The following is a 144,179-nucleotide window of genomic DNA, read 5'->3' on the forward strand; positions in this document are numbered from 1 at the left end:
ACAGACACACACACTTCTTTGAGTATGCTGTTGCTGCAGTTGTCTGCCTGCAGTTTATTGGCGGGAAAACCAGAGTTTATATAGGGAAGCTTACATTGCTGAAGACAAAAGAAATTCCAAGATTACAAAAACTTTGTTAAGGCTAATGGGGTTACATGATTAACTTTACAAGGGACACAGGGAGACATTGTGGTGATGATTCGCAGTCCTACTTTTAAGAAAAGGTATAGGTCAGGTTACTAGTTAACCTCTCATTAGGAGAACCTGGGACAGGGGAGTTATCAGATGGTGGTGCTTGTTAGCCCAAGTCCCATATATCACCTATGTAAGATTGAATGTAGATTTCTCATCCCCATGCTGCCTAAACTTTCTGATAACCCAGAACCTAAATCACACCTCAGCTCTCTAAAGCTCACACCTCAGCTCCTTTGTTTTATCTTGTCTAGGGTGTGCTGTTTCTTGTCAGTGTTTAATGCCTCCTCGTAAATTGCCCTAATGACTGGTGGGCCAAAGTCTAAAGTGTTTTTTGTTGATTTTTGTGAAATGCTTATTGGCACTACTTGACTCCCTTGTTTCTAATCATGGTGCACTTGTCCTAACGCACTACATGGCATAACTACTAAATACAAAATCACTATTAATGTTGAGACACATTGCTTTATTAACCAGCAGTAATTAGGCCTTCCACTTCTTGTTACGTGCGTGAGCCAAAAGTCTTCACGACTGTTGGCTGCACAGGAACCGCATGAGGCCACACTTCACGGAGAGTTCTCACCTCGGCCCTGCAGCCTTGGACCCCCAATGTAACATTTTGCTACATGGGTGTCACAGCAGCTGTGGGCGCAGCAAGGGACAGATCCCACATGGGGTGTAAGTACACAGTGACTCCTGTTGCTGATTTAACAATTTGACACTCCTGTTCATGGCGTCAGTAATCTCCCTAGGCTCTAGTCATGAGTTGCCAGGGCTATGGAAGCCTTTAGAGTTCACTGACTTTGATCTTATTCCGATAGGGTTATAGTCAAAGTGGAAGTTCTCTCCTCCCTTCAGAGAAGGGTACCTCCTTCTTTGATGGCCCCATTCTTTCCACTGGGATCTTACTCACAGAGATCTTTCATTTAGGTCTTTTTTTTTTCCATGATATCTTGGCTTTCCATGCCTGCTATACTCTCATGGGCTCTTCCGCCAGATCCGAATGCCTTGAGGGCTGATTCTGAGGCCAGAGTGTTGTTTAGGACATCTGCCATTCTATGAGTCTGCTCTGTATCCCACTTCCCATGCTGGATCTTTCTCTCCCTTTTTGATTCTATCAGTTAGTATTAGCAGACACTTGTCTTGTTTGTGTGATCTCTTTGACTCTTAGAACTATCAGAGCTATCAATTGTGAGCTGAAATTGATCACTTGGACTAGTGAGATGGCATTGGTACATGCCATCTTGATGGGATTGTGTTGGAATCCCCTGGCACATTTCTAACTCCACCATTTGCGGCCAGTCCAATTGAGCATGTTCCAAATTGTTCATCTCCTCCCTCTCTTTTTCCACTCTAAGAGTTAACAGGGATCACTTTTCAGTTAAAATTTAAACTCCTAAGAATAATTGTGTGTTAATTATTGAGTTCAACCTCTAGTACTAGAACAACAACAACAACAACAAATACTAAAAAGGATAAAGTATTACATTGTACATCTAAAGTCAGGACAGGAGCTGATCAGTTCATTGTTGGTTATAAATTTTTTTATCAGGGAACATTTAAATATGTTTTTGAAAACACTAATTGATTCACCATGTGGACACCAGCTCTACAGATTCGTATTTTCTAGGGAGAAAGCTAGAGGAACTGCGGCAAAAAAACATGATATTTCTCTTTGTATAGATGACATTTTATGCATTTGCCTAACGAAAAGACTTTGCTTTTCTCCAAAACCATTTTTACTGTGATTTTCTCGGTGCATTGCATACGAATTCCACACCACTTTTCCGGATATGACTGGATGAAACAGGAAATATCTGGTTTTGTTTTGGCTAACTCAATCCCAGATATTGCTACAGGCTCTGTGTTTGTGTATTCCAATATTATCCACGGATTTTATTGTTTTGAAGGTTTTTTATCAGGGAACATTTAATTTTGTGCTGCGAAACACTAGTTGGTTCCACATTGAGACACCAGCTCTACATATTTGTATTTTCTAGAGAGAAAGCTAAGGAACTGCGACAAACAAACATGATATTTCTATTTGTATAGATGACATTTTATCTACTTGCCTAAGGAAAAGTCTTTGCTTTTATCCAAAACCATTTTCACTGTGATTTTCTCGGTCCATTGCATACGAAATCTACACCACGTTGTCCGGATATGACAGGCTGAAACCAGAAATATCCGGTTTGTGTTTGGGCTAACTCAATCCGAATTATTGTGAAAGCCTCTGTGTTTGTGTTTTCTGGACATTATCGATGGACTTTATTGTTTTGATTGTTTTCATCAGGGAACATTTAATTTTGTACCATTGAAACACTAATGGGTTCCACATGGAGACACCAGCTCTACATATTTGTATTTTCTAGGGAGAAAGCTAGAGGAACTGCGGCAACAAACATGATATTTCTATTTGCATAGATGACATTTAATGCATTTGCCTAACGAAAAGACTTTGCATTTCTCCAAAACCATTTTTACTGTGATTTTCTTGGTATATGTATACGAATTCCAAACCACTCTGTCCGGTTATCACTGGATGAAACCAGAAATATCCGGTTGTGTTTTGGCTAACTCAATCGAAAATATTGTGAAAGCCTCTGTGTTTGTGTTTTCTGGATATTATCGATGGACTTTATTGTTTTGAATGTTTTTATCAGGGGACATTTAATTTTGTACCGTTGAAACACTAATTAGTTCATCATGGGAACACCAGCTGTACACATTCGTATTTTCTAGGGAGAAACCTGGATGAACTGTGACACACAAACACGATATTTCTGTTTGTATAGATGACATTTTATGCACTTGCCTAATGAAAAGACTTTGCTTTTCTCCAAAACCATTTGTACTGTGATTTTCTCGGTCCATTGCAAACGAATTCCACACCAGTTTGTCCGGATATGACTGGATGAAAAGAGAAATATCCGGTTGTGTTTTGGCTAACTCAATCTGAAATATTGTGAAAGCCTCTGTGTTTGTGTTTTCTGGATATTATCGATGGACTTTATTGTTTTGAATGTTTTTATCAGGGGACATTTAATTTTGTACCGTTGAAACACTAATTGGTTCATCATGGGGACACCAGCTGTACACATTCTTATTTTCTAGGGAGAAATCTGGATGAACTGTGACACACAAACACGGTATTTCTGTTTGTATAGATGACATTTTATGCACTTGCCTAATGAAAAGACTTTGCTTTTCTCCAAAACCATTTGTACTGTGATTTTCTCGGTCCATTCCATACGAATTCCACACCACTTTCCGGGTATGACTGGATGAAAAGAGAAATATCCGGTTGTGTTTTGGCAAACTCAATCCCAGATATTGCTACAGCCTCTGTGTTTGTTTACTCCTGATATTATCCACAGACTTGTTTTGAATGATTTTTATCAGGGAACATTTATTTTATTTTATTTATTTATTTATTTATTTATTTTATGTTTGACAGGCAGAGTGGAAAGTGAGAGAGAGAGAGACAGAGAGAAAGGTCTTCCTTTTGCCATTGGTTCACCCTCCAATGGCCGTCGCGGTAGCGTGCTGCGGCCTTCACACTGCGCTAGGGAACATTTAATTTTGAGCTTGCATACAGTAATTTTTCCCCATGGAGACTCCAGCTCTACACATTCGTATTTTCTAGGGAGAAAGCTAGAGGAACAGCGGCAACCAAACATGATATTTCTGGTTGTATCGATGACATTTTATGCACTTGCCTAACGAAAAGACTTTGCTTTTCTCCAAAACCATTTTTACTGTGATATTCTCGGTCCATTGCATATGAATTCCACACCAGTTTGACCGGATATGACTGGATGGAACCAGAAATATCCGGTTGTGTTTTGGCTAACTAAATCTGAAATATTGCTACAGCCTCTGTGTTTGTGTTTTCTGGATATTATCAAGGGACTTTAATGTTTTGAATGTTTTTTATCAGGGAACATTTAATTTTGTTCTTGGAAACTCTAATCGGTTCTACAAGGAGACACCAGCTCTACACATTCGTATTTTTTAGAGAGAAAGCTGGAGGAACTGGGGCAAACAAATATGATATTTCTGTTTGTACAGATGACATTTTATGCACTTGCCTAACGAAAAGACTTTGCTTTTCTCCAAAACCATTTTTATTGTGATTTTCTCAGTCCATTTCATACTAATTGCACACCACGTTATCTGGATATGACTGGATGAAACCACAAATATAGGGTTGTGTTTTGGCTAACTCAATCACAGATATTGTGACAGCCTCTGTGTTTGTGTTTTCTGGATATTATCAACGAACATTATTGTTTTGAATGTTTTATCAGGGAACATTTAATTTTGTACCATAGAAACACTAATTGGTTCCACATAGAGACCACAGCTCCACACATTTGTAATTTCTAGGGAGAAAGCTAGAGGAACTGCGACAAACAAACATGATATTTCTGTTTGTACAGATGACATTTTATGCACTTGCCGAAGGAAAAGACTTTGCTTTTCTCCAAAACCATTTTTACTGTGACTATCTCGGTCCATTGCATACGAATTCCACAATACTTTGTCCGGATATGACTGGATGAACCAGAAATAACAGGTTGTGTTTTAGCTAACTCAATCCGAAATATTGTGAAACAGTCTGTGTTTGTGTTTTCTGGATATTATTAATGGATTTTATTGTTTTGAGTGTTTTTATCTGAGAACATTTAATTTTGTACCCCAGAAACACGAGTTGACTCCACATGAAGACACCAGCTCAACACATACGTATTTTCTAGGGAGAAAGCTAGAGGAACTGCGACAAACCAACAGGATATTTCTGTTTGTATAGGTGACATTTTATGCACTTCCCTAACGAAAAGACTTTGGTTTTCTCCAAAACCATTTTCACTGTTATTTTCTCGATCCATTGCATACGAATTCCACACCAGTTTGTCCGTATATGACTGGATGAAACCAGAAAATCCGGTTGTGTTTTGGCTAACACAATCCCAGATATTGCTACAGCCTCTGAGTTTCTGTTTTCTGGATATTATCCAGAGACTTTATTGTTTTGAATGTTTTTTATCAGGGAACATATAATTTTGTGCTGCGAAACACTAGTTGGTTCCACATTGAGACACCAGCTCTACACATTCGTATTTTCCAGGGAGAAAGCTAGAGGAACTGCGGCAAGCAAACATGATATTCTGTTTGTATAGATGACATTTTATGCTCTTGCCTAACGAAAAGACTTTTTCTTCAAAACCATTTGTACTGTGATTTTCTCGGTATATGCATACTAATTCCAAACCACTTTATCCGGATATGACTGGATGAAACCAGAAATATCCGGTTGTGTTTTGGCTAACTCAATCCCAGATATTGCTACAGCCTCTGTGTTTGTGTTTTCCAGATACTATCGATGGACTTTTTAGTTTTGAATATTTTTATCAGGGACCATTTCAGTTTGTACCGTAGAAATGCTAATTGGTTCATCATGGGGACACCAGCTCTACACATTCGTATTTTCTAGGGGATAGCTAGAGGAACTGCGAAAAACAAGCATGATATTTCTGTTTGCATAGATGATATTTTATGCACTTGCCTAACGAAAAACTTTGCTTTTCTCCAAAACCATTCTTACTGTGATTTTCTCTGTACATTGCATACGAATTCCACACCAGTTTTTCCGCATATGACTGCATGAAACCGGAAATATCCGGTTTCGTTTTGGCTAACTCAATCCCAGATATTTCTACAGACTCTGTGTTTGTGTATTCCTGATATCATCCACAGACTTTATTGTTTTGAATGCTTTTTATCAGGGAATATTTAATTTTGTACCGTTGAAACACTAATTGCTTACACATAAAGACACCAGCTCTACACATTCGTATTTTCTATGGAGAAAGCCAGAGGAACTGCGACAAACCAACCTGATGTTCTGTTTGTAGAGATGACATTTTATGCACTTGCGTAACGAAAAGACTTTGCTTTCCTCCAAAAGCATTTTTACTGTGATTCTCTCGGTCCATTGCATACAAATTCCACACCACTTTATCCGGATATGACTGGATGAAACCAGAAATATCCGTTTGTGTTTTGGCTAACTCAATCAGAAATATTGCTACAGCCTCTGTGTTTGTGTTTCCTGGATATTAACGATGGACTTTATTGTTCTGAATGTTTCTTATCAGGGAACATTTTATTTTAAATTGGAAACTCTAATTGGTTCCACATGGAGACACCAGCTCTACACAATCCTATTTTCTAGGGAGAAAGCTACAGGAACTTCGACAAACAAGCATGATATTTCTGTTTGTATAGAGACATTTTATCTACTTGCCTAATGAAAAGACTTTGCTTTTCTCCAAAACCATTTTTACTGTGATTTTCTCGGTCCATTGCACACGAATTCCACATCAGTTTGTCCGGATATGACTGGATGAAACCGGAAATATCCGGTTTTGTTTTGGCTAACTCAATCCCAGATATTGCTACAGCCTCTGTGTTTGTTTTTTCTGGATATTATCAATGGACTTCATTGTTTTCAATGATTTTTATCGGGGAATATTTTATTTTGAGCTTGGATACAGTAATTGGTTCCACATGGAGACACCAGCGCTACATATTCGTATTTTCATGGGAGAAAGCTAGAGGACCTGCGGCAAACAAACATGATATTTCTGTTTGTATCGATGACATTTTATGCACTTGCCTAACGAAAAGACTTTTCTTTTCTCCAAAACCATTTTTACTGTAATTTTCTCGGTCGATTGCATACCAATTACACAGCACTTTGTCCGGATATGACTGCATGAAACCAGAAATATCCAGTTGTGTTTTGGGTAACTCAATCCGAAATATTGTGAAAGCCTCTGGGTTTGTTTTTTCTCGATATTATTGATGGACTTTATTGTTTTGAATGTTTTTATCAGGTAACATTTCATTTTGTACTGTAGAAACACTAATTGGTTCATCATGGGGACACCAGCTCCATGCATTCACATTTTCTAAGGAGAAAGCTAGAGGAACTGCAGCAAACAAACATGATATTTCTGTTTGTATAGATAACATTTTATGCACTTGCCTAACGAAAAGACTTTCCTTTACTCCAAAACCATTTGTACTGTGATTTTCTCGGTACATTGCATACGAATTCCACACAAGTTTGTCCGGATATGACTGGATGAGACCGGAAATATCCGGTTTTCTTCTGGGTAACTCAATCCCAGATATTGATACAGCCTCTGTGTTTGTGTTTTCTGGATATTATCAATGGATTTTATTGTTTCTAATGTTTTTTAACAAGCAACATTTTATTTTGAACTTTGATACAGTAATAGTTTCCACATGGAGACACCAGCTCTACATATTCGTATCTACTAGGTAGAAAGCTAGAGGAACTGAGGCAAACAAACCTGATATTTCTGTTTGTATAGATGACAGTTTATGCACTTGCCTAACGAAAAGACTTTGCTTTTCTCCAATACCATTTTTACTGTGATTTTCTCAGTCCATTGCATAAGAATTCCACACGACTTTGTCCAGATATGACTGGATGAAAAAAGAAATATCTGGTTGTGTTTTGGCTAACTCAATCAGAAATATTGCTACAGCCTCTGTGTTTGTGTTTTCTGGATATTATCGATGGACTTTATTATTTTGAATGTTTTTATCAGGGCATATGTAATTTTGTACATTAGAAACACTAATTGGTTCATCATGGGGACACCAGCTCTACACATTCGTATTTTCTAGGGAGAAAGCTAGAGGAACTGCGGGAAACAAACCTGATATTTCTGTTTGTATAGATGACAGTTTATGCACTTGCCTAACGAAAAGACTTTGCTTTTCTCCAATACCATTTTCACTGTGATTTTCTCAGTACATTGCATAAGAATTCCACACGACTTTGTCCAGATATGACTGGATGAAAAAAGAAATATCTGGTTGTGTTTTGGTTAACTCAATCAGAAATATTGCTACAGCCTCTGTGTTTGTGTTTTCTGGATATTATCGATGGACTTTATTCTTTTGAATGTTTTTATCAGGGCATATGTAATTTTGTACATTAGAAACACTAATTGGTTCATCATGGGGACACCAGCTCTACACATTCGTATTTTCTAGGGAGAACGCTAGAGGAACTGCGGCAAACAAACATGATATTTCTGTTTGTATAGATGACATTTTATGCAGTTGCCTAACGAAAACACTTAGCTTTTCGCCAAAACCATTTTTACTGTGATTTTCTCAGTCCATTGCATACAAATCCCACACCAGTTTGTCCGGATATGACTGGATGAAACCGGAAATATCCGGTTGTGTTTTGGCTAACTCAATCAGAAATATTGTGAAAGCCTCTGTGTTTGTGTTTTATAGATATTAACGATGGACTTTATTGTTTTGAATAATTCTTTATCAGGGAACACTTTATTTTGATCTTGTTAACACTAATTGGTTCCACATGGAGACACCAGCTCTACACATTCCTATTTTCTAGGAATAATGCTAGAGGAACTGCGGCAAACAAACATGGTATTTATGTTTGTGTAGATGACATTTTATGCACTTGCCTAACGAAAAGACTTTGCTTTTCTCCAAAACCATTTTTACTGTGATTCTCTTGGTCCTTTGCATTCCACACCACGTTTTCCAGATATGACTGGATGAAACCAGAAATATCCGGTTGTGTTTTGGCTAACTCAATCCCAGATATTGCTACAGCCTCTGTGTTAGTGTATACCTGATATTATCCAGAGAGTTTATTGTTTTGAATATTTTTTTATCAGGAAACATGTAATTTTGTGCTGCGAAACACTAATTATTTCCCATAGAGACACCAGCTCTACACATTCGTATTTTCTAGGGAGAAAGCTACAGGAACTTCGACAAACAAGCATGATATTTCTGTTTGTATAGAGACATTTTATCTACTTGCCTAATGAAAAGACTTTGCTTTTCTCCAAAACCATTTTTACTGTGATTTTCTCGGTCCATTGCACACGAATTCCACATCAGTTTGTCCGGATATGACTGGATGAAACCGGAAATATCCGGTTTTGTTTTGGCTAACTCAATCCCAGATATTGCTACAGCCTCTGTGTTTGTTTTTTCTGGATATTATCAATGGACTTCATTGTTTTCAATGATTTTTATCGGGGAATATTTTATTTTGAGCTTGGATACAGTAATTGGTTCCACATGGAGACACCAGCGCTACATATTCGTATTTTCATGGGAGAAAGCTAGAGGACCTGCGGCAAACAAACATGATATTTCTGTTTGTATCGATGACATTTTATGCACTTGCCTAACGAAAAGACTTTTCTTTTCTCCAAAACCATTTTTACTGTAATTTTCTCGGTCGATTGCATACCAATTACACAGCACTTTGTCCGGATATGACTGCATGAAACCAGAAATATCCAGTTGTGTTTGGGTAACTCAATCTGAAATATTGTGAAAGCCTCTGTGTTTGTGTTTTCTGGATATTATCGATGGACTTTATTGTTTTGAATTTTTTTTTCAGTGAACATTTAATTTTGTACCATTGAAACAGTAATTGGTTCATAATGGGGACACCAGCTCTACACATTCGTATTTTCTAGGGAGAAAGCTAGAAGAACTGCGGCAAACAAGCATGATACTTCTGTTTGTATAGATGACATTTTATGCTCTTGCCTAACTAAAAGGCTTTGCTTTTTTCCAAAAACATTTTTACTGTGGTTTTCTCGGTCCATTGCACAAGAATTCCAAACCACTTTGTCCGGATATGACTGGATGAAACCAGAAATATCTGGTTGTGTTTTGGCTAACTGAATATGAAATATTGTTAGAGCCTCTGTGTTTGTGTATTCCGGATATTATCCACGGACTTTATTTTTTTGATTGTTTTTTTTCAGGGAACATTCAATTTTGTGCTTGGAAACACTAATTGTTTCTACATGGAGACACCAGCTCTGCACATTCATAATTTCTAGGGAGAAAGTTGGAGGAACTGTGGCAAACAAACATGATATTTGTGTTTGTCTAGGTGATATTTTATGCACTTGTCTAACGAAAAGACTTTGCTGCTCTCCAAAACCATTTTTTACTGTGATTTTCTCGGTCCATTGCATACGAATTCCACACCTGTTTGTCCGGATATGACTGGATGAAACCGGAAATATCTGGTTGTGTTTTGGCTAACTGAATATGAAATATTGTTAGAGCCTCTGTGTTTGTGTATTCCGGATATTATCCACGGACTTTATTTTTTTGATTGTTTTTTTTCAGGGAACATTCAATTTTGTGCTTGGAAACACTAATTGTTTCCACATGGAGACACCAGCTCTGCACATTCATAATTTCTAGGGAGAAAGTTGGAGGAACTGTGGCAAACAAACATGATATTTGTGTTTGTCTAGGTGATATTTTATGCACTTGTCTAACGAAAAGACTTTGCTGCTCTCCAAAACCATTTTTTACTGTGATTTTCTCGGTCCATTGCATACGAATTCCACACCTGTTTGTCCGGATATGACTGGATGAAACCGGAAATATCTGGTTTTGTTTTGGCTAACTCAATCCCAGATATTGCTACAGCCTCTGTGTTTGTGTATTCCTGATATTATCTACAGGGTTTATTGTTTTGAAGGTTTTTTATCAGGGAACATTTAATTTTGTGCTGCGAAACACTAGATGGTTCCACATTGAGACACCTGCTCTACATATTTGTATTTTACAGAGAGAAAGCTAGAGGAACTGCGACAAACATGATATTTCTGTTTGTATTGATGACATTTTATCTTCTTGCCTAAGGAAAAGACTTTGCTTTTCTCCAAAACCATATGTACTGTGATTTTTTCGGTCAATTGCATACGAGTTCCACACCACTTTGTCCGAATATGACTGGATGAAACTAGGAATATCTGGTTGTGTTTTGGCTAACTGAATCCGAAATATTGTGAAAGCCTCTGTGTTTGTGTTTTCTGGATATTATGGATGGACTTTATTGTTTTGAATGTTTTTAACAGGGAACATTTAATTTTGTGTCATTGAAACACTAACAGGTTCCACATGGGGACACCAGCTCTACACATTCGTATTTTCTAGGGAGAATGCTAGAGGAACTGCGCCAAACAAACATAATATTTATGTTTGTGTAGATGACATTTTGTCTACTTGCCTAATGAAAAGTCTTTGCTTTTCTCCAAAACAATTTTTACTGTGATTTTCTCTGTACATTGCATCCGAATTCCACACCACTTTGTCCGGATATGACTGGATGAAACCGGAAATATCCGGTTGTGTTTTGGCTAACTCAATCCCAGATATGGCTACAGCATCTGTGTTTGTGTATTCTGGATATTATCTATGGACTTTATTGTTTTGAATGTTTTTTATCAGGGAACATTTAATTTTAGGCTTGGTAACACTAATTGTTTCCACGTGGAGACACCAGCTCTACACATTCTTATTTCCTAGGGAGAAAGCTAGAGGAACTGCGGCAAACAAAGATGATATTTCTGTTTGTATAGATGACATTTTATGCACTTGCCTAACGAAATGACTTTGCTTTTCTCCAAAACCATTTTAATGTGATTTTCTCGGTCCAATGCATATGAACTCCACACCAGTTTGTCCGGATATGACTGGATGAAACCGGAAATATCCGGTTTTGTTTTGGCTAACTCAATCCCAGATATAGCTACAGCCTCTGTGTTTGTTTATACCTGATATTACCCACTGACTTTATTTTTTTGAATATTTTTATCAGAGAAGATTTAATTTTGTACGGTTGAAATGCTAATTGGTTCCACATGGAGACACCAGCTCTACACATTCGTATTTTCTAGTGAGAAAGCTAGAGAAACTGTGACAAACAAATATGATATTTCTGTTTGTATCGAAGATATTTTATGCACTTGCCTAACAAAGAGACTTTGCTTTTCTCTAAAACCATTTTTATTGTGATTTTCTCGGTCCGTTGCATACGAATTCCACACCAGTTTGTCCGGATATGACTGGATGAAACCAGAAATATCCGGTTCTCTTTTGGCTAACTCAACCCGAAATATTTTGAAACCCTCTGTGTTTGTGTTTTCTGGATATTAACGAGGGACTTTATTGGTTTTTTTTTCTGTTTGAATAAAAAGTTTAATTTCACAGTTTGATTAGTGCTAGCATGTGCAGGTGGATATTCATGTTGTACAGCTAAAGCAGTCTGCCTTTGCAAATTGCTTGCCATCAGAACTATTATTTCTTTTTTAATTAATCTTTTATTTAATGAATATAAATTTCCAAAGTACAGCTTATAGGTTACAATGGCTTCCCCCTCCCAAAACTTCCCTCCCACCCACAACCCTCCCCTTTTTGCTCCCTCTCCCCTTCCAATCACATCATGATTCATTTTCAATTCTCTTTATATACAAAAGATCAGTTTATTATATATTAGGTAACGATTTCAACAGTTTGCCCCCATATAGCAACACAAAGTGAAAAAAAATACTGTTGGAATATTAGTTATAGCATTAAATAAGAGTGTACAGCACATTAAAGGCAGAGATCCTACATAATATTTTTAAAAAATTAATTAATTTTCTATGCCGTTTCCAATTTAACACCAGGTTTTTTTTATTTCCAATTATCTTTATATACAGAAGATCGATTCAGTATATAATTAGTAAAGATCTCATCAGTTTGTACCCACGCAGAAACACAAAGTGTAAAAATACTGTTTCAGTACTAGTTATAGCCTCGCTGCACATTAGACAACACATTAAGGACAGATCCCACATGGGATGTAAGTACACAGTGACTCCTGTTGCTGACTTAACAATTTGACACTCCTGTTCATGGCGTCAGTAATCTCCCTAGGCTCTAGTCATGAGTTGCCAGGGCTATGGAAGCCTTTAGGGTTCTCCGACTTTGATCTTATTCTGATAGGGTCACAGTCAAAGTGGAAGTTCTCTCCTCCCTTCAGAGAAAGGTACCTCCTTCTTTGATGGCCCCGTTCTTTCCACTGGGATCTCACTAACAGAGATCCCCCATCCAGGTCTTCTTCTTTTTTTCTTTTCCATGGTATCTTGGCTTTCCATGCCTACAATACTCTCATGGGCTCTTCAGCCAGGTCTGAATGCCTTAAGGGCTGATTCTGAGGCCAGAGTGTTGTTTAGGACATCTGCCATTCTATGAGTCTGCTCTGTATCCCACTTCCCATGCTGGATCTTTCTCTCCCTTTTTGATTCTATCACTTAGTATTAGCAGACACTTGTCTTGTTTGTGTGATCCCTTTGTTTCTTAGACCTATCCAGGCCATTGAATGTGAACTGAAATTGATCACTTGGACTAGTGAGATGGCATTGGTACATGCCACCTTGATGGGATTGTATTGGAATCCCCTGGCACATTTCTAACTCCATCATTTGGGGCAAGACTGATTGTGCATGTCCCAAATTGTGCATCTCCTCCCTCTCTGTTTCCACTCTGAAATTTAACAGGGATCACTTTTCAGTTAAAATTTAAACACCTAAGAATAATTGTGTGTTAATTACAGAGTTCAACTGCTAGTACTAGAACAATAACAACAACAACAAATACTAAAAAGGATAAAGTATTACATTGTACATCTAGAGTCAGGACAAAAGCTGATCAGGTCATTGTTTCTTATAGTGTCTATTTCACTTCAACAGGTTTCCCCTTTGGTGTTCAGTTGTCGCCGATCAGGGAAAACAAATGATATTTGTCTCTTTGGGACTGGCTTAATTCACTCAGCATGATGTTTTCCAGATCCTTCCAACTTGTTGCAAATGACTGGGTTTCATTGTTCCTTATTGCTGTATAGTATTCTATGGAGTACATGTCCCATAATTTCTTTATCCAGTCTACTGTTGATGGGCATTTGGGTTGGTTCCAGGTCTTAGCTATTGTGAATTGAGCTGCAATAAACATTAATGTGCAGATGGCTTTTTTATTAGCCAAATTATTTTCCTTTGGGTAAATTCCAAGGAGTGGGATGGCTGGGTTGTATGGTAGGGTTATGTTCAGGTTTCTGAAGAATCTCCAGACTGACTTCCATAGTGGCTTAACCAGTTTGCATTCCCACCAACAGTGGGTTAGTGTCCCTTTTTCCCCACATCCTCTCCAGCATCTATTGTTGGTAGATTTCTGGATGTGAGCCATTCTCACAGGGGTTGAGGTGAAACCTCACTGTGGTTTTGATTTGCATTTCTCTGATTGCTAGTGATCTTGAACATTTTTTCATGTGTCTGTTGGCCATTTGGATTTCCTCTTTTGAAAAATGTCTATTGAGGTCCTTGGCCCATCTCTTCAGTGGGTTGTTTGTTCTGTTGTTGTGGATTTTCTTGATTTCTTTGTAGATTCTGGTTATCAACCCTTTATCTGTAGTATAGTTTGCAAATATTTTTTCCCATTCTGTCGGTTGCCTCTTCACTTTCCTGACTGTTTCTTTTGAAGTACAGAAACTTCTCAATTTGATGCAATCCCAAATGTTAATTTTGGTTTTGACTGCCTGTGCTCCTGGGGTCTTTTCCAAGACGTCTTTGCCTGTACCTATATCTTGCAGGGTTTCTCCAATGCTCTCTAATAATTTGATGGTTTTGGGTCGTAGATTTAAGTCTTTAATCCACGTTGAGTGAATTTTTGTGTAAGGTGAAAGGTATGGGTCTTGCTTCAAGCTTCTGCACATGGAAATCCAAATTTCCCAGCACCATTTATTGAAAAGGCTGTCCTTATTCCAGGGATTAGTTTTGGATCTTTGATCAAATATAAGTTGGCTGTAGATGTTTGGATTGATTTCTGGTGTTTCTATTCTGTTCCATTGATCTATCCATCTGTTTCTGTACCAGTACCATGCTGTTTTGATAACAACTGCCCTGTAGTATGCCCTGAAATCTGGTATTGTGATGCCTCCGGCTTTGTTTTTGTTGTACAAGATTGCTTTGGCTATTCGAGGTCTTCTGTGTCTCCATATGAATTTCAGCATTATTTTTTTCCAGATCTGAGAAGAATGTCTTCGGTATCTTGATTGGTATTGCATTGAATGTATAAATTGCTTTTGGGAGAGTAGACATTTTGATGATATTGATTCTTCCAATCCATGAGCATGGAAGATTTCTCCATTTTTTGGTATCCTCTTCTATTTCTTTCTGTAAGGTTTTGTAGTTTTCATCGTAGAGATCTTTAACGTCCTTGGTTAAGTTTATTCCAAGGTATTTGATTGTTTTTGTAGCTATTGTGAATGGGATTGATCTTAGAAGTTCTTCCTCAGGCGTGGCATTGCCTGTGTATACAAAGGCTGTTGATTTTTGTGGATTGATTTTATATCCTGCTACTTTGCCAAACTCTTTGATGAGTTCCAGTAGTCTCTTAGTAGAGTTCTTTGGGTCCCCTAAATAAAGAATCATATCATCTGCAAAGAGGGATAGTTTCAGTTCTTCCTTCCCGATTTGTATCCCTTTAATTTCTTTTTCTTGCCTAATAGCTCTGGCTAAAACTTCCAGAACTATATTGAATAGCAGTGGTGAGAGTGGGCATCCCTGTTTGGTACCAGATCTCAGCGGAAATGCTTCCAACTTTTCCCCATTCAATAGGATGTTGGCCGTGGGTTTTTCATATATTGCTTTGATTGTATTAAGGAATGTTCCTTCCATACCCAGTTTGCTTAGAATTTTCATCATGAAAGGGTGTTGTATTTTATCAAGTGCTTTCTCTGCATCTATTGAGAGAATCATATGGTTTTTCTTCTGCAGCCTGTTAATGTAGTGTATTACGTTGATTGTTTTGTGGACGTTGAACCATCCTTGCATACCGGGGATAAATCCCACTTGGTCTGGGTGGATGATCTTTCTGATGTGTTGTTGCATTCTATTGGCCAGAATTTTATTGAGTATTTTTGCATCTATGTTCATCAGGGATATTGGTCTGTAATTCTCTTTCAATGCTGCATCTTTTTCCGGCTTAGGAATTAAGGTGATGCTGGCTTCATAGAAAGAATTTGGGAGGATTCCTTTTCGATTGCTCTGAATAGTTTGAGAAGAATTGGAGTTAGTTCTTCTCTAAATGTCTGGTAGAACTCAGCAGTGAATCCATCTGGTCCTGGGCTTTTCTTTGTTGGGAGGGCCTTTATTACTGTTTCAATTTCTGTGTCAGTTATGGGTCTGTTTAGGTTTTCTATGTCTTCCTGGCTCAGTTTAGGTAGGTTGTATGTGTCCAAGAATCTGTCCATTTCTGATAGATTTCCCTGTTTGCTGGCATACAAGTCCTTGTAGTGATTTCTGATGATTCTTTTTATTTCTGTGGTGTCTGTTGTTATGTTTCCTTTTTCATCTCTGATCCTATTGATTTGGGTCTTTTCTCTTCTTTTTTTAGTTAGTTGGGCCAATGGGGTGTCAATTTTGTTTATTTTTTTCAAAAAACCAGCTCCTCGTTTGGCTGATTTTTTGTAATGTTTTTTTTTTGGATTCAATCCTGTTGATTTCTTCTTTGATTTTAATTATTTCCCTTCTTCTACTGGGTTTGGGTTTGGTTTTCTGCAGATTTTCTAGATCCTTGAGATGACTTGAAAGCTCATCTATTTGGTGCCTCTCCAATTTCTTGATGTAGGCACCTATTGATATAAATTTTCCTCTTAACACTGCTTTTGTTGTATCCCGTAGGTTTTGGTATGTTGTGCTGTTATCCTCATTTACTTCCAGAAAATTTTTGATTTCTCTTTTAATTCCTTCTATGACCCATTGTTCATTCAGGAGCATGTTGTTCAATGTCCATGTGTTTGCACGTTCTCTGGGGATTCCCGAGTTGCTAATTTCCAATTTCATTCCTTTGTGGTCTGAGAAGCTGCATGGTATGATTCTAATTCTTTTGAATTTGCTGAGACTTGCTTTATGGCCTAGTATGTGGTCAATCCTAGAGAAGGTTCCATATACTGCTGAGAAGAATGTAAAGTCCTTAGATGTAGGATGAAATGTTCTATAGATATCTGTTAGATCCATTTGGGCTATAGTGTCATTTAAATCTGCTGTCTCCTTGTTGATCTTCTGTCCTGTTGATCTGTCTATCTCTGAGAGTGGAGTATTGAAGTCCCCCAGTACTATTGTATTGGGGTCTAAGTCTCCCTTTAAGTCCCTTAACAAGTCTTTTAAATAAGCTGGTGCCCTGTGATTAGGTGCATATACATTGATAATTGTTATATCTTCCTGTTGAATGGATCCCTTAATCATTAAATAGTGCCATCTCTTTGTCTCTCCTGACAGTTTTTGTTGTAAAGTTTATGTTGTCTGATATTAAGATGGCTACGCCCGCTCTTTTTCATTTCTGTTGGCATGGTATATCTTTTTCCAGCCTTTCACTTTCAGTCTGTATGGATCATTGTTGGAAAGATGAGTTTCTTGTAAGCAGCAAAAAGATGGGTTTTGTTCCTTAACCCAATCAGCCAATCGGTGTCTTTTAACTGGACAGTTCAAGCCATTAACATTCAATGTGATTATTGTGAAGGAGTAACTTTCCCTGCCATTTGCCAAAGATATTTTCTAATATCTGGTTTGAGATTCTTGTGGTCTTTTGGTGTGAGGTTTCCTTCCTTTACCTTCTTTCATATTGGTTACCGTGTTTCTGTGTTTCTGTATGTAAGACATCTTTAAGCATCTTTTGCAGGGCTGGACGAGTGGTGACAAATTCTTTCAATTTCTGTTTGCTGTGAAAGGTCTTTATTTCACCTTCATTCACAAATGAGAGCTTTGCAGGATATAATATTCTGGGCTGGCAGTTTTTCTCTCTTAGTACCTGGGCTATGTCTCGCCATTCTCTCCTGGCTTGTAGGGTTTCTGATGAGAAGTCAGCTGTAAGTCTAATTGGAGATCCTCTGAGAGTAATCTGGCGTTTCTCTCTTGCACATTTTAGGATCTTTTCTTTGTGTTTCACTGTGGTGAGTTTTATTACGACGTGTCGTGGTGAGGATCTGTTTTGGTCATGTTTATTAGGGGTTCTATGAGCTTAATGTACTAGGATGTCTCTGTCCTTCTCCAAACCTGGGAAATTTTCTGCTAGTATCTCACTAAAAAGGCCTTCTAATCCTTTCTCCCTTTCCATGCCTTCAGGAACTCCTAGAACCCGAATGTTGGTTTTTTAAGAGTATCCTGTAGATTCCTGACAGTATTTTTTAGATTTCTAATTTCTTCTTCTTTTCTTTGATTTGACTGTTTCCTTTCCTGTTCTCTGTCTTCTAATTCCAATATTCTCTCTTCTGCTTCACCCATTCTGTTTCTAAGGCTCTCTAATGTGTTTGCCATTTGATCTATTGCGTTCTTCATTTCATTGTGGTTTTTGGTCACTATCTCAGTTTCCTGTTCTACTAGTTGTTTCATTTCATATTGATTCCTCCTTAATATTTCATTTTCACGGGAGAGATTTTCTATCTTGTCCATTAAGGATTTCTGTAGTTCAAGAATTTGTTTTTGAGAACTTCTTAATGTTCTTATCAATTTTTTGAGATCTGCTTCTTGCATTTCTTCGATCTCATCATCTTCATAATCTTGCATTGGGGTGTCTTGTTCGCTTGGGGGCGTCATAGTGTCTTCCTTGCTCTTGTTACCTCGGCTTCTATGTTTGTTGCTTGGCATGTTGGAGATAATTTATGGTGTTTTTTTTTTTTTTGCTGTGGTGTTTTTTTTTCTCGTTATAGTATGCCTCTAAGTGAGCTGTCTGCTTTGTTGAATCCTTAGGGGCTGTGATGGGTGTGGCCAGAGAGCTATGCTTGATTTTTAGGTTTAAGGCTGTGTAAAGAGTGACTCTCCCAGATTGCTCACTCACTTGCTCCTTGCTGGCTCGCTCTCTCTCTCTCTCTCTCTTTTTTTTTTTTTTTGAGTTAGTTGGGAGTGGAGTTGAGGGTAGTTGAAATCTGGCCTCTGTGAGTATTTGTTTGATCTACATATTATCGATGGACTATATTGTTTTGAATGTTTTATCAGGGAACATTTATTTTTGTGCTTGGAAACACTAATTGGTTCCACATGGAGACACCAGCTCTACACATTCTTATTTTCTAGGGAGAAAGCTAGAGGAACTGCAGCAAACAAACGTGATATTTCTGTTTGTATCGAAAATATTTTATAGACTTGACTAACGAACAGACTTTGCTTTTCTCCCAAACTAATTTTACTCTTATTTTCTCAGCCCATTGCATACGAATTCCAAACCACTTTGTGCGGATATGACTGGATGAAACCAGAAATATCCGGTTGTGTTTTGGCTAACTCAATCCGCAATACTGTGAAAGCCTCTGTGTTTGTGTTTTCTGGATATTATCGATGGAATTTATTGTTTTGAATGTTTTTATCAGGGAACATTTAATTTTTTACCGTTGAAACACTAATTGGTTCCACATGGAGACACCAGTTCTACACATTCGCATTTTCTAGGGAGAAAGATAGAGGAACTACGCAAACAAACATGGTATTTCTGTTTGTATAGATGACATTTTATGCACATGCCTAACGAAAAGACTTTGCTTTTCTCCAAAACAATTTTTACTCTTATTTTTCAGCCCATTGCAGACGAATTCCACACAAGTTTGTCTGGATATGACTGCATGAAACCGGTAATATCCGGTTTTGTTTTGGCTAACTCAATCCCAGATATTGCTACAGCCTCTGTGTTTGTGTTTTCTGGATATTATCAATGGACTTTATTGTTTTGAATATTTTTTATCGGGGAACATTTCATTTTGAGCTCTGATACAGTAATTGGTTCCACATGGAGACACCAGCTCTACATATTCACATTTTCTAGGTAGAAAGCTAGAGGAACTGCTGCAAACAAACATGATATTTCTGTTTGTATAGATGACATTTTATGCACTTTCCTAACGAAAAGACCTTGCTTTTCTCCAAAACCATTTGTACTCTGATTTTCTCGATTCATTGCATACGAATTCCACACGACTTTGTCTGGATATGACTGGATGAAACCAGAAATATCCGGTTTTGTTTTGGCTAACTCAATCCGAAATATTGCTACAGCCTCTGTGTTTGTGTTTTTTGGATATTACCAATGGACTTTATTGTTTTGAATGTTTTTTTATCGGGGAACATTTTATTTTGAGCTTGGATACAGTAATTGGTTCCACATGGAGTCACCCTCCATACATATTCGTATTTTCTAAGGAGGAAGCTAGAGGAACAGCGGCAAACAAACATGATATTTCTGTTCGTATAGATGACATTTTATGCACTTGCCTAACGAAAAGACTTTGCTTTTCTCCAAAACCATTTTTACTGTGATTTCCTCGGTCCATTGCATACGAATTCCACACCAGTTTGTCCGGATATGACTGGATGAAACCGGAAATATCCGGTATTGTTTTGGCTAACTCAATCCCAGGTATTGCTACAGCCTCTGTGTTTGTGTTTTCTGGATATTAACAATGGACTTCATTGTTTTGAAAGTTTTTTATCGGGGAACATTTTATTTTGAGCTTGGATACAGTAATTGTTTCCACATGAAGACACCAGCCCTATGTATTCGTATTTTCTAGGTAGAAAGCTAGAGGAACTGCGGCAAACAAATAAGATATTTCTGTTTGTATAGTTGACATTTTATCCACTTGCCTAATGAAAGACTTTGCTTTTCTACAAAACCATTTGTACTGTGATTTTCTCGATCCATTGCATATGAATTTCACACGATTTTGTCCGGATATGACTGTATGAAACCAGAAATATCCGGTTGTGTTTTGGCTAACTCAATCCGAAATATTGTGAAAGCCTCTGTGTTTTTGTATTCTGGATATTATCGATGGACTTTATGGTTTTAATTTTTTATTAGGGAACATTTCATTTTGTACCGTTAAACACTAATTGGTTCATCATGAGGACATCAGCTCTACACATTTGTATTTCTAGTAAGAAAGCTAGTGGAACTGCGGCAAACAAAATGATATTTCTGTTTGTATAGATGGCATTTTATGCACTTTCCTAACGCAAAGACTTTGCTTTTCCCCAAAATCATTTGTACTGTGATTTTCTGGTTCGATTGCATAGGAATTCCAACCAGTTTGTCCGGATATGACTGGATGAAACCGGAAATATCTGTTGTATTTTGGCTAACTCAATTCCACATATGGCTACAGCCTCTGTGTTTGTGTTTTCTGGATATTATCAATGGACTTTATTGTTTTGAATGTTTTTTACTGGGGAACATTTTATTTGGAGCTTGCATAGAGTAATTGGTTCCACATGGAGACACCAGCTCTACACATTCGTATTTTCTAGGGAGAAAGCTAGAGGAACTGCGGCAAACAAATCTGATATTTTTGTTTCTTTACATGACATTTTATGCTCTTGCCTAACAAAAAGACTTTGCTTTCTCCAAAACCATTTTTACAGTGATTTTCTCGGTCCATTGCATACGAATTCCACACCACTTTGTCCGGATATGACTGGATGAAACCAGAAATATCTGGTTGTGTTTTGGCTAACTAAATCCGAAATATTGTGAAAGCCTCTGTGTTTGTGTATTCCTGATGTTATCCACGGACTTTATATTTTTCAAAGTTTTTTTTTTCAGGGTACATTTAATTTTTTGCTTGGAAACACTAATTTGTTCCACATGGAGACACCAGCTCTGCACATTCGTATTTTCTAGGGAGAAAGCTAGAGGAACTGCGGCAAACAAACATGATATTTCTGTTTGTCTAGATGACATTTTATGCACTTGCCTAACGAAAAGAATTTGCTTTTCTACAAAACCTCTTTTACTGTGATTTTCTCGGTCCATTGCATACGAATTCCACACCACTTTGTCCAGATATGACTGGATGAAACCAGAAATATCCGGTTGTGTTTTGGCTAACTCGATCCGAAATATTGCTACAGCCTCTGTGTTTGTGTTTTCTGGATATTATCGATGGACTTATGGTTTTGAATGTTTTAGCGGGGAACATTTTATTTTGAGCTTGGATACAGTAATTGGTTCCACATGGAGACACCAGCTCTACACATTCGTATTTTCTAGGGAGAAAGCTAGAGGAACTGTGGCAAACAAACATGATATTTCTGTTTGTTTAGATGACATTTTATGCACTTGCCTAACGAAAGACTTTGCTTTTCTCCAAAACCATATTTACTGTGATTTTCTCAGTGCATTGCATTCGAATTCCACACCTGTTTTCCGGATATGACTGGATGAAACCAGAAAAAATTGGATGTGTTTTGGCTAACTCAATCCGAAATATTGCTACAGCCTCTGTGTTGGTGTATTCCTGATATTATCCACGGACTTTATTTTTTTTGAATGTTCTGACCAGGGAACATTTCATTTTATACCGTTGAAACACTAATTGGTTCATCATGGGGATACCAGCTCTACACATTTGTATTTTTTAGAGAGAAAGCTAGAGGAACTGCGTCAAATAAACATGACATTTCTGTTTGTCTAGATGACATTTTATGCACTTGCCTAACGAAAAGACTTTGCTTTTCTCCAAAACCATTTGTACTGTGATTTTCTCGGTCCATTGCATAGAAATTCCACAGGAGTTTGTCCATTTATGACTGGGTAAAACAGGAAATATCCGGTTTTTTTTTTTTTTTTGGCTAACTCAATCCCAGATATTGCTGCAGGCTCTGTATTTGTTTTTTCTGGATATTATAAATGCATTTTATTGTTTTGAAGGTGTTTTATCAGGGAACATTTTATTTTGAGCTTGACTACAGTAATTGGTTCCACATGCAGACACCAGCTGTACATATTTGTATATTCTAGGGTGAAAGGTAGAGGAACTGCTGCATATAAACATGATATTTCTGTTTGTCTAGATGACATTTTATCCACTTGCCTAATGAAAAGACTTTGCTTTTCTCCAAAAAGCATTTGTACTGTGATTTTCTCAGTCCATTGCATAGGAATTCCACAGGAGTTTGTCCGGATATGACTGGATGAAACCGGAAATATCCGGTTTTGTTTTGGCTAACTCAATCCAAGATATTGCTAAAGCATATGTGTTTGTTTTTTCTGGGTATTATCAATGGACTTTATTGTTTTGAATGTTTTTCACGGGGAACATTTTATTTTGAGCTTCGATACAGTAATTGGTTCCACCTGGATACACCAGCTCTACATATTCGTATTTCCTAGGGAGAAAGGTAGAGGAACTGCAGCAAAGAAACATCATATTTCTGTTTGTCTAGATGACATTTTATGCACTTGCCTAACGAAAAGACTTTGCTTTTCTCCAAAACCATTTTTACTGTGATTTTCTTGGTCCATTGCATACAAATTCCACAGCACTTTGTCGGGATATGACTGGATGAAAACGGAAATATCCGGTTGTGTTTTTTCTAACTCAATCCCAGATATTGCTACAGCCTCTGTGTTTGTGTTTTCTGGATATTATCGATGGATTTTATTGTTTTGAATGTTTTTTATCAGGGAACATTTAATTTTGTTCTTGGAAACACTAATTGTTTACACAGGGAGACATGAGCTCTACATATGTGTATTTTCAATGGAGAAAGCTAGAGGAACTGCAGCAAAAAAACATGATATTTCTGTTTGTATCGATGATATGTAATCTACTTGCCTAATGAAAAGACTTTGCTTTTCTCCAAAACCTCTTTTACTGTGATTTTCTCAGTCCATTGCATACGAATTCCACACCACTTTGTCCGGATATGACTGGATGTAACCGGAAATATCCTGTTTTGTTTTGGCTATCACAATCCCAAGTATTGCTACAGCCTCTGTGTTTGTGTATTCCTGATATTATCCACAAACTTTATTATTTTGAATATTTTTTATCAGGGTACATTTAATTTTGTTCTTAGAAATACTATTTGGTTCCACATGGAGACACCAGCTCTACATATTTGTATTTTCTAGGGAGAAAGCTACAGGAACTGTGGCAAACAAACATGATATTTCTGGTTGTATCGATGACATTTTATGCACTTGCCTAACGAAGAGACTTTGCTTTTCTCCAAAACAATTTTTACAGTGATTTTCTCGTTCCATTGAATACGAATTCCAAACCACTTTGTCTGGATATGACTGGATGATACCAGAAATATCCGGTTGTGTTTTGGCTAACTCAATCCCAGTTATTGCTACAGCCTCTGTGTTTGTGTTTTCCTGATATTATCCATGGACTTTATTGTTTTGAATGTTTTTTATCAGGGAACATTTAATTATTTGCTTGGAAACACTAATTGGTTCCACAAGGAGACACCAGCTCTACATATTTGTATTTTCTAGGGAGAAAGCTACAGGAACTGTGGCAAACAAACATGATATTTCTGTTTTTATCGATGATATTTTATCTATTTGCCTAAAGAAAAAACTTTCCTTTTCTCCAAAACCATTTTTACTGTGATTTTCTCACTCCATTGCATACGAATTCCACACCAGTTTTTCCGGATATGACTGGATGAAACCAGAAATATCCGGTAGTGTTTTGGCTAAAACAATTCCAGATATTGCTACAGCCTCTGTGTATGTGTTTTCTGGATATTATCAATGTACTTTATTGTGTTGAATGTTTTTTATCGGGGAACTTTTTATTTTGATCTTGGATACAGTAATTGGTTCCACATGGAGACACCAGCTCTACATATTCTTATTTTCTAGGGAGAAAGCTAGAGGAACTGCGGCAAACAAACATGATATTTCTGTTTGTATAGCTGACATTTTATCCACTTGCCTAATGAAAAGACTTTGCTTTTCTCCAAAATCATTTTTACTGTGATTTTCTCAGTGCATTGCATTCGAATTCCATACCAGTTTGTCCGGATATGACTGGATGAAACCAGAAATATCCGGTTGTGTTTTTGCTAACTCAATACGAAATACTATGAAAGTCTCTGTGTTTGTGTTTTCTGGATATTATCGATGGACTTTATTGCTTTGAATGTTTTATCAGGAGCATTTCATTTTGTACCGTAGAAACACTAATTGGTTCATCCTGGGGACACAAGCTCTACACATTCGTATTTTCTAGGGAGATAGCTAGAGGAACTGCGGCAAACAAACATCATATTTCTGTTTGTATCAATGATATTTTATCTATTTGCCTAATGAAAAGATTTTGCTGTTCTCCAAAACCATTTTTACTGTGATTTTCTCAGTCCATTGCATACAAATTCCACACCACTTTGACCGGACATCACTGGATGAAACCGGAAATATCCACTAGTGTTTTGGCTAACTCAATCCCAGAAATTGCTACAGCCTCTGTGTATATTTTTTCTGGATATTATCAATGTACTTTATTGTTTTGAATGTTTTTTTTACCAGGGAACATTTTATTTGGAGCTTGGATACAGCAATAGGTTCCACATGGAGACACCAGCTCTACATATTCGTATTTACTAGGTAGAAAGCTAGAGGAACTGCGGCAAACAAACCTGATATTTCTGTTTGTATAGATGACATTTTATCCACTTGCCTAATGAAAAGACTTAGCTTTTCTCCAAAACCATTTTTACTTTGATTTTCTCGGTGCATTGCATACGAACTCCACACCAGCTTGTCCAGATATGACTGCATGAAACCTGAAATATCCGGTTTTGTTTTGGTTAACTCAATCCGAAATATTGTGAAAGCCTCTGTGTTTGTGTTTTCCGGATATTATCGATGGACTTTATTGTTTTGAATGTTTTTATCAGGGAACATTTCATTTTGTACCGTAGAAACACTAATTGGTTCATCATGGGGACACAAGCTCTACACAGTCGTATTTTCTGGGGAGAAAGCTAGAGGAACTGTGGCAAACAAACATGATAATTCTGTTTGTATAGATGACATTTTATGCACTTGCCTAACGAAAGACTTTCCTTTTCTCCAAAACCATTTTTACTGTGATATTCTTGGTCCATTGCATACGAATTCCAAACCACTTTGTCCTGATATGACTGGATGATACCGGAAACATCCGGTTTTGTTATGGCTAACTCAATCCCAAATATTGCTACAGCCTCTGTTTTTGTGTATTCCTGATATTATCCACGGACTTTATTGTTTTGAATGTTTTTTATCAGGGAACATTTTATTTTGAGCTTGGAAACACTAATTGGTTCCACATGGAGACACCAGCTCTACAGATTCGTAATTTCTAGGGAGATAGCTAGAGGAACTGCTGCAAACAAACATGATATTTCTGTTTGTATAGATGACATTTTATCCACTTGCCTAATGAAAATACTTTGCTTTTCTCTAAAACCATTTTTACTCTTATTTTCTCAGCCCATTGCTTACGAATTCCAAACCACTTTGTTCGGATATGACTGGATGAAACCGGATATATCCGGTTGTGTTTTGGCTAACTCAATCCGAAATATTGTGAAAGCTCTGTGTTTGTGTTTTCTGGATATTATCGATGGAATTTATTCTTTTGAATGTTTTTATCAGGGAACATTTCATTTTGTACCGTTGAAACACTAATTGGTTCCTCATGGGGACACCAGCTCTACATATTCGTATTTTCTAGGGAGAAAGCTAGAGGAACTGCGGCAAACAAATATGATTATTGTGTTTGTATAGATGACATTTTACGCACTTGCCCAACGAAAAGACTTTGCTTTTCTCCAAAACCATTTTTACTGTGATTTTCTTGGTCCATTGCATACGATTTCCACAGGAGTTTGTCCGGATATGACTGGATGAAACCGGAAATATCCGGTTTTGTTTTGGCTAACTCAATCCCAGATATTGCTACAGCCTCTGTGTTTGTTTTTTCTGGATATTATCCACGGACTTTATTATTTTGAATGTTTTTTATCTGGGAACATTTAATTTTGTGCTTGGAAACACTAATTGGTTCCACATGGAGACACCAGCTCTATATATTTGTATATTCTAGGGAGAAGGCTAGATGAACTGCGGTAAACAAGCATGATGTTTCTGTTTGTATCGAAGACATTTTATGCACTTTCCTAACGAAAAGACTTTGCTTTTCTCCGAAACCATTTTTACTGTGATTTCTCATTCCTTATATTACGAGTTCCAACCCACTTTCTCAGATATGACTGGATGAAACCAGAAATATCCGGTTTTGTTTTGGCTAACTCAATCCCAGATATTGCTACAGCCTCTGTGTTTGTTTTTTCTGGATATTATCCACGGACTTTATTATTTTGAATGTTTTTTATCAGGGAACATTTAATTTTGTGCTTGGAAACACTAATTGGTTCCACATGGAGACACCAGCTCTATATATTTGTATATTCTAGGGTGAAGGCTAGATGAACTGCGGTAAACAAGCATGATGTTTCTGTTTGTATCGAAGACATTTTATGCACTTTCCTAACGAAAAGACTTTGCTTTTCTCCCAAACCATTTTTACTGTGATTTCTCGTTCCTTATATTTCAAGTTCCAAACCACTTTCTCAGATATGACTGGATGAAACCAGAAATATCTGGTTGTGTTTTGGCTAACTCAATTTGAAATATTGTGAAAGCCTCTATGTTTGTTTTTTCTTGATATTATCGATGGACTTTATTGTTTTGAATGTTTTTTTATCAGGGAACATTTAATTTTTTGCTGGGAAACACTAATTGGTGCAATATGGAGGCAATAGCTCTACACATTCGTATTTGCTTAGGAGAATGCTAGAGGAACTGCGGCAAACAAACATGATATTTCTGTTTGTAGAGTTGATATTTTAAGCACTTGCATAACGAAAAGACTTTGCTTTTCTCCAAAACCATTTTCACTGTGATGTCTCTTTCCTTATAATACGAGTTCCACCCCACTTTCTCAGGATATGACTGGATGAAACCAGAAATATCCGGTTGTGTTTTTGCTAACTCAATACGAAATACTATGAAAGTCTCTGTGTTTGTGTTTTCTGGATATTATCGATGGACTTTATTGCTTTGAATGTTTTATCAGGAGCATTTCATTTTGTACCGTAGAAACACTAATTGGTTCATCCTGGGGACACAAGCTCTACACATTCGTATTTTCTAGGGAGATAGCTAGAGGAACTGCGGCAAACAAACATCATATTTCTGTTTGTATCAATGATATTTTATCTATTTGCCTAATGAAAAGATTTTGCTGTTCTCCAAAACCATTTTTACTGTGATTTTCTCAGTCCATTGCATACAAATTCCACACCACTTTGACCGGACATCACTGGATGAAACCGGAAATATCCACTAGTGTTTTGGCTAACTCAATCCCAGAAATTGCTACAGCCTCTGTGTATATTTTTTCTGGATATTATCAATGTACTTTATTGTTTTGAATGTTTTTTTTTACCAGGGAACATTTTATTTGGAGCTTGGATACAGCAATAGGTTCCACATGGAGACACCAGCTCTACATATTCGTATTTACTAGGTAGAAAGCTAGAGGAACTGCGGCAAACAAACCTGATATTTCTGTTTGTATAGATGACATTTTATCCACTTGCCTAATGAAAAGACTTAGCTTTTCTCCAAAACCATTTTTACTTTGATTTTCTCGGTGCATTGCATACGAACTCCACACCAGCTTGTCCAGATATGACTGCATGAAACCTGAAATATCCGGTTTTGTTTTGGTTAACTCAATCCGAAATATTGTGAAAGCCTCTGTGTTTGTGTTTTCCGGATATTATCGATGGACTTTATTGTTTTGAATGTTTTTATCAGGGAACATTTCATTTTGTACCGTAGAAACACTAATTGGTTCATCATGGGGACACAAGCTCTACACAGTCGTATTTTCTGGGGAGAAAGCTAGAGGAACTGTGGCAAACAAACATGATAATTCTGTTTGTATAGATGACATTTTATGCACTTGCCTAACGAAAGACTTTCCTTTTCTCCAAAACCATTTTTACTGTGATATTCTTGGTCCATTGCATACGAATTCCAAACCACTTTGTCCTGATATGACTGGATGATACCGGAAACATCCGGTTTTGTTATGGCTAACTCAATCCCAAATATTGCTACAGCCTCTGTTTTTGTGTATTCCTGATATTATCCACGGACTTTATTGTTTTGAATGTTTTTTATCAGGGAACATTTTATTTTGAGCTTGGAAACACTAATTGGTTCCACATGGAGACACCAGCTCTACAGATTCGTAATTTCTAGGGAGATAGCTAGAGGAACTGCTGCAAACAAACATGATATTTCTGTTTGTATAGATGACATTTTATCCACTTGCCTAATGAAAATACTTTGCTTTTCTCTAAAACCATTTTTACTCTTATTTTCTCAGCCCATTGCTTACGAATTCCAAACCACTTTGTTCGGATATGACTGGATGAAACCGGATATATCCGGTTGTGTTTTGGCTAACTCAATCCGAAATATTGTGAAAGCTCTGTGTTTGTGTTTTCTGGATATTATCGATGGAATTTATTCTTTTGAATGTTTTTATCAGGGAACATTTCATTTTGTACCGTTGAAACACTAATTGGTTCCTCATGGGGACACCAGCTCTACATATTCGTATTTTCTAGGGAGAAAGCTAGAGGAACTGCGGCAAACAAATATGATTATTGTGTTTGTATAGATGACATTTTACGCACTTGCCCAACGAAAAGACTTTGCTTTTCTCCAAAACCATTTTTACTGTGATTTTCTCGGTCCATTGCATACAATTTCCACAGGAGTTTGTCCGGATATGACTGGATGAAACCGGAAATATCCAGTTTTGTTTTGGCTAACTCAATCCCAGATATTGCTACAGCCTCTGTGTTTGTTTTTTCTGGATATTATCCACGGACTTTATTATTTTGAATGTTTTTTATCTGGGAACATTTAATTTTGTGCTTGGAAACACTAATTGGTTCCACATGGAGACACCAGCTCTATATATTTGTATATTCTAGGGAGAAGGCTAGATGAACTGCGGTAAACAAGCATGATGTTTCTGTTTGTATCGAAGACATTTTATGCACTTTCCTAACGAAAAGACTTTGCTTTTCTCCGAAACCATTTTTACTGTGATTTCTCATTCCTTATATTACGAGTTCCAACCCACTTTCTCAGATATGACTGGATGAAACCAGAAATATCCGGTTTTGTTTTGGCTAACTCAATCCCAGATATTGCTACAGCCTCTGTGTTTGTTTTTTCTGGATATTATCCACGGACTTTATTATTTTGAATGTTTTTTATCAGGGAACATTTAATTTTGTGCTTGGAAACACTAATTGGTTCCACATAGAGACACCAGCTCTATATATTTGTATATTCTAGGGTGAAGGCTAGATGAACTGCAGTAAACAAGCATGATGTTTCTGTTTGTATCGAAGACATTTTATGCACTTTCCTAACGAAAAGACTTTGCTTTTCTCCCAAACCATTTTTACTGTGATTTCTCGTTCCTTATATTTCAAGTTCCAAACCACTTTCTCAGATATGACTGGATGAAACCAGAAATATCCGGTTGTGTTTTGGCTAACTCAATTCGAAATATTGTGAAAGCCTCTATGTTTGTTTTTTCTTGATATTATCGATGGACTTTATTGTTTTGAATGTTTTTTTATCAGGGAACATTTAATTTTTTGCTGGGAAACACTAATTGGTGCAATATGGAGGCAATAGCTCTACACATTCGTATTTGCTTAGGAGAATGCTAGAGGAACTGCGGCAAACAAACATGATATTTCTGTTTGTAGAGTTGATATTTTAAGCACTTGCATAACGAAAAGACTTTGCTTTTCTCCAAAACCATTTTCACTGTGATGTCTCTTTCCTTATAATACGAGTTCCACCCCACTTTCTCAGGATATGACTGGATGAAACCAGAAATATCCGGTTGTGTTTTTGCTAACTCAATACGAAATACTATGAAAGTCTCTGTGTTTGTGTATTCTGGATATTATCGATGGACTTTATTGTTTTAAATGTTTTTTATCAGGGAACATTTAATTTTCTGCTGGGAACCACTAGTTCACTCCACATGGGGACACCAGCTCTACACATTCGTATTTTCTAGGGAGAATGCTAGAGGAACTGCGGGAAACAAACATGATATTTCTGTTTCAATAGCTGACATTTTATACTCTTGCCTTACAAAATGAATTTGCTTTTCTCCAAAACAATTTTACTGTGATTTTCTTGGTCCATTGCATAGGAATTCCACACCAGTTTGACCGGATATCACTGGATGAAACCAGAAATATCCGGTTATGTTTTGGCTAACTCAATCCCACATATTGTGACAGACTCTGTGTTTGTGTTTCCTGATATTATTGCTGGACTTTATTTTTTGAATATTTTTTATCATTGAACATTTAATTTGGTATTAAGAAATACAATTTGTTTCCACATGGAGACCCCAGCTATGCACTTTCATATTTTCTAGGGATAAAGCTAGAAGAACTGCGGCAAAGAAACATGATATTTCTATTTGTGTAGGTGACATTTGATGCACTTGCCTAAAGCAAAGGCATTTCTTTTCTCCAAAACCATTCTTACTGTGAGGTTCCTGGTCCATTGAATGTTTTTATCAGGGAACATTTCACATTGTACCATAGAAACACTAATTGCTTCCACAGGCAGACACCAGCTCTACACATTTGTATTTTCTAAGGAGAAAGCTAGAGGAACTGCAGCAAACAAACATGGTATTTCTGTTTGTAGAGTTCATATTTTAAGCACTTGCCTAATGAAAAGACTTTCATTTTCTCCAAAACCATTTTTAAAGGTTTTAATGTTTTTTATCAAGGAACATTTAATTTTCTGCTTCGAAACACTAATTGGTTCCAGATGGAGACACCAGCTCTACACATTTGTATTTTCTAGGGAGAAAACTAGGGGAACTATGGGAATGAAACGTGATATTTCTGTTTGTATAGATGACATTTTATGCACTTGCCTAAGGAAAAGACTTTGCTTCCTTCCAAAACCATTTTTACTGTGATTTTCTCAGTCCATTCCATACGAATGCCACACCAGTTTTTACAGATATGACTGGACGAAACCATTAACATTCAATTGTGTTTTGTCTAACTCAATCCCAAATATTGAGACAGTCACTGTGTTTGTGTTTTCCAGATATTATCGATGGACTTTATTGTTTTGAATATTTTTTATGAGGGAACATTTAATTTTGTGCTGGGAAACAATAGTTGGTTTCACATGGAGACACCAGCGCTATATATTCGCATTTTCTATGGAGAAAGTTAGCAGAACTGTGGCAAACAAACATCATATTTCTGTTTGTATAGGTGACGTTTTATGCACTTTCCTAACGAAAAGACTGCTTGTATCCAAAACCTTTTTTACTGGTCCATTGCATATGATTTCCATACCAGTTTTTCAGGATATGACTGGATGAAACTTGAAATATCTGGTTGTGGTTTGGCTAACTCAATCCCAGATATTTCGAGAGCCTCTGTGTTTGTGTTTTCTGGATATTATCAACGGACTTTATTGTTTTGAATGTTTTTATCAGGGAACATTTAACTTTGTACCATAGAAACACTAATTCGTTCCACATGGAGATAGCAGCTCTACACATTCGTATTTTCTAGGGAGAAAGCTGCAGGAACTGCGGCAAACAAACATGATATTTCTATTTGTATATATGACATTTTATGCAATTGCCTAATGAAAAGACTTTGCATTTCTCCAAAACAACTTTTACTGTGCTGTTCCCAGTTCATTGTATACGAATTCCACACCACTTTTTCCGGATAGGACTGGTTGAAACAATAAACATCCTGTTGTGATTTGGCTCACTCAATCCCAGATATTGAGACAGTCTCTGTGTTTGTATTTTCCAGATATTATCGATGGACTTTATTGTTTTGAATGTTTTTTATGAGGGAACATTTCATTTTGTGCTGGGAAACAATAGTTGATTCTACATGGAGACACAAGGTCTATACATTCGTATTTTCTAGGGAGAAAACTAGAGGAACTGCGGAAAACAGTGATGATATTTCTATTTGTATAGATGACACTTTATGTACTTTCCTAACAAAAAGACATTGCTTTTCTCCAAAACCATACTTACTGTGATTTTCTCGGTCCATTGCATATGAATTCCACACTACTTTGCCCGGATATGACTGGATGAAATCAGAAATATCCGATTGTGTTTTGGTTAACTCAATCGCAAATTTTGTGTCTGTGTTTTCTGGATATTATTGATGGACTTTACTCTTTAGAATATTTTTATCATGGAACATTTAACTTTCTACCGGGAAACACAGATGTGTTCCAAATGGAGACACCAGCTCTACACATTCGTGTTTTCTAGGGAGAAAGCTAGAGGAACTGTGGCAAACAAACATGATATTGCTGTTTGTATAGATGACATTTTATGCAATTGCCTAACCAAAAGACTTTGTTTTTCTCCAAAACCATTTTTACTGTGTTGTCCTCGGTCCATTACAAACAAAATCCACACCACTTTGTCCTGATATGCCTGGAGAAACCAGAAAATCCGGTTGTGTTTTGGCTAACTCAATCCCAGATATTGCTACAGACTCTGTGTTTGTGTTTTCTGGATATTATTGATGGGCTTTATTGTTTTGAATGTTTTTTTTTATCAGGGAACATTTAATTTAGTGCTTGGAAACACTAACTGGTCCCACATCAGACACCAGCTCTACACATTCCTATATTCTAGGGAGAAAGCTAGAGGAACTGTGGCAAGAAAACATGATATTTCTCTTTGTGTAGATGACATTTTATGCACATGCGAAATCTAAAGATTTTCTTTTCTCCATAACCATTTGTACTGCGATTGTCTGTGTCTATTGTATATGAATTTCACAACACTTTCTTAGGATACGTTGGCATGGAACCAGAAATATCCGGTTGTGTTTTGTCTAACTAAATCCCAGATATTGCGACAGCCTCTGTGTTTGTGTTTTCTAGATATTATAGATGGACATTATTGTTTTAAAAATTTTTATCAGGGAACATTTATTTTTGTATTGAGAAACACTACTTGGTTCCACATGGAGACACCAGCTCAACACATTCGTATTTCCTAGGGAGAAAGCTGGAGGAACTGGGGCAAACAAACATGATATTTCTGTTTGTATTGGTGACATTTTTGCACTTGCCTAAAGAAAAGGCTTTGCTTTACTCCAAAACAATTTTTACTGTGATGGTCTATGTCCATTGTGTACTAATTCCATACAACTTTGTTGGGATATGTGTGGATGAAACCAGATATATCCGGTTGTGTTTTGGTTAACTGAATCCCAAATATTGTGAAAGCATCTGTGGTTGTGTTTTCTGGATATTATCAACGGACCTAATTATTTTCAATTTTTTTTTATCAGGGAACATTTAATTTTGTGCATGGAAACACTTATGGGTATCACATGGAGACACCAGCTCTACACATTCGTATTTTATAGAGAGAAAGCTAGAGCAACTGCAGCAAACCAACATGACATTTCTGTTTGTATAGATGACATTTTATGCACTTGCCTAAAGAAAAGACTTTGCTTTTCTACAAAACAATTTGTACTGTGTTGTTTCCCATCCATTGCATACGAATTCCACACAACTTTGTCTGGTTATGATGCATGAAACCAGAAATATGCGGTTGTGTTTTAGCTAACTCAATCCCAGATATTGCGACAGCCTCTCTGTTTGTGTTTTCTGTATATTTCGATGGACTTTATGTTTTGAATGTTTTTTATCAGGGAACATTTAATTTTGTGCTTGGAAACACTAATTGGTTCCACATGGAGACAGCAGCTCTACACATTCGTATTTTCTAGGGAGAAATCTAGAGGTATTGGGGTAAACAAACATGATATTCTATTTGTATAGATGACATTTTATGCACTTGCCTAAAGGAAAGTCTTTGCTTTTCTCCAAAACCATTTAACTGTGATTTTCTCGGTCCATTGTATATGAATTCCACACCACTATGTCCAGATATGACTGGATGAAACCAGATATATCTATATGTGTTTGGTTAACTGAATCCCAAATATTGTGAAAGCATCTCTGTAGGTGTTTTCTGGATATTATTGGTGGACTTTATTGTTTTCAATGTTTTTTAATAGGAAACATTTAATTTTGTGCATGGAAACACTAAGGGGTTCCACATGGAGACACCAGCTCTACACTTTCCTATTTTCTAGGGAGAAAGCTAGAAGAACTGCAGCAAACAAACATGACATTTCTGTTTGTATTGATGACATTTTATGCACTTGCCTAACGAAAAGACTTTGCTTTTCTCCATAACCATTTTTACTGTGATTTTCTCGGTCCATTTTACGCGCATTCCAAACCACTTAGTCTGGATATGACTGGATGAATCCAGAAATATCCGGTTGTGTTTTGGCTAACTGAATCCCAAATATTGTGAAAGCATCTGTGGTTGTGTTTTCTGGATATTATCGATGGACTTTATTGTTTTGAATGTTTTTTATCAGGGAACATTATTTTTGTGCATGGAAACACTAATTGGTTCCACATGGAAACACCAGCTCTACACATTCTTATTTTCTAGGGAGAAAGCTAGAGCAATTGTAGCAAACAAACATGACATTTCTGTGTGTATAAATGACATTTATGCACTTGTCTAAAGAAAAGACTTTGCTTTTCTCCAAAACCATTTCTACTCTTTTGTTCCCCGTCCATTGCATAGGAATTCCACACAACCTTGCCTGGTTATGACTGCATGAAACAAGAAATATGCAGTTTTGTTTTGGCTAACTCAATCCCAGATATTGCGACAGCCTCTCTGTTTGTGTTTTATGGATGTTTCGATGGACTTTATTGTTTTGAATGTTTTTTATCAGGGAACATTTAATTTTGTGCTTTGATATACTAATTGGTTCCACATGGAGACAACAACTCTACACATTTGTATTTTTTAGGGAGAAAGCTAGAGGTTTTGGGGCAAACAAACATGACATTCTGTTTGTATACATGACATTTTATGCACTTGCCTAAAGGAAAGACTTTGCTTTTCTCCAAAACCATTTTTACTGTGATTTTCTCAGTTCATTTTATGCGCATTCAACACCACTTTGTCCCGATATGACTGGATGAAACCAGATATATCCATTTTTATTTTAGTTAACTGAATCCTAAATATTGTGAAAGCATCTCTGTTGGTGTTTTCTGGATATTATTGGTGGACTTTATTGTTTTGAATGTTTTTTAACAGGGAACATTTAATTTTGTGCATGGAAACACTAAGGGGTTCCACATGGAGACACCAGCTCTACATATTCGTATTTTCTAGGGAGAAAGCTAGAGGAACTGATGCAAACACACATGATATTTCTGTTTCTATTGATGACTTTTTATGCAGTTGCCTAACGAAAAGACTTTGCTTTTCTCCATAACCATTTTTACTGTGATTTTCTCGGTCCATTTTATGCGCATTCTAAACCACTTAGTCTGGATATGACTGGATAAATCCAGAAATATCCGGTTGTGTTTTGGCTAACTGAATCCCAAATATTGTGAAAGCATCTGTGGTTGTGTTTTCTGGAAATTATCGATGGACTTTATTGTTTTGAATGTTTTTTATCAGGGAACATTTAATTTGGAGCTTGGAAACTCAAATTGGTTCCACATGGAGACACCAGCTCTTCCCATTCGTATTTTCTAGGGAGAAAGCTAGAGGTACTTGGGCAAACATACATGATATTCTGTTTTTATACATGAAATTTATGTACTTGCTTAATGGAAAGACTTTATTTTTCTCCAAAACCATTTTTACTGTGATGTTCCCGGTCCATTGCATACGAATTCCACACCACTTTGTCCATTTATGACTGGATGAAAAAAGAAATATCTGGTTGTGTTTTGGTTAACTCAATCCGAAATATTATGAAAGTATATGTGTTTGTGTTTTCTGGATATTATCGATGGACTTTATTGTTTTGAATATTTTTTATCAGGGAACATTTAATTTTGTGCTTGGAAACACTATTTGGTTCCACATGGAGACACCAGCTCTACACATTGTTATTTTCTAGGGAGAAAGCTAGAGGAACTCTCAAAAACAAGCATGACATTTCTGTTTGTACAGATGACATTTTATGCCCTTGCCTAATGAAAAGACTTTGCTTTTCTCCAAAACCATGTTTACTGTGATTGTCTGTATCCATCGTATACAAATTCCACACCACTTTGGCCGAATATGACTGGATGAAACCAGAAATATCCTTTTTGTTTTGGTTAACTCAATCCAAGATATTGGTTTTTTTTTAACATTTATTCAATTAATATAAATTTCCAGTGTACAGCTTATGGATTACAATGGCTTCCCCCTCCCATAACTTTCCTCCCACCCGCAACCCTCCCCTCTCCCACTCCCTCTCCCCTTCCATTTGCATGAAGATTCATTTTCAATTCTCTTTATATACAGAAGATCAATTTAGTATAAAGATTTCAACAGTTTGCACCCACATAGAAACACAAAGTGAAACATACTGTTTGAGTACTAGTTATAGCATTAAATCACAATGGACAGCACATTAAGGACAGAGGTCCCACAGGAGGAGCAAGTGCACAGTGGCTCCTGTTGTTGACCCAACAAATTAACACTCTAGTTTATGGCGCCAGTAACTACCCTAGGCTGTCGTCATGAGTTGCCAAGTCTATGGAAGCCTTCCAAGTTTGCCGACTCTGATCATATTTAGACAAGGTCATAAAAGACAGAGTGAGGATAGTAACCAATGATCTTAAGAGTGGCATTTACCAGGTTGGAACAATTATACAGCATTAAGTGGGGAAGAGGACCATCAGTACACACATGTTGGGAGTAGAGCCATTGGTGGTAGAGTAGAGGTTATGATTACAAAGGAATGAGGCCCAATTGCACTAGACAGGGCCTAGAACAAAGGACAGAGTCATTATTAGAGGAGCTAAGAAAGGTGCTAAGCTACAAGTAATTTTTCTGATTGAGAGGCAAATAGAACCTGATAGAAGGGGCTTGATAATAATCTGTTGGGCTTTAGGCCTTGTAAGTTAAGAGGCCCAGACCTATCTATCTCTTCACATGGGGTATATCCTAAGGGAGGTGTGAACCTCCTAGGGGAAGGCACTCTGTTGACTTTCATTACTTGGCTGGCCTGGGAGGAGAGCTGGCCAGGTAAAGGCAGGGGGCATCTCTAACAAGAAATTTACAGTTCTGCCTGCAATGTTGCTGACCCTACTTGACCATCCCCTCAATGCAGCGGTCACTTTGGAAGTTGGGCTGAGTGAAGGGCTTTTCAGCTTAGAGCCAATAAGATCTGTGGCTCTGACCTGGGCATCCTTCAACTCCAGGGCAGGTCCATTTCCAGTGATCCAACTCTTGGCAGAGCTGCCAGGGCTCTTCACAAGCTGACTTCTGCTGAAGCCCAGGCTTACCACATTGAAAGCCACTGCAGTGGACTGGCCTGTTGGGTCTCCTTGAGGGCAGATCACTGTACAGATCAGCCATTAATAGGCCTGCCACCCATTGCTTCTGATGCCTAGCTTTCTTTTCCTCCTGGTTTGTGTTAAAGCAGACCAGAGGATGCAAGTCAAGGGAGTGCCCAAATCCCATCTCTAATCTTCAGTGGCCTGAACTACAAGTCTATAGTCACAGGCATGTTCTGTAGTAGTTTTTCTAAGGTAGACAATGCCCATGAGGAACATTATATTCTCACTTTAAAACTTTCTTTCCCTTTGGTCTGAAAGGGAGGTTTTTTCTACTTACTGTATACTTCGCTGATGGCGAAGTGAATCTAGCTATGAGATTATTATTTAAGTTCTTATTTTGGCTATGCTATTACAGAAAAATGTTAGCCATCTCTTTTATAAGGACTAAAGCTTAAATTGTGTGTCCTACAGATTCCTTTATAATAGAGTTAGTTTCCTACCTTGAGGAGAATAGAGAAATGAAAGAACAAGTTGGGCTTAGAATAGAGAAATGAGGGAGCAAGTCCTAGATCGCTTGCTGACAATAGCAATATCACATGAATACTTAGCAAACCGTTTCAACCATTAGATAGCAACTTAAGAAAACATTTACCAGAAGGTCCAAGGCCTTCTATAAATTTTAAGAATCATGTATTTGAAAACACCTCTTAAATATCTAACATGGTGTGGTTTGTTTAGCCAGTAAACTTAAGCACAGCCATCTAAAATATTTTTAGTTCCTTTCTACCAACAAGTTTAAAACATATGATACACAGATTCAGGTCACACAAATTAAAATGTATCTTTGATTGATTTTAGCAGCTTAAATTTATGGACAATCTTATCTATAAGCCCTTTAAAATAAAACTCTTAATAAAATTTCCCCATGTGGACATACAATATGTACACACATATAACATAGCATAATAGACCAATATAGCAATTTTAATAATAGCTTTTAAAATCTTTAACTCTTTTTGTAGATTGCCAATTGATTTGAATTGCTTTTTGTTTTTAGTAACCTCAGTTAACCATACTTTCTCTCAGTTGGTACTGTTAATACATTATTGCCTTCATCTGTTTACAGAGCCATCCCAAAGTACTGAATACAATAAAAGTGGCTGGAAAAGTCCATAGGAACCTATAGGAGGACAGCTAAACACAGAACCAACAACGCTTTAGTTTTATGAGCAGCACATCATATATAACTATGGATGACAAAAGACTTTAAGTCGCCATGTTAAAAATGATAAACTCATCAACCAACAAGAGGCACTTGCTTACTTCACAGTATTTTTGAAAGCACCTGTAGGCTTTTACAAGTATTTAAGCATTTAGGCCTCTGGGGCTTTCTCATTAAGATAACTATCATGTCTAGTAACACAAGATCATTAGACTTTTTAATTCTCAAACATTTGTATTAATAGCATTTTCCATTATAGAAACTTAAAGTCTGGTACCACATCACATCTTGACAGTCCTTCTACTATAATCCAAATAGACTGATTAGTTGGTGTCTCTATAAGATGAGAGACATAGGTCCTTCGATTTTTTCAGTTGGGCCCAAACTGGAAAAACCAAAGTCCAGGATTTACTGAAAATTTTAGAGTCCAGATTGTTTGAAACTTTGATCTTTGAATGCCTGTCAAGAATGTCAAGAAGGCTCAAAAAAGCACCTGTAGGATTTTACAAGTATTTAACCCTTTAGGCCTCTGGGGCTTTCTCATTAAGATAACTATCATGTCTAGTAACACAAGATCATTAGACTATTTAATTCTCAAACATTTGTATTAATAGCATTTTCCATTATAGAAATTTAAAGTCTGGTACCACATCACATCTTGACAGTCCTTCTAATATAATCCAAATAGACTGATTAGTTGGTGTCTCTATAAGATGAGAGACATAGGTCCTTCGATTTTTTCAGTTGGGCCCAAACTGGAAAAACCAAAGTCCAGGATTTACTGGAAATTTTAGAGTCCAGATTGTTTGAAACTTTGATTTTTTGAATGCCTTTCAAGAATGCCAAGAAGGCTCAAAATCCAAAATATCTGGTTGAAATAAGATTCCTTAAAATCATGACATAACATAGACCAAATTTGATCATTGTTACAAGGTGATTATTCAAATCTTTGAAAATAAGCACATATTTAAATAACCCATAGCTCTTAATAAAAATTCAGCTGTTTTTGAACAATTAGAATTTAACAGACATCAAGAGAACATAATAGATTACTTTAACACATTGCTTTAACAGAGCATCAGAGTTTAATTCTATGTCAAAGAGAAATTGAGCTTCCTGTGATCTTTTGCTGTGAGGTTTCCTTCCTTTACCTTCTTTCATATTGGTGACCATGTTTCTATGTTTCTGTGTGTAACACATCTTTAAGCATCTTTTGCAGGGCAGGATGAGTGGCAACAAATTCTTTCAGTTTCTTTTTGCTATGAAAAGTCTTAATTTCACCTTCATTCACAAATGAGAGCTTTGCAGGATATAGTATTCTGGGCTAGCAGTTTTTCTCTCTTAGTACCTGGGCTATGTCTCGCCATTCCCTTCTAGCTTGTAGGGTTTCTGATGAGAAGTCTGCTGTGAGTCTAATTGGAGATCCTCTAAGAGTAATCTGACGTTTCTCTCTTGCAGATTTTAGGATCTTTTCTTTATGTTTCACTGTGGTGAGTTTGATTACAACATGTCGTGGTGAGGATCTCTTTTGGTCATGGTTATTAGGGGTTCTATAAGCTTCCTGTACTAAGATACCTCTGTCCTTCTCCAAACCTGGGAAATTTTCTGCTAGTATCTCACTGAAAATGCCTTCTAATCCTTTCTCCCTCTCCATGCCTTCAGGAACTCCTAGAACCCGAATGTTGGGTTTTTTAATAGTATCCTGTATATTCCTGACAATATTTTTTAGATTTCTAATTTCTTCTTCTTTTCTTTGGTTTGCCTGTTTCCTTTCCTGTTCTCTGTCTTCTAAGTCTGATATTCTCTCTTCTGCTTCGCCCATTCTGTTTTTAAGGCTCTCTAATGTGTTTGTCATTTGATGTATTGAACTCTTCATTTCATTATGATATCTCGTCACTATCACAGTTTCTTGTTCCACTAGTTGTTTCATTTCATTTTGATTCCTCCTTAATATTTCATTTTCGTGCGAGAGATTTTCTATCTTGTCCATGAAGGATTTCTGTAGTTCAAGAATTTGTTTTTGAGAACTTCTTAATGTTCTTATCAATTTTTTGAGATCCGCTTCTTGCATTTCTTCGATCTCATCATATTCATAATCTTGAATTGGGGTGTCTTTTTCATTTGGGGGCGTCATAGTGTCTTCCTTGTTCTTGTTACCTCAGTTTTTGCGTTTGTTTTTTGGCATGTTGGAGATATTTGGTTTCTTCACTGTGGTGTTTTTTCTTGTTACACTATGGCTCTATATTAAGTGGACTGTCTGCTTTCAGTGGAGCCTTAGAGGCTTGAGATGAGTGTGGACTGAGAGCTGTGTTTGGTTCCTCAGCGTTGAGGGTGTGTCAAAGATGACACTCCCAGGTTAGGTGTGGTAAATCTCTCTTTCTTTTTTTGATTTAAAAGGGAAGTAATTCCGCACAGCTGAATGTAATTGGAGGTAGTTAGCAGGCAAATGATATACCCACAGGAGCCAGAGATCGGAAGCTCTTTTCCAAGGACCACACAGGGAATCTCTGCTGCCTTCAGTGTGGGCTCCAATTCTCCTGCAGTCTCCCACTGGGTTGCCAAGTTAGATCCTAATCTCCTGTTATTTCACCCCTCCCCCCAGAGTCAGGTGTTTCTGCTAGGCTCAGGGCCAGTGCAGACCTGAGGTTGCCCTGCTTATGACGTATGTCCAAAATGGCGCCTGCTCTTTGTTTTGCTCGCCTTTGAGAGGTGAGTGGAGAGAGAAAGAAACTCGTGTCCGTATCGGTCACTTTTTTTATTTTTTTCCTATCTCTCTTCTAGTTAGCCTGGTGAACTTTTCCCCATGGAGTTTCAAGCCTCGTTCCCTCTAGCCTCCTCTTTCCGCTTGCCCGCTGGTGTCTCGGGTTATTGAGGTTCGGCTCGCCTCGCGTTCCAGCGCTGGTGTGTTGAGTCTGCCGCTGGTGTCCCGAACTTGGGCTCCCACGCTCTCCACGCAGGTCCACTGTGAATCACTAGTTCCAGAAGAGTTTCCTCTGAGTTTTATCCCCTACTCTTCCTTGACCCAGCAGTATCTCCACTTATATTACACTGTTTCTCCCCCCGGACTATTAGTGTGCTCCCTGCCTATTCTGCCATCTTGCCGCTCTCTATCAATCCAAGATATTGTAACAGATCTGTGTTTGTGTTTTCTAGATACTATCGATTTACTATATTGTATTGAATATTTTTAACAGTGAACATTTAATTTTGTGCTTCGAAACAATAATTGTTTCCACATGGAGACACTAGCTCTACACATTCATATATTCTAGTGAGAAAGCTAGAGGAACTGGGGCAAACAAACATGATATTTCTGTTTGAATAGGTAACATTTTATGCACTTGCCTAAAGAAAAGACTTTGCTTTTCTCCAAAACCATTTTTACTGTGATGTTCCCCATCCATTACATATGAATTCCACACCACCTTGTCTGGTTACGACTGCATGAAACCAGAAATATGCAGTTGTCTTTTGGCTAACTCAGTTCCAGATATTGCGATAGCCTCTGTGTTTGTGTTTTCTGGATATTATCAATGGACTTTATTGTTTTGAATGTTTTTTATTGGGGAATATTTAATTTTGTTCTTGGAAACTCAAATTGGATCCACAAGAAGACACCAGCTGCACACATTCGTATTTTCTAGGGAGAAAGCTAGAGGATCTGCGGCAAGCAAACATGATATTTCTGTTTGTTAGGTGACATTTTATGCACTTGCGTTACGAAAAGACTTTGCTTTTCTCCAAAACTATTTTTACTGTGATTTATCGGTCCATTCCATACGAATTCCACACCACTTTCAGGATATGACTGAAGGAAACCAGAAATATCCGGTTTTGTTTTGGCTAACTCAATCCCACATATTGCGACAGCCTCTGTGTTTGTGTTTTCTGGATATTATCGATGGACTTTATCGTTTTGAATGTTTTTAATCAGGGAACATTTAATTTTGAACAGTTCCACATAAGAAACCAGCTCTTCAGATTATTATATTAACGGGAGAAAGCTAGAGGAATTGAGGCAAACAAACATGATAGTTCTGTTTGTATAGATGACATTTTATGCACTTGCGTAATGAAAAGACTTTGATTTTCTCAAAAACCATTTTTACTGTGATATTTCTGGTCCATTCCATTCGAATTCCACACCACGTTCAGGCTATAACTGGATGAAACCAGCAATATCCGGTTGTGTTTTTTCTAACTAAATCCCAGATATTGCAACAGCCTCTGTGTTTGTGTTTTCTGGATATTATCGACGGACTTTATTGTTTTGAATGTTTTTTTATCAGGGAACATTTGATTTTGTGCTTGGAAACACTAATTGGTTCTACATGGAGACACCAGCTCTACACATTCGTAATTTCTAGGGAGAAAGCTCGACGAGCTGGGGCAAACAAACATGATATTTCTGTTTTTTGTAGATGACACTTTATGAATTTGCCTAACGAAAACACATTGCTTTTCACCAAAAGCATTTTTACTGTGATTTTCTCGGTCCATTTCATACAAATTCCACTCCACTTTGTCCGGATATGAACGGAAGAAACTAGAAATATCTGGTTGTGTTTTGGTTAACTCAATCCGAAATATTATGAAAGTATCTGTGTTTGTGTTTTCTGGATATTATCAATGGACTTTATTGTTTTGAATGTTTTTTATCAGGGAACATTTAATTTAGTGCTTGGAAACACTAATTGGTTCCACATGGAGACACCAGCTCTACACATTCGTATTTACTTGGGAAAAAACTACAGGAACTGCGGCAAACAAACATGATATTTCTGTTTGTATAGATGACATTTAATGCACTTGCCTAATGAAAAGACTTTCCTTTTCTCCAAAACCATTTCTACTGTGATATTCCCGATCCACTGAAAATGAATTGCACACCACTTTGTTCGGATATGACGGGATGAAACCAGATATGTCTGATTGTGTTATAGATAACTCAAGCCCAAATATTGCGACAGCCTCTGTGTTTGTGTTTTCTGGATATTATCGATGGTCTTTATTGTTTTGAATGTTTTTTATCAGGGAACATTTAATTTTGTACCGTACAAACACTAATTGGTTCCACATGGAGACACCAGCTCTACACATTCGAATTTTCTAGGGAGAAAGCTAGAGGAACTGTGGCAAACAAACATATTTCAGTGTATATAGATGACATTTTATGCAATTGTGTAGCAAAAGACTTTGCTTTTCTTAAAAACCAACTTTTACTGTGATGTTCCCGGTCCATTGCATTTGAATTACACACCATCTTCAGGATATGACTGGATGAAACCAGAAATATGCGGTTGTGTTTTGGCTAACTCCTTGCAACATATTTCGACAGCCTCTGTGTTTGTGTTTTCTGGATATTATCGATGGACTTTATTGTTCTGAATGTTTTTTATCAGGGAACATTTAATTTTGTGCTTGGACACTAATTGTTTCCACATGGAGACACCAGCTCTACACATTCGTATTTTCTTGGGAGAAAGCAAGAGGAACTGCGGCAAAGAAACATGATATTTCTGTTTGTATAGGTGACTTTTTAAGCACCTGCATACCGACAAGACTTTGCTTTTCTCCAAAGCCATTTTACTGTGATGTTCCAGGTGCTACGCATATGAATTCCACACCACTTTGTACAGATATGACTGGATGAAACCAGAAATATATGGTTGTGTTTTTGCTAACTCAATCCCACATATTGCAACAGTTTCTGTGTTTGTGTTTTCTGGATATTATCGATGCCCTTTATTGTTTTGAATATTTTTTATGAGGGAACATTTAATTTTGTGGTTTAAAACAATAGTTGGCTCAACATGGAGACACCAGCTCTACAGATTCATATTTTCTAGGGAGAAAGCTAGAGGAACTGCGGCAAACAAACATGATATTTCCGTTTCTATAGATGACATTTTATGCACTTGCCTAACGAAAAGACTTTGCTTTTCTCCAAAACTATTTTTACTCTAATTGTCTCAGTCAATTGCGTACAAATTACACACCACTTTGTCTGGATATGACTGGATGAAACCAGAAATATCTGGTTGTGTTTTGGCTAACTGAATCCCAAATATTGCTACAACATCTGTGTTTGTGATTTCTGGATATTATCGATGGACATTATTGTTTTGAATGTTTTTTATGAGGGAGCATTTAATTTTGTGCTTGGAAACACTAACGGGTTCCACATGGAGACACCAGCTCTACACATTCATATTTACTAGAGGGAAAGCTAGAGGAACTGCGGCAAACAAACATGATATTTCTGTTTGTATACATGACATTTTATGCACTTGCCTAACGAAAAGACTTTGCTTTTCTCCAAACCACTTTTACTGTGATGTGTCAGGTCAATTGAACAGGAATTCCAGACCACATTATGTGGATATGACTGGATGAAACCAGAAATATCTGGGTTTTCTTTGGCTAACTGTATCGCAAATATTGCGACAGCCTCTGTGTTTGTGTTTTCTGGATATTATCGATGGACTATATTGTTCTGAATGTTTTTTATCAGGGAACATTTAATTTAGTGCTTGGAAACACTAATTGGTTCCACATGGAGACACCAGCTCTCCACATTCATATTTTCTAGTGAGAAAGCTATAGGAAATGTGGCAAAAAATCATGATAGTTCTGTTTGTGTAGATGACATTTTATGCACCTGCTTAACGAGAAGATTTTGCTTTTCTCCAAAACAGTTTTTACTGCGATAGTCTGTTTCCACTGTGTACAAATTTCACACGATTTATATCAGGATATGACTGGATGAAACCAGAAATATCCGGTTGTGTTTTGGCTAACTCAATCCCACATATTGCCACAGGCTCTGTGTTTGTGTTTTCTGGATTTTATCAACAGACTTTATTGTTTTGAATGTTTTTTATCAGGGAACATTTAATGTTGTGCTGGGAAACACTAATTGGTTCCACATGGAGAAACCAGCTCTACACTTTCGTATGTTCTAGCTAAAAAGCTAGAGGAACTGCGGCAAACAAACATGATATTTCTGTTTGTGTAGATGACATTTTATGCACTTGCCTAACCAAAAGACTTTGCTTGTCTCCAAAATCATTTTCACTGTGATGTTCCCAGTCCATTGCATAGGAATTCCACAACACTTTGTCCGAATATGACTGGATGAAACCAGAAATATCCGGTTGTGTTTTGGTTAACTCAAACCCACATATTGCAACAGTCTCTGTGTTTGTGTTTTCTGGATATTATAGATGGAGTTTATTGTTTTGAATCTTATTTATCCGGGGACAATTAATTTTGTGCTTGGAAACAATAGGTGGTTCCACATGGAGACACCAACTCTACATATTTGTATATTGTAGAAAGCAAGCTAGAGGAACTGCGGCAAACAAGCATGATATTTCTCTTTGTATAGATGACATTTTATGCACTGGCCTAACGGAAACATTTTGTTTTTCTCCAAAACCATCTTTGCTGTGGTTATCTGTGTCCATTGTATACGAATTCCATACCACTTTTTCTGGATATGAATGGATGAAACCAGAAATATCCGGTTGTGTTTTGGCTAACAATCCCAGATATTGCTACAGCCTCTGTGTTTGTGTATTCCTGATATTATCCATGGACTTTATTGTTTTGAATGTTTTTTATCAGGGAACATTTAATTTGTGCTTGGAAACACTAACGGGTTCCACATGGAGACACCAGTGCTACACATTCATATTTCCTAGGGAGGTAGCTAGAGGAACTTGGCAAACAAACGTGACATTTCTGTTAGTATTGAAGACATTTTATCATTTGTCAAAGAAAAGACTTTGCTTTTCTCCAAAAGCATTTTTACTGTGATTGTATCAGTCCATTGCATACGAATTCCACACCACTTTTTCCAGAATTGGCTGGAAGAAACCAGAAATATCCGGTTGTGTTTTATCTAACTCTATCCCACATTGGACAGCCTCTGTGTTTGTGTTTTCTGGATACTATCGATGGACTTTATTGTTCTGAATGTTTTTTATCAGGGAACATTTAATTTTGTGCTTGAAAACACTAATGTGTTCCACATTGAGACACAAGCTCTACACATTCGTATTTTCTAGGGACAAACCTAGAGGAACTGAGGCAAGCAAACATGATATTTCTGTTTCTATAGGTATCATTTTATGCCCTTGCCTAACGAAAGACGTTGCTTTTCCCCATAACCATTTTTACTGTGATGTGCCCGGTCCACTGAACACGAATACAAGAACACTTTGTCAGGATTTGAATGGATGAAACCAGAAATATCCGGTTGTGTTTTGGCTAACTCAATCCCAGATATTGCTACATGCTCTGTGTTTCTGTTTTCTGGATATTATCAACGGACTTTATTGTTTTGAATATTTTTTATCAGGGAACATTTAATATTGTGCTGGGAAACACTAGTTGACTCCACATGGAGACACCAGCTCTACATATTCGTATTTTCTATGGAGAAAGCTAGACAAACTGCGGCAAACAAACATGATATAGTTGTTTAAATAGATGACATTTTATGCATTTGCCTAAAGAAAAGATTTTGCTTTTCTCCAAATCATTTTTACTGTGATTTTCTCAGTCCATTGCATACGAATTCCACACCACTTTGTCCGGATATGACTGGATGAAACCAGAAATATCTGTTTATGTTTCGGCTAACACAACCCGAAATATTGTGAAAGACTCTGTGTTTTTGTTTTCAGGATTATCGGTGTACTTTATTGTTTTGAATGTTTTTATCAGGGAACATTTAATTTTGTACCGTAGAAACACTAGTTACTCCACATGGAGACAGAAGATCTACACATTCGTATTTTCTAGGGAGAAAGCTAGAGGAACTGCGGCAAACAAACATGATATTTCTGTTTGTATAGATGACATTTTATGCACTTGCCTAACGAAAAGATTTTGCTTTTCTCCAAAACCATTTCTACTGATTTTCTCGGTCCATTGCATTCGAATTCTATCCCACTTTTTCTGGATATGACTGGATGAAACTAGAAATATCCGGTTGTGTTTTAGCTAACTCAATCCCAGATATTGCTACAGCTCTGTGTTTCTCTTTCCCAGATATTATCCAGGGATTTATTGTTTTGAATTTTTTTATTCAGGGAACATTTAATTTTGTTCTTGGAAACACTAATTGGTTCCACATGGAGACACCAACTCTACACTTCCGTATTTTCTAGGGAGAAAGCTAGAGGAACTGTGGCAAAGAAACATGATATTTCTGTTTGTATAGATGACATTTTATGCACTTGCCTAAAGAAAAGACTTTGCTTTCCTCCATATCCATTTTTATTGTAATTTTCTCCGTCCATTGCATACGAATTCCACACCACTTTTTCCAGATACGACTTGATGAAACTTGAAATATCCGGTTGTGTTTTGGCTAACTCAATCCCAGATATTGCCACAGGCTCTGTGTTTGTGTTTTCTGCATATTATCGACAGACCTAATTGTTTTGAACGTTTTTTATCAGGGAACTTTTAATTTTTGCTGGGAAACACTAATTGGTTCCACATGGAGACACCAGCTCTACACATTCGTGTTTTCTATGGAGAAAGCTAGAGGAATATGGCAAACAAACATGATATTTCTGTTTGTATAGATGACATTTTATGCACTGGATGAAGGAAAAGACTTTGCTTTTCTCCAAAACCATTTTTACTGTGATTTTTTCGGTGCAATGCATACGAATTCCACACCAGTTTTTCCGGAAGTGACTGGATGAAACCAAAAATATCTGATTGTGTTTAGGCTAACTCAATCCGAAATATTGTGAAAGCCTCTGTGTTTGTGATTTCAGGATATTATCGATGGACTTTATTGTTTTGAGTGTTTTTAATAGGGAACATTTCATTTTGTACTTTAGAAACACTAATTGGTTCCACATGGAGACATCAGCTTTACACATTTGTATTTTCTAGGGAGATATCTACAGGAACTGCGGCAAACAAACATGATATTTCTGTTTGAATAGATGATATTTTATACACTTCCCTAATGAAAAGATTTGCTTTTCTCCAAAACTATTTTTACTGTGATTTACTCGATCCATTGCATATGAATTCCACACAACTTTGTCCGGATATGACTGGATGAAACCACAAATATCCTCTGTGTTATGGCTATCTCAAACCAAGATCTTGCTACAGGCTCTCCTTTGTGTTTTTTGATATTATCAATGGATTTTATGGTTTGGATGAATTTAAGCAGGGAATATTTTCTTTGGTGCTGGGAAACACTAATTAGTTCCACATGGAGACACAAACTCAACACATTCGTGCTGTCTATGGAGAAAACTACAGCAATTGCTGCAAAAAAACATGATATTCGTGTTTGCGTAAATGACATTTTATGCACTTGCATAAGAAAACACTTTGTGATCCTCCAAAACTTGTTTTACTGTGATTATCTGAGTCCATTGCATACCAATTCCAGTGCACTTTGTGTGGATATGCCTGGATGAAACCAGAAATATATCCTCTTGTGTTATGGCTAACTCAATCCCAGATCTTGCTAAAACCTCTGTGTTTGTGTATTCTGGATATTATCAATGGACTTTACATTTTAGAATGAATTTCAGTAGAGGAAATTTTGTTTTCTGCTGGAAATGCTAAGTGCTTCCGTATGTAGTCCAAATGTGTTCACATTCGTGTTTTCTACGCAGAAAGCTTGAGCAATCGTTGCAAACAAACATGAGAATTATATTTGTAAACATGACTTTTTATCCACTTGGCGAATTAAAAGATTTTGCTTTTCTCCAAAACCTGTTTGAGGGTGATTTTCTGAGTCCATTGCATACCAATTCCAGTGCACTTTGTCCGGATATGCCTGTATGAAACCAGAAATATTCTCTTGTGTTATGGCTAACTCAATCCCAGATCTTGCTACAGGCTCTGCTTTGTGTTTTTGATATTATCAATGGACTTTATGGTTTTGAATGAATTTAAGCAGGGAATATTTTCTTTGGTGCTGGGAAACACTAATTAGTTCCACATGGAGACACAAACTCAACACATTCGTGCTGTCTATGGAGAAAACTACAGCAATTACTGCAAAGATACATGATATTTGTGTTTGTGTAGTTGACATTTTCTGCACTTGCCTAAGGAAATACTTTGCTAGTCTCCAAAACCAGTTTGACTGTGATTATCTGAGTCCATTGCATACCAATTCCAGTGCACTTTGTCCAGATATGCCTGGATGAAACCAGAAATATCCTCTGGTGTTATGGCTAATTCAATCCCAGATCTTGCTACAACCTTTGTGTTTGTGTTTTCTGGATATTATCAATGGACTTTACGTTTTAGAATGAATTTCAGTAGAGGAAATTTTGTTTTGTGCTGGAAATGCTAATTGGTTTCATATGCAGGCCAAACGTGTTCACATTCGTGTTCTCTACGCAGTAAGCTAGAGCTATTACTGCAAACAAACAGGATATTTATATTTGCAAACATGACTTTTTATCCACTTGGCCAAGAAAAAAAAAGTGTTTGCTTTTCTCCAAAACTAGTTTGAGGGTGACATTCTGAGTCCATTGCATACCAGTTCCACAACAGGTTTAATGGAAATGACTGGATGAAACCAGAAATATCCTCTTGTGTTATGGCAAATTCAATCCCAGACCATGCTACATGCTCTGCTTTGTGTTTTTTGATATTATCAATGGACTTTATGGTTTTGAATGAATTTAAGCAGGAATATTTTCTTTCGTGCTGGGAAACACTAATTAGTTCCATATGGAGACCCAAACTCAACACATTCGTGCTGTCTAGGCAGAAAACTACAGCAATTGCTGCAAACAAACATGATATTTGTGTTGGTGTAGATGACATTTTATGCACTTGCCTAAGAAAATTCTTTGTGATTCTCCAAAACCAGTTTGACTGTGATTATCTGAGTCCATTGCATACCATTTCCACAACACTTTGTCTGGATATGCCTGGATGAGACCAGAAATATCCTCTTGTGATATGGCTAACTCAATCCCAGATCTTGCTACAGGCTCTGCTTTGTGTTTTTTGATATTATCAATGGACTTTATCGTTTTGAATGAATTTAAGCAGGGAATATTTTCTTTGATGCTGGGAAACTCTAATTAGTTCCACATGGAGACTCAAACTCATTCATTTGTGTTTTCCAGACAGAAAACTACAGCAATTGCTGCAAAGAAACATGATATTTGTGGTGGTGTAGATGACATTTTATGCACTTGCCTAAGAAAATACTTTTCTAGTCTCCAAAACCTGTTTGACTGTGATTATCTGAGTCCATTGCATACCTGTTTTACAGCTCTTTGTCCGGATATGCCTGGATGAAACCAGAAATATCCTCTTGTGTTATGGCTAACTCAATCCCAGATCTTGCTACAACCTCTGTGTTTGTGTTTTCTGGATATTATCAATGGACTTTACGTTTTATAATGAATTTCTGTTGAAGAAATTCTGTTTTGTGCTGGAAATGCTAAGTGATTCCATATGCAGGCCCCAAGTGTTCACATTTGTGTTTTCTACGCAGAAAGCTAGAGCAATCGTTGCAAACAAACAGGATATTGATATTTGCAAACATGACTTTTTGTCCACTTGGCCAAGAAAAAAAAAGTGTTTGCTTTTCTGCAAAACCAGTATGAGGGTGATTTTCTGAGTCCATTGCCTACCAGTTCCACAAAAGGTGGAATGGAAATGACTAGATGAAACCAGAAATATCCTCTTTTGTTATGGCTAACTCAATCCCAGATCTTGCTACAGGCTCTGCTTTGTGTTTTTTGATATTATCAATGGACTTTATCGTTTTGAATGAATTTAAGCAGGGAATATTTTCTTTGGCGCTGGGAAGCACTAATTAGATCCACATGGAGACACAAACGCAACACATTAGTGCTGTCTAGGCAGAAAACTACAGCAATTGCTGCAAAAAAACAAGATATTCGTGTTTGCGTAAATGACATTTTCTGCACTTGCCTAAGAAAATACTTTGCTATTCTCCAAAACCAGTTTCACTGTGATTATCTGAGTCCATTGCATACCAGTTTCACAGCACTTTGTCTGGATATGCCTGGAATGAACCAGAAATATACTCTTGTGTTATGGCTAACTCAATCCCAGATCTTGCTACAACCTCTGTGTTTATGTTTTCTGGATATTATCAATGGACATTATGTTTTAGAATGAATTTCAGTAGAAGAAATTCTGTTTTGTGCTGGACATGCTAAGTGCTTCCATATGCAGGCCAAACGTGATCACATTCGTGTTCTCTACGTAGTAAGCTATAGCTATCATTGCAAATAAACAGGATATTTATATTCGTAAACATGACTTTTTAGGCACTTGGCCAAGAAAAAGAGTTTGCTTTTCTCCAAAACCAGTTTAAGGGTGATTTTCTGAGTCCATTGCCTACCAGTTCCACAACAGGTTGAATGGAAATGCCTGGATGAAACCACAAATATCCTCTCTGTTATGGCTAACTCAATCCCAGATCTTGCTACAGGCTCTGCTTTGTGTTTTTTGATATTATCAATGGACTTTATGGTTTTGAATGAATTTAAGCAGGAATATTTTCTTTGGTGCTGGGAAGCACTAATAAGTTCCACATGGAGACACAAACTCAACACATTCGTGTGTCTAGGCAGAAAACTACAGCAATTGCTGCAAACAAACATGATATTTGTGTTGGTGTAGATGACATTTTATGCACTTGCCTAAGAAAATACTTAGCTATTCTCCAAATCCAGTTTGAATGTGATTATCTGAGTCCATTGCATACCAGTTCCACAGCACTTTGTGCGGATATGCCTGGATGAAACCAGAAATATGCTCTTGTGTTTTGGCTAACTCAATCCCAGATCTTGCTACAGGCTCTGCTTTGTGTTTTTTTTTTTTAACTTTTATTTAATGAATATAAATTTCCAGTGTGCAGCTTATGGATTACAATGGCTTCCCCTCCCATAACTTCCCTCCCACCCACAACCCTCCCCTCTCCCGCTCCCTCTCCCCTACCATTCACATCAAGATTCATTTTCAATTCTCTTTATATACAGATCAATTTAGTATAAAGATTTCAACAGTTTGCACCCACATAGAAACACAAAGTGAAACATACTGTTTGAGTACTAGTTATAGCATTAAATCACAATGGACAGCACATTAAGGACAGAGATCCCACATGAGGAGCAAGTGCACAGTGGCTCCTTTTGTTGACCCAACAAATTAACACTCTAGTTTATGGCGCCAGTAACTACCCTAGGCTGTCGTCATGAGTTGCCAAGTCTATGGAAGCCTTCCAAGTTTGCCGACTCTGATCATATTTAGACAAGGTCATAAAAGACAGAGTGAGGATAGTAACCAATGATCTTAAGAGTGGCATTTACCAGGTTGGAACAATTATACAGCATTAAGTGGGGAAGAGGACCATCAGTACACACAGGTTGGGAGTAGAGCCATTGGTGGTAGAGTAGAGGTTATGATTACAAAGGAATAAGGCCCAAGTGCGCTGGACAGGGTCTAGAACAAAGGACAGAGTCATTATTAGAGGAGCTAAGAAAGGTGCTGTCTAAGCTACAATTAAGTTTTCTGATTGAGAGGCAAATAGAACCTGATAGAAGGGGCTTGATAATAATCTGTTGGGCTTTAGGCCTTGTAAGTTAAGAGGCCCAGACCTATCTATCTCTTCACATGGGGTATATCCTAAGGGAGGTGTGAACCTCCTAGGGGAAGGCACTCTGTTGACTTTCATTACTTGGCTGGCCTGGGAGGAGAGCTGGCCAGGTAAAGGCAGGGGGCATCTCTAACAAGCAATTTACAGTTCTGCCTGCAATGTTGCTGACCCTACTTGACCATCCCCTCAGCTGCAGTGGTCACTTTGGAAGTTGGGCTGAGTGAAGGGCTTTTCAGCTTAGAGCCAATAAGATCTGTGGCTCTGACCTGGGCATCCTTCAACTCCAGGGCAGGTCCATTTCCAGTGATCCAACTCTTGGCAGAGCTGCCAGGGCTCTTCACAAGCTGACTTCTGCTGAAGCCCAGGCTTACCACATTGAAAGCCACTGCAGTGGACTGGCCTGTTGGGTCTCCTTGAGGGCAGATCACTGTACAGATCAGCCATTAATAGGCCTGCCACCCATTGCTTCTGATGCCTAGCTTTCTTTTCCTCCTGGTTTGTGTTAAAGCAGACCAGAGGATGCAAGTCAAGGGAGTGCCCAAATCCCATCTCTAATCTTCAGTGGCCTGAACTACAAGTCTATAGTCACAGGCATGTTCTGTAGTAGTTTTTCTAAGGTAGACAATGCCCATGAGGAACATTATATTCTCACTTTAAAACTTTCTTTCCCTTTGGTCTGAAAGGGAGGTTTTTTCTACTTACTGTATACTTCGCTGATGGCGAAGTGAATCTAGCTATGAGATTATTATTTAAGTTCTTATTTTGGCTATGCTATTACAGAAAAATGTTAGCCATCTCTTTTATAAGGTCTAAAGATTAAATTGTGCATCCTACCGATTCCTTCATAATAGAATTAGTTTCCTACCTTGAGGAGAATAGAGAAATGAAAGAACAAGTTGGGCTTAGAATAGAGAAATGAGGGAGCAAGTCCTAGATCGCTTGCTGACAATAGCAATATTATATGAATACTTAGCAAACCGTTTCAACCATTGGATAACAACTTAAGAAAACATTTACCAGAAGGTCCAAGGCCTTCTATAAATTTTAAGAATCATGTATTTGAAAACACCTCTTAAATATCTAACATGGTGTAGTTTGTTTAACCAGTAAACTTAAGCACAACCATATAAAGTGTTTTTAGTTTCTTTCTACCAACAAGTTTAAAACATATGATACACAGATTCAGGTCACATAAATTAAAATGTATCTTTGATTGATTTTAGCAGCTTAAATTTATGGACAATCTTATCTATAAGCCATTTAAAATAAAACTCTTAATAAAATTTCCCCCTGTGGACATACAATATGAACACACATATAACATAGCATAATAGACCAATATAGCAATTTTATAATAGAATTTGTTGCCACTCATCCTGCCCTGCAAAAGATGCTTAAAGATGTGTTACACACAGAAACACAGAAACATAGTCATCAATATGAAAGAAGGTAAAGCAAGGAAACCTCACAGCAAAAGATCACAGGAAGCTCAATTTCTCTTTGACATAGAATTAAACTCTGCTGCTCTGTTAAAGCAATGTGTTAAAGTAACCTATTATGTTCTCTTGATATCTGTTAAATTCTAGTTTTTCAAAAACAGCTGAATTTTTATTGAGAGCTATGGGTTATTTAAATATGTGCTTATTTTCAAAGATTTGGATAATCACCTTGTAACAATGATCAAATTTGGTCTATGTTATGTCATGATTTTAAGGAATCTTATTTCAACCAGATATTTTGGATTTTGAGCCTTCTTGGCATTCTTGACAGGCATTCAAAAAAATCAAAGTTTCAAACAATCTGGACTCTAAAATTTCCAGTAAATCCTGGACTTTGGTTTTTCCAGTTTGGGCCCACCTGAAAAAATTGAAGGACCTATGTCTCTCATCTTATAGAGACACCAACTAATCAGGCTATTTGGATTATATTAGAAGTACTGTCGAGATGTGATGTGGTACCAGACTTTAAATTTCTATAATGGAAAATGCTATTAATACAAATGTTTGAGAATTAAATAGTCTAATGATTTTGTGTTACTAGACATGATAGTTATCTTAATGAGAAAGCCCCAGAGGGCTAAAGGATTAAATACTTGTAAAATCCTACAGGTGCTTTCAAAAATACTGTGAAGTAAGCCAGTACCTCTTGTTGGTCGATGAGTTTATAATTTTAAACATGGTGACTTAAAGTCTTTTATCATCCATAGATATATATGATTTGCTGCTCATAAAACTAAAGTGTTGTTGGTTCTGTGTTTAGCTGTCCTCCTATAGGTTCCTAGGGACTTTTTCCAGCCACTTCTATTGTATTCAGTACTTAGGGATGGCTCTGTAAACAGCTGAAGCCAATAATGTATTAACAGTACCAACTGAGAGAAAGTAGGGTTAACTGAGGTTACTAAAAACAAAAAGCAATTCAAATCAATTGGCAATCTACAAAAAGAGTTAAAGATTTTAAAAGCTATTATAAAATTGCTATATAAGTCTATTATGCTGTGTTTTTTGATATTATCAATGAACTTTATGGTTTTGAATGAATTTAAGCAGGGAATATTTTCTTTGGTGCTGGGAAGCACTAAATAGTTCCACATGGAGACACAAACGCAACACATTCGTGCTGTCTAGGCAGAAAACTACAGCAATTGCTACAGTCAAACATGATATTTGTGTTTGTGTAGATGACATTTTCTGCACTTGCCTAAGAAAATACTTTGCAAGTCTCCAAAACCAGTTTGACTGTGATTATCTGAGTCCATTGCATACCAGTTCCACAGCACTTTGTGTGGATATGCCTGGATGAAACCAGAAATATCCTCTTGTGTTATGGCTAACTCAATCCCAGATCTTGCTACAACCTCTGTGTTTGTGTTTTCTGGATATTATCAATGGACTTTACGTTTTAGAATGAATTTCAGTAGAGGAAATTTTCTTTTGTGCTGGAAATGCTAATTGGTTTCATATGCAGGCCAAACGTGTTCAAATTTGTGTTCTCTACGCAGTAAGCTAGAGCTATCATTGCAAACTAACATGATATTTATATTTGCAAACATGACTTTTTATCCACTTGGCCAAAAAAAAAAAAGTGTTTGCTTTTCTCCAAAACCAGTTTGAGGGTGAATTTCTGAGTCCATTGCATACCAGTTCCACAGCACTTTTTCTGGAAATGACTGGATGAAACCAGAAATATCATCTTGTGTTATGGCAAACTCAATCCCAGATCTTGCTACAGGCTCTGCTTTGTGTTTTTTGATATTATCAATGGACTTTATGGTTTTGAATGAATTTAAGCAGGGAATATTTACTTTGGTGCTGGGAAACACTAATTAGTTCCACAAGGAGACACAAACTCAACACATTCGTGCTGTCTAGGCAGAAAACTACAGCAATTGCTGCAAACAAACATGATATTTGTGTTGGTGTAGATGACATTTTATGCACTTGCCTAAGAAAATTCTTTGTGATTCTCCAAAACCAGTTTGACTGTGATTATCTGAGTCCATTGCATACCAGTTTTACAGCACTTTGTGAGGATATGACTGGATGAAACCAGAAATATCCTCTTGTGTTATGGCTAACTCAATCCCAGATCTTGCTACAACCTCTGTGTTTGTGTTTTCTGGATATTATCAATGGACTTTACGTTTTAGAATGAATTTTTGTAGAAGAAATTCTGTTTTGTGCTGGAAATGCTAAGTGATTCCATATGCAGGCCCCAAGTGTTCACATTTGTGTTTTCTACGCAGAAAGCTAGAGCAATCGTTGCAAGCAAACAGGATATTGATATTTGCAAACATGACTTTTTATACACTTGGCCAAGAAAAAGAGTTTGCTTTTCTCCAAAACCAGTTTGAGGGTGATTTTCTGAGTCCATTGCCTACCAGTTCCACAACAGGTTTAATGGAAATGACTGGATGAAACCACAAATATCCTCTTGTGTTATGGCTAACCCAATCCCAGATCTTGCTACAGGCTCTGCTTTGTGTTTTTTGATATTATCAATGGACTTTATGGTTTTGAATGAATTTAAGCAGGAATATTTTCTTTGATGCTGGGAAACTCTAATTATTTCCACATTGAGACTCAAACTCATTCATTTGTGTTTTCTAGGCAGAAAACTTCAGCAATTGTTGCAAAGAAACATGATATTTGTGTTGGTGTAGATGACATTTTATGCACTTGCCTAAGAAAATACTTTGCTTTTCTCCAAAACCTCTTTTACTGTGATTTTCTCAGTCCATTGCATATGAATTCCACACCACTTTGTCCGGATATGACTGGATGAAACCAGAAATATCCAGTTGTGTTTTCGCTAACTCAATCCCAGATATTGCTACAGGCTCTGTGTTTCTGTTTCCCGTATATTATCAATGGATTTATTATCTTGAATGTTTTTTATCAGGAATATTTAATTTTGTGCATGGGAAACTCTAGTTGATTACACATGGAGACACCAGCCCTACACATTCATGTTTTCTAGGGAGAAACCTAGAGGAACTGCAGCAAACAGACATAATATTTCTTTTTTTATAGATTACATATTATGCAGTTGTCTAACGAAAATATTTTGCTTTTCTCCAAAATCAATTTTACTGTGACTTTCTCAGTCCGGTCAATTGCATATGAATTCCACACTACTTTGTCCGGATATGCCTGGATGAAACCAGAAATATCCGGTTGTTTTTTGGCTAACTCAATGCGAAATATTGTGAAAGCCTCTGTGTTTGTGTTTTCCGGATATTATCAACAGACTTTATTGTTTTGAATGTTTTTATCAGGGAACATTTAATTTTGTACCGTAGAAACACTAGTTGATTCCACATGGAGACACCAGCTCTACACATTCATATTTTCTAGGGTGAAAGCTAGATGAACTGCAGCAAACAATCATGACATTTCTGTTTGAATAGATGAAATTTATATACTTGCCTAAAAAAAGACTTTGCTTTTCTCCAAAACCATTTTTACACTGATGTTATCAGTCCATTGCATACAAATTCCACAACACTTTGTCCGGATATGACTGGATTTAACGAGATATATCCGGTTGTATTTTTGCTAACTCCATCGGAAATATTGTGAAAGCCTCTGTGTTTGTGTTTTCTGGATATTATCTATGTACTTTCTTGTTTTGACTGTTTTTTTAACAGGGAACATTAAATTTTTTGCTGGGAAACACTAATTGGTTCTACATGGAGACACCAGCTCTACACATTCGTATTTTCTAGGGAGAAAGCTGGAGGAACGGCAGAAAACAAACATGATATTTCTGTTTGTATAGATTACATTTCATGCACTTTCCAAGGTAATAGACTTTGCCTTATTCGAAAACCATTTTTACTGTGATTTCCTTGGTCCATTGCATTCCACACTACTTTATCCAGATGTGCCTGGATGAAACCCGAAATATCCGGTTTTGTTTTGGCTAACTATATCCCAGATATTGCTACAGCCTCTGTGTTTGTGTTTTCTGGATATTATCAACAGACTTTATTGTTTTGATTTTTTTTTTATCAGGGAACATTTAGTTTTGTGCTGGGAAACACTAGTTACTCCACATGTAGACAGCAGCTCTGCAAATTCGTATTTTCTAGGGAGAAAGCCAGAGGATCTGGGGCAAACAAAGATGATATTTCTCTTTGTATACATGGCATTTTATGCACTGGCCGAAGCAAAAGTCTTTGCTTTTCTCCAAAACCATTTTTCCTGTGATTTTCTCAGTCCATTGCATACGAATTCCACACCACTTTGTCTGGAGATGAAAGACTTGTTGATTCCAAATGATGACACCAGCTCTACACATTGGTATTTTCTAGGGAGGAAGCTAGAGGAAGTGCGGCAAACAAACATGATATTTCTCTTTGTATAGATGACATATTATGCCCTTGCCGAAGGAAAAGACTTTGCTTTTCTCCAAAACCATTTTTACTGTGATTTTCTAATTCCAATGCATACGAATTCCTCACCACTTTTTCAAGATATGACTTGATGAAACCAGAAATATCCGGTTGTGTTTTGGCTAACTCAATCCCAGATATTGCTACAGGTTATGTGTTAAAGTTTTCCAGATATTCTCGGAAGACTTTATTGATTTGAATTTTTTTATCCGGGAACATTTAATTTTGTACCGTAGAAACATTAGTTGACTCCACATGGAGACACCAGCTCTACACATTCGTATTTTCTAGGGGAAAACTAGTGGGACTGCGGCAAACAAACATGATATTTCTGTTTGTATACATGACATTTTATGCACTGCCCCAAGGAAAAGACTTTGCTTTTCTCCAAAACCATTTTTACTCTGATTTTACCAGTCAATTGCATACGATTTCCAAGCCACTTTGTCCGGGTATGAGTGGATGAAACCAGAAATATCCGGTTGTGTTTTACTAACTCAATCCGAAATATTGTGAAAGCCTCTGTGTTTTTTGTTTTCTGGATATTATTGATGGACTTAATTGTTTGAATGTTGTTTATCAGGGAACATGTAATTTTGTGCTGGGAAACACTAATTGTTTCCACATTGAGACACCAGCTCTACACATTCTTATTTTCTAGGGAGAAAGCTAGAGAAAATGAGGCAAACAAACATGATATTACTGTTTGTAAGATGACATTTTATGCACTTCTCTAAAGAAAAGAATTTGCTTTTCTCCAAAACCATTTTTACTGTGATTTTTCGGTCCATTCTATACGAATTCCACACCACTTTGTCCAGATATGACTGGATTAATCCAGAAATATCCTGTGGTGTTTTTGGCTAACTCAATCCCAGATATTGCTACAGTTTCTGTGATAATATTTTCCGGATATGATCGACAGACTTTATTGTTTTGAATGTTTTTATCAGGGAACATTTAATTTTGTACCATAGAAACACTAATTGGTTCCACATGGAGACACCAGCTCTACAGATTCGTAATTTCTAGGGAGATAGCTAGAGGAACTGCTGCAAACAAACATGATATTTCTGTTTGAATAGATGACATTTTATACACTTGCCAAACGAATAGACTTTGCTTTTCTCCAAAACCATTTTACTGTGATTTTCTCGGTCCATTACATACGAATTCCATACCAGTTTGTCCGGATATGACTGCATGAAACCAGAAATATCCGGTTGTGTTTTGGCTATCTCAATCCCAGATATTGCTACAGCCTCTGTGGTTGTGTTTTCCGGATATTACCAATGGACTTTTTGTTTTGAATGTTTTTTATCATGGAACATTTAATATTAAACCGTAGAAACACTACATGACTCCACTTGGATCACCAGCTCTACACATTCGTATTTTCTAGGGAGAAAGCTAGATGAACTGCAGCAAACAATCATGATATTTCTGTTTGTATACATCTGGCTGAAGGAAAATATTTTGCTTTTCTCTAAAAACATTTTTACTGTGATTTACTCGGTCCATTGCATACGAATTTCACACCACGTTGTCCGGATATGATTGTATGAAACCAGAAATATCCGGTTGTTTTTTGGCTAACTCAATCCGAAATATTGTGAACGCCTCTGTGTTTTTGTTTTCTGGATATTATCGATGGGCTTTATTGTTTTGAATGTTGTTTATCAGGGAACATGTAATTTTGTGCTGGGAAACACTAATTGCTTCCACATGGAGACACTAGCTCTACACATTAGTATTTTGTAGGGAGAAAGCTAGAGAAAATGCAGCAAAAAAATGGTATTACTGTTTGTAAGATGACATTTTATGCAATTGCTTAAAGAAAAGAATTTGCTTTTCTCCAAAATCATTTTTACTGTGATTTTTCAGTCCATTGCATACGAATTCCACACCACTTTCCAGATATGACTGGATAAATCCAGAAATATCCAATTCTGTTTTTGCTAACTCAATCTGAAATATTGTGAAACACTCTGTGTTTGTGTTTTCTGGATATTATCGATGGACTTTATGGTTTTCAATGTTGTTTATCAGGGAACATTTAATTTTGTGCTGGGAAACACTAATTGGTTCCACATGGAGACACCAGCTCTACATATTCATATTTTCTAGGGAGAAAGCTAGAGGAACTGGGGCAAACAAATATGATATTTCTGTTTGTATAGAACAATTTATACACTTGCTGAAGGAAAAGACTTTGCTTTTCTCAAAAACCATTTCACTGTGATTTTCTCGGTACATTGCATTCGAATTCCACACCAGTTTGTCCGGATATGACTGGATGAAACCAGAAATTTCGGGTTGTGTTTTGGCTAACTCAATCCCAGATATTGCTACAGCCTCTGTGGTTATGTTTTCTGGATATTTCCATGGACTTTTTGTTTTTAATGTTTTTTTATCAGGGAACATTTAATTTTGTGGTGGGAAACACTCTGTGACTCCAGATGGAGACACCAGCTCTGCAAATTCGTATTTTCTAGGGAGAAAGCTAGAGGAACTGTGGCAAACAAACATGATATTTCTGTTTGTATAGATGACATTTTATGCACTTGCCCAATGAATAGACTTTGCTTTTCTCCAAAACCATTTTTACTGTGATTTTCTCGGTCCATTGCATACGAATTCCACACCAGTTTGTCCGGATATGAGTGGATGAAACCAGAAATATCTGGTTGTGTTTTGGCTAACTCAATCCCAGATATTGCTACAGCCTCTGTGGTTGTGTTTTCCGGATATAATCAACGGACTTTATTGTTTTGAATGTTTTTTATCAGGAAACATTTAATTTTGTGCTGGGAAACTCTAAATGGTTCCACATGCAGACACCAGCTCTACACATTTGTATTTTCTAGGGAGAAAGCTAGAAAACTGCGGCAAACAATCATGACATTTCTTTTTTTATAGATTGCATTTTATGCAGTTACCTAATGAAAAGATTTTGCTTTTCTCCAAAACCATTTTTACTGTGACTTTCTCAGTCCGGTCCATTGCATATGAATTCCACACCACTTTGTCCGGATATGACTGCATGAAACCAGAAATATCCGTTTGTGTTTTGGCTAACTCAATCCGAAATTATTGAAAGCATCTGTGTTTGTGTTTTCCGGATATTATCAACGGGCTTTATTGTTTTGAATGTTTTCATTAGGGAACATTTAATTTTGTACCGTAGAAACACTAATTGGTTCCACATGGAGACACCAGCTCTACACATTCATATTTTCTAGGGTGAAAGCTAGATGAACTGCGGCAAAAAATCATGACATTTCTGTTTGAATAGATGACAATTTATGCACTTCCTTAACTAAAAGACATTGCTTTTCTCCAAAACCATTTTTACTCTTATTTTTCAGTCCATTGCATACGAATTCCACAAAACTTTGTCCGGATATGACTGGATTAACGAGATATATCCGGTTGTGTTTTGGCTAACTCCATCTGAAATATTCTGAAAGCCTCTGTGTTTGTGTTTTCTGGATATTATCGATGTACTTTATTGTTTTGACTGTTTTTTTTAACAGGGAACATAAAATTATTTGCTGGGAAAGACTAATTGGTTCTACCTGGAGATACCAGGTCTACACATTCGTATTTTCTATGGAGAAAGCTGGAGGAAATGCGGAAAACAAACATGATATTTCTGTTTGTATAGATGACATTTCATGCACTTGCCAAACTCAAAGACTTTGCTTTATTCCAAAACCATTTGTACTGTGATTCTCTTGGTCCTTTGCATTCCACACCACTTTGTCTAGATATGCCTGGATTTAACCCGAAATATCCGGTTGTGTTTTGGCTAACTATATTCCAGATATTGCTACAGGCTCTGTGTTAATGTTTTCCAGATATTATCGACGGACTTTATTATTTTGAATGTTTTTTATCAGAGAACATTTAGTTTTGTGCTGGGAAACACTAGTTGACTCCACATAGAGACACCAGCTCTACACATTCGTATTTTCTAGGGAGAAAGCCAGAGGTTCTGCAGCAAACAAAGATCATATTTCTGTTGGTATACATGGCATTTTATGCACTGGCCAAAGGAAAAGACTTGCTTTTCTCTAAAACAATTTTTACTGTGATTTTCTCGGTCCATTGCATATGAATTCCACACCACTTTGTCCCGAGATGATTGGATGACACCGGAAATATCCGGTTGTGTTTTGGCTAACGCAATCCCAGATATTGCTACAGCCTCTGTGTTTGTGTTTTCTGGATATTATCGATGGACTTTATTGTTTTGAATGTTTTTTATCAGTTAACATTTAGTTTTGTGCTGGGAAACACTAGTAGACTCCACATGGAGACACCAGCTCTACACATTCGTATTTTCTAGGGAGAAAGCTAGAGGAACTCTGGTAAACAAACATCATATTTCTGTTTGTATAGATGACATTTTAAGCACTTGCCTAACGAAATGTCTTTGTTTTCTCCAAAGCAATTTTTACTGTGATTTTCTCGGTGCATTACATACGAATTCCAAAACAATTTGTCCGGATATGACTGCATGAAACCAGAAATATCCGGTTGTGTTTTGGCTAACTCAATCCCAGATATTGCTGCAGCCTCTGTGTTTGTGATTTCCGGATGTAATCGATGGACATTATGGTTTTGAATGTTTTTTATCAGGAAACATTTAATTTTGTGCTTAGAAACACTAGTTGATTCCACATGGAGACACCAGCTCTACACATTCGTATTTTCTAGGGAGAAAGCTAGAGGAACTGCGGCAAACAAACATGACATTTCTGTTTGTATTCATGACATTTTATTCACTTGCCTAACGAAAAGACTTTGCTTTTCTCCATACCTTTTTTACTACGATTCTCTCGGTCCATTGCATACGAATTCCACCCCACTTTGTCCGGATATGACTGGATGAAGCTAGAAATATCTGGTTGTGTTTTGGCTAACTCAATCCCAGATATTGCTACATGCTCTGTGTTTCTGTTTTCGAATATTATCCAAGGATTTATCTTTTGAATGTTTTTTATCAGTTAACATTTAATTTTGTGCTGGGAAACAGTAATTGGTTCCACTGGGAGACACCAGCTCTACATATTCATATTTTCTACGGAGAAAGCCAGAGGAACTGCAGCAAACAAACATGATATTTCTGTTTGTATCGATGACATTTTATGCACTGGCCTAACGAAAAGTCTCTGCTTTTCACCAAAACAATTTTTACTGTGATTTTGCGGTCCATTGCATATGAATTCCACAACACTTTGTCCGGATATGCCTGGATGAAACCAGAAATATCCGGCTGTGTTTCGACTAACTCAATCCGAAATTATTGAAAGCATCTGCGTTTGTGTTTTCTGGCTATTATCGATGGACTTTATTGTTTTGAATGATTTTATCAGGGAATATTTGATTTTGTACCGTAGAAACACTAGTTGACTCCACATGGAGACACCAGCTCTACACATTCGTATTTTCTAGGGAGAAAGCTGGAGGAACTGCGTCAAACAAACATGACATTTCTGTTTGTATTGATGACATTTTATGCACTTGCCTAACGAAAAGACTTTGCTTTTCTCCCAAACCATTTTTACTGTGATTTTCTTGATCCATTGCATACGAATTCCACACCACTTTGTCCAGATATGACTGGCTGTAACCAGAAATTCCGGTTGTGTTTTGGCTAACTCAATCCCAGATATTGCAACAGCCTTTGTGTTTGTGTTCTCTGGAAATTATTGACCTACTTTATTGTTTAGAATGTTTTTATCAGGGAACATTTAATTTTGTGGTGGGAAACACTCTGTGACTCCAGATGGAGACACCAGCTCTATATATTCGTCTTTTCTAGGGAGAAAGCTAGAGGAACTGCGGCAAACAAACATGATATTTCTGTTTGTATAGTTGACATTTTATGCACTTGCCGAAGGAAAAGACTTTGCTTTTCACCAAAACCATTTTTACTGATTTCTTGATCCATTGTATATGAATTCCACACCACTTTGTCCGGATATGCTTGAATGAAACCAGAAATATCCAGTTGTGTTTTGGATAATTCAATCCCAGTTATGGCTACAGCTTCTGTGTTTGTGTTTTCTGGATATTAACGATGGACTTTATTGTTTTGAATGTTTTTATCAGGGAAACTTTAAATTTGTACCATAGAAACACTAATTGGTTCCACATGGAGAAACCAGCTTTACACATTCATATTTTCTAGGGAGAAAGCTAGAGGAACTGCAGCTAACAAACATGACATTTCTGTTTGTATTGATGACATTTTATGCACTTGCCTAACGAAAAGACTTTGCTTTTCTCCAAAACCATTTTTACTGTGATGTTCTCAGTCCATTGCATACGAATACCACACCACTTTGTCCGGATATGATTGGATGAAACCGGAAATATCTGGTTGTGTTTCGGCTAACTCAATCCGAAATTATTGAAAGCATCTGTGTTTGTGTTTTCTGGATATTATCGATGGACTTTACAGTTTTGAATGTTTTTTTCAGGGAATATTTAATTTTGTACCGTAGAAACACTTGTTGACTCCACATGGAGACACCAGCTCTACACATTCATATTTTCTAGAGTGTAAGCTAGAGGAACTGCTTCAAAAAAACATGACATTTCTGTTTGTATTGATGACATTTTATGCACTTGCCTAACGAATAGACTTTGCTTTTCACCAAAACCATTTTTACTGTGATTTTCTCGCTCCATTGCATACGAATTCCACACCACTTTGTCCAGATATGACTGGCTGAAACCAGAAATATCCGGTTGTGTTTTGGTTAACTCAATCCCAGATTGCGACAGCCATTGTGTTTGTGTTCTCTGGAAATTATTGACCTACTTTATTATTTAGAATGTTTTATCAAGGAACATTTAATTTTGTGCTGTGAAACACTAATGATTCCACATGGAGACACCAGCTCTATATATTCGTCTTTTCTAGGGAGAAAGCTAGAGGAACTGCAACAAAAAAACATGACATTTCTGTTTGTATAGTTGACATTTTATGCACTTGTCGAAGGAAAAGACTTTGCTTTTCTCGAAAACCATTTGTACTGTGATTTCTCGATCCATTGTATATGAATTCCACACCACTTTGTCCGGATATGCCTGATTGATACCACAAATATCCGATTGTGTTTTGGAAAAGTCAATCCCAGATATTGCTACAGCCTCTGCCTTTGTGTTTTCTTGATATTACCAATGGACTTTATGGTTTTGAATGTTTTTATCAGGGAACATTTAATTTTGTGCTGGGAAACACTATCTGATTCCACATGGAGACACCAGCTCTGCACTTTCGTATTTTCTGGGATGGAAGCTAGAGGAACTGTGGCAAACAAACATGATATTTCTGTTTGAATAGATGACATTTTATGCACTTGCTTAATGAAAAGACATTACTTTTCTCCAAAACCATTTTTACTGTGATTTTCTCAGTCCATTGCACACAAATTCCACACCAGTTTTTCCCGGTATGACTTTATGAAACCAGAAATATCCGGTTGTATTTTGGCTAACTGAATCCCAGATATCGCTACAGCCTCTGTGTTTGTGTTTTCTGGATATTATCAATGGACTTTATTGTTTTGAATGTTTTTATTAGTTAACATTTAATTTTGTACCGTAGAAACACTAATTGGTTCCACATGGAGATACCAGCTCTACACATTCGTATTTTCTAGGGAGAAATCCAGAGGAACTGCAGCAAACAAACATGGTATATCTGTTTCTATAGATGACACTTGCCTAACGAAAAAATTTTGCTTTTCTCCAAAACCATTTTACTGTGATTTTCCCGGTCCATTTCCTACGAATTGCCCAACACTTAGTCCGGATATGGCTGGATGAAACCAGAAATATCCAGTTTTGTTTTGGCTAACTCAATCCCAGATTTGTGAGAGCCTCTCTGTTTTTGTTTTCCGGATATTATCGACATACTGTCTTGTTTAGAATGTTTTTCATCAGGGAACATTTAATTTAGTGCTGGGACACACTAATTGGTTCCACATGTAGACACCAGCTCTACACATTCTTATTTTCTAGGGAGAAAATTAGAGGAACTGCTGCAAACAAACATCATATTTCTGTTTGTACAGATGACATTTTATGCAATTGCCTAACGAAAAGACTTTGCTTTTCTCCAAAACCATTTTTTCCTGTGATTGTCTGTGTCCATTGCATACGAATTCCACACCACTTTGTCCAGATATGACTGGATGAAACCAGAAATACCTGGTTGTGTTTTTGCTAACTCAATCGTAGATATTGTGACAGCCTCTGTATTTCTGTTTTCTGGATGTTATCCATGGACTTTATTGTTTTGAATGTTTTTTATCAGGGAACAATTAATTTTGTGCTTGGAAAAATAAAATGGTTTCAAATGCAGACACCACCTCTACACATTCGTATTTTCTAGGGAGAAAGCTGGAGGAACTGTGGCAAACAAACATGATATTTCTGTTTGTATAGATGATATTTTATGCACATGCCTAAGGAAAAGACTTTGCTTTTCTCCAAAACCATTTATATTTTTATTTTCTTGCTCCATTGCATATAAATGCCACACCCCTTTTCCCCTTATAAGACTGGATGAAATCAGAAATATCCAGATGTATTTTTGGTAACTCCATCCCACATATAACTACAGCCTCTTTCTTTGTGTATTCCGGATATTATGAACGGACTTTATGGTTTTGAATGTATTTTATAATGGAACATTTATATTTGTGCTTGGAAACACTAATTGGTTCCATGTGTAGACACCAGATCTACACATTCGTATTTGCTATGGAGAAAGCTAGAGGATATGAAGCAAAGAAACATGATATTTCTGTTTGTATACCTGACAATTTATGCACTTGCCTAAGGCAAAAACTTTCTTTTTCTCCAAAATCATTTTACTGTGATTTTCTCAGTCCTTACATACGAATGCCACACAACTTTGTCCGGATATGACTGGATGAAACCAGAAAGCTTCGTTTGTGGTTTGGCTAACCCCATCCCAGATATTGAGACAGCTCTGTGTTTGTGTTTTCCGGATATTATCAATGGACTTTATTGTTTTGAATGTTTTTTTCGGGAAATATTTAATTTACTGCTGGGAAACAGAAATTGGTTCCACATGGAGACACCAGCTCTACTCATTCGTATTTTTTAGGGATAAACCTAGAGCAACTGCGGCAAACAAACATGGTATTTCTGTTTGTATAGATGGCTTTTTATGCACTTGCCTAAGGAAAAGACTTTGCTTTTCTCCAAAACCATTTTTCCTGTGATAGTCTATGTCCATTTTATACGAATGTCACACCACTTTGTCCGGATATGACTGGATGAAACCAGAAATATCCGGTTGTGTTTTCCTAACTCAATTTGAGATATTGCGAAAGTCTCTGTGTTTGTGTTTTCGGGGTATTATCGATGGAATTTATTGTTTGGAATGTTTTTAATCAGGGAGCATTCAATTTTCTGCTGGGAAACAATAGTTGGTTCCACATGCATACACCAGCTCTATACATTCGTATTTTCTAGGGAGAAATCTAGAGGATCTGCGGCAAACAAACATGATATTTCTGATTGTATAGTTGACATTTTATGCACTTGCCTAAAGAAAAGACTTTGCTTTTCTCCAAAAATATTTGTGCTGTGATTTTTTCGGTCCATTGCATACGAATTTCACACCACTTTGCTTGGATATGACTGGATGAAACCAGAAATATCCGGTTGTGTTTTGGCTAACTCAATCTGAAATATTGTGAAAGCCTCTGTTTTTGTCATTTCTGGATATTATAGAGGGACTTTATTGTTTTGAGTGTTTTTTATCATGGAACATTTAACTCTGTGCTGGGAAACACTAATTGGTTCAACATGGAGACACAAACTCCACACATTTGTATTTTCTAGTTTTAAAGCTAGAGAAATAGCGGCAAACAAACATGGTATTTCTGTTTTTATAAATGACATTTTATGCACTTGCCTAATGAAAAGACTTTGCTTTTCTCGAAAACCAATTTTCCTGTGATTATCTCAGTCCATTGCATACAAATTCCACATGACATTGTTGGGATATGAGTGGATGAAACCAGAAATATCCGGTTGTGTTTTGGCTAACTCTATCCAGATATTGTGAAAGTATTCTGTTTGTGTTTTCTGGATATCATCGATGGACTTTATTGTATTGAATGTTTTTTATCTGGAACATTATTTTTATGCTGGGAAACACTAATTGTTTCCACATGGAGACTCCAGCTCTAAGCATTCGTATTTTCTAGGGAAAATCTAGGGGAACTGGGTCAAACAAACATGATATTTCTGTTTGTGTACATGGCATTTGATTCACTTTGCTAACGAAAAGACTTTGCTTTTTTCCAAAACCATTTTTACTATGGTTTTCTTGGTCCATTGCATACGAATTCCACACCACTTTGTCCAGATATGACTGGATGAAACCAGAAATATCCGGTTGTGTTTTGCCTACCTCAATCCCACATTTTACGACAGCCTGTGTGTTTGTGTTTTCTGGATATTATCCATGGACTTTATTGATTTAAATGTTTTTTATCAGGAACATTGAATTTTGTGCTTGGAAACACTAATTGGTTCCACATGGAGACACCAGCTCTACACATTCGTATTTACTAGGGACAAAGCTAGAGGAATTGCAGCAAGCAAACATGATATTTCTGTTTGTATAGATGATATTTTTATGCACTTGCCTAATGAAAAGACTTTGCTATTCACCAAAACCATTTTTACTATGATTGTCTATGTCCATTGTATATTAATTCCACACCACTTTCTCCGGATATGACTGCTTGAAACTAGAAATATCCTTTGTGATTTGGCTAACTCAATGCCAGATAATGCGACAGCCTCTGCATTTGAGTTTTCTGGATATTGTCGATTGATTTATTATTTTGAATGTTTTTTATCAGGGAACATTTAATTTTATACATGGAAACACTAATTGCTTCCACATGGAGACACACCAGCTATACACATTCGAATTTTGTAGGCAGAAACCTAGAGGAACTGGGGCAAACAAACATGATATTTCGGGATGTATACATGACACTTTTTTAACTTGCTGACGAAATAAATTTACTCTTTCCAAAACCATTTCTACTGTGATTGTCTATGTTCATTGTATACAAATTCAACAACACTTTCTCCAGATATGACTGGATGAAAACGGAAATATCCAGTTATTTTTTGGCTAACTCAATCCCACATATTGCTACAGCCTCTGTGTTTGTGTTTTCTGGATATTATCGACCGACTTTATTATTTTCAATGTTTTTTATAAGGGAACATTTAATTTTGTGCTGGGAAACACTAATTGGTTCTTCATGGAGACACCAGCTCTACACATTTGTATTTTGTCGGGAGAAAGCTAGATGAACTGCGGCAAACAAACATGATATTTCTGTTTGTATACATGACATTTTATGCACTTGCCTAACGAAGAGACTTTGCTTTTCTTCAAAAACATTTTTGCTGTTATGTCCCCGGTCCATTGCATACGAATTCCACATCACTTTTTCAGGATATGACTGGATGAAACCAGAAATATCCGGTTGTGTTTTCACTAACAAAATCCCACATGTTGTGACAGCCTCTGTGTTTGTGATTTCTGGATATTATCGACGGACTTTATTTTTTTAAGTTTTTTATCAGGGAACATTTAATATTGTGCTTAGAAACACCTATTGGTTCCACATGGAGACACCAGCTCTACACATTCCTATTGTCTAGGGAGAAAGCTAGAGGAACTGCGTCAAACAAACATGATATTTCTGTTTGCATAGATGACATTTTATGCACTTGCTCAACGGAAAGACTTTGCTTTTCTCCGAAACCATTTTTACCGTGATTTTCTCGGTCCATTGCATACGATTTTCACACCACTTTTTCCTGATATGACTGGATGAAACCAGAAATATCCGGTTGTGTTTTGGCTAACGCAATCCCAGATATTGCGACAGCTTCTGTGTTTCTGTTTTCTCTATATTATCGATGGACTTAATCGTTTTCAGTGTTTTTTATTAGGGAACATTTAATTTTGTGCTGGGAAACACTAATTGCTTCCACATGGAAACACTCATTGGTTCCACAGGGGACACCAGATCTACACATTCGTATTTTCTAGGGAGAAAGCTGGAGAAACTCTTTCAAACCATCATGATATTTCTGTTTGTGTAGATGTCATTTTATGCACTTGCCTAACGAAAAGACTTTTCTTTTCTCCAAAACCATTTTTAATGTGATGTTCACGGTCCATGGCATATGAATTCCACAGCACTTTGTCAGGATATGACTGCATGAAACCTGAATAATCCGGGTTTTCTTTGGCTAACTCTATCCCACATATTGCAACAGCCTCTGTATTTGTGTTTTTTTGGATATTATCAATGGATTTTTGGTTATGAATGTTTTTTATCAGGGAACATTTAATTTTGTGCTTGGAAACACTAATTGGTTCCACATGGAGACACCAGCTCTACACATTCGTATTTACTAGGGACAAAGCTAGAGGAATTGCAGCAAGCAAACATGATATTTCTGTTTGTATAGATGAGATTTTATGCACTTGCCTAATGAAAAGACTTTGCTATTCACCAAAACCATTTTTACTATGATTGTCTATGTCCATTGTATATTAATTCCACACCACTTTCTCCGGATATTACTGCTTGAAACTAGAAATATCCTTTGTGATTTGGCTACCTCAATGCCAGATAATGCGACAGCCTCTGCGTTTGTGTTTTCTGGATTTTGTTGATGGATTTATTATTTTGAATGTTTTTTATCAGGGAACATTTAATTTTGTACATGGAAACACTAATTGGTTCCACATGGAGACACACCAGCTCTACACATTCGAATTTTGTAGGCAGAAACCTAGAGGAACTGGGGCAAACAAACATGATATTTCGGTATGTATACATGACACTTTTTTAACTTGCTGATGAAATAAATTTACTTTTTCCAAAACCATTTCTACTGTGATTGTCTATCTTCATTGTATACAAATTCCACAACACTTTCTCCAGATATGACTGGATGAACCCGGAAATATCTGTTTTTTTTTTTTGGCTAACTCAATTCCAGATATTGCTACAGCCTCTGTGTTTGTGTTTTCTGGATATTATCAACGGACTTTTTTATTTTCAATGTTTTTCATGAGGGAACATTTAATTTTGTGCTTGGAAACACTAATTGGTTCCACATGGTGACACCAGCTCTAGGTATTCATAATTTCTAGGGAGAAAGCTCGAGGAAATGTGGCAAACAAACATGATATTTCTGTTTGTGTAGATGTCATTTTATGCACTTGCCTAACGAAAAGACTTTGCTTTTCTCCAAAACCATTTTAATGTGATTTTCGCGGTCCATTGCATACGAATTCCACACGAGTTTGTCCGGATATGACTGGTTGAAACCGGAAATATCCAGTTTTGTTTTGGCTAACTGAATCCCAGATATTGTTACAGCCTCTGTGTTTGTGATTTCTGGATATTATCGATGGACTTTATTGTTTTGAATGTTTTTATCAGGGAACATTTAATATTGTACCGGAGAAACACTAATTGGTTCCACATGGAGACACCAGCTCTACACATTCCTATTTTCTAGAGAGAAAGCTAGAGGAACTGCGGCAAACAAACATGATATTTCTGTTTGTATAGATGACATTTTATGCACTAGCCTAATGAAAAGACTTTGCTTTTCTCCAAAACCATTTTTACGGTGATTTTCTCGGTCCATTGAATATGAATTCCAAACCAGTTTTTCTGGATATGACTGGATGAAAACAGAAATATCCGGTTGTGTTTTGGCTAACTCAATCCGAAATATTGTAAAAGCCTCTGTGTTTGTGTTTTCTGGATATTATCGATGGACTTTATTGTTTTGAATGTTTTTGTCAGGGAACATTTAATGTTGTCCAGTTGAAACACTAATTGGTTCATCATGGGGACACCAGGTCTACACATTCGTATTTTCTAGGGAGAAAGCTAGAGGAACTGTGGCAAACAAAGATGATGTTTCTGTTTGTATAGATGACATTTTATGCACTAGCCTAGTGAAAAGATTTTGCTTTTCTCCAATACCATTTTTACTCTGTTTTTCTGTGTCCATTTCTTACGAATTCCATACCACTTTGTCCGGATATGACTGGATGAAACCAGAAATATCTGGTTGTGTGTTGACTAACTCAATCTGAAATATTGTAAACGCCTCTGTGTTTGTGTATTCCTGATATTATCCACGGACTTTATTTTTTTGAATTTTTTTTTCTGGGAACATTTAATTTTGTACCATTGAAACAGTAATTGGTTCATCATGGGGACTCCAGCTCTACACATTCGTATTTTCTAGGGAGAAAGCTAGAGGAACTGCAGCAAAGAAACATGATATTTCTGTTTGTATCGATGACATTTTATGCACTTGCCTAATGAAAAGACTTTGCTTTTCTCCAAAACCATTTTTACTGTGATTATCTCAGTCCATTGCATACGAATTGTACACCAGCTTGTCCGTATATGATTGGATGAAACAGGAAATATACGGTTTTGTTTTGGCTAACTCAATCCCAGATATTGCTACAGGCTCTGTGTTTGTATTCCCATATTATCCATGGCCTTTATTGTTTTGAATGTTTTTTATCAGGGAACATTTAATTTTGTGCTTGGAAACACTAATTGGTTCCACATTAAGACACCAGCTCTGCATATTTGTATTTTCTAGAGAGAAAGCTAGAGGAACTGTGACAAACAAACATGATATTTGTGTTTGTATAGATGACATTTTATGCCCTTGCCTGAAGAAAAGACTTTGCTTTTCTCCAAAACCATTTTTACAGTGATTTTCTCGGTCCATTGCATACAAATTCCACACCAGTTGGCCCGGATATGACTAAATGAAACCGGAATATCCGATTGTGTTTTGGCTAACTCAGTCCGAAATATTGTGAAAGCCTCTGTGTTTGTGTTTTCTGGACATTATCGATGGAATTTTTGTTATGAATGTTTTTTATCAGGGAACATTTAATTTTGTACCATTGCAACACTAATGGGTTCCACATGGAGACACCAGCTCTACACATTCATATCTTCTAGGGAGAAAGCTAGATGAACTGCGGCAAACAAACATGATATTTCTGTTCGTATTGATGATATTTTATCTACTTGCCTTAAGAAAACACTTTGTTTTCTCCAAAACAATTTTTACTGTGATTTACTCTGTCCATTGCATACGAATTCCACACCACTTTTTCCGGATATGACTGCATGAAACCGGAAATATACGGTTTTGTTTTGGCTAACTCAATCCCAGATATGGCTACAGCCTCTAGTATTTTTATTCCTGATATTATCCACAGATTATATTGTTTTGAATGTTTTTTTCAGGGAATATTTAATTTTGTACCGTTAAATCACTAATTGTTTACACATGAAGATACCAGCTCTACACATTCGTATTTTCTACAGAGAAAGCTAGAGTAACTGCAACAAACCAACATGATATTTCTGTTTGTCTAGATGACATTTTATGCACTTGTGTAACGAAAAGACTTTGCTTTTCTCCAAAAGCATTTGTACTGTGATTTTCTCGGTCCATTGCATACGAATCCCACACCACTTTGTCCGGATATGACTGGAAGAAACCAGAAATATCTGGTTGTGTTTTGGCTAACTTAATCCCAGATATTGCTACAGCCTCTGTATTTGTTTTTTTCTGGATATTATCCACAGATATTATTGTTTTGAATGTTTTTTATCGGGGAACATTTTATTTTGAGCTTGGATACAGTAATTTTTTCCACATGCAGACACCAGCTCTACATATTCGTATTTTCCAGGGAGAAAGCTAGAGGAACTGGGACAAACCAAAATGATATTTCTGTTTGTATAGATGACTTTTTATGCACTTGCCTAATGAATAAACTTTGCTTTTCTACAAAACCATTTTTACTCTGATTTTCTGGTTCCATTGCATACGAATTCCAAACCACTTTGTCCGGATATGACTGGATGAAACCAGAAATATCCGGTTGTCTTTTGCCTAACTCAATCCGAAATATTGTGAAAGCCTCTTTGGGTTTTCTGGATATTCTCCATGGACTTTATAGTTTTGAATATTTTTATCAGGGAACATTTATTTTGTACCCTAGAAACACTAATTGGTTCATCATGGGTACACCAGCTCTATACATTCATATTTTCTAGGGAGAAAGCTAGAGGAACTGCAGCAAACAAACATAATATTTCCGTTTGTATCGAAGATATTTTATCTATTTGCCTAATGAAAAGACTTTGCTTTTCTCCAAAACCATTTTTACTGTGATTTTCTCGGTCCATTGCATATGAATTCCACACCAGTTTGCCCGGATATGACTGGATGAAACCGGAAATATCCGGTTTTGTGTTGGCTAACTCAATCCCAGATATGGCTACAGCCTCTGTGTTTGTTTATTCCTGATATTATCAATGGACTTTATTGTTATGAATGATTTTTATCAGGGAACATTTAATTTTGTGCTGCGAACCACTAATTGTTTCCAAATGGGGACACCAGCTCTACAAATTCGTATTTTCATGGGAGAAAGCTAGAGGAACTGCGGCAAACAAACATGATATTTCTGTTTGTATAGATGAGATTTTATGCACTTGCCTAATGAAAAGACTTTGCTATTCACCAAAACCATTTTTACTATGATTGTCTATGTCCATTGTATATTAATTCCACACCACTTTCTCCGGATATGACTGCTTGAAACTAGAAATATCCTTTGTGATTTGGCTACCTCAATGCCAGATAATGCGACAGCCTCTGCGTTTGTGTTTTCTGGATTTTGTTGATGGATTTATTATTTTGAATGTTTTTTATCAGGAGACATTTAATTTTGTACATGGAAACACTAATTGGTTCCACATGGAGACACACCAGCTATACACATTCGAATTTTGTAGGCAGAAACCTAGAGGAACTGGGGCAAACAAACATGATATTTCGGTATGTATACATGACACTTTTTTAACTTGCTGATGAAATAAATTTACTTTTTCCAAAACCATTTCTACTGTGATTGTCTATCTTCATTGTATACAAATTCCACAACACTTTCTCCAGATATGACTGGATGAACCCGGAAATATCTGTTTTTTTTTGGCTAACTCAATTCCAGATATTGCTACAGCCTCTGTGTTTGTGTTTTCTGGATATTATCAACGGACTTTTTTATTTTCAATGTTTTTCATGAGGGAACATTTAATTTTGTGCTTGGAAACACTAATTGGTTCTTCATGGTGACACCAGCTCTAGGTATTCATAATTTCTAGGGAGAAAGCTCGAGGAAATGTGGCAAACAAACATGATATTTCTGTTTGTGTAGATGTCATTTTATGCACTTGCCTAACGAAAAGACTTTGCTTTTCTCCAAAACCATTTTAATGTGATTTTCGCGGTCCATTGCATACGAATTCCACACGAGTTTGTCCGGATATGACTGGTTGAAACCGGAAATATCCAGTTTTGTTTTGGCTAACTGAATCCCAGATATTGTTACAGCCTCTGTGTTTGTGATTTCTGGATATTATCGATGGACTTTATTGTTTTGAATGTTTTTATCAGGGAACATTTAATATTGTACCGGAGAAACACTAATTGGTTCCACATGGAGACACCAGCTCTACACATTCCTATTTTCTAGAGAGAAAGCTAGAGGAACTGCGGCAAACAAACATGATATTTCTGTTTGTATAGATGACATTTTATGCACTAGCCTAATGAAAAGACTTTGCTTTTCTCCAAAACCATTTTTACGGTGATTTTCTCGGTCCATTGAATATGAATTCCAAACCAGTTTTTCTGGATATGACTGGATGAAAACAGAAATATCCGGTTGTGTTTTGGCTAACTCAATCCGAAATATTGTAAAAGCCTCTGTGTTTGTGTTTTCTGGATATTATCGATGGACTTTATTGTTTTGAATGTTTTTGTCAGGGAACATTTAATGTTGTCCAGTTGAAACACTAATTGGTTCATCATGGGGACACCAGGTCTACACATTCGTATTTTCTAGGGAGAAAGCTAGAGGAACTGTGGCAAACAAAGATGATGTTTCTGTTTGTATAGATGACATTTTATGCACTAGCCTAGTGAAAAGATTTTGCTTTTCTCCAATACCATTTTTACTCTGTTTTTCTGTGTCCATTTCTTACGAATTCCATACCACTTTGTCCGGATATGACTGGATGAAACCAGAAATATCTGGTTGTGTGTTGACTAACTCAATCTGAAATATTGTAAACGCCTCTGTGTTTGTGTATTCCTGATATTATCCACGGACTTTATTTTTTTGAATTTTTTTTTCTGGGAACATTTAATTTTGTACCATTGAAACAGTAATTGGTTCATCATGGGGACTCCAGCTCTACACATTCGTATTTTCTAGGGAGAAAGCTAGAGGAACTGCAGCAAAGAAACATGATATTTCTGTTTGTATCGATGACATTTTATGCACTTGCCTAATGAAAAGACTTTGCTTTTCTCCAAAACCATTTTTACTGTGATTATCTCAGTCCATTGCATACGAATTGTACACCAGCTTGTCCGTATATGATTGGATGAAACAGGAAATATACGGTTTTGTTTTGGCTAACTCAATCCCAGATATTGCTACAGGCTCTGTGTTTGTATTCCCATATTATCCATGGCCTTTATTGTTTTGAATGTTTTTTATCAGGGAACATTTAATTTTGTGCTTGGAAACACTAATTGGTTCCACATTAAGACACCAGCTCTGCATATTTGTATTTTCTAGAGAGAAAGCTAGAGGAACTGTGACAAACAAACATGATATTTGTGTTTGTATAGATGACATTTTATGCCCTTGCCTAAAGAAAAGACTTTGCTTTTCTCCAAAACCATTTTTACAGTGATTTTCTCGGTCCATTGCATACAAATTCCACACCAGTTGGCCCGGATATGACTAAATGAAACCGGAATATCCGATTGTGTTTTGGCTAACTCAGTCCGAAATATTGTGAAAGCCTCTGTGTTTGTGTTTTCTGGACATTATCGATGGAATTTTTGTTATGAATGTTTTTTATCAGGGAACATTTAATTTTGTACCATTGCAACACTAATGGGTTCCACATGGAGACACCAGCTCTACACATTCATATCTTCTAGGGAGAAAGCTAGATGAACTGCGGCAAACAAACATGATATTTCTGTTCGTATTGATGATATTTTATCTACTTGCCTTAAGAAAACACTTTGTTTTCTCCAAAACAATTTTTACTGTGATTTACTCTGTCCATTGCATACGAATTCCACACCACTTTTTCCGGATATGACTGCATGAAACCAGAAATATACGGTTTTGTTTTGGCTAACTCAATCCCAGATATGGCTACAGCCTCTAGTATTTTTATTCCTGATATTATCCACAGATTATATTGTTTTGAATGTTTTTTTCAGGGAATATTTAATTTTGTACCGTTAAATCACTAATTGTTTACACATGAAGATACCAGCTCTACACATTCGTATTTTCTACAGAGAAAGCTAGAGTAACTGCAACAAACCAACATGATATTTCTGTTTGTCTAGATGACATTTTATGCACTTGTGTAACGAAAAGACTTTGCTTTTCTCCAAAACCATTTGTACTGTGATTTTCTCGGTCCATTGCATACGAATCCCACACCACTTTGTCCGGATATGACTGGATGAAACCAGAAATATCTGGTTGTGTTTTGGCTAACTTAATCCCAGATATTGCTACAGCCTCTGTATTTGTTTTTTCTGGATATTATCCACAGATATTATTGTTTTGAATGTTTTTTATCGGGGAACATTTTATTTTGAGCTTGGATGCAGTATTTTTTTCCACATGCAGACACCAGCTCTACATATTCGTATTTTCCAGGGAGAAAGCTAGAGGAACTGGGACAAACCAAAATGATATTTCTGTTTGTATAGATGACTTTTTATGCACTTGCCTAATGAATAAACTTTGCTTTTCTACAAAACCATTTTTACTCTGATTTTCTGGTTCCATTGCATACGAATTCCAAACCACTTTGTCCGGATATGACTGGATGAAACCAGAAATATCCGGTTGTCTTTTGCCTAACTCAATCCGAAATATTGTGAAAGCCTCTTTGGGTTTTCTGGATATTCTCCATGGACTTTATAGTTTTGAATATTTTTATCAGGGAACATTTATTTTGTACCCTAGAAACACTAATTGGTTCATCATGGGTACACCAGCTCTATACATTCATATTTTCTAGGGAGAAAGCTAGAGGAACTGCAGCAAACAAACATAATATTTCCGTTTGTATTGAAGATATTTTATCTATTTGCCTAATGAAAAGACTTTGCTTTTCTCCAAAACCATTTTTACTGTGATTTTCTCGGTCCATTGCATATGAATTCCACACCAGTTTGCCCGGATATGACTGGATGAAACCGGAAATATCCGGTTTTGTGTTGGCTAACTCAATCCCAGATATGGCTACAGCCTCTGTGTTTGTTTATTCCTGATATTATCAATGGACTTTATTGTTTTGAATGATTTTTATCAGGGAACATTTAATTTTGTGCTGCGAAACACTAATTGTTTCCAAATGGGGACACCAGCTCTACAAATTCGTATTTTCATGGGAGAAAGCTAGAGGAACTACGGCAAACAAACATGATATTTCTGTTTGTATAGATGACATTTTATGCACTTGCCTAACGTAAAGACTTTGCTTTTCTCCAAAACCATTTTTACTGTGATTTTCTCGGTACACTGCATAGGAATTCCACACAAGTTTGTGCGGTTTTGACTGGCTGAAACCAGAAATATCCGGTTGTGTTTTGGCTAACTCAATCCAAAATATTGTGAAAGACTCTGTGTTTCTGTATTCCTGATATTATCCACGGACTTTATTTTTTTGAATGTTTTTAATCAGGGAGCATTTAATTTTGTGCTTGGAAATACTAATTGGTTCCACATGGAGACACCAGCTCTACATATTTGTATTTTCCACGGAGAAAGCTACAGGAACTGCGGCAAATAAACATGATATTTCTGTTTGTATCAATTATTTTTTTTGTCTATTTGCCCAATGAAAAGACTTTGCTTTTCTCCAAAACAATTTCTACTCTGATTTTCTCGCGCCATTGCATACGAATTCCACACCAGTTTGTCTGGATATGACTGGATGAAACCGTAAATATCCCGTTTTGTTTTGCCTAACTCAGTCACAGATATTGCTAGAGACTCTGTGTTTGGGTTTTCCGGATATTATCAATGGACTTTATCGTTTTGAATGTTTTTTTTTTTATCAGGGAACATTTAATTTTGTGCTTGGAATACTATTTGGTTCCACATGGAGACACCAGCTCTACACATTCGTATTTTCTAGGGAGAAAGCTAGAAGAACTGCGGCAAACAAACATGATATTTCTGTTTGTATAAATGACATTTTATGCACTTGCCTAATGAAAAGACTTTCTTTCTTCAAAACCATTTTTACAGTGATTATCTCAGTCCATTGCATACGAATTCCACACCAGTTTGTCCGGATATGACTGGATGAAACCAGAAATATCCGGTTGTGTTTTGGCTATCTCAATCCGAAATATTGCTACTGCCTCTGTGTTTGTGTATTCCTAATATTATCCACGGACTTTATTTTTTTCAAATTTTTTTTTTCAGGGAACATTTAATTTTGTGCTTGGAAACACTAATTGGTTCCACATGGAGACACCAGCTCTGCACATTCGTATTTTCTAGGGAGAAAGCTAGAGGAACTGCGGCAAACAAACATGATATTTCTGTTTGTATAGATGACATTTTATGCACTTGCCTAATGAAAAGACTTTCTTTCTTCAAAACCATTTTTACAGTGATTTTCTCGGTCCATTGCATACGAATTCCACACCAGTTTGTCTGGATATGACTGGATGACACCATAAATATCCGGTTGTATTTTGGCTACCTCAATCCCAGATATTGTTACCGCCTCTGTGTTTGTGTATTCCTGATTTTACCAACAGACTTTATTGTTTTGAATATTTTTATTAGGGAATGTTTAATTTTGTGCTTGGCAACTCTAATTGGTTTAAAATGGAGACACCAGCTCTACACATTCGTATTTTCTACGTAGAAAGCTAGAGGAAGTGTGGCAAACAAACATGATATTTCTGTTTGTATCGATGACATTTTATGCACTTGTTAACGTAAAGACTTTGCTTTTCTCCAAAACCATTTTTACTGTGATTTTCTCGGTACACTGCATAGGAATTCCACACCAGTTTGTGCGGTTTTGACTGGCTGAAACCAGAAATATCTGGTTGTGTTTTGGCTAACTCAATCCAAAATATTGTGAAAGACTCTGTGTTTCTGTATTCCTGATATTATCCACGGACTTTATTTTTTTGAATGTTTTTAATCAGGGAGCATTTAATTTTGTGCTTGGAAATACTAATTGGTTCCACATGGAGACACCAGCTCTACATATTTGTATTTTCCACGGAGAAAGCTACAGGAACTGCGGCAAACAAACATGATATTTCTGTTTGTATCGATTATGTTTTTTGTCTATTTGCCCAATGAAAAGACTTTGCTTTTCTCCAAAACAATTTGTACTGTGATTTTCTTGCGCCATTGCATACGAATTCCACACCAGTTTGTCCGGATATGACTTGATGAAACCGTAAATATCCCGTTTTGTTTTGCCTAACTCAGTCCCAGATATTGCTAGAGACTCTGTGTTTGGGTTTTCCGGATATTATCAATGGACTTTATCGTTTTGAATGTTTTTTTTTTTTATCAGGGAACATTTAATTTTGTGCTTGGAATACTATTTGGTTCCACATGGAGACACCAGCTCTACACATTCGTATTTTCTAGGGAGAAAGCTAGAAGAACTGCGGCAAACAAACATGATATTTCTGTTTGTATAAATGGCATTTTATGCACTTGCCTAATGAAAAGACTTTCTTTCTTCAAAACCATTTTTACAGTGATTATCTCATTCCATTGCATACGAATTCCACACCAGTTTGTCCGGATATGACTGGATGAAACCAGAAATATCCGGTTGTGTTTTGGCTATCTCAATCCGAAATATTGCTACTGCCTCTGTGTTTGTGTATTCCTAATATTATGCACGGACTTTATTTTTTTCAATTTTCTTTTTCAGGGAACATTTAATTTTGTGCTTGGAAACACTAATTGGTTCCACATGGAGACACCAGCTCTGCACATTCGTATTTTCTAGGGAGAAAGCTAGAGGAACTGCGGCAAACAATCATGATATTTCTGTTTGTATAGATGACATTTTATGCACTTGCCTAATGAAAAGACTTTCTTTCTTCAAAACCATTTTTACAGTGATTTTCTCGGTCCATTGCATACGAATTCCACACCAGTTTGTCCGGATATGACTGGATGAAGCCATAAATATCCGGTTGTATTTTGGCTACCTCAATCACAGATATTGTTACCGCCTCTGTGTTTGTGTATTCCTGATTTTACCAACAGACTTTATTGTTTTGAATATTTTTATTAGGGAATGTTTAATTTTGTGCTTGGCAACTCTAATTGGTTTAAAATGGAGACACCAGCTCTACACATTCGTATTTTCTACGTAGAAAGCTAGAGGAAGTGTGGCAAACAAACATGATATTTCTGTTTGTATCGATGACATTTTATCTACTTGCCTAATGAAAAGACTTTGCTTTTCTCCAAAACCAATTTTACTGTGATTTTCTCGGTCCATTGCATATGAATTCCAAACCACTTTGTATGAATATGACTGGATGAAACCAGAAATATCTGGTTGTGTTTTCGCTAACTCAATCCGAAATATTGATACAGCGTCTGTGTTTGTGTATTCCTGATATTATCCACAGACTTTATTATTTTCAATGTTTTTTTTCAGGGAACATTTAGTTTTGTGCTTGGAAACACTAATTGGTTCATAATCGGAACACCAACTATACACTTTTGTATTTTCTGGGGACAAGCTAGAGGAACTGCGGCAAACATACATGATATTTCTGTTTGTATAGATAACATTTTATGCACTTACCTAACAAAAAGACTTTGCTTTTCTCCAAAACCATTTTTACTGTGATTTTCTCCGTCCATTGCATATGAATTTCACACCACTTTTTCCGGATATCACTCGATGAAACCAGAAATATTTGTTTGTCTTTTGGCTAACTCAATCCCAGATTTTGCTATAGACTCTGTGTTTGTGTGTTCCTGATATTATCCACAGACTTTATTGTTTTGAATATTTTTTATCAGGGAACATTTAATTTTGTGCTGCGAAACTCTAATTGGTTCCACATGGAGACACCAGCTCTAAATATTTGTATTTTCTAGGGAGAAAGCTAGAGGAAAAGCGGCAAACAAGCATGATATTTCTGTTTGTATAGATGACATTTTATGTACTTGCCTAACGAACACTTTGCTGTTCTCCAAAACCATTTGTACTGTGATTTTTTCGGAACATTGCATACGAATTACACACCAGTTTATCCGAATATGACTGGATGTAAGCAGAAATATCCTGTTTTGCTTTGGCTAACTCAAACCGAAATATTGCTACAGCCTCTGTGTTTGTGTTTTCTGGATATTATCAATGGAGTTTATTGTTTTGAATGTTTTTATCAGGGAATATTTAATGTTGTTCCATTGAAACACTAATTGGATCATCATGGGGACACCAGCTCTAAATGTTTGTATTTTCTAGGGAGAAAGCTAGAGGAACTGCGGCAAACATACATGATATTTCTGTTTGTATAGATGACATTTTATTCACTAGCCTAACGAAAAGACTTTGCTTTTCTCCAAAACCGTTTTTCCTCTGATTTTCTCAGTCAATTGCGTACGAATTCCAAAACACTTTGTCAGGATATGACTGGGTGAAACCAAAAATATCCAGTTGTGTTTTGGCTAACTCAATCCCAGATATTGCTACAGCCTCTGTGTTTGTTTATTCCTGATATTTTCCACAGACTTTATTGTTTTGAATGTTTTTATCAGGGAACATTTGATTTTGTGCTGCCAAACACTAATTGTTTCCACATGGAGACACCAGCTCTGCACATTCGTATTTTCTAGGGAGAAAGCTAGAGGAACTGCGGCAAACAAACATGATATTTCTGTTTGTATAGATGACATTTTATGCACTTGCCTAATGAAAAGACTTTCTTTCTTCAAAACCATTTTTACAGTGATTTTCTCGGTCCATTGCATACGAATTCCACACCAGTTTGTCTGGATATGACTGGATGACACCATAAATATCCGGTTGTATTTTGGCTACCTCAATCCCAGATATTGTTACCGCCTCTGTGTTTGTGTATTCCTGATTTTACCAACAGACTTTATTGTTTTGAATATTTTTATTAGGGAATGTTTAATTTTGTGCTTGGCAACTCTAATTGGTTTAAAATGGAGACACCAGCTCTACACATTCGTATTTTCTACGTAGAAAGCTAGAGGAAGTGTGGCAAACAAACATGATATTTCTGTTTGTATCGATGACATTTTATGCACTTGTTAACGTAAAGACTTTGCTTTTCTCCAAAACCATTTTTACTGTGATTTTCTCGGTACACTGCATAGGAATTCCACACCAGTTTGTGCGGTTTTGACTGGCTGAAACCAGAAATATCTGGTTGTGTTTTGGCTAACTCAATCCAAAATATTGTGAAAGACTCTGTGTTTCTGTATTCCTGATATTATCCACGGACTTTATTTTTTTGAATGTTTTTAATCAGGGAGCATTTAATTTTGTGCTTGGAAATACTAATTGGTTCCACATGGAGACACCAGCTCTACATATTTGTATTTTCCACGGAGAAAGCTACAGGAACTGCGGCAAACAAACATGATATTTCTGTTTGTATCGATTATGTTTTTTGTCTATTTGCCCAATGAAAAGACTTTGCTTTTCTCCAAAACAATTTGTACTGTGATTTTCTCGCGCCATTGCATACGAATTCCACACCAGTTTGTCCGGATATGACTTGATGAAACCGTAAATATCCCGTTTTGTTTTGCCTAACTCAGTCCTAGATATTGCTAGAGACTCTGTGTTTGGGTTTTCCGGATATTATCAATGGACTTTATCGTTTTGAATGTTTTTTTTTTTATCAGGGAACATTTAATTTTGTGCTTGGAATACTATTTGGTTCCACATGGAGACACCAGCTCTACACATTCGTATTTTCTAGGGAGAAAGCTAGAAGAACTGCGGCAAACAAACATGATATTTCTGTTTGTATAAATGACATTTTATGCACTTGCCTAATGAAAAGACTTTCTTTCTTCAAAACCATTTTTACAGTGATTATCTCATTCCATTGCATACGAATTCCACACCAGTTTGTCCGGATATGACTGGATGAAACCAGAAATATCCGGTTGTGTTTTGGCTATCTCAATCCGAAATATTGCTACTGCCTCTGTGTTTGTGTATTCCTAATATTATGCACGGACTTTATTTTTTTCAATTTTCTTTTTCAGGGAACATTTAATTTTGTGCTTGGAAACACTAATTGGTTCCACATGGAGACACCAGCTCTGCACATTCGTATTTTCTAGGGAGAAAGCTAGAGGAACTGCGGCAAACAAACATGATATTTCTGTTTGTATAGATGACATTTTATGCACTTTCCTAATGAAAAGACTTTCTTTCTTCAAAACCATTTTTACAGTGATTTTCTCGGTCCATTGCATACGAATTCCACACCAGTTTGTCCGGATATGACTGGATGAAGCCATAAATATCCAGTTGTATTTTGGCTACCTCAATCACAGATATTGTTACCGCCTCTGTGTTTGTGTATTCCTGATTTTACCAACAGACTTTATTGTTTTGAATATTTTTATTAGGGAATGTTTAATTTTGTGCTTGGCAACTCTAATTGGTTTAAAATGGAGACACCAGCTCTACACATTCGTATTTTCTACGTAGAAAGCTAGAGGAAGTGTGGCAAACAAACATGATATTTCTGTTTGTATCGATGACATTTTATCTACTTGCCTAATGAAAAGACTTTGCTTTTCTCCAAAACCAATTTTACTGTGATTTTCTCAGTCCATTGCATATGAATTCCAAACCACTTTGTATGAATATGACTGGATGAAACCAGAAATATCTGGTTGTGTTTTCGCTAACTCAATCCGAAATATTGATACAGCGTCTGTGTTTGTGTATTCCTGATATTATCCACAGACTTTATTATTTTCAATGTTTTTTTTCAGGGAACATTTAGTTTTGTGCTTGGAAACACTAATTGGTTCATAATCGGAACACCAACTATACACTTTTGTATTTTCTGGGGACAAGCTAGAGGAACTGCGGCAAACATACATGATATTTCTGTTTGTATAGATAACATTTTATGCACTTACCTAACAAAAAGACTTTGCTTTTCTCCAAAACCATTTTTACTGTGATTTTCTCCGTCCATTGCATATGAATTTCACACCACTTTTTCCGGATATCACTCGATGAAACCAGAAATATTTGTTTGTCTTTTGGCTAACTCAATCCCAGATTTTGCTATAGACTCTGTGTTTGTGTGTTCCTGATATTATCCACAGACTTTATTGTTTTGAATATTTTTTATCAGGGAACATTTAATTTTGTGCTGCGAAACTCTAATTGGTTCCACATGGAGACACCAGCTCTAAATATTTGTATTTTCTAGGGAGAAAGCTAGAGGAAAAGCGGCAAACAAGCATGATATTTCTGTTTGTATAGATGACATTTTATGTACTTGCCTAACGAACACTTTGCTGTTCTCCAAAACCATTTGTACTGTGATTTTTTCGGAACATTGCATACGAATTACACACCAGTTTATCCGAATATGACTGGATGTAAGCAGAAATATCCTGTTTTGCTTTGGCTAACTCAAACCGAAATATTGCTACAGCCTCTGTGTTTGTGTTTTCTGGATATTATCAATGGAGTTTATTGTTTTGAATGTTTTTATCAGGGAATATTTAATGTTGTTCCATTGAAACACTAATTGGATCATCATGGGGACACCAGCTCTAAATGTTTGTATTTTCTAGGGAGAAAGCTAGAGGAACTGCGGCAAACATACATGATATTTCTGTTTGTATAGATGACATTTTATTCACTAGCCTAACGAAAAGACTTTGCTTTTCTCCAAAACCGTTTTTCCTCTGATTTTCTCAGTCAATTGCGTACGAATTCCAAAACACTTTGTCAGGATATGACTGGGTGAAACCAAAAATATCCAGTTGTGTTTTGGCTAACTCAATCCCAGATATTGCTACAGCCTCTGTGTTTGTTTATTCCTGATATTTTCCACAGACTTTATTGTTTTGAATGTTTTTATCAGGGAACATTTGATTTTGTGCTGCCAAACACTAATTGTTTCCACATGGAGACACCAGCTCTGCACATTCGTATTTTCTAGGGAGAATGCTAGAGGAACTGCGGGAAACAAACATGATATTTCTGTTTGTTAGATGACATTTTATGTACTTACCTAACGAAAAGACATTGTTTTTCTCCAAAACCATTTTAAATGTGATTTACTCGTTCCATTGCATACGAATTCCACACCAGTTTGTTCGGATATGACTGGATGGAACCGGAAATATCCGGTTTTGTTTTGGCTAACTCAATCCCAGGAATTGCTACAGGCTCTGTGTTTGTGTATTCCTGATATTATTCACGGACTTTACTGTTTTGAATGTTTTTTATCAGGGAATTTTTTATTTTGATCTTGGATACAGTAATTGGTTCCACATGGAGACACAAGCTCTACATATGCATATTTTCATGGGAGAAAGCTAGAGGAACTGCGGCAAACAAACATGATATTTCTGTTTGTATGGTTGACATTTTATTCACTTGCCTAACAAAAAGACTTTTCTTTTATAATGCTATTTTCTCAGTCCATTGCATAGGAATTCCACACCAGTTTGCCCGGATATGACTGGATGAAACCGGAAATATCCGGTTTTGTGTTGGCTAACTCAATCCCAGATATGGCTACAGCCTCTGTGTTTGTTTATTCCTGATATTATCAATGGACTTTATTGTTTTGAATGATTTTTATCAGGGAACATTTAATTTTGTGCTGCGAACCACTAATTGTTTCCAAATGGGGACACCAGCTCTATAAATTCGTATTTTCATGGGAGAAAGCTAGAGGAACTGCGGCAAACAAACATGATATTTCTGTTTGTATCGATGACATTTTATGCACTTGCCTAACGTAAAGACTTTGCTTTTCTCCAAAACCATTTTTACTGTGATTTTCTCGGTACACTGCATAGGAATTCCACACCAGTTTGTGCGGTTTTGACTGGCTGAAACCAGAAATATCTGGTTGTGTTTTGGCTAACTCAATCCAAAATATTGTGAAAGACTCTGTGTTTCTGTATTCCTGATATTATCCACGGACTTTATTTTTTTGAATGTTTTTAATCAGGGAGCATTTAATTTTGTGCTTGGAAATACTAATTGGTTCCACATGGAGACACCAGCTCTACATATTTGTATTTTCCACGGAGAAAGCTACAGGAACTGCGGCAAACAAACATGATATTTCTGTTTGTATCAATTATTTTTTTTGTCTATTTGCCCAATGAAAAGACTTTGCTTTTCTCCAAAACAATTTGTACTGTGATTTTCTCGCGCCATTGCATACGAATTCCACACCAGTTTGTCCGGATATGACTGGATGAAACCGTAAATATCCCGTTTTGTTTTGCCTAACTCAGTCCCAGATATTGCTAGAGACTCTGTGTTTGGGTTTTCCGGATATTATCAATGGACTTTATCGTTTTGAATGTTTTTTTTTAATCAGGGAACATTTAATTTTGTGCTTGGAATACTATTTGCTTCCACATGGAGACACCAGCTCTACACATTCGTATTTTCTAGGGAGAAAGCTAGAGGAACTGCGACAAACAAACATGATATTTCTGTTTGTATAAATGACATTTTATGCACTTGCCTAATGAAAAGACTTTCTTTCTTCAAAACCATTTTTACAGTGATTATCTCAGTCCATTGCATACGAATTCCACACCAGTTTGTCCGGATATGACTGGATGAAACCAGAAATATCCGGTTGTGTTTTGGCTATCTCAATCCGAAATATTGCTACTGCCTCTGTGTTTGTGTATTCCTAATATTATCCACGGACTTTATTTTTTTCAATTTTTTTTCAGGGAACATTTAATTTTGTGCTTGGAAACACTAATTGGTTCCACATGGAGACACCAGCTCTGCACATTCGTATTTTCTAGGGAGAAAGCTAGAGGAACTGCGGCAAACAAACATGATATTTCTGTTTGTATAGATGACATTTTATGCACTTGCCTAATGAAAAGACTTTCTTTCTTCAAAACCATTTTTACAGTGATTTTCTCGGTCCATTGCATACGAATTCCACACCAGTTTGTCCGGATATGACTGGATGAAACCATAAATATCCGGTTGTATTTTGGCTACCTCAATCTCAGATATTGTTACCGCCTCTGTGTTTGTGTATTCCTGATTTTACCAACAGACTTTATTGTTTTGAATATTTTTATTAGGGAATGTTTAATTTTGTGCTTGGCAACTCTAATTGGTTTAAAATGGAGACACCAGCTCTACACATTCGTATTTTCTACGTAGAAAGCTAGAGGAAGTGTGGCAAACAAACATGATATTTCTGTTTGTATCGATGACATTTTATGCACTTGTTAACGTAAAGACTTTGCTTTTCTCCAAAACCATTTTTACTGTGATTTTCTCGGTACACTGCATAGGAATTCCACACCAGTTTGTGCGGTTTTGACTGGCTGAAACCAGAAATATCTGGTTGTGTTTTGGCTAACTCAATCCAAAATATTGTGAAAGACTCTGTGTTTCTGTATTCCTGATATTATCCACGGACTTTATTTTTTTGAATGTTTTTAATCAGGGAGCATTTAATTTTGTGCTTGGAAATACTAATTGGTTCCACATGGAGACACCAGCTCTACATATTTGTATTTTCCACGGAGAAAGCTACAGGAACTGCGGCAAACAAACATGATATTTCTGTTTGTATCGATTATGTTTTTTGTCTATTTGCCCAATGAAAAGACTTTGCTTTTCTCCAAAACAATTTGTACTGTGATTTTCTCGCGCCATTGCATACGAATTCCACACCAGTTTGTCCGGATATGACTGGATGAAACCAGAAATATCCGGTTGTGTTTTGGCTATCTCAATCCGAAATATTGCTACTGCCTCTGTGTTTGTGTATTCCTAATATTATGCACGGACTTTATTTTTTTCAATTTTCTTTTTCAGGGAACATTTAATTTTGTGCTTGGAAACACTAATTGGTTCCACATGGAGACACCAGCTCTGCACATTCGTATTTTCTAGGGAGAAAGCTAGAGGAACTGCGGCAAACAAACATGATATTTCTGTTTGTATAGATGACATTTTATGCACTTTCCTAATGAAAAGACTTTCTTTCTTCAAAACCATTTTTACAGTGATTTTCTCGGTCCATTGCATACGAATTCCACACCAGTTTGTCCGGATATGACTGGATGAAGCCATAAATATCCGGTTGTATTTTGGCTACCTCAATCACAGATATTGTTACCGCCTCTGTGTTTGTGTATTCCTGATTTTACCAACAGACTTTATTGTTTTGAATATTTTTATTAGGGAATGTTTAATTTTGTGCTTGGCAACTCTAATTGGTTTAAAATGGAGACACCAGCTCTACACATTCGTATTTTCTACGTAGAAAGCTAGAGGAAGTGTGGCAAACAAACATGATATTTCTGTTTGTATCGATGACATTTTATCTACTTGCCTAATGAAAAGACTTTGCTTTTCTCCAAAACCAATTTTACTGTGATTTTCTCGGTCCATTGCATATGAATTCCAAACCACTTTGTATGAATATGACTGGATGAAACCAGAAATATCTGGTTGTGTTTTCGCTAACTCAATCCGAAATATTGATACAGCGTCTGTGTTTGTGTATTCCTGATATTATCCACAGACTTTATTATTTTCAATGTTTTTTTTCAGGGAACATTTAGTTTTGTGCTTGGAAACACTAATTGGTTCATAATCGGAACACCAACTATACACTTTTGTATTTTCTGGGGACAAGCTAGAGGAACTGCGGCAAACATACATGATATTTCTGTTTGTATAGATAACATTTTATGCACTTACCTAACAAAAAGACTTTGCTTTTCTCCAAAACCATTTTTACTGTGATTTTCTCCGTCCATTGCATATGAATTTCACACCACTTTTTCCGGATATCACTCGATGAAACCAGAAATATTTGTTTGTCTTTTGGCTAACTCAATCCCAGATTTTGCTATAGACTCTGTGTTTGTGTGTTCCTGATATTATCCACAGACTTTATTGTTTTGAATATTTTTTATCAGGGAACATTTAATTTTGTGCTGCGAAACTCTAATTGGTTCCACATGGAGACACCAGCTCTAAATATTTGTATTTTCTAGGGAGAAAGCTAGAGGAAAAGCGGCAAACAAGCATATTTCTGTTTGTATAGATGACATTTTATGTACTTGCCTAACGAACACTTTGCTGTTCTCCAAAACCATTTGTACTGTGATTTTTTCGGAACATTGCATACGAATTACACACCAGTTTATCCGAATATGACTGGATGTAAGCAGAAATATCCTGTTTTGCTTTGGCTAACTCAAACCGAAATATTGCTACAGCCTCTGTGTTTGTGTTTTCTGGATATTATCAATGGAGTTTATTGTTTTGAATGTTTTTATCAGGGAATATTTAATGTTGTTCCATTGAAACACTAATTGGATCATCATGGGGACACCAGCTCTAAATGTTTGTATTTTCTAGGGAGAAAGCTAGAGGAACTGCGGCAAACATACATGATATTTCTGTTTGTATAGATGACATTTTATTCACTAGCCTAACGAAAAGACTTTGCTTTTCTCCAAAACCGTTTTTCCTCTGATTTTCTCAGTCAATTGCGTACGAATTCCAAAACACTTTGTCAGGATATGACTGGGTGAAACCAAAAATATCCAGTTGTGTTTTGGCTAACTCAATCCCAGATATTGCTACAGCCTCTGTGTTTGTTTATTCCTGATATTTTCCACAGACTTTATTGTTTTGAATGTTTTTATCAGGGAACATTTGATTTTGTGCTGCCAAACACTAATTGTTTCCACATGGAGACACCAGCTCTGCACATTCGTATTTTCTAGGGAGAATGCTAGAGGAACTGCGGGAAACAAACATGATATTTCTGTTTGTTAGATGACATTTTATGTACTTACCTAACGAAAAGACATTGTTTTTCTCCAAAACCATTTTAAATGTGATTTACTCGTTCCATTGCATACGAATTCCACACCAGTTTGTTCGGATATGACTGGATGGAACCGGAAATATCCGGTTTTGTTTTGGCTAACTCAATCCCAGGAATTGCTACAGGCTCTGTGTTTGTGTATTCCTGATATTATTCACGGACTTTACTGTTTTGAATGTTTTTTATCAGGGAATTTTTTATTTTGATCTTGGATACAGTAATTGGTTCCACATGGAGACACAAGCTCTACATATGCATATTTTCATGGGAGAAAGCTAGAGGAACTGCGGCAAACAAACATGATATTTCTGTTTGTATGGTTGACATTTTATTCACTTGCCTAACAAAAAGACTTTTCTTTTATAATGCTATTTTCTCAGTCCATTGCATAGGAATTCCACACCAGTTTGCCCGGATATGACTGGATGAAACCGGAAATATCCGGTTTTGTGTTGGCTAACTCAATCCCAGATATGGCTACAGCCTCTGTGTTTGTTTATTCCTGATATTATCAATGGACTTTATTGTTTTGAATGATTTTTATCAGGGAACATTTAATTTTGTGCTGCGAACCACTAATTGTTTCCAAATGGGGACACCAGCTCTATAAATTCGTATTTTCATGGGAGAAAGCTAGAGGAACTGCGGCAAACAAACATGATATTTCTGTTTGTATCGATGACATTTTATGCACTTGCCTAACGTAAAGACTTTGCTTTTCTCCAAAACCATTTTTACTGTGATTTTCTCGGTACACTGCATAGGAATTCCACACCAGTTTGTGCGGTTTTGACTGGCTGAAACCAGAAATATCTGGTTGTGTTTTGGCTAACTCAATCCAAAATATTGTGAAAGACTCTGTGTTTCTGTATTCCTGATATTATCCACGGACTTTATTTTTTTGAATGTTTTTAATCAGGGAGCATTTAATTTTGTGCTTGGAAATACTAATTGGTTCCACATGGAGACACCAGCTCTACATATTTGTATTTTCCACGGAGAAAGCTACAGGAACTGCGGCAAACAAACATGATATTTCTGTTTGTATCAATTATTTTTTTTGTCTATTTGCCCAATGAAAAGACTTTGCTTTTCTCCAAAACAATTTGTACTGTGATTTTCTCGCGCCATTGCATACGAATTCCACACTAGTTTGTCCGGATATGACTGGATGAAACCGTAAATATCCCGTTTTGTTTTGCCTAACTCAGTCCCAGATATTGCTAGAGACTCTGTGTTTGGGTTTTCCGGATATTATCAATGGACTTTATCGTTTTGAATGTTTTTTTTTAATCAGGGAACATTTAATTTTGTGCTTGGAATACTATTTGGTTCCACATGGAGACACCAGCTCTACACATTCGTATTTTCTAGGGAGAAAGCTAGAGGAACTGCGACAAACAAACATGATATTTCTGTTTGTATAAATGACATTTTATGCACTTGCCTAATGAAAAGACTTTCTTTCTTCAAAACCATTTTTACAGTGATTATCTCAGTCCATTGCATACGAATTCCACACCAGTTTGTCCGGATATGACTGGATGAAACCAGAAATATCCGGTTGTGTTTTGGCTATCTCAATCCGAAATATTGCTACTGCCTCTGTGTTTGTGTATTCCTAATATTATCCACGGACTTTATTTTTTTCAATTTTTTTTCAGGGAACATTTAATTTTGTGCTTGGAAACACTAATTGGTTCCACATGGAGACACCAGCTCTGCACATTCGTATTTTCTAGGGAGAAAGCTAGAGGAACTGCGGCAAACAAACATGATATTTCTGTTTGTATAGATGACATTTTATGCACTTGCCTAATGAAAAGACTTTCTTTCTTCAAAACCATTTTTACAGTGATTTTCTCAGTCCATTGCATATGAATTCCACACCAGTTTGTCCGGATATGACTGGATGAAACCATAAATATCCGGTTGTATTTTGGCTACCTCAATCTCAGATATTGTTACCGCCTCTGTGTTTGTGTATTCCTGATTTTACCAACAGACTTTATTGTTTTGAATATTTTTATTAGGGAATGTTTAATTTTGTGCTTGGCAACTCTAATTGGTTTAAAATGGAGACACCAGCTCTACACATTCGTATTTTCTACGTAGAAAGCTAGAGGAAGTGTGGCAAACAAACATGATATTTCTGTTTGTATCGATGACATTTTATGCACTTGTTAACGTAAAGACTTTGCTTTTCTCCAAAACCATTTTTACTGTGATTTTCTCGGTACACTGCATAGGAATTCCACACCAGTTTGTGCGGTTTTGACTGGCTGAAACCAGAAATATCTGGTTGTGTTTTGGCTAACTCAATCCAAAATATTGTGAAAGACTCTGTGTTTCTGTATTCCTGATATTATCCACGGACTTTATTTTTTTGAATGTTTTTAATCAGGGAGCATTTAATTTTGTGCTTGGAAATACTAATTGGTTCCACATGGAGACACCAGCTCTACATATTTGTATTTTCCACGGAGAAAGCTACAGGAACTGCGGCAAACAAACATGATATTTCTGTTTGTATCGATTATGTTTTTTGTCTATTTGCCCAATGAAAAGACTTTGCTTTTCTCCAAAACAATTTCTACTCTGATTTTCTCGCGCCATTGCATACGAATTCCACAGCAGTTTGTCCGGATATGACTGGATGAAACCGTAAATATCCCGTTTTGTTTTGCCTAACTCAGTCCCAGATATTGCTAGAGACTCTGTGTTTGGGTTTTCCGGATATTATCAATGGACTTTATCGTTTTGAATGTTTTTTTTTTTATCAGGGAACATTTAATTTTGTGCTTGGAATACTATTTGGTTCCACATGGAGACACCAGCTCTACACATTCGTATTTTCTAGGGAGAAAGCTAGAAGAACAGCGGCAAACAAACATGATATTTCTGTTTGTATAAATGACATTTTATGCACTTGCCTAATGAAAAGACTTTCTTTCTTCAAAACCATTTTTACAGTGATTATCTCAGTCCATTGCATGCGAATTCCACACCAGTTTGTCCGGATATGACTGGATGAAACCAGAAATATCCGGTTGTGTTTTGGCTATCTCAATCCGAAATATTGCTACTGCCTCTGTGTTTGTGTATTCCTAATATTATCCACGGACTTTATTTTTTTCAATTTTTTTTCAGGGAACATTTAATTTTGTGCTTGGAAACACTAATTGGTTCCACATGGAGACACCAGCTCTGCACATTCGTATTTTCTAGGGAGAAAGCTAGAGGAACTGCGGCAAACAAACATGATATTTCTGTTTGTATAGATGACATTTTATGCACTTCCCTAACGAAAAAACTTTGCTTTTATCCAAAACCATTTGTACTGTGATGTTCTCGGTCCACTGCATACGAATTCCACACCAGTTTGTCCGGATATGACTGGAAGAAACCAGAAATATCTGGTTGTGTTTTGTCTAACTCAATCCGAAATATTGTGAAAGCCTCTGTGTTTGTCTTTTCTGGATATTATCGATGGACTTTATTGTTTTGAATGTTTTTATCAGGGAACCTTTTATTTTGTGCTTGGAAACACTAATAGTTTCCACATGAAGACACCAGCTCTACACATTCGTATTTTCTATGGAGAAAGCTAGAGGGACTGCGGCAAACAAACATGATATTTCTGTTTGTATAGATGTCATTTTATGCACTTGCCTAACAAAAAGACTTTGCTTTTTTCCAAAACCATTTTTACTGTGATGTTCTCAGTCCATTGCTTACGTATTCTACACCAGTTTGTCCGGATATGACTGGATGAAACCAGAAATATCTGTTTGCCTTTTGGCTAATTCAAACTGAAATATTGCTACAGCCTCTGTGTTTGTGTTTTTGGATATTATCAACGGACTTTATTGTTTTGAATGTTTTATATCAGGGAACATTTAATTTTATACCGTTGAAATACTAATTGTTTCCACATGGAGACACAAGCTCTTCATATTCGTATTTTCTAGGGAGAAAGCTAGAGGAACTGCGGCAAACATACATGATATTTCTGTTTGTCTAGATGACATTTTATGCACTTGCCTAACGAAAACACTTTGCTTTTCTCCAAAACTTTTTTACTGTGATTTTCTCGGTCCATTGCAAACGAATTCCACACCAGTTTGTCCGGATATGACTGGATGAAACCGGAAATATCCGGTTTTGTTTTGGCTAACTCAACCCCAGATATTGTGAAAGTCTCTGTGTTTGTGTATTCCTGATATAATCGATGGAGTTTATGGTTTTGAATGATTTTTATCAGGGAACATTTAATGGTGAGCTTGGAAACACTAATTGGTTCCACATGGAGACACCAGCTCTACATTTTGTATTTTCTAGGGAGAAAGCTAGAGGAACTGCCGACAACAAACATGATATTTCTGTTTGTATCGATGATATTTTATCTACTTGCTGAATGAAAAGACTTTGCTTTTCTCCAAAACCATTTGTACTGTGATATTCTCGGTCCATTGCATAGGAAATCCACAGGAGTTTGTGCTGATATGACTGGATGAAACCGGAAATACCTGGTTTTGTGTTGGCTAACTGAATCCCAGATATTGCTATATCCTCTGTGTTTGTGTACTCTTGATCTTATCAACGGACTTCACAGTTTTGAATGTTTATTATCAGGGAACATTTAATTTTGTGCTGCGAAACACTAATTGGTTACACATGGAGACACGAGCTCTACATATTCATATTTTCTAGGGAGAAAGCTAGAGAAACTGCCGCAAACCAACATGATATTTCTGTTTGTATCGATGATATTTTATCTATTTGCGTAATGAAAATACTTTGCTTTTCTCCAAAAGCATTTTTACTGTGATTTTCTCGGTCCATTGCACATGAATTCCACACCACTTTGTCCAGATATGACTGTATGAAACCAGAAATAGCTATTGTTTTTTTGGCTAACTCAGTCTGAAATATTGCTACAGCCTCCGTGTTTGTGTATTCCTGATATTATCCACGGACTTTATTTCTTTCAAAGTTTTTTTTCAGGGAACATTCAATTTTGTGCTTGGAAACACTAATTGGTTCCACATTGAGACACCAGCTCTACATATTCTTATTTTCTAGTGAGAAACTAGAGAAATCGCGGCAAACAAACATGATGTTTTTGTTTGTGTAGATGATATTTTATGCAGTTGCATAATGAAAAGACTTTGCTTTTCTCCAAAACCATTTTTACTGTTAATTTCTCGGTCCATTGCATAGGAATTCCACAGGAGTTTGTCCAGATATGACTGGATGAAACCGGAAATGTCCATTTTTGTTTTCGCTAACTCAATCCTAAATATTGCTACAGCCTCTGTGTTTGTTTTTTCTGGATATTATCAATGGACTTTATTGTTTTGAACGTTTTTTATCAGGGAATATTTTATTTTGAGCTTGGATAGAGTAATTGGTTCCACATGGAGTCACCAGCTCTACATTTTGTATTTTCTAGGGAGAAATGTAGAGGAACTGTGGCAAACAAACATGATATTTCTGTTTGTATAGATGACATTTTATGCACTTGCCTAACAAAAAGAGTTTGCTTTTCTCCAAAACCATTTTTACTGTGATTTTCTCGGTCCATTGCATAAGAATTCCACACCACTTTGTCGGACATGACTGGATGAAACCAGAAATATGCGGTTGTGCTTTGGCTAACTCAATCTGTAATATTGTGAAAGCCTCTGTGCTTGTGTTTTCCAGATATTAACGACGGAATTCATTGTTTTGAATATTTTTATCAGGGAAAATTCATTTTTGTACCGTTGAAACACTAATTAGTTCCACATGGAGACACCAGCTCTACATATTCGCATTTTCTACAGTGAAAGCTAGAGGACCTGCGGCAAAAAACCATGATATTTCTGTTTGTCTAGATGACATTTTATGCACTTGTCAAGCGAAAAGACTTTGCTTTTCTCCAAAACCATGTTAATTGTGATTTTCTCAGGCCATTGCATATGAATTCCACACCACGTTGTCCGGATATGACTGGATGAAACCAGAAATATCTGGTTGTGTTTTCACTAACTCAATCCGAAATATTGTGAAAGCCTCTGTGTTTGTGTTTTCTGGATATTATCGATGGACTTTATGGTTTTGAATGTTTTTATCTGCGAACATTTATTTTTGTACCGTTGAATCACTAATTGGTTCATCATGGGGACACCAGCTCTACACATTTTTATTTCTAGGGAGAAAGCTAGAGGAACGGCTGCAATCAAACATGATATTTCTGTTTGTCTAGATGACATTTTATGCACTTGCCTAACGAAAAGACTTTGCTTTTCTCCAAAACCATTTTTACTGTGATTTTCTCGGTCCATTGCATACGAATTCCACACCACTTTGTCCGGATATGACTGGAGGAAACCAGAAATATCCGGTTGTGTTTTGTCTAACTCAATCTGAAATGTTGTGAAATCCTCTGTGTTTGTCTTTTCTGGATATTATCGATGGTCTTTATTATTTTCAATATTTTTATCAGGGAACATATAATTTTGTACCGTTGAAACACTAATTGGTTCATCATGGGAAAACCAGCTCTACACATTCGTATTTTCTAGGGAGAAAGTTAGAGAAACGGCGGCAAACAAACATGATAATTCTGTTTGTATAGATGGCATTTTACGCACTTGTCTAATGGAAACACTTTGCTTTTCTCCAAAACCATTTGTACTGTGATTTTCTCGGTCCACTGCATACGAATTCCACACCAGTTTGTCCGGATATGACTGGATGAAACCAGAAATATCTGGTTGTGTTTTGGCTATCTCAATCCCAGATATTGCTACAGCCTCTGTGTTTGTGTATTCCTGATATTATCCACGGACTTTATTTTTTTAAAGTTTTTTTTTCAGGGAACTTTTAATTTTTAGCTTGGAAACACTAATTGGTTCCAAGTGGAGACACCAGCTCTGCACATTCGTATTTTCTAGGGAGAAAGCTAGAGGAACTGCGGCAAACAAACATGATATTTCTGTTTGTATAGATGACATTTTATGCAGTTGCCTAAAGAAAAGACTTTGCTTTTCTAAAAAACCATTTTTACCGTAATTTTCTCGGTCGATTGCATACGAATTCCACACCAGTTTGTCTGGATACGACTGGATGAAACCAGAAAACTCCGGGTTTGTTCTAGGTAACTCATACCCAGATATTGCTACAGACTCTGTGTTTGTGTTTTCTGGATGTTATCAATGGACTTTATTATTTTGAATGTTTTTTATAGGGGAACATTTTATTTTGAGCTTGGATATAGTAATTGGTTCCACATGGAGACACCAGCGCTACATATTCGTATTTTCTAGGGCAAAAGCTAGAGGAAATGGCAAACAAACATGATATTTCTGTTTGTATAGCTGACATTATATCCACTTGCCTAACGAAAAGACTTTGCTTTTCTCCAAAACAATTTGTACTCTGATTTTTTCATTCGATTGCATACGAATTCCACACCAGTGTGTCCGGATATGACTGGATGAAACCAGAAATATCTGGTTGTGTTTTGGCTAACTCAACTTGAAATATTGCTACAGCCTCCGTGTTTGTATATTCCTGATATTATCCACAGACTTTATTTTTTTGAATGTTTTTTATCGGGGAACACTTTATTTTGAGCTTGGATACAGTAATTGGTTCCACATGGAGACACCAGCTCTACATATTCGTATTTTCTAGGGAGAAAGCTAGAGGAACTGCGGCATACAAACATGATATTTGTGTTTGTATAGATGACATTTTATGCACTTGCCTAACGAAAAGACTTTGCTTTTCTCCAAAACCATTTTTACTGTGATTTTCTCAGTCATTGTATATGAATTCCAAACCACTTTGTCTGGATATGACTGGATGAAACCAGAAATATCTGGTTGTGTTTTGGCTAACTCAATACAAAATATTATGAAAGCCTCTGTGTTTGTGTTTTCCGGATATTATCAACGGACTTTATTGATTTCAATATTTTTATTAGGGAACATTTAATTTTGTACCATAGAAAAGCACTAATTGGTTCATCATGGGGAAACCAGATCTACACATTCGTATTTTCTAGGGAGAAAGCTAGAGGAACTGTAGCAAACATATTATTTATGTATGTGTTGATGACATTTTATTCACTTGCCTAATGAAAGGACTTTGCTTTTCTCCAAAATCATTTTTACTGTGATTTTCTTGTTCTATTCCATACGAATTCCTCACCAGTTTGTCCGGATATGACTGGATGAAACTGGAAATATCCGGTTTTGTTTTGGTCAACTCAATCCCAGATATTGCTACAGCCTCTGTGTTTGTGTATTCCTGATATTATCCACGGACTTTATTGTTTTGAATGTTTTTTATCAGGGAACATTAAATTTCTGCTTGAAACACTAATTGGTTCCACATCGGAGACACCAGCTCAACGCATTCGTAATTTCTAGGGAGATAGCTGGAGGAACTGCTGCAAACAAACAGGATATTTCTGTTTGTATATATGACATTTTATGCACTTCCCTAAGAAAAACACTTTGCTTTTCTCCAAAGCAATTTTTACTTTGATTTTCTCAATCCATTGCATACGAATTCCAAACGACTTTGTCCGGATATGACTGGATGAAACCAGAAATCTCCGGTTGTGTTTTGGCTGACTCAATCCAAAATATTGTGAAAGCCTCTGTGTTTGTGTTTTCCGCATATTATGGACGGACTTCATTGTTTTGAATATTTTTATTCAAACATTTATTTTTGTACCGTAGAAACACTAATAGGTTCATCATGGGGAAACCAGCTCTACACATTCGTATTTTCTGGGGAGAAAGCTAGAGGAACTGTGGCAAACATGATATTTATGTATGTGTAGATGACATTTTATGCACTTGCCTAACGAAAAGACTTTGCTTTTTCTAAAACCATTTTGACTGTGATTTTCTCAGTCCAATACATAGGAATTCCACACCAGTTTGACCGGATATCACTGGATGAAACAGGAAATATCCAGTTTTGTGTTGGCTAACTGAATCCCAGATATTGCTACAGCCTCTGTGTTTGTGTTTTCCTGATATTATCCATGGACTTTGTTGTTTTGAATGTTTTTTATCGGGGAACATATAATTTTTTGCTTGCAAACTCTAATTGGTTCCAAATGTAGACACCAGCACTATACTTTCGTAATTTCTAGGGAGATAGCTAGAGGAACTGCGGCAAACAAACAGGATATTTCTGTTTCTATCGATGATATTTTATCTATTTGCCTAAAGAAAAGACTTTGCTATTTTCTGAAAGCATTTTTACTGTGATTTTCTCGGTCCAATGCATACGAATTCCACACTAGTTTGTCCGGATATGATTGGATGAAACCGGAAATATCCGGTTTTGTTTTGGCTAACTCAATCCCAGATATTGCTACAGCCTCTGTGTTTGTTTTTTCTGGGTGTTATCCACGGACTTTATTGTTTTGAATGTTTTTTATCGGGGAACACTTTATTTTGAGCTTGGATACAGTAATTGGTTCCACATGGAGACACCAGCTCTACATATTCGTATTTTCTAGGAAGAAAGTTAGAGGAACTAACAAACAAACATGATATTTCTGTTTGTATAGCTGACATTTTATGCACTTGCCTAACGAAAAGACTTTGCTTTTCTCCAAAACCATTTTTACTCTGATTTTCTCGATCCATTGCATAAGAATTCAAAACCACTTTGTCCGGATATGACTGGATGAAACCAGAAATATCCGGTTGTGTTTTGGCTAACTCAATCCGAAATGTTTTGAAAGCCTCTGTGTTTGTGTTTTCTGGATATTATCGATAGAGTTTATTGTTTTGATTGTTTTTATCAGGGAGCATTTCATTTTGTACCGTAGAAAAACTAATTGGTTCATATTGGGAACACCAGCTCTACATATTCGTATTTTCTTGGGAGAGAGCTAGAGGAACTGTGGCACACATGATATTTATGTTTGTGTAGATGACATTATATGCACTTGCCTAATGAAAAGACTTTCCTTTTCTAACAAACCATTTTTACTGTGATTTTCTCGGTCCATTGCATACGAATTCCACACCAGTTTGTCCGGATATGACTGGATGAAACCGGAAATATCTGGTTTTGTTTTGACTACCTCTATCTCAGATATTGCTACAGCCTCTGTGTTTGTTTTTTCTGGATATTATCGATGGGCTTTATTGTTTTGAATGTTTTTTTTTTCAGGGAACATTTAATTTTGTACAATTGAAACAGTAATTGGTTCATCATGGGTATATAAGCTCTACACATTCCTTTTTTCTAGGGAGAAAGCTAGAGGAACTGCGGCAAACATGATATTTATGTATGTGTAGATGACATTTTATTCACTTGCCTAACGAAAAGACTTTGCTTTTCTAAAAAACCATTTTTACCGTAATTTTCTCGGTCGATTGCATACGAATTCCACACCAGTTTGTCCGGATACGACTGGATGAAACCAGAAATATCTGGTTGTGTTTTGGCTAACTCACCGCGAAATATTGCTACAGCCTCTGTGTTTGTGTATTCCTGATATTATCCACGGACTTTATTGTTTTGAATGTTTTTTTTCAAGGAACATTTAATTTTTTGCTTGAAAACACTAATTGGTTCCACGTGGAGACACCAGCTCTACATATTCGTATTTTCTAGGGAGAAAGCTAGAGGAACTGCGGCAAACAAACATGATATTTCTGGTTGTGTAGATGACATTTCATGCACTTGCCTAAGGAAAAGAATTTGCTTTTCTCTAAAACCATTAGATTGTGATTTTCTCAGTCGAATACATAGGAATTCCACACCAGTTTGACCGGATATCACTGGATGAAACAGGAAATATCCAGTTTTGTGTTGGCTAACTGAATCCCAGATATTGCTACAGCCTCTGTGTTTGTGTTTTCCTGATATTATCCATGGACTTTATTGTTCTGAATGTTTTTTATCGGGGAACATTTAATTTTTTGCTTGCAAACTCTAATTGGTTCCAAATGTAGACACCAGCTCTATACTTTCGTAATTTCTAGGGAGATAGCTAGAGGAACTGCGGCAAACAAACAGGATATTTCTGTTTCTATCGATGATATTTTATCTATTTGCCTAATGAAAAGACTTTGCTATTTTCTGAAAGCATTTTTACTGTGATTTTCTCGGTCCATTGCATACGAATTCCACACCAGTTTGTCCGGATATGACTGGATGAAACCGGAAATATCTGGTATTGTTTTGGCTAACTCAATCCCAGATATTGCTACAGCCTCTGCGTTTGTGTATTCCTGATATTATCCACGGACTTTATTGTTTTGAATGTTTTTTATCGGGGAACACTTTGTTTTGAGCTTGGATACAGTAATTGGTTCCACATGGAGACACCAGCTCTACATATTCGTATTTTCTAGCAAGAAAATTAGAGGAACTGACAAAGAAACATGATATTTCTGTTTGTGTAGATGACATTTCATGCACTTGCCTAAGGAAAAGAATTTGCTTTTCTCTAAAACCATTTTGACTGTGATTTTCTCAGTCCAATACATAGGAATTCCACACCAGTTTGACCGGATATCACTGGATGAAACAGGAAATATCCAGTTTTGAGTTGGCTAACTGAATCCCAGATATTGCTACAGCCTCTGCGTTTGTGTATTCCTGATATTATCCACGGACTTTATTGTTTTGAATGTTTTTTATCGGAGAACATTTTATTTTGAGCTTGGATACAGTAATTGGTTCCACACGGAGACACCAGCTCTACATATTCATATTTTCTAGGGAGAAAGCTAGAGGAACTGCGGCAAACAAACATGATATTTCTGTTTGTGTAGATGACATTTCATGCACTTGCCTAAGGAAAAGAATTTGCTTTTCTCTAAAACCATTTTGACTGTGATTTTCTCAGTCGAATACATAGGAATTCCACACCAGTTTGACCGGATATCACTGGATGAAACAGGAAATATCCAGTTTTGTGTTGGCTAACTGAATCCCAGATATTGCTACAGCCTCTGCATTTGTGTATTCCTGATATTATCCACGGACTTTATTGTTTTGAATGTTTTTTATCGGAGAACATTTTATTTTGAGCTTGGATACAGTAATTGGTTCCACATGGAGACACCAGCTCTACATATTCATATTTTCTAGGGAGAAAGCTAGAGGAACTGCGGCAAACAAACATGATATTTCTGTTTGTGTAGATGACATTTCATGCACTTGCATAAGGAAAAGAATTTGCTTTTCTCTAAAACCATTTTGACTGTGATTTTCTCAGTCGAATACATAGGAATTCCACACCAGTTTGACCGGATATCACTGGATGAAACAGGAAATATCCAGTTTTGTGTTGGCTAACTGAATCCCAGATATTGCTACAGCCTCTGCATTTGTGTATTCCTCATATTATCCACGGACTTTATTGTTTTGAATGTTTTTTTATCGGAGAACATTTTATTTTGAGCTTGGATATAGTAATTGGTTCCACACGGAGACACCAGCTCTACATATTCATATTTTCTAGGGAGAAAGCTAGAGGAACTGCGGCAAACAAACATGATATTTCTGTTTGTCTAGATGACATTTTATGCACTTGCCTAACGAAAAGACTTTGCTTTTCTCCAAAACCATTTTTACTGTGATTTTCTCAGTCCAATACATAGGAATTCCACACCAGTTTGACCGGATATCACTGGATGAAACAGGAAATATCCAGTTTTGTGTTGGCTAACTGAATCCCAGATATTGCTACAGCCTCTGTGTTTGTGTTTTCCTGATATTATCCATGGACTTTATTGTTCTGAATGCTTTTTATCGGGGAACATTTAATTTTTGCTTGCAAACTCTAATTGGTTCCAAATGTAGACACCAGCACTATACTTTCGTAATTTCTAGGGAGATAGCTAGAGGAACTGTGGCAAACAAACAGGATATTTCTGTTTCTATCGATGATATTTTATCTATTTGCCTAATGAAAAGACTTTGCTATTTTCTGAAAGCATTTTTACTGTGATTTTCTCGGTCCATTGCATACGAATTCCACACCAGTTTGTCCGGATATGACTGGATGAAACCGGAAATATCTGGTTTTGTTTTGGCTAACTCAATCTCAGATATTGCTACAGCCTGTGTTTGTTTTTTCTGGATGTTATCCACGGACTTTATTGTTTTGAATGTTTTTTATCGGGGAACACTTTGTTTTGAGCTTGGATACAGTAATTGGTTCCACATGGAGACACCAGCTCTACATATTCGTATTTTCTAGGAAGAAAGTTAGAGGAACTGACAAACAAACATGATATTTCTGTTTGTATTGCTGACATTTTATGCACTTGCCTAACGAAAAGACTTTGCTTATCTCCAAAACCATTTTTACTCTGATTTTCTCGATCCATTGCATAAGAATTCAAAACCACTTTGTCCGGATATGACTGGATGAAACCAGAAATATCCGGTTGTGTTTTGGCTAACTCAATCCGAAATGTTGTGAAAGCCTCTGTGTTTGTGTTTTCTGGATATTCTCGATGGACTTTATTGTTTTGAATATTTTTATCTGCGAACATTTATTTATTTATTTTTATTTTTTTATTTTTTTTATTTATTTTTTTGACAGGCAGTGTTGACAGTGAGAGAGAGACAGAGAGAAAGGTCTTCCTTTGCCATTGGTTCACCCTCCAATGGCCACCGCGGTAGCGCGCTGCGGCCGGCGCACCACGCTGATCCGTTGGCAGGAGCCAGGTACTTCTCCTGGTCTCCCATGGGGTGCAGGACCCAAGTACTTGGGCCATCCTCCACTGCACTCCCGGGCCACAGCAGAGAGCTGGCCTGGAAGAGGGGCAACTGGGACAGGATCGGTGCCCCAACCGGGACTAGAACCCGGTGTGCCGGCGCCGCAAGGCAGAGGATTAGCCTAGTGAGCCGCGGCGCCAGCCGAACATTTATTTTTGTACCGATGAAACACTAATTGGTTCATCATGGGAACACCAGCTCTACACATTCGTATTTTCTTGGGAGAGAGCTAGAGGAACTGTGGCACACATGATATTTATGTTTGTGTAGATGACATTATATGCACTTGCCTAATGAAAAGACTTTCCTTTTCTAACAAACCATTTTTACTGTGATTTTCTCGGTCCATTGCATACGAATTCCACACCAGTTTGTCCGGATATGACTGGATGAAACCGGAAATATCTGGTTTTGTTTTGACTACCTCTATCTCAGATATTGCTACAACCTCTGTGTTTGTTTTTTCTGGATATTATCGATGGGCTTTATTGTTTTGAATGTTTTTTTTTCCAGGGAACATTTAATTTTGTACAATTGAAACAGTAATTGGTTCATCATGGGTATATAAGCTCTACACATTCCTTTTTTCTAGGGAGAAAGCTAGAGGAACTGCGGCAAACATGATATTTATGTATGTGTAGATGACATTTTATTCACTTGCCTAACGAAAAGACTTTGCTTTTCTAAAAAACCATTTTTACCGTAATTTTCTCGGTCGATTACATACGAATTCCACATCAGTTTGTCCGGATACGACTGGATGAAACCAGAAATATCTGGTTGTGTTTTGGCTAACTCACCGCGAAATATTGCTACAGCCTCTGTGTTTGTGTATTCCTGATATTATCCACAGACTTTATTTTTTTGAATGTTTTTTTTCAAGGAACATTTAATTTTTTGCTTGAAAACACTAATTGGTTCCACGTGGAGACACCAGCTCTACATATTCGTATTTTATAGGGAGAAAGCTAGAGGAACTGCGGCAAACAAACATGATATTTCTGGTTGTGTAGATGACATTTCATGCATTTGCCTAAGGAAAAGAATTTGCTTTTCTCTAAAACCATTTTGACTGTGATTTTCTCAGTCGAATACATAGGAATTCCACACCAGTTTGACCGGATATCACTGGATGAAACAGGAAATATCCAGTTTTGTGTTGGCTAACTGAATCCCAGATATTGCTACAGCCTCTGCATTTGTGTATTCCTCATATTATCCACGGACTTTATTGTTTTGAATGTTTTTTATCGGAGAACATTTTATTTTGAGCTTGGATACAGTAATTGGTTCCACATGGAGACACCAGCTCTACATATTCATATTTTCTAGGGAGATAGCTAGAGGAACTGCGGCAAACAAACATGATATTTCTGGTTGTGTAGATGACATTTCATGCACTTGCCTAAGGAAAAGAATTTGCTTTTCTCTAAAACCATTTTGACTGTGATTTTCTCAGTCCAATACATAGGAATTCCACACCAGTTTGACCGGATATCACTGGATGAAACAGGAAATATCCAGTTTTGTGTTGGCTAACTGAATCCCAGATATTGCTACAGCCTCTGCGTTTGTGTATTCCTGATATTATCCACGGACTTTATTGTTTTGAATGTTTTTTATCAGGGAACATTTTATTTTGAGCTTGGATACAGTAATTGGTTCCACACGGAGACACCAGCTCTACATATTCATATTTTCTAGGGAGAAAGCTAGAGGAACTGCGGCAAACAAACATGATATTTATGTTTGTGTAGATGACATTATATGCACTTGCCTAATGAAAAGACTTTCCTTTTCTAACAAACCATTTTTACTGTGATTTTCTCGGTCCATTGCATACGAATTCCACACCAGTTTGTCTGGATATGACTGGATGAAACCGGAAATATCTGGTTTTGTTTTGACTACCTCTATCTCAGATATTGCTACAGCCTCTGTGTTTGTTTTTTCTGGATATTATCGATGGGCTTTATTGTTTTGAATGTTTTTTTTTTTCAGGGAACATTTAATTTTGTACAATTGAAACAGTAATTGGTTCATCATGGGTATATAAGCTCTACACATTCCTTTTTTCTAGGGAGAAAGCTAGAGGAACTGCGGCAAACATGATATTTATGTATGTGTAGATGACATTTTATTCACTTGCCTAACGAAAAGACTTTGCTTTTCTAAAAAACCATTTTTACCGTAATTTTCTCGGTCGATTACATACGAATTCCACATCAGTTTGTCCGGATACGACTGGATGAAACCAGAAATATCTGTTTGTGTTTTGGCTAACTCACCGCGAAATATTGCTACAGCCTCTGTGTTTGTGTATCCCTGATATTATCCACAGACTTTATTTTTTTGAATGTTTTTTTTCAAGGAACATTTAATTTTTTGCTTGAAAACACTAATTGGTTCCACGTGGAGACACCAGCTCTACATATTCGTATTTTCTAGGGAGAAAGCTAGAGGAACTGCGGCAAACAAACATGATATTTCTGTTTGTGTAGATGACATTTCATGCACTTGCCTAAGGAAAAGAATTTGCTTTTCTCTAAAACCATTTTGACTGTGATTTTCTCAGTCGAATACATAGGAATTCCACACCAGTTTGACCGGATATCACTGGATGAAACAGGAAATATCCAGTTTTGTGTTGGCTAACTGAATCCCAGATATTGCTACAGCCTCTGCGTTTGTGTATTCCTGATATTATCCATGGACTTTATTGTTCTGAATGTTTTTTATCGGGGAACATTTAATTTTTGCTTGCAAACTCTAATTGGTTCCAAATGTAGACACCAGCACTATACTTTCGTAATTTCTAGGGAGATAGCTAGAGGAACTGCGGCAAACAAACAGGATATTTCTGTTTCTATCGATGATATTTTATCTATTTGCCTAATGAAAAGACTTTGCTATTTTCTGAAAGCATTTTTACTGTGATTTTCTCGGTCCATTGCATACGAATTTCACACCAGTTTGTCCGGATATGACTGGATGAAACCGGAAATATCCGGTTTTGTTTTGGCTAACTCAATCCCAGATATTGCTACAGCCTCTGTGTTTGTTTTTTCTGGATGTTATCCACGGACTTTATTGTTTTGAATGTTTTTTATCGGGGAACACTTTATTTTGAGCTTGGATACAGTAATTGGTTCCACATGGAAAACCAGCTCTACATATTCGTATTTTCTAGGAAGAAAGTTAGAGGAACTGACAAACAAACATGATATTTCTGTTTGTATAGCTGACATTTTATGCACTTGCCTAACGAAAAGACTTTGCTTTTCTCCAAAACCATTTTTACTCTGATTTTCTCGATCCATTGCATAAGAATTCAAAACTACTTTGTCCGGATATGACTGGATGAAACCAGAAATATCCGGTTGTGTTTTGGCTAACTCAATCCGAAATGTTGTGAAAGCCTCTGTGTTTGTGTTTTCTGGATATACTCGATGGACTTTATTGTTTTGAATATTTTTATCTGCGAACATTTATTTTTGTACCGATGAAACACTAATTGGTTCATCATGGGAACACCAGCTCTACACATTCGTATTTTCTAGGGAGATAGCTAGAGAAACTGCGGCAAATAAACATGATATTTCTGTTTGTCTAGATGACATTTTATGCACTTGCCTAACGAAAAGACTTTGCTTTTCTCCAAAACCAATTTTACTGTGATTTTCTCGGTCCATTGCATACGAATTCCACACCACTTTTTCCGGATATGACTGGATGAAACCGGAAATATCCGGTTGTGTTTTGGTCAACTCAATCCCAGATATTGCTACAGCCTCTGTGTTTGTGTATTCCTGATATTATCCATGGACTTTATTGTTTTGAATGTTTTTTATCAGGGAACATTAAATTTGTGCTTGAAACACTAATTGGTTCCACATTGGAGACACCAGCTCTATGCATTCGTGTTTTCTTGGGAGAGAGCTAGAGGACCTGTGGCACACATGATATTTATGTTTGTGTAGATGACATTATATGCACTTGCCTAACGAAAAGACTTTGCTTTTCTCCAAAACCATTTTTAGTGTGTTTTTCTCAGTCCATTGTATACGAATCCCAAACCACTTTGTCCGATATGACTGGATGAAACCAGAAATATCCGGTTGTGTTTTGGCTAACTCAATCCGAAATGTTGTGAAAGCCTCTGTGTTTGTGTTTTCTGGATATTCTCGATGGACTTTATTGTTTTGAATATTTTTATCTGCGAGCATTTATTTTTGTACCGATGAAACACTAATTGGTTCATCATGGGAACACCAGCTCTACACATTCGTATTTTCTTGGGAGAGAGCTAGAGGAACTGTGGCACACATGATATTTATGTTTGTGTAGATGACATTATATGCACTTGCCTAATGAAAAGACTTTCCTTTTCTAACAAACCATTTTTACTGTGATTTTCTCGGTCCATTGCATACGAATTCCACACCAGTTTGTCCGGATATGACTGGATGAAACCGGAAATATCTGGTTTTGTTTTGACTACCTCTATCTCAGATATTGCTACAGCCTCTGTGTTTGTTTTTTCTGGATATTATCGATGGGCTTTATTGTTTTGAATGTTTTTTTTTCAGGGAACATTTAATTTTGTACAATTGAAACAGTAATTGGTTCATCATGGGTATATAAGCTCTACACATTCCTTTTTTCTAGGGAGAAAGCTAGAGGAACTGCGGCAAACATGATATTTATGTATGTGTAGATGACATTTTATTCACTTGCCTAACGAAAAGACTTTGCTTTTCTAAAAAACCATTTTTACCGTAATTTTCTCGGTCGATTGCATACGAATTCCACACCAGTTTGTCCGGATACGACTGGATGAAACCAGAAATATCTGGTTGTGTTTTGGCTAACTCACCGCGAAATATTGCTACAGCCTCTGTGTTTGTGAATTCCTGATATTATCCACAGACTTTATTTTTTTGAATGTTTTTTTTCAAGGAACATTTAATTTTTTGCTTGAAAACACTAATTGGTTCCACGTGGAGACACCAGCTCTACATATTCGTATTTTCTAGGGAGAAAGCTAGAGGAACTGCGGCAAACAAACATGATATTTCTGTTTGTGTAGATGACATTTCATGCACTTGCCTAAGGAAAAGAATTTGCTTTTCTCTAAAACCATTTTGACTGTGATTTTCTCAGTCGAATACATAGGAATTCCACACCAGTTTGACCGGATATCACTGGATGAAACAGGAAATATCCAGTTTTGTGTTGGCTAACTGAATCCCAGATATTGCTACAGCCTCTGCGTTTGTGTATTCCTGATATTATCCACGGACTTTATTGTTTTGAATGTTTTTTATCGGAGAACATTTTATTTTGAGCTTGGATACAGTAATTGGTTCCACACGGAGACACCAGCTCTACATATTCATATTTTCTAGGGAGAAAGCTAGAGGAACTGCGGCAAACAAACATGATATTTCTGTTTGTGTAGATGACATTTCATGCACTTGCCTAAGGAAAAGAATTTGCTTTTCTCTAAAACCATTTTGACTGTGATTTTCTCAGTCGAATACATAGGAATTCCACACCAGTTTGACCGGATATCACTGGATGAAACAGGAAATATCCAGTTTTGTGTTGGCTAACTGAATCCCAGATATTGCTACAGCCTCTGCGTTTGTGTATTCCTGATATTATCCATGGACTTTATTGTTCTGAATGTTTTTTATCGGGGAACATTTAATTTTTGCTTGCAAACTCTAATTGGTTCCAAATGTAGACACCAGCACTATACTTTCGTAATTTCTAGGGAGATAGCTAGAGGAACTGCGGCAAACAAACAGGATATTTCTGTTTCTATCGATGATATTTTATCTATTTGCCTAATGAAAAGACTTTGCTATTTTCTGAAAGCATTTTTACTGTGATTTTCTCGGTCCATTGCATACGAATTTCACACCAGTTTGTCCGGATATGACTGGATGAAACCGGAAATATCCGGTTTTGTTTTGGCTAACTCAATCCCAGATATTGCTACAGCCTCTGTGTTTGTTTTTTCTGGATGTTATCCACGGACTTTATTGTTTTGAATGTTTTTTATCGGGGAACACTTTATTTTGAGCTTGGATACAGTAATTGGTTCCACATGGAAAACCAGCTCTACATATTCGTATTTTCTAGGAAGAAAGTTAGAGGAACTGACAAACAAACATGATATTTCTGTTTGTATAGCTGACATTTTATGCACTTGCCTAACGAAAAGACTTTGCTTTTCTCCAAAACCATTTTTACTCTGATTTTCTCGATCCATTGCATAAGAATTCAAAACCACTTTGTCCGGATATGACTGGATGAAACCAGAAATATCCGGTTGTGTTTTGGCTAACTCAATCCGAAATGTTGTGAAGGCCTCTGTGTTTGTGTTTTCTGGATATTATCGATAGAGTTTATTGTTTTGATTGTTTTTATCAGGGAGCATTTCATTTTGTACCGTAGAAAAACTAATTGGTTCATATTGGGAACACCAGCTCTACATATTCGTATTTTCTAGGGAGAAAGCTAGAGGAACTGCGGCAAACAAACATGATATTTCTGTTTGTCTAGATGACATTTTATGCACTTGCCTAACGAAAAGACTTTGCTTTTCTCCAAAACCAATTTTACTGTGATTTTCTCGGTCCATTGCATACGAATTCCACACCACTTTTTCCGGATATGACTGGATGAAACCGGAAATATCCGGTTGTGTTTTGGTCAACTCAATCCCAGATATTGCTACAGCCTCTGTGTTTGTGTATTCCTGATATTATCCATGGACTTTATTGTTTTGAATGTTTTTTATCAGGGAACATTAAATTTGTGCTTGAAACACTAATTGGTTCCACATTGGAGACACCAGCTCTACGCATTCGTATTTTCTTGGGAGAGAGCTAGAGGACCTGTGGCACACATGATATTTATGTTTGTGTAGATGACATTATATGCACTTGCCTAACGAAAAGACTTTGCTTTTCTCCAAAACCATTTTTAGTGTGTTTTTCTCAGTCCATTGTATACGAATCCCAAACCACTTTGTCCGATATGACTGGATGAAACCAGAAATATCCGGTTGTGTTTTGGCTAACTCAATCCGAAATGTTGTGAAAGCCTCTGTGTTTGTGTTTTCTGGATATTCTCGATGGACTTTATTGTTTTGAATATTTTTATCTGCGAACATTTATTTTTGTACCGATGAAACACTAATTGGTTCATCATGGGAACACCAGCTCTACACATTCGTATTTTCTTGGGAGAGAGCTAGAGGAACTGTGGCACACATGATATTTATGTTTGTGTAGATGACATTATATGCACTTGCCTAATGAAAAGACTTTCCTTTTCTAACAAACCATTTTTACTGTGATTTTCTCGGTCCATTGCATACGAATTCCACACCAGTTTGTCCGGATATGACTGGATGAAACCGGAAATATCTGGTTTTGTTTTGACTACCTCTATCTCAGATATTGCTACAGCCTCTGTGTTTGTTTTTTCTGGATATTATCGATGGGCTTTATTGTTTTGAATGTTTTTTTTTCAGGGAACATTTAATTTTGTACAATTGAAACAGTAATTGGTTCATCATGGGTATATAAGCTCTACACATTCCTTTTTTCTAGGGAGAAAGCTAGAGGAACTGCGGCAAACATGATATTTATGTATGTGTAGATGACATTTTATTCACTTGCCTAACGAAAAGACTTTGCTTTTCTAAAAAACCATTTTTACCGTAATTTTCTCGGTCGATTGCATACGAATTCCACACCAGTTTGTCCGGATACGACTGGATGAAACCAGAAATATCTGGTTGTGTTTTGGCTAACTCACCGCGAAATATTGCTACAGCCTCTGTGTTTGTGAATTCCTGATATTATCCACAGACTTTATTTTTTTGAATGTTTTTTTTCAAGGAACATTTAATTTTTTGCTTGAAAACACTAATTGGTTCCACGTGGAGACACCAGCTCTACATATTCGTATTTTCTAGGGAGAAAGCTAGAGGAACTGCGGCAAACAAACATGATATTTCTGTTTGTGTAGATGACATTTCATGCACTTGCCTAAGGAAAAGAATTTGCTTTTCTCTAAAACCATTTTGACTGTGATTTTCTCAGTCCAATACATAGGAATTCCACACCAGTTTGACCGGATATCACTGGATGAAACAGGAAATATCCAGTTTTGTGTTGGCTAACTGAATCCCAGATATTGCTACAGCCTCTGCGTTTGTGTATTCCTGATATTATCCACGGACTTTATTGTTTTGAATGTTTTTTATCGGAGAACATTTTATTTTGAGCTTGGATACAGTAATTGGTTCCACACGGAGACACGAGCTCTACATATTCATATTTTCTAGGGAGAAAGCTAGAGGAACTGCGGCAAACAAACATGATATTTCTCTTTGTGTAGATGACATTTCATGCACTTGCCTAAGGAAAAGAATTTGCTTTTCTCTAAAACCATTTTGACTGTGATTTTCTCAGTCGAATACATAGGAATTCCACACCAGTTTGACCGGATATCACTGGATGAAACAGGAAATATCCAGTTTTGTGTTGGCTAACTGAATCCCAGATATTGCTACAGCCTCTGCGTTTGTGTATTCCTGATATTATCCATGGACTTTATTGTTCTGAATGTTTTTTATCGGGGAACATTTAATTTTTGCTTGCAAACTCTAATTGGTTCCAAATGTAGACACCAGCACTATACTTTCGTAATTTCTAGGGAGATAGCTAGAGGAACTGCGGCAAACAAACAGGATATTTCTGTTTCTATCGATGATATTTTATCTATTTGCCTAATGAAAAGACTTTGCTATTTTCTGAAAGCATTTTTACTGTGATTTTCTCGGTCCATTGCATACGAATTTCACACCAGTTTGTCCGGATATGACTGGATGAAACCGGAAATATCCGGTTTTGTTTTGGCTAACTCAATCCCAGATATTGCTACAGCCTCTGTGTTTGTTTTTTCTGGATGTTATCCACGGACTTTATTGTTTTGAATGTTTTTTATCGGGGAACACTTTATTTTGAGCTTGGATACAGTAATTGGTTCCACATGGAAAACCAGCTCTACATATTCGTATTTTCTAGGAAGAAAGTTAGAGGAACTGACAAACAAACATGATATTTCTGTTTGTATAGCTGACATTTTATGCACTTGCCTAACGAAAAGACTTTGCTTTTCTCCAAAACCATTTTTACTCTGATTTTCTCGATCCATTGCATAAGAATTCAAAACCACTTTGTCCGGATATGACTGGATGAAACCAGAAATATCCGGTTGTGTTTTGGCTAACTCAATCCGAAATGTTGTGAAGGCCTCTGTGTTTGTGTTTTCTGGATATTATCGATAGAGTTTATTGTTTTGATTGTTTTTATCAGGGAGCATTTCATTTTGTACCGTAGAAAAACTAATTGGTTCATATTGGGAACACCAGCTCTACATATTCGTATTTTCTAGGGAGAAAGCTAGAGGAACTGCGGCAAACAAACATGATATTTCTGTTTGTCTAGATGACATTTTATGCACTTGCCTAACGAAAAGACTTTGCTTTTCTCCAAAACCAATTTTACTGTGATTTTCTCGGTCCATTGCATACGAATTCCACACCACTTTTTCCGGATATGACTGGATGAAACCGGAAATATCCGGTTGTGTTTTGGTCAACTCAATCCCAGATATTGCTACAGCCTCTGTGTTTGTGTATTCCTGATATTATCCATGGACTTTATTGTTTTGAATGTTTTTTATCAGGGAACATTAAATTTGTGCTTGAAACACTAATTGGTTCCACATTGGAGACACCAGCTCTACGCATTCGTATTTTCTTGGGAGAGAGCTAGAGGACCTGTGGCACACATGATATTTATGTTTGTGTAGATGACATTATATGCACTTGCCTAACGAAAAGACTTTGCTTTTCTCCAAAACCATTTTTAGTGTGTTTTTCTCAGTCCATTGTATACGAATCCCAAACCACTTTGTCCGATATGACTGGATGAAACCAGAAATATCCGGTTGTGTTTTGGCTAACTCAATCCGAAATGTTGTGAAAGCCTCTGTGTTTGTGTTTTCTGGATATTCTCGATGGACTTTATTGTTTTGAATATTTTTATCTGCGAACATTTATTTTTGTACCGATGAAACACTAATTGGTTCATCATGGGAACACCAGCTCTACACATTCGTATTTTCTTGGGAGAGAGCTAGAGGAACTGTGGCACACATGATATTTATGTTTGTGTAGATGACATTATATGCACTTGCCTAATGAAAAGACTTTCCTTTTCTAACAAACCATTTTTACTGTGATTTTCTCGGTCCATTGCATACGAATTCCACACCAGTTTGTCCGGATATGACTGGATGAAACCGGAAATATCTGGTTTTGTTTTGACTACCTCTATCTCAGATATTGCTACAGCCTCTGTGTTTGTTTTTTCTGGATATTATCGATGGGCTTTATTGTTTTGAATGTTTTTTTTTTCAGGGAACATTTAATTTTGTACAATTGAAACAGTAATTGGTTCATCATGGGTATATAAGCTCTACACATTCCTTTTTTCTAGGGAGAAAGCTAGAGGAACTGCGGCAAACATGATATTTATGTATGTGTAGATGACATTTTATTCACTTGCCTAACGAAAAGACTTTGCTTTTCTAAAAAACCATTTTTACCGTAATTTTCTCGGTCGATTGCATACGAATTCCACACCAGTTTGTCCGGATACGACTGGATGAAACCAGAAATATCTGGTTGTGTTTTGGCTAACTCACCGCGAAATATTGCTACAGCCTCTGTGTTTGTGTATTCCTGATATTATCCACAGACTTTATTTTTTTGAATGTTTTTTTTCAAGGAACATTTAATTTTTTGCTTGAAAACACTAATTGGTTCCACGTGGAGACACCAGCTCTACATATTCGTATTTTCTAGGGAGAAAGCTAGAGGAACTGCGGCAAACAAACATGATATTTCTGTTTGTGTAGATGACATTTCATGCACTTGCCTAAGGAAAAGAATTTGCTTTTCTCTAAAACCATTTTGACTGTGATTTTCTCAGTCGAATACATAGGAATTCCACACCAGTTTGACCGGATATCACTGGATGAAACAGGAAATATCCAGTTTTGTGTTGGCTAACTGAATCCCAGATATTGCTACAGCCTCTGCGTTTGTGTATTCCTGATATTATCCATGGACTTTATTGTTTTGAATGTTTTTTATCGGAGAACATTTTATTTTGAGCTTGGATACAGTAATTGGTTCCACACGGAGACACCAGCTCTACATATTCATATTTTCTAGGGAGAAAGCTAGAGGAACTGCGGCAAACAAACATGATATTTCTGTTTGTCTAGATGACATTTTATGCACTTGCCTAACGAAAAGACTTTGCTTTTCTCCAAAACCATTTTGACTGTGATTTTCTCAGTCGAATACATAGGAATTCCACACCAGTTTGACCGGATATCACTGGATGAAACAGGAAATATCCAGTTTTGTGTTGGCTAACTGAATCCCAGATATTGCTACAGCCTCTGTGTTTGTGTTTTCCTGATATTATCCATGGACTTTATTGTTCTGAATGTTTTTTATCGGGGAATATTTAATTTTTGCTTGCAAACTCTAATTGGTTCCAAATGTAGACACCAGCACTATACTTTCGTAATTTCTAGGGAGATAGCTAGAGGAACTGCGGCAAACAAACAGGATATTTCTGTTTCTATCGATGATATTTTATCTATTTGCCTAATGAAAAGACTTTGCTATTTTCTGAAAGCATTTTTACTGTGATTTTCTCGGTCCATTGCATACGAATTCCACACCAGTTTGTCCGGATATGACTGGATGAAACCGGAAATATCCGGTTTTGTTTTGGCTAACTCAATCCCAGATACTGCTACAGCCTCTGTGTTTATTTTTTCTGGATGTTATCCACGGACTTTATTGTTTTGAATGTTTTTTATCGGGGAACACTTTATTTTGAGCTTGGATACAGTAATTGGTTCCACATGGAGACACCAGCTCTACATATTCGTATTTTCTAGGAAGAAAGTTAGAGGAACTGACAAACAAACATGATATTTCTGTTTGTATAGCTGACATTTTATGCACTTGCCTAACGAAAAGACTTTGCTTTTCTCCAAAACCATTTTTACTCTGATTTTCTCGATCCATTGCATAAGAATTCAAAACCACTTTGTCCGGATATGACTGGATGAAACCAGAAATATCCGGTTGTGTTTTGGCTAACTCAATCCGAAATGTTGTGAAAGCCTCTGTGTTGTGTTTTCTGGATATTATCGATAGAGTTTATTGTTTTGATTGTTTTTATCAGGGAGCATTTCATTTTGTACCGTAGAAAAACTAATTGGTTCATATTGGGAACACCAGCTCTACATATTCGTATTTTCTAGGGAGAAAGCTAGAGGAACTGCGGCAAACAAACATGATATTTCTGTTTGTCTAGATGACATTTTATGCACTTGCCTAACGAAAAGACTTTGCTTTTCTCCAAAACCAATTTTACTGTGATTTTCTCGGTCCATTGCATACGAATTCCACACCACTTTTTCCGGATATGACTGGATGAAACCGGAAATATCCGGTTGTGTTTTGGTCAACTCAATCCCAGATATTGCTACAGCCTCTGTGTTTGTGTATTCCTGATATTATCCATGGACTTTATTGTTTTGAATGTTTTTTATCAGGGAACATTAAATTTGTGCTTGAAACACTAATTGGTTCCACATTGGAGACACCAGCTCTACGCATTCGTATTTTCTTGGGAGAGAGCTAGAGGACCTGTGGCACACATGATATTTATGTTTGTGTAGATGACATTATATGCACTTGCCTAACGAAAAGACTTTGCTTTTCTCCAAAACCATTTTTAGTGTGTTTTTCTCAGTCCATTGTATACGAATCCCAAACCACTTTGTCCGATATGACTGGATGAAACCAGAAATATCCGGTTGTGTTTTGGCTAACTCAATCCGAAATGTTGTGAAAGCCTCTGTGTTTGTGTTTTCTGGATATTCTCGATGGACTTTATTGTTTTGAATATTTTTATCTGCGAGCATTTATTTTTGTACCGATGAAACACTAATTGGTTCATCATGGGAACACCAGCTCTACACATTCGTATTTTCTTGGGAGAGAGCTAGAGGAACTGTGGCACACATGATATTTATGTTTGTGTAGATGACATTATATGCACTTGCCTAATGAAAAGACTTTCCTTTTCTAACAAACCATTTTTACTGTGATTTTCTCGGTCCATTGCATACGAATTCCACACCAGTTTGTCCGGATATGACTGGATGAAACCGGAAATATCTGGTTTTGTTTTGACTACCTCTATCTCAGATATTGCTACAGCCTCTGTGTTTGTTTTTTCTGGATATTATCGATGGGCTTTATTGTTTTGAATGTTTTTTTTTTCAGGGAACATTTAATTTTGTACAATTGAAACAGTAATTGGTTCATCATGGGTATATAAGCTCTACACATTCCTTTTTTCTAGGGAGAAAGCTAGAGGAACTGCGGCAAACATGATATTTATGTATGTGTAGATGACATTTTATTCACTTGCCTAACGAAAAGACTTTGCTTTTCTAAAAAACCATTTTTACCGTAATTTTCTCGGTCGATTGCATACGAATTCCACACCAGTTTGTCCGGATACGACTGGATGAAACCAGAAATATCTGGTTGTGTTTTGGCTAACTCACCGCGAAATATTGCTACAGCCTCTCTGTTTGTGTATTCCTGATATTATCCACAGACTTTATTTTTTTGAATGTTTTTTTTCAAGGAACATTTAATTTTTTGCTTGAAAACACTAATTGGTTCCACGTGGAGACACCAGCTCTACATATTCGTATTTTCTAGGGAGAAAGCTAGAGGAACTGCGGCAAACAAACATGATATTTCTCTTTGTGTAGATGACATTTCATGCACTTGCCTAAGGAAAAGAATTTGCTTTTCTCTAAAACCATTTTGACTGTGATTTTCTCAGTCGAATACATAGGAATTCCACACCAGTTTGACCGGATATCACTGGATGAAACAGGAAATATCCAGTTTTGTGTTGGCTAACTGAATCCCAGATATTGCTACAGCCTCTGCGTTTGTGTATTCCTGATATTATCCATGGACTTTATTGTTTTGAATGTTTTTTATCGGAGAACATTTTATTTTGAGCTTGGATACAGTAATTGGTTCCACACGGAGACACCAGCTCTACATATTCATATTTTCTAGGGAGAAAGCTAGAGGAACTGCGGCAAACAAACATGATATTTCTGTTTGTCTAGATGACATTTTATGCACTTGCCTAACGAAAAGACTTTGCTTTTCTCCAAAACCATTTTGACTGTGATTTTCTCAGTCGAATACATAGGAATTCCACACCAGTTTGACCGGATATCACTGGATGAAACAGGAAATATCCAGTTTTGTGTTGGCTAACTGAATCCCAGATATTGCTACAGCCTCTGTGTTTGTGTTTTCCTGATATTATCCATGGACTTCATTGTTCTGAATGTTTTTTATCGGGGAATATTTAATTTTTGCTTGCAAACTCTAATTGGTTCCAAATGTAGACACCAGCACTATACTTTCGTAATTTCTAGGGAGATAGCTAGAGGAACTGCGGCAAACAAACAGGATATTTCTGTTTCTATCGATGATATTTTATCTATTTGCCTAATGAAAAGACTTTGCTATTTTCTGAAAGCATTTTTACTGTGATTTTCTCGGTCCATTGCATACGAATTCCACACCAGTTTGTCCGGATATGACTGGATGAAACCGGAAATATCCGGTTTTGTTTTGGCTAACTCAATCCCAGATACTGCTACAGCCTCTGTGTTTATTTTTTCTGGATGTTATCCACGGACTTTATTGTTTTGAATGTTTTTTATCGGGGAACACTTTATTTTGAGCTTGGATACAGTAATTGGTTCCACATGGAGACACCAGCTCTACATATTCGTATTTTCTAGGAAGAAAGTTAGAGGAACTGACAAACAAACATGATATTTCTGTTTGTATAGCTGACATTTTATGCACTTGCCTAACGAAAAGACTTTGCTTTTCTCCAAAACCATTTTTACTCTGATTTTCTCGATCCATTGCATAAGAATTCAAAACCACTTTGTCCGGATATGACTGGATGAAACCAGAAATATCCGGTTGTGTTTTGGCTAACTCAATCCGAAATGTTGTGAAGGCCTCTGTGTTTGTGTTTTCTGGATATTATCGATAGAGTTTATTGTTTTGATTGTTTTTATCAGGGAGCATTTCATTTTGTACCGTAGAAAAACTAATTGGTTCATATTGGGAACACCAGCTCTACATATTCGTATTTTCTAGGGAGAAAGCTAGAGGAACTGCGGCAAACAAACATGATATTTCTGTTTGTCTAGATGACATTTTATGCACTTGCCTAACGAAAAGACTTTGCTTTTCTCCAAAACCAATTTTACTGTGATTTTCTCGGTCCATTGCATACGAATTCCACACCACTTTTTCCGGATATGACTGGATGAAACCGGAAATATCCGGTTGTGTTTTGGTCAACTCAATCCCAGATATTGCTACAGCCTCTGTGTTTGTGTATTCCTGATATTATCCATGGACTTTATTGTTTTGAATGTTTTTTATCAGGGAACATTAAATTTGTGCTTGAAACACTAATTGGTTCCACATTGGAGACACCAGCTCTACGCATTCGTATTTTCTTGGGAGAGAGCTAGAGGACCTGTGGCACACATGATATTTATGTTTGTGTAGATGACATTATATGCACTTGCCTAACGAAAAGACTTTGCTTTTCTCCAAAACCATTTTTAGTGTGTTTTTCTCAGTCCATTGTATACGAATCCCAAACCACTTTGTCCGATATGACTGGATGAAACCAGAAATATCCGGTTGTGTTTTGGCTAACTCAATCCGAAATGTTGTGAAAGCCTCTGTGTTTGTGTTTTCTGGATATTCTCGATGGACTTTATTGTTTTGAATATTTTTATCTGCGAACATTTATTTTTGTACCGATGAAACACTAATTGGTTCATCATGGGAACACCAGCTCTACACATTCGTATTTTCTTGGGAGAGAGCTAGAGGAACTGTGGCACACATGATATTTATGTTTGTGTAGATGACATTATATGCACTTGCCTAATGAAAAGACTTTCCTTTTCTAACAAACCATTTTTACTGTGATTTTCTCGGTCCATTGCATACGAATTCCACACCAGTTTGTCCGGATATGACTGGATGAAACCGGAAATATCTGGTTTTGTTTTGACTACCTCTATCTCAGATATTGCTACAGCCTCTGTGTTTGTTTTTTCTGGATATTATCGATGGGCTTTATTGTTTTGAATGTTTTTTTTTTCAGGGAACATTTAATTTTGTACAATTGAAACAGTAATTGGTTCATCATGGGTATATAAGCTCTACACATTCCTTTTTTCTAGGGAGAAAGCTAGAGGAACTGCGGCAAACATGATATTTATGTATGTGTAGATGACATTTTATTCACTTGCCTAACAAAAAGACTTTGCTTTTCTCCAAAACCATTTTTAGTGTTAATTTCTCGGTCCATTGCATACGAATTCCACACCAGTTTGTCCTCATATGACAGGATGAAACCAGAAATATCCGGTTGTGTTTTGGCTAATTCTATCCGAAATATTATGAAAGCCTCTGTGTTTGTGTTTTCTGGATATTATCGAGGGACTTATTGTTTTGAATGATTTTATGAGGGAACATTTAATTTTGTACCGTTGAAACACGAATTGGTTCATCATGGGGACACCAGCTCTACACATTCGTATTTTCTAGGGAGAAAGCTAGAGGAACTGCCCTAAATATACATGATATTTCTGTTTGTATGGTTGACATTTTATGCACTTACCTAACGAAAATACTTTGCTTTTCTCCAAAACCATTTTAGTGTGATTTTCTCGGTCCATTGCATATGAATTCCACACCACTTTGTCCGGATATGACTGGATGAAACCGGAAATATCTGGTTGTGTTTTGGCTAACTCAATCTGAAATATTGCTACAGCCTCTGTGTTTGTGTATTCCTGATATTATCCACGGACTTTATTTTTTTCAATTTTTTTTTCAGGGAACATGTAATTTTGTGCTTGGAAACACTAATTGGTTCCACATGGAGACACCAGCTCTACACATTCGTATTTTCTAGGGAGAAAGCTAGAGGAACTGCGGCAAACAAACATGATATTTCTGTTTGCTAGATGACATTTTATGCACTTGCCTAACGAAAAGACTTTGCTTTTCTCCAAAACCATTTTTACTCTTATTTTCATGGTCCATTGCATACAAATTCCACACAAGTTTGTGCGGATATGACTTGATGCAACCGGAAATATATGGTTGTGTTTTGACTAACTCAATTGGAAATATTGTGAAAGCCTCTGTGTTGGTGTTTTCTGGATATTATCTATGGACTATATGGTTTTGAATTTTTTATCAGGGAACATTTCATTTTGTACAGTTAAATAACTAATTGGTTCACCATGGGAACAGCAGCTCTACACATTCGTATTTCTAGGTAAAAAGCTAGTGGAACTTTGGAAAACAAACATGATATATCTGTGTGTATAGCTGACATTTTACGCACTTGCCTAACGAAAAGACTTTGCTTTTCTCCAAAATAATTTTTACTGTGATTTTCTCGGTCCATTGCATACGAATTCCACACCAGTTTGTCCAGATATGACTGGATGAAACCGGAAATATCCGTTTTTTTTTTTTTTTGTCTAACCTAATCCCAGATATTGCTACAGCCTCTGTCGTTGTGTTTTCTGGATATTAACAATGGACTTTATTGTTTTGAAAGTTTTTTTATTGGGGAACATTTTATTTTGAGCTTGCATACAGTAATTGGTTCCACATGGAGACACCAGCTCTAAATATTCGTATTTTCTAGGTAGAAACCTAGAGGAACTGCGGCAAACAAACATGATATTTCTGTTTCTCTAGATGACATTTTATGCACTTGCCTAACGAAAAGACTTTGCTTTTCTCCTAATTATTTTTACTGTGATTTTCTCAGCCTATTGCATACGAATTCCACACCAGTTTGTCCGGATATGACTGTATGAAACCGGAAATATCCGGTTCTGCTTTGCCTAACTGAATCCCAAATATGGTGAAAGTCTCTGTTTTTGTGTATTCCTGATATTCTCCATGGACTTTATTTTTTTTAATACATTTTTATCGGGGAACATTTTTTCTTTTGACAGGCAGAGTGGACAGTGAGAGAGAGACAGAGAGAAAGGTCTTCCTTTTGCCATTGGTTCACCCTCCAATGGCCGCCGTGGTAGCGCGCTGCGGCCCGCACACCACGATGATCCGATGGCAGGAGCCAGGTGCTTATCCTGGTCTCCCATGGGGTGCAGGACCCAAGCACTTGGGCCATCCTCCACTGCACTCCCTGGCCACAGCAGAGAGCTGGCCTGGAAGAGGGGCAACCGGGACAGGATGGGTGCCCCAACCGGGACTAGAACCCGGTGTGCCGGCGCCGCAATGCGGAGGAATAGCCTAGTGAGCCGCGGCGCCAGCTATTGGGGAACATTTTATTTTCAGCTTGGATACAGTAATTGTTTCCACGTGGAGACACCAGCTCTACACATTCATATTTTCTAGGGAGACAGCTAGAGGAAATCCGGCAAACAAACTTGATATTGCTGTTTCTCTAGACAACATTTTATGCACTTGCCTAACGAAATGAATTTTCTTTTCACCAAAACCATTTTTACTGTGATATTCTCGGTCCATTGCGTACAAATTCCAAACCAGTATGTGCGGTTATGACTGGATGAAACCAGAAATATCCGGTTGTGTTTTGGTCAACTCAATCCGAAATATTGTGAAAGCCTCTGTGTTGGTGTTTTCTGGATATTATCGATGGACTATATGGTTTTGAATGTTTTTATCAGGGAACATTTCATTTTGTACCGTTGAAACACGAATTGGTTCATCATGGGAACACCAGCTCTACACATTCGTATATTCTAGGGAGAAAGCTAGAGGAACTGTGACAAACAAACATGATATTTCTGTTTGTATAGATGACATTTTATGCACTTGCCTAACGAAAAGACTTTGCTTTTCTCCAAAGCAATTTTTAGTGTGAATTTCTCGGTCCATTGCATACGAATTCCACACCAGTTTGTCCTCATATGACAGGATGAAACCAGAAATATCCGGTTGTGTTTTGGCTAATTCTATCCGAAATATTATGAAAGCCTCTGTGTTTGTGTTTTCTGGATATTATCGAGGGACTTATTGTTTTGAATGATTTTATGAGGGAACATTTAATTTTGTACCGTTGAAACACGAATTGGTTCATCATGGGGACACCAGCTCTACACATTCGTATTTTCTAGGGAGAAAGCTAGAGGAACTGCCCCAAATATACATGATATTTCTGTTTGTATGGTTGACATTTTATGCACTTGCCTAACGGAAATACTTTGCTTATCTCCAAAACCATTTTAGTGTGATTTTCTCGGACCATTGCATATGAATTCCAAACCACTTTGTCCGGATATGACTGGATGAAACCGGAAATATCTGGTTGTGTTTTGGCTAACTCAATCTGAAATATTGCTACAGCCTCTGTGTTTGTGTATTCCTGATATTATCCACGGACTTTATTGTTTTCAATGTTTTTTTTCAGGGAACATGTAATTTTGTGCTTGGAAACACTAATTGGTTCCACATGGAGACACCAGCTCTACACATTCGTATTTTCTAGGGAGAAAGCTAGAGGAACTGCGGCAAACAAACATGATATTTCTGTTTGTATAGATGACATTTTATGCACTAGCCAAAGGAAAAGACTTTGCTTTTCTCTAAAACCATTTTTACTCTGATTATCTTTGTCCATTGCATACGAATTCCACACCAGTTTGTCCGGATATGACTGGATGAAATCAGAAATATCCGGTTGTGTTTTGGCTAACTCAGTCCAAAATATTGTGTCTGTGTTTGTGTTTTCTGGATATTATCGAGGGACTTATTGTTTAGACTGTTTTTATCAGGGAACATTTCATTTTGTTCCGTTGAAACACGAATTGGTTCATCATGGGGACACCAGCTCTACACATTCGTATTTTCTAGGGAGAAAGCTAGAGGAACTTCGGCAAACAAACATGATATTTCTGTTTGTATAGATGACATTTTATGCACTTGCCTAAAGTAAAGACTTTGCTTTTCTCCAAAACCATTTTCATTGTGATGTGTCAGGTCCATTGCATATGAATTCCACACCACTTTGTCCGGATATGACTGGATGAAACCAGAAATATCTGGTTGTGTTTTTTGGCTAACTCAATCTGAAATATAGCTACAGCCTCTGTGTTTGTGTATTCCTGATATTATCCACGGACTTTATTTTTTTCAATGTTTTTTTTCAGGGAACATTTAATTTTGTGCTTGGAAACACTAATTGGTTCCACATGGGGTCACCAGCTCTACACATTCGTATTTTCTAGGGAGAAAGCTAGAGGAACTGCGGCAAACAAACATGATATTTCTGTTTGTATCGATGACATTTTATGCACTAGCCAAAGGAAAAGACTTTGCTTTTCTCCATCACCATTCTTGTTGTGATTTTCTTGGTCCATTACGTATGAATTCCACACCACATTGTACAGATATGCCTGGATGAAACCAGAAATATTCGGTTGTGTTTTGGCTCAGTCCAAAATATTGTGTCTGTGTTTGTGTTTTCTGGATATTATCGAGGGACTTATTGTTTAGACTGTTTTTATCAGGGAACATTTCATTTTGTACCGTTGAAACACGATTTGGTTCATCATGGGGACACCAGCTCTACACATTCGTATTTTCTAGGGAGAAAGCTAGAGGAACTTCGGCAAACAAACATGATATTTCTGTTTGTGTAGATGACATTTTATGCACTTGCCTAACGTAAAGACTTTGCTTTTCTCCAAAACCATTTTTCCTGTGATGTTACCGGTCCATTGCATATGAATTCCACACCAGTTTTCCGGATATGACTGGATGAAACCTGAAATATCCGGTTGTGTTTTGGCTAACACAATCCCAGATATTGCTACTGCCTCTGTGTTTGTTATTACTGGATATTGTCGACAGACTTTATTATTTTATGTTTCCTATGAGAGAACATTTAATTTGGGGCTGGGAAACACTAATTGACTCCACATGGAGACACTAGCTCTACACATTCGTATTTTCTAGGGAGAAAGCTAGAAGAACTGCGGCAAACAAACATGATATTTCTGTTTGTCTAGATGACATTTCATGTACTTGCCTAAAGAAAAGAATTTGCTTTTCTCCAAAACCATTTTTACTCTGATTTTCTCAGTCCAATGCACACGAATTAGACACCACATTGTCCGCATATGACTGGATGAAACCTGAAATATCCGGTTGTGTTTTGGCCCACTCAATCCCAGATATTGGTACAGGCTCTGTGTTTGTGTTTTCTGGATATTATCAACGGAATTTATTGTTTTGAATGTTTTTTATCGGGGAACATTTTATTTTGAGCTCGGATGCAGTAATTGGTTTCACATGATGACACCAGCTCTACACATTCATATTTTCTACGGAGAAAGCTAGAGGAACTGCGGCAAACAAACATGATATTTTTGTCTGTATTGATGATATTTTATGCACTTGCCTAACGAAAAGACTTTGCTTTTCTCCAAAACCATTTGTACTGTGATTTTCTCGGTCCATTGCATGTGAATTCCACAACTCTTTATCCAGATATGACTGGATGAAACCTGAAATATCCGATTTTGTTTTGGCTAACTCAATCCCAGATATTGCTACAGCCTCTGTGTTTGTGTTTTCTGGATATTATCGATGGACTTAACTGTTTTGAATGTTTTTTTATCAGGGAACATTTAATTTTGTGCTTGGAAACACTAACGGGTTCCACATGGAGAAACCAACCCTACACATTCATATTTTCTAGAGAGAAAGCTAGAGGAACTGCGGCAAAAAAACCATGATATTTCTGTTTGTATACATGACATTTTATGCACCTGCCAAATGAGAGACTTTTCTTTTCTCCAAAACCATTTTCACTGTGATGTGTCAGGTCCATTGAACAGGAATTCCAGACCACTTTGTCTGGATATGACTGGATGAAACCAGAAATATCAGGTTGTGTTTTTGGTAACTAAATCCCACATATTGCGGCAGCCTCTGTGTTTGTGTTTTCTGGATATTATCGATGGACTTTATTGTTCTGAATGTTCTTTATCAGGGAACATTTAATTTTGGGCTTTTTAACACTAATGTGTTCCACATTGAGACACAAGCTCTACAGATTCGTATTTTCTAGGGAAAAACCTAGAGGAACTGCGGCAAGGAAACACGATATTTCTGTTTCTATAGGTATTATTTTATGCCCTTGCCTAATGAAAGACTTTGCTTTTCTCCATAACCATTTTTACTGTGATGTGCCCAGTCCACTGAACACGAATACAAGACCACTTTGTCAGGATATGACTGGATGAAACCAAAAATATCCGGTTGTGTTTTGGCTAACTCAATCCCAGTTATTGTGACAGCATGTGGTTTGTGTTTTCTGGATATTATCGACGGAATTTATATTTTTGAATGTTTTTTATCAGGGAACATTTAATTTGGTGCTTTGAAACAATAGTTGGTTCCACACGGATTCACCTTCTCTACACATTTGTGTTATCTAGAGAGAATGCTAGAGGAACTGCGGCAAGCAAACATGACATTTCTGTTTGTATACGTGACATTTTATGCACTTGCCTAAAGACAAGACTTTGCTTTTATCCAAAACCATTTTTGCTGTTATGTTACCGGTCCAATGCATACGAATTCCACACCACTTTGTCCACATATGACTGGATGAAACCAGAAATATCCGGTTGTGTTTTGGCTAACTCAATCCCAGATATTGCTACTGCCTCTGTGTGTGTTATTTCAGGATATTATAGACAGACTTTATTATTTTGAATGTTTCTTATGATAGAACATTTAATTTTGTGCTTGGAAACACTAATTGGTTCCACATGGGGACACCAGCTCTACACATTCGTATTTTCTAGGGAGAAAGCTAGAGGAACTGCGGCAAACAAACATGATATTTCTGTTTGTATCGATGACATTTTATGCACTAGCCAAAGGAAAAGACTTTGCTTTTCTCTAAAACCATTTTTACTCTGATTATCTTTGTCCATTGCATACGAATTCCACACCAGTTTGTCCGGATATGACTGGATGAAATCAGAAATATCCGGTTGTGTTTTGGCTAACTCAGTCCAAAATATTGTGTCTGTGTTTGTGTTTTCTGGATATTATCGAGGGACTTATTGTTTAGACTGTTTTTATCAGGGAACATTTCATTTTGTTCCGTTGAAACACGAATTGGTTCATCATGGGGACACCAGCTCTACACATTCGTATTTTCTAGGGAGAAAGCTAGAGGAACTTCGGCAAACAAACATGATATTTCTGTTTGTATAGATGACATTTTATGCACTTGCCTAAAGTAAAGACTTTGCTTTTCTCCAAAACCATTTTCATTGTGATGTGTCAGGTCCATTGCATATGAATTCCACACCACTTTGTCCGGATATGACTGGATGAAACCAGAAATATCTGGTTGTGTTTTTTGGCTAACTCAATCTGAAATATAGCTACAGCCTCTGTGTTTGTGTATTCCTGATATTATCCACGGACTTTATTTTTTTCAATGTTTTTTTTCAGGGAACATTTAATTTTGTGCTTGGAAACACTAATTGGTTCCACATGGGGTCACCAGCTCTACACATTCGTATTTTCTAGGGAGAAAGCTAGAGGAACTGCGGCAAACAAACATGATATTTCTGTTTGTATCGATGACATTTTATGCACTAGCCAAAGGAAAAGACTTTGCTTTTCTCCATCACCATTCTTGTTGTGATTTTCTTGGTCCATTACGTATGAATTCCACACCACATTGTACAGATATGCCTGGATGAAACCAGAAATATTCGGTTGTGTTTTGGCTCAGTCCAAAATATTGTGTCTGTGTTTGTGTTTTCTGGATATTATCGAGGGACTTATTGTTTAGACTGTTTTTATCAGGGAACATTTCATTTTGTACCGTTGAAACACGATTTGGTTCATCATGGGGACACCAGCTCTACACATTCGTATTTTCTAGGGAGAAAGCTAGAGGAACTTCGGCAAACAAACATGATATTTCTGTTTGTGTAGATGACATTTTATGCACTTGCCTAACGTAAAGACTTTGCTTTTCTCCAAAACCATTTTTCCTGTGATGTTACCGGTCCATTGCATATGAATTCCACACCAGTTTTCCGGATATGACTGGATGAAACCTGAAATATCCGGTTGTGTTTTGGCTAACACAATCCCAGATATTGCTACTGCCTCTGTGTTTGTTATTACTGGATATTGTCGACAGACTTTATTATTTTATGTTTCCTATGAGAGAACATTTAATTTGGGGCTGGGAAACACTAATTGACTCCACATGGAGACACTAGCTCTACACATTCGTATTTTCTAGGGAGAAAGCTAGAAGAACTGCGGCAAACAAACATGATATTTCTGTTTGTCTAGATGACATTTCATGTACTTGCCTAAAGAAAAGAATTTGCTTTTCTCCAAAACCATTTTTACTCTGATTTTCTCAGTCCAATGCACACGAATTAGACACCACATTGTCCGCATATGACTGGATGAAACCTGAAATATCCGGTTGTGTTTTGGCCCACTCAATCCCAGATATTGGTACAGGCTCTGTGTTTGTGTTTTCTGGATATTATCAACGGAATTTATTGTTTTGAATGTTTTTTATCGGGGAACATTTTATTTTGAGCTCGGATGCAGTAATTGGTTTCACATGATGACACCAGCTCTACACATTCATATTTTCTACGGAGAAAGCTAGAGGAACTGCGGCAAACAAACATGATATTTTTGTCTGTATTGATGATATTTTATGCACTTGCCTAACGAAAAGACTTTGCTTTTCTCCAAAACCATTTGTACTGTGATTTTCTCGGTCCATTGCATGTGAATTCCACAACTCTTTATCCAGATATGACTGGATGAAACCTGAAATATCCGATTTTGTTTTGGCTAACTCAATCCCAGATATTGCTACAGCCTCTGTGTTTGTGTTTTCTGGATATTATCGATGGACTTAACTGTTTTGAATGTTTTTTTATCAGGGAACATTTAATTTTGTGCTTGGAAACACTAACGGGTTCCACATGGAGAAACCAACCCTACACATTCATATTTTCTAGAGAGAAAGCTAGAGGAACTGCGGCAAAAAAACCATGATATTTCTGTTTGTATACATGACATTTTATGCACCTGCCAAATGAGAGACTTTTCTTTTCTCCAAAACCATTTTCACTGTGATGTGTCAGGTCCATTGAACAGGAATTCCAGACCACTTTGTCTGGATATGACTGGATGAAACCAGAAATATCAGGTTGTGTTTTTGGTAACTAAATCCCACATATTGCGGCAGCCTCTGTGTTTGTGTTTTCTGGATATTATCGATGGACTTTATTGTTCTGAATGTTCTTTATCAGGGAACATTTAATTTTGGGCTTTTTAACACTAATGTGTTCCACATTGAGACACAAGCTCTACAGATTCGTATTTTCTAGGGAAAAACCTAGAGGAACTGCGGCAAGGAAACACGATATTTCTGTTTCTATAGGTATTATTTTATGCCCTTGCCTAATGAAAGACTTTGCTTTTCTCCATAACCATTTTTACTGTGATGTGCCCAGTCCACTGAACACGAATACAAGACCACTTTGTCAGGATATGACTGGATGAAACCAAAAATATCCGGTTGTGTTTTGGCTAACTCAATCCCAGTTATTGTGACAGCATGTGGTTTGTGTTTTCTGGATATTATCGACGGAATTTATATTTTTGAATGTTTTTTATCAGGGAACATTTAATTTGGTGCTTTGAAACAATAGTTGGTTCCACACGGATTCACCTTCTCTACACATTTGTGTTATCTAGAGAGAATGCTAGAGGAACTGCGGCAAGCAAACATGACATTTCTGTTTGTATACGTGACATTTTATGCACTTGCCTAAAGACAAGACTTTGCTTTTATCCAAAACCATTTTTGCTGTTATGTTACCGGTCCAATGCATACGAATTCCACACCACTTTGTCCACATATGACTGGATGAAACCAGAAATATCCGGTTGTGTTTTGGCTAACTCAATCCCAGATATTGCTACTGCCTCTGTGTGTGTTATTTCAGGATATTATAGACAGACTTTATTATTTTGAATGTTTCTTATGATAGAACATTTAATTTTGTGCTTGGAAACACTAATTGGTTCCACATGGGGACACCAGCTCTACACATTCGTATTTTCTAGGGAGAAAGCTAGAGGAACTGCGGCAAACAAACATGATATTTCTGTTTGTATCGATGACATTTCATGCACTTGCCTAAAGAAAAGAATTTGCTTTTCTCCAAAACCAGTTTGATTGTGATTTTCGGTCCATTGCATACGAATTCCACACCAGTTTGTCCGGACATGACTGGATGAAACCAGAAATATCCGGTTTTTTTTGGCTAACCTAATCCCAGATATTGCTACAGCCTCTGTCGTTGTGTTTTCTGGATATTAACAATGGACTTTATTGTTTTGAAAGTTTTTTTATTGTGGAACATTTTATTTTGAGCTTGGATACAGTAATTGGTTCCACATGGAGACACCAGCTCTAAATATCTGTATTTTCTAGGTAGAAACCTAGAGGAACTGTGGCAAACAAACATGATATTTCTGTTTCTCTAGATGACATTTTATGCACTTGCCAAACGAAAAGACTTTGCTTTTCTCCAAAACCATTTTTAGTGTGATTTTCTTGGTCCATTGCATCCGAATTCCACACCACTTTCTCCGGATATGACTGGATGAAACCAGAAATATCCGGTTGTGTTTTGGCTAACTCAATCCGAAATATTGCTACAGTCTCTGTGTTTGTGTTTTTTGGATATTACCAATGGACTTTATTGTTTTGAATGTTTTTTATCTGGCAACATTTTATTTTCAGCTTGGATACAGTAATTGGTTCTACATGGCGACACCAGCTCTACGTATTATTATTTTCTAGGTAGAAAGCTAGAGGAACTGCGGCAAAGAAACATGATATTTCTGTTTGTGTAGATGACATTTTATGCACTTGCCAAACGAAAAGACGTTGCTTTTCTCCAAAACCAATTTACTGTGATTTTCTCAGCCTATTGCATACGAATTCCACACCAGTTTGTCCGGATATGACTGTATGAAACCGGAAATATCCGGTTCTGCTTTGGCTAACTGAATCCCAAATATGGTGAAAGTCTCTGTGTTTGTGTATTCCTGATATTCTCCATGGACTTTATTTTTTTTAATACATTTTTATCGGGGAACATTTTTTTTTTTGACAGGCAGAGTGGACAGTGAGAGAGAGACAGAGAGAAAGGAATTCCTTTTGCCATTGGTTCACCCTCCAATGGCCGCCGTGGCAAACACAATCCCAGATCTTGCTACAGGCTCTGCTTTGTGTTTTTTGATATTATCAATGGACATTATGGTTTTGAATGAATTTAAGCAGGGAATATTTACTTTGGTGCTGGGAAGCACTAATTAGTTCCACATAGAGACACAAACTCAACACATTCGTGTTGTCTAGGCAGAAAACTACAGCAATTGCTGCAAAGAAACATGATATTTGTGTTTGTGTAGATGACATTTTATGCACTTGCCTAAGAAAATAATTTGCTAGTCTCCAAAACCAGTTAGAGGGTGATTTTCTGAGTCCATTGCATACCAGTTCCACAGCACCTTGTCTGGATATGCCTGGATGAAACCAGAAATATCCTCCTGTGTTATGGCTAAGTGAATCAACGATCTTGGTACAAACTTTGTGTTTGTGTTTTCTGGATATTATCAATGGACTTTACGTTTTAGGATGAATTTCAGTAGAGGAAATTTTGTTTTGTGCTAGAAATGCCTATTGGTTTCATATGCAGGCCAAACATGTACACATTTGAGTTTGATACGCAGAAAGCTAGAGCTATCATTGCAAACAAACAGGATATTTATATTTGCAAACATGACTTTTTATCCACTTGGCCAAGAAAAAGAGTTTGCTTTTCTCCAAAACGAGTTTGAGGGTGATTTTCTGAGTCCATTGCATACCAGTTCCACAACACTTTGTCTGGATATGACTGGATGAAACCAGAAATATCATCTTGTGTTATGGCAAACTCAATCCCAGATCTTGCTACAGGCTCTGCTTTGTGTTTTTTTGATATTATCAATGGACGTTATGGTTTTGAATGAATTTAAGCAGGGAATATTTACTTTGGTGCTGAGAAGCACTAATTAGTTCTACAAGGAGACACAAACTCAACACATTCGTGCTGTCTAGGCAGAAAACTACAGCAATTGCTGCAAAGAAACATGATATTTGTGTTGGTGTAGATGACATTTTATGCACTTGCCTAAGAAAATATTTTGCTATTCTCCAAAACCAGTTTGACTGTGATTATCTGAGTCCATTGCATACCAGTTCCACAGCACTTTGTCTGGATATGCCTGGATGAAACCAGAAATATCCTCTTGTGTTATGGCTAACTCAATCCCAGATCTTGCTACAGGCTCTGCTTTGTGTTTTTTGATATTATCAATGCACTTTATGGTTTTGAATGAATTTAAGCAGGGAATATTTTCTTTGGTGCTGGGAAGCACTAATTAGTTCCACATGGAGACACAAACTCAAAACATTCGTGCTGTCTAGGCAGAAAACTACAGCAATTGCTGCAAAGAAACATGATATTTGTGTTGGTGTAGATGACATTTTATGCACTTGCCTAAGAAAATACTTTGCTATTCTCCAAAACCAGTTAGAGGGTGATTTTCTGAGTCCATTGCATACCAGTTCCACAACACTTTGTCTGGAAATGACTGGATGAAACCAGAAATATCATCTTGTGTTATGGCAAACTCAATCCCAGATCTTGCTACATGCTCTGCTTTGTGTTTTTGGATATTATCAATGGAAGTTATGGTTTTGAATGAATTTAAGCAGGGAATATTTACTTTGGTGCTGGGAAGCACTAATTAGATCCACATGGAGACAAATACTCAACACATTCGTGCTGTCTAGGCAGAAAACTACAGCAATTGCTGCAAAGAAACATGATATTTGTGTTGGTGTAGATGACATTTTATGCACTTGCCTAAGAAAATAACTTTGCTATTCTCCAAAACCAGTTTGACTGTGATTATCTGAGTACACTGCATACCAGTTCCACAGCACTTTGTCTGGATATGCCTGGATGAAACCAGAAATATCCTCTTGTGTTATGGCTAACTCAATCCCAGATCTTGCTACAGGCTCTGCTTTGTGTTTTTGGATATTATCAATGGACTTTATTGTTTTGAATGAATTTAAGCAGGGAATATTTTCTTTGGTGCTGGGAAACACTAATTAGTTCCACATGGAGACAAAAACTCAACACATTCGTGCTGTCTTGGCAGAAAACTACAGCAATTGCTGCAAACGAACATGATATTTGTGTTGGTGTAGATGACATTTTATGCACTTGCCTAAGAAAATACTTTGCTAATCTCCAAAACCAGTTTGACTGTGATTATCTGAGTCCATTGCATACCAGTTCCACAGCACCTTGTCTGGATATGCCTGGATGAAACCAGAAATATCCTCTTGTGTTATGGCTAAGTGAATCAACGACCTTGGCAGAAAGTTTGTGTTTGTGTTTTCTGGATATTATCAATGGACTTTACGTTTTAGGATGAATTTCAGTAGAGGAAATTTTGTTTTGTGCTAGAAATGCCTATTGGTTTCATATGCAGGCCAAACATGTACACATTTGAGTTTGCTACGCAGAAAGCTAGAGCTATCATTGCAAACAAACAGGATATTTATATTTGCAACCATGATTTTTATCCACTTGGCCAAGAAAAAGAGTTTGCTTTTCTCCAAAACGAGTTTGAGGGTGATTTTCTGAGTCCATTGCATACCAGTTCCACAGCACTTTGTCTGGATATGCCTGGATGAAACCAGAAATATCATCTTGTGTTATGGCAAACTGAATCCCAGATCTTGCAACAGGCTCTGCTTTGTATTTTTGATATTATCAATGGACTTTATGGTTTTGAATGAATTTAAGCAGGGAATATTTACTTTGGTGCTGGGAAGCACTAATTAGCTCCACATGGAGACACAAACTCAACACATTCGTGCTGTCTAGGCAGAAAACAACAGCAATTGCTGCAAAGAAACATGATATTTGTGTTTGTGTAGATGACATTTTATGCACTTGCCTAAGAAAATGATTTGCTATTCTCGAAAACCAGTTTGAATGTGATTATCTGAGTCCATTGCATACCAGTTCCACAGCACTTTGTCTGGATATGCCTGGATGAAACCAGAAATATCCTCTTGTGTTATGGCTAACACAATCCCAGATCTTGCTACAGGCTCTGCTTTGTGTTTTTTGATATTATCAATGGACTTTATGGTTTTGAATGAATTTAAGCAGGGAATATTTTCTTTGGTGCTGGGAAGCACTAATTAGTTGCACATGGAGACACAAACTCAACACATTCGTGCTGTCTAGGAAGAAAACTACAGCAATTGCTGCAAGGAAACATGATATTTGTGTTGGTGTAGATGAAATTTTATGCACTTGCCTAAGAAAATACTTTGCTATTCTCCAAAACCAGTTTGAGGGTGATTTTCTGAGTCCATTGCATACCAGTTCCACAACACTTTGTCTGGAAATGACTGGATGAAACCAGAAATATCATCTTGTGTTATGGCAAACTCAATCCCAGATCTTGCTACACGCTCTGCTTTGTGTTTTTGGATATTATCAATGGACATTATGGTTTTGAATGAATTTAAGCAGGGAATATTTACTTTGGTGCTGGGAAGCACGAATTAGTTCCACATGGAGACACAAACTCAACACATTCGTGCTGTCTTGGCAGAAAACTACAGCAATTGCTGCAAAGAAACATGATATTTGTGTTTGTGTAGATGAAATTTTATGCACTTGCCTAAGAAAATACTTTGCTAGTCTCCAAAACCAGTTTGACTGTGATTATCTGAGTCCATTGCATACCAGTTCCACAGCACCTTGTCTGGATATGCCTGGATGAAACCAGAAATATCCTCTTGTGTTATGGCTAAGTGAATCAACGATCTTGGTACAAACTTTGTGTTTGTGTTTTCTGGATATTATCAATTGACTTTACGTTTTAGAATGAATTTCAATAGAGGAAATTTTGTTTTGTGCCAGAAATGCCTATTGGTTTCATATGCAGGCCAAACATGTACACATTTGAGTTTGCTACGCAGAAAGCTAGAGCTATCATTGCAAACAAACAGGATATTTATATTTGCAAACATGACTTTTTATCCACTTGGCCAAGAAAAAGAGTTTGCTTTTCTCCAAAACGAGTTTGAGGGTGATTTTCTGAGTCCATTGCATACCAGTTCCACAACACTTTGTCTGGATATGACTGGATGAAACCAGAAATATCATCTTCTGTTATGGCTAACTCAATCCCAGATCTTGCAACAGGATCTGCTTTGTATTTTTGATATTATCAATGGCCTTTATGGTTTTGAATGAATTTAAGCAGGGAATATTTACTTTGGTGCTGGGAAGCACTAATTAGCTCCACATGGAGACACAAACTCAACACATTCGTGCTGTCTAGGCAGAAAACAACAGCAATTGCTGCAAAGAAACATGATATTTGTGTTGGTGTAGATGACATTTTATGCACTTGCCTAAGAAAATGATTTGCTATTCTCGAAAACCAGTTTGAATGTGATTATCTGAGTCCATTGCATACCAGTTCCACAGCACTTTGTCTGGATATGCCTGGATGAAACCAGAAATATCCTCTTGTGTTATGGCTAACACAATCCCAGATCTTGCTACAGGCTCTGCTTTGTGTTTTTGGATATTATCAATGGACGTTATGGTTTTGAATGAATTTAAGCAGGGAATATTTTCTTTGGTGCTGGGAAGCACTAATTAGTTGCACATGGAGACACAAACTCAACACATTCGTAATTTCTAGGAAGAAAACTACAGCAATTGCTGCAAAGAAACATGATATTTGTGTTTGTGTAGATGAAATTTTATGCACTTGCCTAAGAAAATACTTTGCTATTCTCCAAAACCAGTTTGAGGGTGATTTTCTGAGTCCATTGCATACAAGTTCCACAACACTTTGTCTGGAAATGACTGGATGAAACCAGAAATATCATCTTGTGTTATGGCAAACTCAATCCCAGATCTTGCTACAGGCTCTGCTTTGTGTTTTTGGATATTATCAATGGACGTTATGGTTTTGAATGAATTTAAGCAGGGAATATTTACTTTGTGCTGGGAAGCCCTAATTAGTTCCACATGGAGACAAATACTCAACACATTCGTGCTGTCTAGGCAGAAAACTACAGCAATTGCTGCAAACAAACATGATATTTGTGTTGGTGTAGATGGCATTTTATGCACTTGCCTAAGAAAATACTTTGCTATTCTCCAAAACCAGTTTGACTGTGATTATCTGAGTACACTGCATACCAGATCCACAGCACTTTGTCTGGATATGCCTGGATGAAACCAGAAATATCCTCTTGTGTTATGGCTAACACAATCCCAGATCTTGCTACAGGCTCTGCTTTGTGTTTTTTGATATTATCAATGGACGTTATGGTTTTGAATGAATTTAAGCAGGGAATATTTTCTTTGGTGCTGGGAAGCACTAATTAGTTCCACATGGAGACACAAACTCAACACATTCGTGCTGTCTAGGCAGAAAACTACAGCAATTGCTGCAAAGAAACATGATATTTGTGTTGGTGTAGATGACATTTTATGCACTTGCCTAAGAAAATACTTTGCTAGTCTCCAAAACCAGTTTGACTGTGATTATCTGAGTCCATTGCATACCAGTTCCACAGCACTTTGTCTGGATATGCCTGGATGAAACCAGAAATGTCCTCTTGTGTTATGGCTAAGTGAATCAACAATCTTGGTACAAACTTTGTGTTTGTGTTTTCTGGATATTATCAATAGACTTTACGTTTTAGAATGAATGTCAGTAAAGGAAATTTTGTTTTGTGCTGGAAATGCCTATTGGTTTCATATGCAGGCCAAACATGTACACATTTGTGTTTGCTAGGCAGAAACTAGAGCTTTCATTGCAAACAAACAGGATATTTATATTTGCAAACATAAATTTTATCCACTTGGCCAAGAAAAAGAGTTTGCTTTTCTCCAAAACGAGTTTGAGGGTGATTTTCTGAGTCCATTGCATACCAGTTCCACAACACTTTGTCTGGAAATGACTGGATGAAACCAGAAATATCCTCTTGTGTTATGCCTAACTCAATCCCAGATCTTGGTACAACCTTTGTGTTTGTGTTTTCTGAACATTATCAATGGACTTTAAGTTTTAGAATGAAATTCAGTAGAGGAAATTTTGTTTTGTGCTGGAAATGCCTATTGTTTTCATATGCATTCCAAAAATGTACACATTTGTGTTTTCTACGCAGAAAGCTAGAGCTATCATTGCAAACAAACAGGATATTTATATTTGCAAACATGACTTTTTATCCACTTGCCCAAGAAAAAGAGTTTGCTTTTCTCCAAAACGAGTTTGAGGGTGATTTTCTGAGTCCATTGCATACCAGTCCCACAACACTTTGTCTGGAAATGACTGGATGAAACCAGAAATATCCTCTTGTGTTATGGCAAACTCAATCCCAGATCTTGCTACAGGCTCTGCTTTGTGTTTTTTGATATTATCAATGCACTTTATGGTTTTGAATGAATTTAAGCAGGGAATATTTTCTTTGGTGCTGGGAAGCACTAATTAGTTCCACATGGAGACACAAACAACACATTCGTGATGTCTAGGCAGAAAACTACAGCACTTGCTGCAAAGAAACATGATATTTGTGTTGGTGTAGATGACATTTTATGCACTTGCCTAAGAAAATACTTTGCTAGTCTCCAAAACCAGTTTGACTGTGATTATCTGAGTCCATTGCATACCAGTTCCACAGCACTTTGTCTGGATATGCCTGGATGAAACCAGAAATATCCTCTTGTGTTATGGCTAACTCAATCCCAGATCTTGCTACTACCTCTGTGTTTGTGTTTTCTGGATATTATCAATTGACTTTACGTTTTAGAATGAAATTCAGTAGAAGAAATTCTGTTTTGTGCTGGAAATGCTAAGTGATTCCATATGCAGTCCCAACGTGTTCACATTTGTGTTTTCTATGCAGAAAGCTAGAGAAATCGTTGCAAACAAACAGGATATTGATATTTGCAAACATGACTTTTTATCCACTTGGCCAAGAAAAAGAGTTTGCTTTTCTCCAAAACCAGTTTGACTGTGATTATCTGAGTCCATTGCATACCAGTTCCACAGCACTTTGTCTGGATATGCCTGGATGAAACCAGAAATATCCTCTTGTGTTATGGCTAACTCAATCCCAGATCTTGCTACAGGCTCTGCTTTGTGTTTTTTGATATTATCAATGGCCTTTATGGTTTTGAATGAATTTAAGCAGGGAATATTTACTTTGGTGCTGGGAAGCACTAATCAGCTCCACATGGAGACACAAACTCAACACATTCATGCTGACTAGGCAGAAAACTACAGAAATTGCTGCAAAGAATCACGATATTTGTTTTTGTGTAGATGACATTTTATGCACTTGCCTAAGAAAATACTTTGTTATTCTCCAAATCCAGTTTGACTGTGATTATCTGAGTACACTGCATACCAGTTCCACAACATTTTGTCCGGATATGACTGGAAGAAACCAGAAATATCCTCTTGTGTTATGGCTAACTCAATCCCAGATCTTGCTACAGGCTCTGCTTTGTGTTTTTTCATATTATCAATGCACTTTATGGTTTTCAATGAATTTAATCAGGGAATGTTTTCTTTGGTGCTGGGAAACACTAATTAGTTCCACATGGAGACACAAAATCAACACATTCATGCTGTCTAGGCAGAAAACTACAGCAATTGCTGCAAGGAAACATGATATTTGTGTTGGTGTAGATGATATTTTATGCACTTGCCTAAGAAAATACTTTGCTATTCTCCAAAACCAGTTTGACTGTGATTATCTGAGTCCATTGCATACCAGTTCCACAGCACTTTGTCTGGATATGCCTGGATGAAACCAGAAATATCCTCTTGTGTTATGGCTAACTCAATCCCAGATCTTGCTACAGCCTCTGTGTTTGTGTTTTCTAGATATTATCATTGGAAGTTTTAGAATGAAATTCAGTAGAGGAAATTTTGTTTTGTGCTGGAAATGCCTATTGGTTTCATATGCAGGCCAAACATGTTCACATTTGTGTTTTCTACGCAGAAAGCTAGAGCTATCATTGCAAACAAACAGGATATTTATATTTGCAAACCTGACTTTTTATCCACTTGCCCAAGAAAACGAGTTTGCTTTTCTCCAAAACCAGTTTGATGGTGATTTTCTGAGTCCATTGCATACCAGTCCCACAACACTGCAAATGACTGGATGAAACCAGAAATATCCTCTTGTGTTATGGCTAACTCAATCCCAGACCTTGCTACAGGCTCTGCTTTGTGTTTTTTGATATTATCAATGGACTTTATGGTTTTGAATGAATTTAAGCAGGGAATATTTACTTTGGTGCTGGGAAGCACTAATTAGTTCCACATGGAGACACAAACAACACGTTCGTGCTGTCTAGGCAGAAAACTACAGCACTTGCTGCAAAGAAACATGATATTTGTGTTGGTGTAGATGACATTTTATGCACTTGCCTAAGAAAATACTTTGCTATTCTCCAAAACCAGTTTGACTGTGATTATCTGAGTCCATTGCATACCAGTTCCACAGCACTTTGTCTGGATATGCCTGGATGAAACCAGAAATATCCTCTTGTGTTATGGCTAACTCAATCCCAGATCTTGCTACTACCTCTGTGTTTGTGTTTTCTGGATATTATCAATTGACTTTACGTTTTAGAATGAAATTCAGTAGAAGAAATTCTGTTTTGTGCTGGAAATGCTAAGTGATTCCATATGCAGGCCCAACGTGTTCACATTTGTGTTTTCTATGCAGAAAGCTAGAGAAATCGTTGCAAACAAACAGGATATTGATATTTGCAAACATGACTTTTTATCCACTTGGCCAAGAAAAAGAGTTTGCTTTTCTCCAAAACCAGTTTGAGGGTGATTTTCTGAGTCCATTGCCTACCAGTTCCACAGCACTTTGTCTGGATATGCCTGGATGAAACCAGAAATATCCTCTTGTGTTATGGCTAACTCCATCCCAGATCTTGCTACAGGCTCTGCTTTGTGTTTTTTGATATTATCAATGGACTTTGTGATTTTGAATGAATTTAAGCAGGAAATATTTTCTTTGGTGCTTGGAAACGCTAATTAGTTCCACATGGAGACACAAACTCAACACATTCGTGCTGTCTAGGCAGAAAACTACAGAAATTGCTGCAAAGAATCACGATATTTGTGTTTCTGTAGATGACATTTTATGCACTTGCCTAAGAAAATACTTTGTTATTCTCCAAATCCAGTTTGACTGTGATTATCTGAGTACACTGCATACCAGTTCCACAACATTTTGTCCGGATATGACTGGAAG

This window comes from Lepus europaeus, unplaced genomic scaffold (genome assembly GCF_033115175.1).
Source record: "Lepus europaeus isolate LE1 unplaced genomic scaffold, mLepTim1.pri SCAFFOLD_37, whole genome shotgun sequence".
NCBI classification, from domain to species: Eukaryota; Metazoa; Chordata; class Mammalia; order Lagomorpha; family Leporidae; genus Lepus; species Lepus europaeus.